The sequence below is a fragment of the Elephas maximus genome, chromosome 8 (assembly GCF_024166365.1).
Source record: "Elephas maximus indicus isolate mEleMax1 chromosome 8, mEleMax1 primary haplotype, whole genome shotgun sequence".
NCBI classification, from domain to species: Eukaryota; Metazoa; Chordata; class Mammalia; order Proboscidea; family Elephantidae; genus Elephas; species Elephas maximus.
This window is the reverse complement of record NC_064826.1, coordinates 41,601,190-41,745,368: the sequence shown is the minus strand read 5'-3', so window position 1 is coordinate 41,745,368 and position 144,179 is coordinate 41,601,190. Positions and strand designations below refer to the sequence as shown.

The 144,179-nt window shown below is 40.9% G+C and overlaps 2 protein-coding genes across 2 annotated transcripts; one reads left to right on the top strand and one right to left on the bottom strand.

Annotated features, from left to right (window-relative positions):
• The first annotated feature begins 32,080 nt into the window (after positions 1 to 32,080).
• DLD (dihydrolipoamide dehydrogenase) lies at positions 32,081 to 59,044 on the top strand. The gene is made up of 14 exons (XM_049893062.1): positions 32,081 to 32,222; positions 33,943 to 34,021; positions 40,776 to 40,855; positions 41,355 to 41,423; positions 41,997 to 42,066; positions 45,070 to 45,170; positions 45,480 to 45,623; positions 46,062 to 46,163; positions 51,373 to 51,563; positions 52,683 to 52,853; positions 53,185 to 53,374; positions 53,905 to 54,042; positions 55,817 to 55,906; positions 55,996 to 59,044. Exons 1-14 carry the CDS (start codon positions 32,184 to 32,186, stop codon positions 56,059 to 56,061), a joined length of 1,530 nt encoding a protein of 509 aa, XP_049749019.1. The 5' UTR covers positions 32,081 to 32,183; the 3' UTR covers positions 56,062 to 59,044.
• An 11-nt stretch (positions 59,045 to 59,055) lies between these two features.
• Positions 59,056 to 142,226, bottom strand: LAMB1 (laminin subunit beta 1). The gene is made up of 34 exons (XM_049893058.1): positions 142,143 to 142,226; positions 141,881 to 142,004; positions 140,664 to 140,839; positions 137,410 to 137,545; positions 134,083 to 134,156; positions 128,718 to 128,906; positions 128,568 to 128,631; positions 124,552 to 124,754; positions 121,669 to 121,789; positions 110,860 to 111,048; positions 110,398 to 110,577; positions 110,093 to 110,205; positions 108,338 to 108,417; positions 100,943 to 101,078; positions 99,071 to 99,229; positions 97,613 to 97,740; positions 97,263 to 97,386; positions 96,628 to 96,832; positions 95,868 to 96,011; positions 95,400 to 95,631; positions 92,204 to 92,367; positions 90,086 to 90,310; positions 88,854 to 89,068; positions 88,063 to 88,159; positions 76,594 to 76,963; positions 73,473 to 73,657; positions 72,281 to 72,522; positions 69,262 to 69,465; positions 68,178 to 68,322; positions 66,260 to 66,467; positions 65,911 to 66,052; positions 61,877 to 62,053; positions 59,716 to 59,875; positions 59,056 to 59,332 (listed from the first exon to the last, which is right to left on the bottom strand). Exons 2-34 carry the CDS (start codon positions 141,915 to 141,917, stop codon positions 59,196 to 59,198), a joined length of 5,361 nt encoding a protein of 1,786 aa, XP_049749015.1. The 5' UTR covers positions 141,918 to 142,004; positions 142,143 to 142,226; the 3' UTR covers positions 59,056 to 59,195.
• Positions 142,227 to 144,179: the final 1,953 nt, after the last annotated feature.

Genomic DNA, 144,179 nt, shown 5'->3' with positions numbered 1-144,179 from the left:
GAACTAGGTCTAAATTACTGTTTCTTCCCCCCCCGCCCCGCCCCGCCCAAGAGCATGGAGATGGGTTTTCCCTTTCGCCTTTACCCACTAGTGTTGCAGACAGCAGTATTTGTGACTGCAGCAACTCAGGTGCCTCAATGAAAGCATTGCATCACCTGAACATCATTGATTCCCATGGCTTCTCCTGGCCCGAGAGCTGGAGAGCATCGATACTTGCAATGCCTGAAAATTCCTTTTCTATTTCTAAATTCCTATGGAAGCCTACAAATTCCATCAGAACATCTGCCCCAAGTTAACCAGATTGTCACCACACCTTCTGTTTACTTTGTGACATCTGCAGACATCATCTCCATATTATACTTTTCTCCTGTGGGTTAGAAGACCAAAGCAGCCAGTTGCCATTGAATTGATTCCGACTCATGGTGACCCCATGTGTGTCAAAGTAGAACTGTGCTTCATAGGGTTTTCAATGGCTGATTTTTTCAGAAGTAAATCACCAGGCCTTTCTTCTAAGGCCCTTCTGGGTGGATTTGAACCTCCAATCTTTTGGTTAGCAGCTGGGTATGTTAACCATTTGCACCACCCAGGGACTCCTAGAAGACCAAAAGTTTGCCTGTTTTTAGTGATTTGTCTCCGTGGTCTAGTCCAGAGTTCATACCCTGGTGAAAATGTAGCTGTACCCAAGAGTTTAACTGGGCTGGATCTGAACAAATACAATTCCTATAATCCCAGCCAGCTTTCACCTGCCTGTGTCTGCATTTCACTCAAATGGAAGAAGAATTTATAGCTCAGAAATGACTTCTGTGATAGTTGCAATCTGAGAAAGGTAAACCTACCTTATGCCATTGCCATTGAGTCGATTCTGACTCATAGTGGACCTACAGGACAGAGTAGAACTGCCCCATAGAGTTTCTAATGAGCACCTGGTGAATTCGAACTGCCGTCCTTTTGCTTAGCAGCCGTAGCTCTTACCCACTACACCACCAAGGCTTCCAATGACAAAAAAAGGCAGAATGAAAAGCCATGGTTGAGATAACCACAAAAAATTAAATAAACGTACCTGAATTAACAATGTGGAGAAGATATTCTCTGATAAGAAGATATTCTCTAGTAAGACTGTTGAAAGCACAATGCAAACTTCAAAAATCTGACTTCTGCCAGTCCCAGTCCCTCCTCTATCACCACTTGCCCCTCCCCCCAAACTTAAAACCCTATACTACCTCCAGTCACAGAATAAAGGCCAAACTCCTTAGCAGGCCTAAAATATAAAATGTTTTCCCTTGACCCAGGCTCTATCTACTTTTCCAGGTTCATTTTTTGATATCTCCCTTTTACACTCCGTGCTTCAAACACACTGAATTACCTTAGTCCTCCAAATGCATTGTGCTGTCTCTCACCCCCAGTTCAGGCCTTTCCATATGCTATCCCCACTGCCTGAAAGTCTTTTTCTCCCTCTGCACCTGGCATAGAAGACATTTGTCATGTTTTGGCTTTTGAGTCCTCTCCCTGTGTATAAGGATATTCCTCACCTTATGAGCCTTGATGGGAGGCTGCTGTTGTTGTTAGGTGCCATTGAGTCAGATATGACTCATAGCAACCTTATGTATAACAGAACAAGGTGTTCTGTACCAGCCTCACAATCATTGCTGTGTTTGAGCCCATTGTTGCCGCCACTGTGTCAATCCATCTCATTGAAGGTCTTCTTTTTTTTTTTAAGTTTTTTTTTCTTTTTAATAATTTTTATTGTGCTTCAAGTGAAAGTCCACAAACCAAGTCGGTCTCTCACACAAAAACTCACACACACCTCGCTACACACTCCCAACTACTCTCCCCCCAATGAGACAGCCCACTCCCTCCCCCCACCCCCTCCCCCCATGTCCCCCTCGCCAGCCTCCAACCCCCTCCACCCTCGCATCTCCCCTCCAGGCAGGAGATGCCAACACAGTCCCAAGTGTCCACCTGATCCAAGAAGCCCGCTCCTCACCAGCATCCCCTCCAACCCACCGTCCAGTCCAATCCATGTCTGAAGAGTTGGATTCGGGAATGGTTCCTGTCCTGGGGAAACAGAAGGTCTGGGGGCCATGACCACTGGGATCCTTCCAGTCTCAGTCAGGCCATTAAGTCTGGTCTTATGAGAATTTGGGGTCTGCATCCCACTGCTCTCCTGCTCCCTCAGGGGTTCTCTGTTGTGTTTCCTGTCAGGGCAGTCATCGGTTGTAGCTGGGCACCATCTAGTTCTTCTGGTCTCAAGATGATGTAGTTGCTGGTTCATGTGGCCCTTTCTGTCTCTTGGGCTCATAATCGCCTTGTGTCCTGGGTGTTCTTCATTCTCCTTTGAGCCAGGTGGGTTGAGACCAACTGATGCATCTTAGATGGCTGCTTGCTAGCGTTTAAGACCCCAGATGCCACTCTTCAAAGTGGGATGCAGAATATTTTGTTAATAGATTTTATTATGCCAATTGACTTAGATGTCCCCTGAAACCATGGTCCCCAGACCCCTTGCCCTGCTACACTGGCCTTCGAAGCATTCAGTTTATTCAGGAAACTTCTTTGCTTTTGGTTTAGTCCAATTGTGCTGACCTTCCCTGTATTGGGTGCTGTCTTTCCCTTCACCTAAAGTAGTTCTTATCTACTATTTAATTAGTGAATACCCCCTCCCACCCTCCCTTCCTCCCCGCTCTCATAACCACAAAAGAATGTTTTCTTCTCAGTTTCAACTATTTCTCAAGTTCTTATAATATTGGTCTTATACAATATTGGTCCTTTTGCAACTGACTAATTTCACTCAGCACAATGCCTTCCAGGTTCCTCCATGTTATGAAATGTTTCACAGATTCCTCACTGTTCTTTATCAATGCGTAGTATTCTATTGTGTGAATATACCATGATTTATCCATTCATCCGTTGATGGGCACCTTGGTTGCTTCCATGTTTTTGCTATTGTAAACAGAGCTGCAATAAACATGGGTGTGCATATATCTGTTCATGTAAAGGCTCTTATTTCTCTAGGATATATTCCAAGGAGTGGGATTGCTGGATCGTATGGTAGTTCTATTTCTAACTTTTTAAGGAAGTGCTAAATCGATTTCCAAAGTGGTTGTACCATTTGACATTCCCACCAGCAGTGTATAAGTGTTCCAATCTCTCCACAGCCTCTCCAACATTTATTATTTTGTGTTTTTTGGATTAATGCCAGCCTTGTTGGAGTGAGATGAAATCTCATTGTAGTTTTGATCTGCATTTCTCTAATGGCTAATGATCGTGAACATTTCCTCATATATCTGTTAGCTACCTGAATGTCTTCTACTGTGAAGTGTCTATTCATATCTTTTGCCCATTTTTTAATTGGGTTATTTGTCTTTTTGCAGTTGAGTTTTTGCAGTATCATTTAGATTTTAGAGATCAGGCGCTGATCAGAAATGTCATAGCTAAAAACTTTTTCCCGGTCTGTAGGTAGTCTTTTTACTCTTTTGGTGAAGTCTTTGGATGAGCATAAGTGTTTGGTTTTTAGGAGCTCCCAGTTATCTAGTTTTTCTTCTACGTTCTTTATAATGTTTTCTATACTGTTTATGCCATATATTAGGGCTCCTAACATTGTCCCTATTTTTTCTTCCATGATCTTTATCATTTTAGATTTTATATTTAGGTCTTTGATCCATTTTGAGTTAGTTTTTGTGCATGGAGTGAGGTATGGATCTTGTTTCATTTTTTTGCAGATGGATATCCAGTTATGCCAGCACCATTTGTTAAAAAGACTGTCTTTCCCCCCATTTAACTGTTTTGGGGCCTTTGTCAAATATCAACTGCTCATATGTGGATGGATTTATGTCTGGATTCTCAATTCTGTTCCATTGGTCCATGTATCTGTTGTTGTACCAGTACCAGGCTTTTTTGACTACTGTGGCAGTATAATAGGTTTTAAAATCAGGTAAAGTAAGGCCTCGCACTTTGTTCTTCTTTTTCAGTAATGCCTTATTTATCCTGGGCCTCTTTCCCTTCCACATGAAATTGGTGATTTGTTTCTCCATCTCATTAAAGAATGTCCTTGGGATTTGGATCAGAATTGCATTAAATGTATAGATTGCTTTTGGTAGAATAGACATTTTTATAATGTTAAGTCTTCCTATCCATAAGCAAGGTATGTTCTTCCACTTATGTAAGTGTCTTTTGGTTTCTTGCAGAAGTGTACTGTAGTTTTCTTTGTATAAGTCTTTTACATCTCTGGTAAGATTGATTCCTAAGTATTTTATCTTCTTGGGGGCTACTGTAAATGGCATTGATTTGGTGATTTCCTCTTCGATGTTCTTTTTGTTGGTGTAGAGGAATCCAACTGATTTTTGTATGTTTATCTTGTATCCCGATACTCTGCTGAACTCTTCTATTAGTTTCAGTAGTTTTCTTGAGGCTTTCTTAGGGTTTTCTGTGTATAAGATCGTATCATCTGCAAACAGAGATACTTTTATTTCTTCCTTGCCAATCTGGATGCCCTTTATTTCTTTATCTAGCCTAATTGCTCTGGCTAGGATTTCCAGCACAATGTTGAATAAAAGTGGTGATAAAGGGCATCCTTGTCTGGTTTCCTATCTCATTGGGAATATTTTCAGGCTCTCTCCATTTAGGGTGATGTTGGCTGTTGGCTTTGTGTAAATGGAGGGTCTTCTTTTTTGAAGACCCTCTACTTTCTCAAGCATGATGTCCTTCTCCAGAGACTGGTCCCTCTTGATAATATGTCCAAAGACCAAGTCTCACTATCTTTGATTCTAAAGAGAATTCTGGCTATACTTCTTCCAAGACAGGTATGTTCATCCTTCTGGCAGTCCGTGGTATATTCAGTATTCTTTGCCATGTTGGGGAAGGTAGCACTTGTTTTTCTTTACAGAAGTTGAAATGACCTGATAATGTCCCAGTTATCCTGGGAGCTAAGATGCAGGCAGGTAATCTAGGCATGGCTCATCAGCTGCTTCTGTCTGGGAAGTTGACTTTGGGCATAATGATATAAACAAGAAGGGCAGGCCTTGAGCATTATGCTCTTTGAAGAACTATCTATATGGGATCAAATTGACAATAGCAACTTGAAAGTCTAGATAGGAACCTTAAGGGGCAGTGAGTTTATGTTAATAGGGGATGAACAACTCAGAAAAGGAAGATGTGAATGGTTGCACAACTAGAAGAATGTAATCAACGTCACCAAATGGCGTGTGTAGAAACTGTTACATTGGTGTATGTTTTGCTGTGTATATTCTCAACAACAACAACAAAATAAATAAAATTTGAAAAGACAAATAAACAAAAAGAAGCAGGGCAGGGACGACTCTCTTCTGGCCATGGTGGTGGTAGGGCAGCAGCATATGGTTTCCAAAGACAGTCTGTGATGTCCATACCACCAATGTCATCACTTCTCCAAATCTTGCTCTCTAGCCTTCCCAGAAGGAGCCCTGGTGGTGCAACGGGTGGGCTGCGAACTAAAAAGGTCAGTGGTTTGAACCCTTCCAGCCACTCTGTGGGAGAAAGGCCTGGTGATCTGCTCCTATAAAGATTCCATTGCCATGGAATCAATTCCAACTCATAGCAACCTATAGGACAGAGTAGAAGTGCCCCAAAGGTTTTCCAAGGCTGTAAATCTTTATAGAAGCAGACTGCCATATCTTTCTCCCATGGAGCAGCTGGTGGGTTCAAACATCTGACCTATTTGTTGGCAGCTGAGCATTTAACCACGGCACCACCAGGGCTCCTTCCCTGTAAAGATTACAGCCCAGGAAGCCCTATGGGGTTCTACTATGTCCTATAGGGTTGCTATGAGTCAGTATCGATTCAAGGGCACATGGTAACAACAACAGCCTTCCCAGAAACCACATAGCCACCAGATGTCCTCTTCATATATTCTCTGCCTGCCTAAAATGGCCAGAGTCCATTGTTTTTGCAGTTAAGACTCTGATACATACTTGGCTGGCTTCTATTTGTCCTTCAAGACTCCTCTCAGTTAACTTCTTTCTCTAGAAGCAACACCCATTCTCGCCTCACCCCTATCTACTTCCTCTCCTCTGGATCTCATAGAAGTCTAGTCCACCTCAGCTCAACCTGTCTTAAACAAAACAAACAAAAAACAAGGCAAGGATGAAGTGGGACAACCATAGAGAGTTCGCCTAGGTCATCCACTGTTTGGTAGGTCTGACTTCCTGCCAGGCTGTCCTGTGAGATTAGGACTATGGTTGGATGAGGGTAGTTACTTGTTGCAAAATAAACAAGTCCCTCAAATCCTTTGAACAACTAAAGAACAGAACACTCCATTAATATGTATTCCTTCATATTCTCTGAACTGAAATCTTTATTTACAAGGGAGGCTGGTCTTGGCTGGAAAAATGGTGGTCTGATGTAGATCAAAATGATAACCTCAAAGCGAAAATCTCAGAACATAGCACCTCGTGTGTTTTGCATGGGCTTCAATGTCCTGCTGGAATGGAGACTGTAGAGGAGAAATAAAAACGAAGCCCGTAGGAAAACATGAATTTGTAACTGTTTACTCTGATTAGAGCCTCACCATGTGTCTGACTCAACTTTACAATCTTTTCTATCACTAAATAGAAAGGTTTGAAAGTGTGGCTGTATTGTGACCTTGATCAGGTACAGCCTCAGCAATGAGTCTTTTCCTATGCCTTTTACTTCGGAATCCAACCAACGAATTATGGCTGTTTAAATGTGGGTGTGACATTTCCGTGCTCACTGCCTGCTTTTCTCAGAACACAAAGTGTTTTCCTTTCCTAGGGCCACTTTAACAAACTATCACTAATTGGGTGGCTTAGAACAACAGACGTTTATTCTCTCACAATTCTGGAGGCTAGAAGTCTGAATTCAGGGTGTCAGCAGGGCCAGGCTCTCTGTGAAGGCTCTAGGAGAAGATCCTTTCCTGTCGCTTCCAGCTTCTGGTAGCTGCAGGCATTCCTTGGCTCATGTTAGCAAACTCCACTCTCTACCTCATCTTCACAAGGCTGTCTTTCCACTGTGTCTGCCTGCATCTCTCCTCTTTTTATAAGTTCACCAGTGATGTTGGATTAGGGCCCATCCTACTCCAGTATGACCTCATGTTAACTGATTACATCTGTAAAGACCCTATTTCCAAACAAGGTCACGTTCACAGGTACTAGGGATTAGAACTTCAACGTGGCCTTTTGAAGGACACAATTCAACCCGTAACAGTGAACTACTGGCTTAATTTAGTCAGTGGATACAGTGTATCTAAACATAAATTCCTCAAATTTAGGATATTTTGACCTGAATTATCAAGACTGTACTGTTCAGATTGTTGTTGTTTTATGTCATCGAGTCGATTCTGACTTGTAGTGATCCCATGTAACAGCGTAGAACTGCCTCATAGGGTTTCCTACAGGAGCAAATCACCAAGTCTTTCTCTCTCAAAGCTGCTGGTGGATTCCAAATGCCAACCTTTCGATCAGCAGCCAAGTATTTATCCATTGCACCACTAAGACTCCTTTTGCTGTTCAGATGTCACCAAGTATATTTTAGGTTGTATGGAAAGTTTTGTGTATTTTTCCACATTTGCAGTAATGAGACCTTTTTAAGGTCAAAGCTTTAAAAATAAATACTAAAATTTAACAACTTTGGGGATTATTTTTCTCTTTTTTCTGTCATGCCTCAAAAGTAGAAAATCCCAACACTTCTCACTACAATCCTGTTTCAGGTCAACATTTGTACTCTCTTAAACACTGAAAAAAGCTTCCAGACATATCTTCCTGCCTCCACTCTTACTCCACCCCCTGTTCTGCACAGCCCACCCACCACATGGCAGCCAGAGGTATCTTTATAAGGTAGTTTTAAACTTGTTAAAGCACAAAATCAATACTCCTGCCTGGGCGTACCAAGTCTACCCGATTGGCTCCTGCCTGGCTCTCCCAACTAGCCCCTAACATGCTCCCTGGTCTTCAGCCCTCTAGTCCTTGCAGCCTTCTTTCTGTCCCTGGAGCACACCAAGCATGGGCTATCTCTGGGTCTTCTGCTGGATTGTTCTTTCCCCAGATCCTTGCATGGCTGCCCCCAGCTCATCATCCAGGCCTCAATTCACATCTCCTCTTTACAGAGGCCTGCACAGACCACCCTAGATAAATCAGCAGCCTCCACCCACCCTATCACTTTATCCCATTATTCTCTTGTATCTGCTTCCTGGAACTTACCAGGCTTGAAAGTAGTTTATTTTTAAAGATCTGTTCATGCGTTTATTGCCTGTCTCTGTACCCTCCCCCTCCTCACCCCCAGCACAAACACTAGAATACAAGCTCATTGAAGGCAGGGACTCAGATTTTTTCAGTCACTGCTGTACCCCCAGAACCTGAAACATTGTCTGTTGTTGCTGTTAGTTGCCATTCAGTCGGCTCTGACCCATGGCAACTTTAAGTATAAGATATACGTAAATTACACATGTACATTAGCCTAGCATACTTATTGTCTGACAACTTAACATATTTAACATTCTGTAAACTGCGTCTGATAAATGAACTAAGGATCATGAAACAACATGGATGACTCTCAAATGTGTTATGCTGAGTGAAAGAGGCCAGGCTCAAAAGACTCATATTGTACAAGCCCACCTATATGACATCCTGGAAAAGGGACAGAAAAGAGATCAGTGGTTGTCAGGGGCTGAGGTTGGGGTGGGGATTAACTATAAGGGAACAGATGGGAATTTTTTTGGGTAATGGAATCTTTCTATATCTTGATTTTGATGGAGGTTATTTGACCATATGTGTTTGTTAATACCATAGAACTGGTCACTAAACAGGATGAAATGTTTGCATGTTAATGATACCTCAATAAATCTATTTTATTTAATTGCCTGACCAAAATATTTAGTCACCTGGAACAAGCATCTAATGGATTGTAGAAAGGCTTTCATATTGAACCTTTCTAGAACAATCACCATGCATAGGCGTTCTGGGTGCAGAAACTATGGGAGCAGCCTGCTGTAGTGGGAAAAAGCACAGATTGGGTGTTAGATGGGCTAGGGTTTGAATTTCGGTTTCACCACTTACCAGCAGTCTGTTTCAGTTAAGATTTCTTAGTTGCAAGCAGCTCTGGCCGGCTTGTCCCCCTACCCTTGACTATGCCAAATGCCAGAAAAAGGAAGGACACAGCTCCTCCATTCTTGCTGAAGGCAGGTACCTGGAATTATGCTCACACCAAGTCTCTGGTTTGGACCTTCATCATCCCTCACCTGGACTATTAGCTGGTCCATCTGGCTCTTCCCTCTCCCTCTCCTTTTCTTCCTTCTCTGCCTCTCTCTCTCTCACCTCCTCCTCCATCTTCTCTCTCCTTCTCCAACAGGGAGTATAGCATAATTGTGACGTGCATGGACTCTGGAGCCTGTCTGGATCTAAATCTTGGTCTGGCTACTTAACAGCCATACAACTTCAATCAAGTTGCTTAACTTCTGTGTGCCTGTTTTCCTCATGAGTAAATAGAGATGAAAATAGTTCCCACCTCAGAGCGTTATTGAGGGGATTAAATGAGTTACTACACATAAGTATTTAGAACAGTGCTTGGGTCTTGGTGAGTGTTATGCAATATGTTTGTTAAATAAATTCACTCCCATGCTTCTTCCAGAATTACCTTTCCAATATTTAAATGCAAACCTTCTTCTTAGAGGGTCATGCCCACCTGCCTACTCCTCTCTCACCTGCTCTGGCCTTCTTCTCTGACTGCCCCTCTATTAAACCCTCTTAGTGCACCTGGCTTGTTGTGTTGTAATTATTTGTGTACAAGTTCGTTCCCTACACTTGCCTGTGAATTCCTGGAAATGCAGATGTTTATCTTATTCATCTATATTTGGCCAGGACCTGTCTGTCCAAAGGTGGTACTGAATAAACGTTTGATGATTGAATAAAACCAGCAAAATAATTGTTATCATCCACTGAGCAAAATAGAGGATGTTGTCTTTAAATGTTTGTTGTTGTTAGGTGCCATGAATTCAGTTCTAACTCATAGTGACCCTATGTACAGCAGATGGTTAAGGTTGTGTGTCAACTTGGCAGAGCTATCATTCTCAGTGGTTTGGCAGTTATGGTGTAGCTTGGCAGTGATGATGCAATCACCTCCACGATGAGATCTGACATAATGTAATCGCCTCCGTGAAGAAATCTGCTATGAGCAGCCAATCAGCTGAAAGGGAGTTTCCTTGGGGATGCGGCCTGTATCCAATATATATGGATTTTCTGGCAAAGCTGCTGGCTTTTGCTTGCTCTTTGTCCTGCATCTGGCTCGTCATCATCTGGCCTCCAGTTTTTGGGTCTTGAGCAAGTGCCTTGCCATTTTGCCTGCTGATCTTGGGATTTGTCTACCTTTGTAGCCTGTGAGGAGACAGACTGAGTTCTTACCTGCTGATCCTGGATTTGTCAGCCCCTGTCAGCCCCTACAACTACATGAGTCAAGGGAAGCCTCCAGCTTGATGTGTGATCCATAAACTTATGACTTTCCAGCGTATACAACCACAGGAGCAATTTTCTTGATACGAATAAATCTCTCTCTCTCTGTATATTTATATGTGTATGCTTTGCTGGCTTTGCTTCTATGGAGAACCCTGCCTAAGACAAGTGCCTTCGAGTTGATTCTGACTCATAGAGACCCTAAGTACAACAGAATGAAACACTGCCCGTCCTGTGCCATCCTTACAATCATTGCTGTGTTTGAGGCAATTGTTGCAGCCATCTTGAGGGTCTTCCTCTTTTTTGCTGACTCTCTACTTACCAGGCATGATATCCTTCTCCAGGGACTGGTCCCTCCTAATAACATGTCCAAAGTGCGTGAGACAAAGTCTCACCATCCTCGCTTCTAAGGAGCATACTGGTTGTACTTCTTCCAAGACAGATTTGTTCTTTTTTCTGGCAGTCTGTGATATTATTTAGTATTCCTCGCAAACAGCATAATTCAAAGACATCAATTCTCCTTCCGTCTTCCTTATTCATTGTCCAGTTTTCACATGTAAGTGAGAGAACTGAAAATACCACAGCTTGGGTCAGGTGCATCTTACTCCTCAAAGTGATATTTTTGCTTTTTAACACTTTAAAGAGATCTTTTTGGCAGCAGATTCGCCCAGTGCAATACATTGTTTGATTTCTTGACTGCTGCATCCATGGGCATTGTCTGTGGATACAAGTAAAATGAAATCCTTGGCAAACTCAATATTTTTGCCATTTATCACGATGTTGTTTTTTAGTCCAGTTGTCAGGATTTTAGTTTTCTTTATGTCGAGGTGGAATCCCTACTGAAGGCTGTGGTCTTTGATCTTCATCAGTAAGTTCTTCAAGCCCCTTCGCTTTCAGCAAACAACATTGTGTCACCTGCATATCGCAGGTTGTTAATGAGTCTTCTTCTATTCCTGATGCCGTGTAGTCCAGCTTCTCCAATTATTTGCTCACCGTACACATTGAATAAGTATGTTGAAAGGATACAACGCTGATGCATACCCTTCCTGACTTTAAACCATGCAGCATTCCTTTGTTCTGTTTGAATAACTGCCTCTTGGTCTACGTACAGGTTCCACATGAGCACAATTATGTATTCGGGGTTTCCCATACTTTGCAATGTTATTCACAATTTGTTATGATCCACACAGCCGAATGCTTTTCTGTAGTCAAAAAAACATAGGTAAACATCTTTTGGGTACTCTCTGATTTCAGCCAAGACCCATCTGACATCAGCAATGATAACCCTAGTTCCTCTTCTGAATCTGGTTTGAATTTCTGGCAGTTCCTGGTCCATGTATTGCTGCAATCATTTATGAATTATCTTCAGCAAAATTTTACTTGTGTGTTATATTCATTATGTTGTTCGATACTTTCTACATTCTGTTGGATTACGTTTCGTTGGAATGGGCACAAATATGGATCTCTTCCAATCGGTTGGCCAGGTAGCTGTCTTCCAAATTTCTTGACATAGATGTTGCATCCTTTTGTTGAAACATCTTAACTGGCATTCTGTCAATTCCTGGAGCCTTATTTTTCACCAATGCAATTCAGCTTGGACTTCTTCCTCCAATACCACCAGTTCTTTATCATATGCTACCTCCTGAAATGTTGACCAACTCTGTTTGGTATAGTGCCTCTGAGTATTCCTTCTGTCTTCTTTTGATGCTTCCTGCATCATTCAATATTTTGCCCATAGAATCCTTCAACATTGCAACTTGAGGCTTGAATTTTTTTCTTCAGAAATTCAAAAACTTGAGAAATGCCAAGCGTGTTCTTCCCTTTTGGTTTTCTAACTCCAGGTCTTTGCACATTGCATTATAATACTTTGTCTTCTCAAGTCGCCCTTTGAAATCTTCTGTTAGCTCTTTTACTTCATTATTTCTTCATTTCATTTTAGCTGTTCTATGTTCAAGAGCAAGTTTCAGAGTCTCTTCTGACATCCATTTTGGTCTTTTCTTTCTTTACTGTCTTTTTAATGACTTCTTGCTTTCTTCATGTTTGTCCTTAATAACAGCCCACAACTCATTTGGTCTTCCATCATTAGCATTCAGTGTGTCAAACCTATTCTTGAGTTTATGTCTAAATTCAGATGGGATATACTCAAAGTTGTACCTTGGCTCTTGTTGACTTGTTTAATTTTCTTTGGCTTCTCCTTGAAGTTGCATATGAGCAACTGATGGTGTGTTCTGCAGTGGGCCCCTGACCTCGTTCTGACTGATGATATTAAACTTCTCCATTGTCTCTTTCCACAGATGTAGTCAATTTGATTCTCGCGTATTCCATCTGGGAGGTCCATGTGTATCGTTGCTGTTTATCTTGTTGAAAAAAAGATATTTGCAATGAAGAAGTTGTTGGTCTTGCAAAATCCTATCATGTGATCTCTGGTGTCATTTCTATCACCAAGGCCACATTTTCCAACTACCAATCCTTCTTCTTTGTTTCCAACTTTTGCATTCTAATCACCAGTAATTATCAATGCATCTTGATTGCATGTTTGATCAATTTTAGACTGCAGAAGTTGGTAAAAAGCTTCAATTTCTTCATCTTTGGCATTAGCGGTTGGTATGCATAAATTTGAGTAATAGCTGTATTAACTGGACTCCCTTGTAGACATGTGGATTTTATCCTATCACTGACAGTGTTGTACTTCAGGATAGATCTTGAAATGTTCTTTATGTTGATGACTGCAATGCCATCCCTCTTCATTTTATCATTCCTGGCACAGTAGACCATACGATGTGTGATTCAAAATAGCCAACGCCAGTCCATTTCAGCTCAATGCTATGATATCAGTCTTTACGTGTTCTGTTTAACTTTTGATGACTTCCAATTTTCCTAAATTCGTATTTTGTACATTCCACATCCCAATTATTAATGGATGTTTGCAGCTGTTTTTTCTCATTTTGAGTCATGCCTCATCAGCAAATGAAGATCCTGAAAGCTGACTCCATCCACTTCATTAAGGTCAACTCTACTTTGAGGAGGCAGCTCTTTTCCAGTTGTATTTTGAGTGCCTTCCAACCTAAGGGGCTCATCTTCTGTCACTATATCAGATAATGTTCTACTACTATCCATAAGGTTTTCACTGGTCAGTTTTTTTAGAAGTAGACCGCCAGATCCTTCTTCCCACTCTGTCTTGGTCTGGAAGCTCTGCTGAAACCTGTCCACCATGGGTTACCATGCTGATATTTGATATACTGGTGACATAGTTTCCACCATCACAGCAACACATAAGCCACCATAATACAACAAATTGACAAATAAGTGGTGGTCTTCAAATGTAGTTCTTCTTAAAATTGGGGGGTGAAATTCCTGTGGCTTGCCATACAAAGCCAAAGCTATAAAATTAAGTGTTAGCATTGTAGTGACATTTCGAGAAAAATCTAAAGTAATGGAGAGCAGGTGTGGTGCTATCTGTTTACTTAGCTCTGTGCGGTGATGGAGTACACAGAGTCTAATTCAGAGAGAGATTGGCATGGACCTTGAACTTCGATTCAGATTTCATTCAGACTTTTATTTGGATACTAGAGAGCACATATTATGAGGCTGTATTCCTTGGCAGGTGCTGAAGTGTAGAAATTCTGTTATTGATTGAAATTCTGAATTTAAATCCCATCTGGTTTAAATTCCAGGCATACCAGTGGGTAAAGTTTACACCTGGTTGTGAAAAATAAAGAGACTCAAATTCTTGCCTAGATCTGAAGACTTCCCACATCATACAGAGGGCACAGGGGAAACCATAAAGCAGGGCTAGTGTTTTTATTAAGAGGCCATCTGGAATTTGTTCAAATTCCTGAGCAAGTTCTCAGCTGGAGGCCTGGAGTTCAGGACCGTTGAGCGTGGGAGAGATGGTGCTGGCCAGGACCACTGAGGGCCATGAAGAACCTTAATAAGGCTGAGTGGGATGTTTGCTTCTAGGAAAAACTGCATCCTGATAGACCCAGAAGTTAGCTGCTAAATGCAGCTCTAGAAAATATGAACTTATTAATATTTCATCGCCTGCAGAGTTTAAAGAATATCCATGCCTAGGCACCAGCTCAGGCTTACTGACTTGTAAATGCCTGGGGGTTGAGCCCAGGCATCAACATTTTTAAGAAACTCCCATTGCCAACAAGTTGATTGGGGTTTCAAGGCTGTAATCTTTACAGAAGCAGATTGCCACATCTTTCTCCCACAGAGCACTGGTGGGTTGGAACTGCCAACCTTTCATTTAGCAGACCTTTTGGTTAGCAGCTAAGCACTTTAACCACTGTGCCACCAGGGCTCCCAAATCTGCAAACAGGGTTGAGAATTCCTGGTGAAGAGAAAAGGTAGAGGCCTCCTTCCTATTTGCCACGGCAATGTAGGTATCTCTCCAGTTCATCTGAAAGCTCTGTTAAGCTACTTACACTAACATGAAAGAGGAGGAGCCTGGACACCTCTCCCCTATTTTATATCATTAGGATTGGTATTCTATTGCCCAGGGTCCATTCTTACGACTCTGATCCTAGCGGGGCTATGCCAAAGGCTCACAAGAAGTAGAAATAGTTTGGGATCAACATCAGAATCAGGCACCTTAGCCCGTAGAAAGATCCCAGCTATGAATTCAAAAGTTAATAATAGATCGATACATACTAGAAGAAAAAAACTCTTTAAAGCACTCATATTTTTCCTGATAAAATGTAGAATAGCAACATTCAACAGTAGAATCATTCTTTAGGATGTTTGTTGCATAGCAAAAGCCTTGAAATTTATTGGTAGACAGAGTTTTAAGGAGATAGCCAACATTCCAATAATAATGTGTAATTTGGAGTTGAGGTAAACAGTTGTTCTTTAGGAAATGATTTGATGAACAGACCACAGGGACTCCTGTGAACAGTGCTGGGGATATCTCGTCTTTAGAACAAACTAATGCAGCAAAAACATGGAACATAACTCATCCCTCAACTCATTTAGTAAAGATATAGGACAAAAGCACACATTTATTGATTACGAAGAGCTTTGTCACAATAATGAAACCAAACCAAGTAAGTGAAACCACCCTGTATCACTGAAAATATGTTGTGATTATGAAATTTAGTCTCAAGACTGAGTTATCAGTTATATCCTAAATAGTAATATTTTTTTACCACATGGATAAGAGTGAACAGGATTAACCTAAAGAATTAAATAAATACATTTTAGGGTCTTTTCATTTAGTAAACATTTTCACTTGTCCACCCACAGGTTGATTTAACAGGGTTTAAATTCTTTGCCTAGAAGCCTTTTTTTGGCCTCCATATGTAGTAAAGTTTTTCATTTATTTGAATGTCCAATGTATCAACTCAAACAGTCAACTTAAAATACATGTCCAATTTAAATATATGACTAGAAGAAATTTAGGCAAGAATTATGTTCAAAGTACAGTATGGGTGCCGACCAATCAGAATGGTCATTGGCATAAATAATAGATAAAGCCACACCCATGCATACTGGCTGAAAGCCATCTTGACTTTAATATGGTATTAAACTAGGATATTTTGATTTCTATTTTAAGACGGGGATTTCAAACTCAGGAATTTATAGGGACCAAAAAAACAAGTGATAAAAACAAGGGAAGGAGCTGAGGGAAAAAAACACAGACTAGTGAGTTCATGTCGAATTTTAGAGCTCAGCAATCATCTAACCAAAACCAAAACCCATTGCCATCCAGTCAATTCTGACTTAGAGCAACCCTATAGGACACAGCAGGGCTGCCTCACAGAGTTTCCAAGGAGCACCTGGTGGATTCGAACTGTCAACCTTTGGTTAGCAGCCATGGCACTTAACCACACTGGTTTTCCAACAATCATCTAAAGACGACAGTAATTAGCTCCAACTGATCGTTGCTAAGGGGAGGTGAAGATTGTAAAGAAAGAAAAAAAAAATCAAGAAATTTGGATAATTGGTAAAACAACTTTACTGTCTGGGTGTGACCTGAGAGCTGCCATTTCCTGTGCCTCTACTCTAAGCCAAGCCCATTCTTGAGCTTACACTGGACAAAGAACAGAAGTTTCTAATTTATTTTGAACACCCTTCAGCCAAGGCTGACTCAAAAGAAAAAAAAAACCAGGTCTCCTGTTTCATCTAAAAAACATTATCGTGTTTTGTAATCAATCTTTGTGTACTAGGTGTGTAATATAATGGGAGAACAACTTGTTTGAATGAATGTTTATTGATACTGTTTAAAGAAAACATGAACTGTAAAGTAAACATGAGATTATTTTATGCTATGTTATGTAATTTATAATCTTTGGCCTTTTCCTGACCCTTGAATTTGCTCTGCAGAACTGGAATTTTTTTTTTTCCTAATTAAATAAATAAAAGACAAAAATGGATGTAAAAGGACTCAATTGATCCTGGAGTGTTACCTGTGTTTATGGTATCCTGTTTGCCAGTTGGAACCATTTCAAATTAATCTGATTTAAATATTTTCCTTGAGAACAAAGAAGGAGAGGGTAGTCAACCTAAGAAAGCTTAAAGGGTATTTCTAAAACATTAAAGAAGTTATTTAACTCTTTTCTCTCATTGTTTATTTATTCAGTAACTATCAAGTATCTATGATACACCAGGCACTGTTCTAGGCTCTAGGGATAGGGTAGACAAGGTCCTTGCCCTCTTAGAGCTTCCCTCTTGATGGAACTGATAATGAGAAAATAAAAATAAATAAGCAAGGTAATTGCAAGGAGCGATACCCAACTGCTAATTGAGTCGATTCTGCCTCATAGTAGAATCAACTTTTCCATTGCTCTCAATCTCTGTGGAAGCAGACTGCCACGTCTTTCTCCCTCAGAGCTGCTGGTGGTTTCAAACCACCGACCTTTCAGTTAGAAGCTAACTGCTTTAACCACTGTGCCACCAGGGCTCTTTCAGGGAGTGATAAGTAACTTGAGAACAGAAGTCTCATTGTAAGTGGTGGTCGAGGAAGGCTTCCCTAAGAGATAACATTTGGTCTGAACCTTGAAGGATGAGAATGAACCAGAATTTACTTTTGAATTGTTTACTATTCTATTCTGGACCCCTACTACAGGTCCTGGCATAGAGTTTGAATGTATGTATGAATGAATGCATAAATGAATGAATGAAGCAAACTTGGTGGAGCTGGGAAAGAGTATTTCAAGCAGAAGGACCGGCCATGCAAAGATCCTGCAGCATGAAAAGGCCTTAGCATGTTTGAGGATCAGAAACGAGGCCAGTGTGGCTGGAGAACATGGAACTGGGGGATAGCGGAATGAAATGAGTATGAATAGGCAGGTAACATTCTTAGATGTTGCTTGGAGATGTGTACTTAAATATGATGTGATGTTAAGGGATGGGCTCTAGAATATGACTACCTGGATTTAAATCCCTGCCCAATACTTTCTAGCTGTTGACCTCTGGCAAGTAGTCAACCTCTCTATGCCTCAGCTTCCTTATCTATGAAATGGGAAAAATAATAATACCCATAGTCTCATTTTGAGGATCAAATAAGTTGATTTGAAGATGGGCTTGAAAAGCTTCACCCCACAAATATGAATCAGTAGAGGGTTTCATGGGATTTATAGTTCAATAGAAGGTTCACATGTTTTCTGACCTTTTGTATTCTGTCCTTTGTGAATTATTTTTCTTTTTGTTGTAGTTATTCACCAATGTTTCTATTGGAATATTCTTTTTAAAATTGTTTTCTAAGTGTTCTTTGAATAGTAGGAATATTAAGCCTTTGTCAATGTGTTTTGCAAATATTTTCCTGTTTTTCCTTTGCCTTTCTATGACTTTATGGCATTAATCCCATACAGAAATTTCAAAGATTTATGTAGTCAATGTATGATTGAATGTATAATTAGTTTTTGGAATATAAAAGACATAAAAATACATATTTACATTTATATTTCTTTTAATATGTTTTGCATTATTACATTTAAATCTTTTTTCCAAATGAAATATTTTTAAAAGAATGATACAGGGGTATTTTCACTGTTAGCATTTTGGTAATTAACTTTTCACGCAACAATATGTACATACTGATATATGCATGTAGTTTTATACAAGCGGGGTTATAGTATGCTGTGGACATCTTTGTTCATAAATCTTTTCACACCTGTGAAAATCTCTTCTTAGTATAAATAACTGGAAACTGGAAATGTAGTTGCTAGTTTACTTACACAATGGTAAACATGTCAGAAAGGTCATACCAGTTTAATCACACCAACAATGCCTGAAAATGGAGTAGAGCTTTTTTTTTTTTCAGAATTTTGACAGTCTTTTAAATCTCTGATAATCTTAGATATGAGAAATATCTCACAATTCTTTTATTTTGCATTTTGGTGATGATTAGAGAGCTAGAATCTCTCTTCATATATAGGTTCATCGACTCAGACAAGGAGGGTCAGGCAATTAGAGAAGCCCCTAAATTGGAGGAGATACTTGGGAGGTAAAGCCAGGGAAAGAAAGCCAGTATTTATAGAGCTAGAGCTCAATGTCTAGAGGCTGGTGACTATCTGAAAAGAGGATAAGCTTTTTCTTGAGGAGACAGAACAGGTGGTAAATGGTTGGTTGGAGATTCTACGTGACAAATTAATGTTGGGAGTCTAGTCATAATAAATATTTGAAAACTCTGACAGGGCTAGGGACAAGGGTAACCATTCCAGCCAGTGGTCTGAGGTTCAGCGGCAACAGTCCCCCAGAAGACTTGTTGAGAACAGAGACTGCAAGTCAGAGACACAAATGGTGTCCAATTTTTGCCTGGAGCTCTCCAGAGGCAGAGGGCTTCTTGGAGTAGTCCTTCTGACAGGGTGAGAAGGGACTGTGCTGTAGTATGAGTGAGAAGAAAAGGTTAGAGGACAACCCCAGCACAGTCCCTGTGGCCCTTAGAGAACTCAGAATTGAACTAACATGTCTAACCTCCATAATGCTTGCTTTCCCTCCTATACTCCCTTGTAGGTGAAAGGCACCATAACAATACACCAAGTTTCCCAAGTAAGGAAACTGAGCATCATTCTTGTCTTTCCTTTTTCATCACTTACCTCTTGTCAAACACTAGCCCTTCAGTTGTGTGCTCTTACAATCTCCTCAATCTTTTTTCTTCTCTGCACCTCTGTTAACATAGTTTAGGCTTTTGTCACTTGTTATATGGATTAATTGAAAAGGTGCTTTAACTCTCTTCTAGGGTAAGGAAAGCTCAGACTTTAAGGCCACAGTCTTCAAAAGGTGATGGGAAGATGTTTTGTTCTTGTTGATCCCAAAGCCAGAGAAAACTAGGCAGTTAGGGTATTCCAGTTCTCCCCAAGTCAAAGGAAACAAATAAAATACAAACAGAAAACCTATTTTCCTTGATTCATTCCTCCTTTGAGCAAATCCTATCCTATCTTTTCTTTTTTTTTTTAACTACCAAATGTCATGTTTACATTTCTGCCGGCATTTCCTTACATTCAGTTTCCAATACTTGGATTGTAGCTTCCATTTCTTTTTCACTCCAATTTGCTCTCAGAGATCACCAATGCCAAATCCAAAAGAATCCAATGAGGAATTTTTCTGTTGCAGGGGATAGAAATTTCAACCAAGGTGGACTTAACCCAAAAAGAGAATGTATTGGATCATATAATTGAACAGCCCAAGGATAGAAAAAAGTACAGGCGTGGCTTCACCCAGGATTCAAATGATATCACCAAGATGTCATTTCTGTCTTTTTATTGGCTCTAATTCCTTGATGTGTGCTCCATCTTAGGACCATGCATTGGGCAAGATGGCTACAATGTCTTTCATTCCTATATTCACTGAGAGGAACGTCTAGAGGAACAAGATTGTGTTTCACTCTTTCCAGTTGTGTCCCAAGTCCCTGAAAGAATCACTATGGCCGTGGGAATGTGTTGCTCTGATTGGCCAGACTTGAATCACATGCTTTATCTCTAGGCTTTGGGGCAGAGATGTCCAATAGAAATATAATGGGAATCACAAGTGTGAGACACAGATGTAAGCCACGTAAGTGATTTTAAATTTTCTAGTAGCTACATTTAAAAAAGCAAAAAAAAAAAAAAAAAAAAAAAAAGTGTACTAAAATTAATGATATAATTTACTTAACCCAGTAGGTAAAAAAAAATAATTTCAACATGCAATCAATATTAAAAATTAGTAGTGAGATGTTTTACAACCTTCTCTTGTGCTAAGTTTTCAAAATCAGCATTTTAACAAGGCTCCTAAGTGATGATAATGTGTGTGAGGGGTGTGTCTATGAATCATACTTTGAGAAATACTGTTCTAGGGCCTCTTTATTTCTTTTGTGTTCCTTAAATAACCTTTGGTCAGAGTACTCAGAGATCTGCTGAAATATGTTTCAGCCATTGAGAGTTGAAGGCAAGGCTGTTACTGATTAGAGTACAGGTAGAATTAAAGACATTTAGTCTTGCTGGTGCAGTGGTTAAGAGCTAGGCAAATGGCGATTCGAACCCATCAGTGACATCACTAGGGGGGTTTGGACTGCGCAGGGTGACACTGTCAGAGGGGCTAACACCAAAATGACCTGCCTATAAAATTTTTGTGCAGTGTTTCAGCAGAAGGGTATTGTTTTTTTGATAAAAATATCCTTATAGTTATAACCACAAAAACACTTTTTGTAAGCCCAGCTTGTTGTTAGGTGCTGTTGAGTTGGTTCTGACTCATGGTGACCCTATGTACAACAGAAGGAAACACTGCCTGGTCCTGTGCCCATTGTTGTAGCCACTGTGTCAATCCATCTTGTTGAGGGCCTTCCTCTCTTTCGCTGACCATCTATTTTACCAAGTATGAGTCCTTCTCCAGTAACTGGTCCCAGCTTAACAACAACAACAACAACAAAAAAAAAACCCGTTGCCTTCCAGTTGATTCCAACTCGTAGTGACTGTACAGGACAGAGTAGAACTGCCCCATGGGATTTCTGAGGAGCAGCTGGTGAATTTGAACTGCTGATGCTTTGGTTAGCTGCAGAGCTCTTAACCACTGTACCACCAGGGCTCTGGTCCTAGCTTACTTGTGTCAATATACCCCTAAGTCTAAAGCTCTATGCTAAATTGCTTTTTGAACCTTCTAATGCCCTATGGTCAGAGCTGTCAATATTAGCTAATTATAATGACACTTCGAATCACGTAGTTTCTGCTACACAATCTACAATCATGTGCTGTTGTTTTAATTACTGACCGTGTTTTTATAGTTACTGATTTTGGCATATTTTTTGGTGTTTCAGCTACAAATTGTGGTAATTAGTATTTGTGAACTTGTATCAGTAATTTTTTTTAGAATGAAGTAGTAATTAAGGGAAAAGAAGGAGTGATACACGGGAATTACGATTAGTACAAAAAAATAACTAAGGATTCTGTATGGTCTGGCACAGGAGGAGGCCCATGGGAAGGGGTGACACCATGAGTTACTGCACAAGGTAAACACCAGCCCTAGTGAGGAACCCACCACCCGATCCGCAGGAGAAAGATGTGGCAGTCTGCTTCTGTAAAGACTTACAGCTTTGGAAACCCTATGGGGCAGTTCTACTCTGTCTTGTAGGGGAGCTGTAAGTCAGAATAGATGGCATCGGGTTAGTATTGTCGGCATGTTGCTGCTACCTGTTGGTTGTAATACATATTGCAGCCACATAAATAAAAGCAAGTTTTGATCATTTGTGAGCCCTTGACAATTCTGAGAACTCACCTCCTCAACTTCGTCTTAAAATAACTTTGCTTTGGAATTCTCATTCATTCAAGACCATGGAAAATCTTAACAGTTTGTGTTATGGATTTTCAGACCTATGTCTACTAGGGTGGTTTTTCTGTCTGCCATAGCACACATAGATTTCTCCCACTTTTAAATCCTTATTACTCATATCTGTAATAATCTACTGTTATTATTCCTGTTTTCTGTTTCTGCAGGTTTTGACTCTCCTGCTATTCATGTACAGTTTCTAAAATCAGTGACCAGAACAAATTTCTTAAAATCTCTAAGCCTTAGTGCCTTCAGTTTTAAAACATAGGATGATAGTGTTACCTTCTTTATGGTGGTGTTAGGAAGATCAAATTGCATACAGCTTACAGTGAAAAGTGTTCGTCACAGTGCCTGATACATATGAAAAATTCTGTAAGTGAGGTCAAGAATGAGAAGTCTCAACTGGCAATTTGAACAGTGATTGGATATTAAGAAATTAAATTTTACTTTCTGTTAAAAAAAATCCTTATGCTTTAAAAAACAATCCTTATACTTTAAGGATACAAAATGCAATTGTTATGGATGAAATGATATGATTACTTGGATTTGTTTCAAAATAAAACAGGAGGAGGAAGTGGGTGGTGTCATAGGTGAACCTATAATATTGGCCATGATTTGGTAATTGTTGAGTTTGTGTGATGGGTGTATGATGATTCATGGTACTATTTTGTCTATTTTGTGTGTGTTTGAAAATTTCCATACAAGTTAAATAAGGAAAAAGAAGAACGAGTCTTTATATCCCTCACAGTACGGTGTGTAGTGCTGGGCACACTGTGGGCACTGCTTGTTGATTTGTTGATTGATTGCTATCCTAAGAGAGAATTTTGTCTTTTGGGGAGAGAGTGTTGTTCTTGTCTTTGAAACAAAAAAAAAAAAAAAAAAGGATGACCTTAAAAGGATTGGCTGTACTTGCTTCCAGAAAAAATGTTAGATGGGTGCATGTTCCAGCCTAACAAGCTAAAAAATGTCATTTTGTCAGAAAAATAATAATAAAGTGTAACACCCTTGGCACAGAAAATATTTGTAGTTCTTCAGAAGATGCCAGAGGGTGACTTGCAGAGATTCCTTGGCACAGAAAATATTTGTAGTTCTTCAAAAGATGCCGAAGGGTGACTTGCAGAAATTACTTTGTTGAGCACTTCTCTTCTTGATTCTAGTAAACAAATGAAGAAAATACCCACTTTGCCTGTGGCCAGTAATCAAAGAAATGTGTGATTTGTGGCAGATGATGATTATGTTCTTTGCTACAGAATATTAGAGAATCCACTTAATATTGGCAGGGATAGCCATGTTTCCACAAAGGTTACATCTCTTGGATCCACTTGCATCTAACCTTATTACATCTAGTTCATTCATAAACCTGCTCCTATGTTTCTTTTTACATCCTTTAAGCCAAGAGTAAGGTCCAGTTTCTTCTTTCTTAAAATCCAAAACCAAACTTGTTGCCGTCGTAGTAATATTTTCCATTTTTTTTTTAAGTGAAACTTTACTATACCCTTTATTATGATTCAGGTAAGTGACAACATAAAAGACTATTAGGATTTTTTTTTTCCGGTCTTCACAATCGCATATCCTAAATAGAAGCCATAATAATTAACTGCCCAAACTATCATTAAGTGAAATAACCTTCTCACCTTAACTGATTACAAATTTTGTTTCATCACTACTGTTATTACTACTGCTGTTACCATTATTATACTTTACCACTGACCAATATTCCGTATCTATTTTTTAATAATTTTTATTGTGCTTAAAGTGAAAGTTTACAAATCAAGTCAGTCTCTCACACAAAAACTTATATACACCTTGCTACGTACTCCCAATTACTCTCCCCCTAATGAGACAGCCCGCTCTCTCCCTCCACTCTCTTTTCGTGTCCATTTCGCCAGCTTCTAACCCCCTCCACCCTCTTATCTCCCCTCCAGGCAGGAGATGCCAACATAGTCTCAACTGTCCACTTGATCCAAGAAGCTCACTCCTCACCAGCACCCCTCTCCAACCCATTGTCCAGTCCAACCCATGCGTGAAGAGTTGGCTTCGGGATTACTTTCCATTTTTAAGGCCCTAGGAACCCTGGTGGCACAGTGGTAAGAGCTATGTCTGCTAACCATTAAAGGTCGGCAGTTCGAATCCACCAGCCGCTCCTTGGAAACCATGTACGGCAGTTCTACTCTGAACTATAGGGTCACTAGGAGGCAGAATTGACTAGATGGCACTGAATTTGGCTTTTTGGTTTTACTATGTGCCAGGTACATTATTTAAGTTTTCTCTAATTCTTTTTCACATCTGCAATTGTTATCTCTCTTTTACAGATGAGGAAACAATTTAGAGAGTTGAGAAAATTTGTCCAATGGCACAAGCTTTCTCCCTGGTTTTATCCTACCCACCTTTCAAAGCCAATTTAAGTAATTATGTCTTGCATGAAGCGTTCCCTCAGGGCCACAGCCCATTGTGGTCTCTAAATTCCAAGGCTTCGAATGAATTCATTCCAGTTCAAACCCCTCTTGAGAATTTGCCTTCCCACCCCAGATATACTGAATCAGAATCTACATTTGGGATCTTGTTAAAACATAGATTTTGATTCCGTTTATCTGTGGTGGAAATGCAAATTCTCAGCAGGGGTTTGAACTAGAATGAAGCTGTTTGAAGCTCTGCTGAATTCCTTCAGCATTTTTATCTTTTTTTTTTTTATTTTCTACTCACTTTCATTCATTCAACTTTTTTTTTTTTTTTGATTGCCTATAATGTGCAAAGGGCCCTAGTGGTGCAGTGGTTAGTAGCTACGGCTGCTCACGAAACGGCCAGCAGTTCAAATCCACCAGCTGCTCCTTGGAAACCCTATGGAGCAGTTCTACTCTGTCCTGTAGGGTTGCTATGAGTCGGAAGCAACTCAACAGCAACAGGTTTAACAGGTTATAACATGCAAGGCACTGTTTATAGGTTCTGGGAATAAATCAGTGAGCAAAACAGAAATCGTAGCCCTTGTGGAGCTTAGATCCTACTGTCAGTAAAAAAACTTTGTAAAATAAACACAATAAAGTAATTATACAGTATGTTAGCAGATGATAACTGCTGTGGAAAAAAATAAAACTTGGTCAGGGAGAATGAGCATGCAGGGTGGAGGCAGGGTGGATTGTAATTTTATGTAGAGTGTCAGAGCAGCCCTCATTGAGATGAGCTTTGAGCAAAGACTTAAAGGAGGCAAGGGAGTTAGTCTTTTGGTTAATGGTTGTTGGTGAGGAGCAGGGCGGGGGAGGTGGTGAACAGAAGGGCCAGCTTGGGGCTGGTTTGTTTTCTGCTACTTCTGTTCTGCTCACATGGATGCCTGATTTCCTCAACTAAATGGTGAGTTTTCTGGAACCAGGGAAATTTGCTGATAATGTTTTTGCATTGCCTTCAGTGTCCTGCATGATATTTTGTACTTCTTAGGTAGTCACTGAAAACCTTGTGGCGCACAGTTCTACTCCGACACACACGAGATCACTATGAATTAGAATCCACTGGATGACAACTAACTGGAGCCCTGGTGGTGTGGTTGTTGAGAGGTACAGCTGCTAACCAAAAGGTCAGCAGTTGGAATTCACCAGCCACTCTTTGAAAACCCTGTGGGGCAGTTCTACTTGGTCCTATAGAGTCACTAAACAGTGGAAACGTTTCCATGGCGATGAGTTTGATTTTGGTTTTGGATGACAACTGTTTAGGTGCTCAACAAACAATATATAGTAATCGTTGATTTGTTGATGATGGTACATGGACGGCCTGATGTCTTTGTATTTTTAATCATTTTGAAGCATAATGGTAAATCCCTGCATTAATACCTGGAAATGCACATTGGCTTTATTGAGTTTGCTGCCTTATTGGGAGTAACTGTAGGATGTGATCAAGTAAGAGAGAACACTGCCCCCTTCTGGGAAGAAAGTACTTGCTGTTTTTAACTAAATTATTCTGTTTACTTACACATTAAGTACGCTGTAACTGCAATACACAGTACTTACCAATCAACAACAAACACTCAGATTAGCATTTTGGTACAATTTTGTTTTGTTGTTTAAGCATCATCTAAGAAAATGAAAATTCTCCAAAAAAAAAAAAAAAAAGGAGATGATACAGGAAATGAGGTAGGTTATTTCCTAAATAAAACACAAAATATCTAGGGGAGAGGGCTGTACAGCAGTAAATCTGAAAACCGTTTGGGCCAATTTGTCCCATAACAAACAGATGGGGAAATTCAACCCCAGGAAACCTGGATTAAGTAATCAGAAGTCTTCCACCACAGGAGGTATGAGGTAGTAGAGAAAAAGAGCCAGGCATGAACAGAAGTAGTATGGAATTGTGGAAAAAGCAAGGGCAGATAAACTGAAGTTTGCCACTTATTGACTGCATTATCTTAGGTGTGTTATTTAAACTTCTGAGCTTCCATTTCCTTTCCTATAAAATGGGGTTAATAATACCTGTCTTTCAGTGTTAGGAAATTAAAAAAAATAGCTCATTTAACATGTCTGGCACATACTAGCTTTTCAATAAATTGTAGTGTACAAATCAGAGTTCTGGATAGCAAATAATCTGGGAAATAATCTTTGGTTTGCTTACACAGAAAAGGAGTTTATTGACAGGCTATCAAGTAGTGACAGAATCAGTGTGATGCAGGCTTGGAAAACTGACAGGAAGCTAGGTGTCCAAATCTCCACTAATATTTTCCACAGAAAGGGACTGAGTAGGACACCTCTGTTACCACCAATGGCCCTCGACATTGGAGGCCCCTGCTGCTGCCAGTGGGATGAATTCTAAATTGTCACAGTTTCTTTGTGCCAGCTCTCTGGATTCATGCCCCAGTGGGAGTATCTGGTTGGCAGAGCTTAAGCTCTAAGTCTGCTCTAGCTGCTGGGACCAGGAGAGGCAAAGGTGACCAGTTGGGCTTCCTAGTGGGGTCTGGTGTTACACTGTAGTGGAATCCTCAAACATGGAAAGGAGGTTCAAATGGAGTGCAGCCCCCAAAGTAACAAACATCTACAAGTAGCTACTGTGACTATTGGAAAACCTGGTGGCATAGTGGTTAAGAGCTTCGGCTGCTACTGGTTCTCCATAAACCATCTCTGCAACTCAGTGTGAAGGTACCATAGGCTTTATAGCTAGAAGTGACCTAGTAGCCCCTCATTTGAAAGTTTGGTGTCTTAGTTATCTAGTGCTGCTATAACAGAAATACCACAAGTGGATGGCTTTAACAAAGAGGAGTTTATTCTCTCACAGTTTAGGAAGCTACAAGTCCAACTTCAGGGTGCCAGCTCTAGGAGAAGGCTTTCTCTGTTGGTTCTGGGGGAAGGTCCTTGTCATCATTCTTGCCCAGTTGAGGAGTTTTCAGCACAGGGACCCCAAGTCCAAAGGATGCACTATTCTCCTGGTTCTTGTTTCTTGGTGGTATGAGGTCCCTAGGTCTCTCTGCTTGCTTCTGTTTTATGTCTCAAAACAGATTGATTTAAGATGCAGCCTAATCTTGTAGACTGAGTTCTGCATCGTTGACATAACTGCCTCTAATCCCGTGTCATTTATATCATAGAGGTGAGATTTACAACACATAGGAAAATCACATCATATGACAAACTGGTGGACAATCACACAATTCTGGGAATCATGGCCTAGCCAAGTTGATACATATTTTGGGGGGACACAATTCAATCCATGACATTTGGGAAACCAAGTGGTTTTAAGTTTTAGCCATACTATATACAGTTACCACAAAGCAAGAACCACACACTAGACCTCCATGCTCAATCTTGAAGACAACATTTTCAACCCTTTTAAACTTACCATCGTTTATGGAAATCCTAAAATCTCATCTACCACCCCTCTCATTTTAATTTGCTCTACCAGGGAGGTGTGTTTTCCAACTGAGGGGGTATAAAGTAGGGTGTTTTCTACATATTTCCAGTTGCCTCACTTACTTAGGGTAGGATGCTATGATGTCAAAGTCTGTGGTCTCATCTCTCGTATGGCATAAAAAAAGGCATACATATTACAAACATGATATTTGAGAGGCAATAGTTAAATAATTAAGCAGTAGTTAAGACCAAAAGCTTTAGCTTCAGGGCTGCAGTTATCTTTTCCCTGGGAGTCCTTGGTAGTATTGCTTAAGCAATCTGGGCCTCAGCCAAGAAACAGAAATCTCATTACTTAATACGACTGCCATCAAGATGCAGTGAGATGAAGCCTGAAAAGTGATGGAGAATGCCTAGCACAACTGACAGCTTGCCAACCTTTACTTCTGTAGCACCCATTAAGTAAAGGGTAGTTTTATTTGGCCCCCATGTGTCTGTCAGTTTGTCGTACCGTGGGGGCTTGTGTGTTGCTATGATGCTGGAAGCTATGCCACCGGTATTCAGATACCAGCAGGGTCACCCATGGAGGACAGGTTTCAGCTGAGCTTCCAGACTAAGACAGACGAGGAAGAAGGACCCAGCAGTCTGCTTCTGAAAAGAATTAGCCAGTGAAAACCTTATGAATAGCAGCGGAACATTGTCTGATATAGTGCTGGAAGATGAGCCCCCCAGGTCGGAAGGCACTCAAAAGAAGAATGGGGAAGAGGTGCCTCCTCAAAGTAGAGTCGACCTTAATGATGTGGATGGAGTAGAGCTTTCGGGACCTTCATTTGCTGATGTGGCATGACTCAAAATGAGAAGAAACAGCTGCAAACATCCATTAATAATCGGAACCTGGAATGTATGAAGTATGAATCTAGGAAAATTGGAAATCGTCAAAAATGAAATGGAATGCATAAACATCGATATCCTAGGCATTAGTGAGCAGAAATGGGCTGGTATTGGCCATTTTGAATCAGACAGTCATATAGTCTACTATGCTGGGAATGACAACTCGAAGAGGAATGGTGTTGCATTCATCGTCAAAAAGAACGTTTCAAGATCTATCCTGAAGTACAACACTGTCAGTGATAGGATAATACCCATACACCTACAAGGAAGACCAGTTAATACGACTATTATTCAAATTTAAGCACCAACCACTAGGGCTGAAGGTGAAGAAATAGAAGATTTTTATCAGCTGCTACAGTCTGAAATTGATCAAACATGCAATGAAGATGCATTGATAATTACTGGCAATTGGAATGCAAAAGCTGGAAACAAAGAAGAAGGACCAGTAGTTGGAAAATATGGCCTTGGTGATAGAAACAATGCCGGAGATTGAATGATAGAATTTTGCAAGACCAACGACTTCTTCATTGCACATACCTTCTTTCACCAACATAAACAGCGACTATACACATGGACCTCACCAGAAGGAACACACAGGAATCAAATTGACTACATCTGTGGAAACAGACGATGGAAAAGCTCAATATTATCAGTCAGAATAAGGCCAGGGGCCAACTGTGGAACAGACCATCAATTGCTCGTATGCAAGTTCAAGCTGAAACTGAAGAAAATCAGAGCAAGCCCACAAAAGCCAAAATATGACCTTGAATATATCCCACCTGAATTTAGAGACCATCTCAAGAATAGATTTGACACACTGAACACTAGTGATGGAAGACCAGACAAGTTGTGGAATGACATGAAGGACATCATACCTGAAGAAAGCAAGAGATCATTGAAAAGATAGGAAAGAAAGAAAAGACCAAGATGGATGTCAAAGGAGGCTCTGAAACTTGCTCTTGAGTGTCGAGCAGCTAAACCAAAAGGAAGAACTGATGATGTAAAAGAACCGAACAGAGGATTTCAAAGGGCCTCTCGAGAAGACAAACTAAAGTATTATAATGACATGTGCAAAGAGCTGGAGATGGAAAACCAAAAGGGAAGAACATGCTCGGGGTTTCTCAAGCTGAAAGAACTGAAGAAAAAATTCAAGCCTCGAGTTGCAATAGTGAAGGATTCCATGCGGAAAATATTAAATGATGCAGGAAGCATCAAAAGAAGATGGAAGGAATACACAAAGTCATTATACCAAAAAGAATTAGTTGATATTCAACCATTTCAAGAGGTGGCATATGATCAGGAACCTATGGTACTGAAGGAAGAAGTCCAAGCTGCTCTGAAGGCACTGGTGAAAAACAAGGCTTCAGGAATTGATGGAATATCAATTGAGATGTTTCAACAAACACATGCAATGGTGCTGGAGGTGCTCACTCGTCTATGCCAAGAAATATGGAAGACAGCTTCCTGGCCAACTGACTGGAAGAGGTTCATGTTTATGCCTATTCCCAAGAAAGGTGATCCAACTGAATGTGGAAATTATAGAACAATATCATTAATATCACATGCAAGCAAAATTCTGCTGAAGATCATTCAAAAACAGCTGCAGCAGAATATAGACAGGGAACTGCCGGAAATTCAGGCTGGATTCAGAAGAGGATGTAGAACCAGGGATATCATTGTTGATGTCAGATGGATCCTGGCTGAAAGCAGAGAATGCCAGAAGTATGTTTACCTGTGTTTTATTGACTATACAAAGGCATTTGACTTTGTGGATCATAACAAACTATGGATAACACTGCGAAGAATGGGAATTCCAGAACACTTAATTGTGCTCATGAGGAACCTTTACATAGATCAAGAGGCAGTTGTTCGGACAGAACAAGGGGATACTGATTGGTTTAAAGTCAGGAAAGGTGTGTGTCAGGGTTGTATTCTTTCACCATACCTATTTTTAATCTGTATGCTGAACAAATAGTCCAAGAAGCTGGACTATATGAAGAAGAATGGGGCATCAGGATTGGAGGAAGACTCATTAACAACCTGCGTTATGCAGATGACAGAACCTTGCTTGCTGAAAGTGAAGAGGACTTGAAGCACTTACTAATGAAGATCGAAGAGCACAGTCTTCAGTATTTATTACACCTCAACATAAAGAAAACAAAAATCCTCACAACTGGACCAATGAGAAATATCACGATAAACAGAGAAAAGATTGAAGTTGTCAAGGATTTCCTTTTACTTGGATCCACAATCAACAGCCATGGAAGAAACAGTCAAGAAATCAAAAGACGCATTGCATTGGGCAAATCTGCTGCAAAGGACCTCTTCAAAGTGTTGAAGAGCAAAGATGTCATCCTGAAGACTAAGGTGCGTCTGACCCAAGCCATGGCATTTTCAATCACATCATACCCGTGTGAAAGCTGGACAATGAATAAGGAAGACCAAAGAAGAGTTGACGCCTTTGAATTGTGGTATTGGCGAAGAATACTGAATATACCATGGACTGCCAAAAGCATGAACAAATCTGTCTTGGAAGAAGTGCGGCCAGGATGCTCCTTAGAGGCAAGGATGGCGAGACTGCGTCTTACATACTGTGGACATGTTGTCAGGAAGGATCAGTCCCTGGAGAAGGACATCATGCTTGGCAGAGTACAGGGTCAGCGGAAAAGAGGAAGACCCTCAACGAGGTGGATTGACACAGTGGCTGCAACAATGAGCTCAAGCATAACGATTGTAAGTATGGCGCAGGGCCAGGTAGTGTTTCATTCTGTTGTGCATAGGGTCGCTATGAGTCCGAACCCACTCGACGGCACCTATCAACAACAACAACAGTTCTATTTGGTTATTTATTTTCTCTTCGAAGCAAAGATCAGAAACCTTGGTGGCATAGTGGTTAAGAGCTACTGCCGCAAACCAAAAGATCAGCAGTTCAAAACCACCAGGCGCTCCTTGGAAACTCTATGGGGCAATTCTACTGTGTCCTATACGGTCGCTATGAGTCGGAATCCACTCCACAGCAACCGGTTTTTAAGCATAAGATTACATGTCACCTCTTGACACCACCCCCTAAAATGCTCCCGCAATGCCATGCAGCCACAAAGCACTAGGCTCTTTACGACAGGCACGACGCCAAGCCTGACTTCGTCCGGAGGCCCCCTCTCCAGGAGGGCGCAGACCAATCACGCTATCCGCAGGCGATGACGTCAGGCTGCGCCGGGGCATGCGCAGGGCGGGGAGACCTTGGCGAGGTGGCGGCGGTGCTCGGCGGAGGTGAAAGCATTGGCTGAAAGGGAAGGCAAGGGGAAAAATGCAGAGCTGGAGCCGTGTGTACTACTCTGTGGCCAAGGTGAGGGCCGACTGGGTGGGGTCGTGCAGGGCCACAGGTATAAAGACGTCCGCTGACGAGGTCTGGGACGCGGCCTAACTTTGGCGGTGGTAGGCGAGGCCGGCGGCCTGGCGGGACCACCCCCGACCCCGCCTCTGTACCGGCTCAGCCAAGGCCGCGGCTGGGAGGAAGCGGCTCATTTTTCGGCTGCCGCAGGCGGGAGACGGGGCTGTGGAGAGTCATTACGACCGGCAGTCACGCACATCTCACCCCTCAGCCCGAGCCGAGGGAGCAGGCGGCGCACACACAGGCCGCTCCACCTTGGCGGAGGAAATATAAGCCGTCCTGGCCCCGTATTGCCTGCCTCTTTATATCTTCTGCCCTTTCTAATCTCAATCCAGGCCCTGGAGTGACGTAACTCTCTGCCGTGAGTGGGCAACCTTGGGGCCACTGCTTAAAAGGCTCAGACACAGTCAGCCCCGACAGAAAAAATGGTCCTTGGAATTCTCTGAAGTCCCTTCATTGCCTGAGATTTCAGACTGAGTCCGTTGCTGTCCCTCAGGCCGCCCAAGAGACTGGTATTTTTAGTTGCAGGGTGTTACTATCATGACAACTTTCCGTTTCATCAGTGTATCAACTACAGCCACATTGTATGTATATGAGATGTTGGCTGGTGTATTGATGGAGACTTTACAGGTAATGTAGGTATCAAACCCGCTTGTTTCAAAAGTGAGTAGCCAGAGTTCCAGAAACTTAACAGCTAGAGGTCACGCTGTTAGTGCCAGGCAGAACTGGGACTAAAACTCAGGACTGACATTTAATCTGCTGATCTTAGATCTTCTGTCCTCACCTCACGTACCGGCGTTGCCTTGAAATAGAGGGCATTAGTACATCAGTGTAGGTTTTGTCATCGCCTCCCATTTACCTGCTGTGATAGGAACTATTTGTTTCCTTTGTACCTCACTGTTCTTAGGAAACTGTTGCCATTCACATGTAGAGATTGTTGTAGAGATCATGGTGCAAATTGTAAAACTATAGTAGTGCCAGAATATGAGTACATTATTTTCTAAAGTTACTTTGTCTAATTTTCTGTTCCAAGTTGGAGCCCTGATGGCTCAGTGGTTAAGAGCTTGGCTGCTAACCTAAAGGTCGGCAGTTCAATTCTACCAGCTGGTCCCTTTCGGGCAGTTTTACTCTGCCCTATAAGGTTGCCATGAGTTGGAATCAACTCCGTGGCAGCGGGTTAGTTGCTGGCTATGGAACATTAATAGATTGGTCTAGGTAAATACGGACTGTACGTACATGGGAGATTAGAGTTAGGAAACAAAAACAAGTACGAGAGGGTTGTCATAAATGTAGATTATTCAGGTACTTAGAACTTAAAATTTTAAGAGTTTTAATTATGACATTAAAATGATTACTGGCACTAAAAAGTAGCCATGCTTTCTGAAAACATAATAAAAGTTACACCGTTGAATACATTTCTTATTAGGGCAAGTATGAAGTGGTTTGTTGAATTTTCATAATAAAAATAGTGTGGCAAGTGAGATTGAAAAGTTTAAATGATTGTTGCTGTCAAAGGAGAAATTGATAGTATAACCTCTGTATTGCAGTGGAAAATAACAATCCTTATTTTTATTAGGTTTGCCTAAAATCATTATGTTTTCATTTATCCTATATAGTAGTCATCGGTTTTGAATTTATATTTTACATGGTAGGAACTTTATTTTCTGTCTTCTAGAGAGGCCATTTCAGTCGAACATCTCATGGCCTACAGGGAGTTTTTGCAGTGCCTCTGAGAACTTACGCAGATCAACCAAGTAAGTACTTTGTTAGTAAAACTGTTTTTTCTCATATTAGTTGATAGTTCGTTTGTGTTTAAATGAACAAGAAAGTGAATATTAGAAAAACTAATAATGATCTGTTTTAGAATTCATCTGTTCATATATTCATTTGAATGTTTATTGAGCAACTAGTGTTTTCCAGACAGTGAACAAGGCAAAGCCCAGCTCTTCTGGAACTTATAGTATGGTGGTAAGAGACTAACAATACAAAAGTACAGATAAATATTTTGGGAAGTGATAAGTGAAACTTAAAGCAGGTCGTTGGGGGGAAAGGAGACTTTTTTTTTTTTTTAAATTGTGCTTTAAATGAAAGTTTGCAAGTCAAGTCAGTCTCTCATACAAAAATTTATATACACCTTGGTATGTATTCCTAGTTGCTCTCCCCCTAATGAGATAGCATGTTCCTCTCTACCCTGTATTCCCTTTTCCAAATAGCTGTCTTCTGTCCCCCTCTACCTTCTCATCTCCCCTCCAGACAGGAGCTGCCCACATAGTCTCATGCATCTACTTGAGCCAAGAAGCTCACTCCTCACCAGTATCATTTTCTGTCTTACAGTCCAGTCGAATCCCTGTCTGAAGAGTTGGCTTTGGGAATGGTTGTTCTGGTCTTGGGGCCATGACCTCCGGGGTCCTTCCAGTCTCAGTCAGACCATCAAGTCTAGTCTTTTTATGAGAATTTGAGGTCTGTATCCCACAGAGGAGACTATTTTTGATAGGATGACAGGAAAGACCTTTCTGCGGAGATGATGTCTGAACAGGGGTCTGAGTTAAGTGGGAGAGTAAAGAGGCTATTTCAGGCAGAGGGAAATAGGAGTAAGAAGGTCCGAGTGGGGAATTAACTTGTGAAGTTTGAGGAATACCAATAATCAGTCAGGAAGACCCTGTGGATCACAGTTCTACCCTGGCACGAATGCAGCTGTCATGAGTTGGAATTGACTCGACGGCAACTGGTGGTTTTGCTACCAAAGATACTGATTTTGGTTGTTGAGATTATCTGTTGGACATACTGGATTCACTCATATAGGTTGTTAGTAAAATTGCATATGATGGCTTGAAGCTTTATCATAAAAACCATTGACTGGGATGAACCATGACCATCACCCTCCCTGCGTTCTGTGAAATAATTTTATCCTGTATCCTTAATTATCTTCAAACCATTAGCATTTTGGATATTTTACTCTTAGAAGAAGGTGGTGAGATTCTGCTAACCATTGACCAGCAATGAGTGAGTGGTTTATCCTAGCTTTGAACAGGTCAAGAAATCCTTTTAAAAAAAATACTGGTTTGACAATGGGGAAAAAAGTTGGATCTAGTGTACCGATTTTTAAGGGGTCTTAGTGGTGCAGTGGCTAAGAGCTCAGCTGCTAACCAAAAGGTCAGCAGTTGAAATCTACCAGGCACTCCTTGGAAACCCTCTGGGGCAGTTCTGCCCTGTCCTGTAGGGTTGCTATGAGTTGGAATTGACCTGACGGCAACGGGTTGGTGGAGCAGTGGTTAAGCACTCAGCTGCTAACTGCAAGGTCAGCAGTTTGGACCTACCAGCCGTTATGTGGGAGAAAAGACCTGGCCATCTCCCATAAAGATTACAGCCTAGGAAACTTATGGGACGGTTCTGCTCTATCCTGTAGGGTTGCTCTGACTCGGAATCAACTCAGCAGCACACAACAACATACTTATTTCCTCTAGTGTGTTTTTAATTGATGGGAATGTTATTTATTCTTTTCAATTCACAGAGCAGGAGAAATGTTAGATTTTCATTTTCATAGCTACAATTTAAAGACTTGCCATGACTAAATCTGTACGTTTGGAATCATTCAAAAAAGATTTATTCGGTACCTACTATTTATAGACAGTCCCAAGCAGGAACTTAGATTTTAATGGAATAGGCTAATTGAACGCTCCTGAGTCAGTTTAGTGATCCTTTGACATCGAGTAAATTGTAAATCCTTTAGTACCCATATATATAAAGTGTGTAAAGCTTTTGGGTGGACAAAGTAACAAGCACTTTATATACATATTTATATTTATCTGAGGTGTTCATTTAATGGCTGTTACTTCCTCAAGAATGGAAGCTTTATCAGGGCCCAGATTATGTCTGTTTTGTTAGCCCTTAATATGATTTCTGGCATACAGTAAGTACTCAGTATATATTTATTGAGTAAATAAGCCCTGGGACCATGTCTGTTTTAGTTACTGCTCTGGCCAGTATGGTGCGGCACAAAATAAGGACTCTGCAACAAAGATAATAACTGATGCACCGAGGGCTCTGTCTCAGGCACAGTCTTTAATCCACATGGCCATTCTACCAGATATGTACTGCTCTTGCTAAGTATCTCTTACATTCATTTAGTGAATTTGGTAATTCATGATAACTTCCTTGTATCTCTTTTCCTGATCTTCATCTCTTTTTCTATTTTTTTAAATTTATTTTTAAAAGTTATCTTGGTTTATCTGCATTTTGATATGTACCTGTTTTTCCCAACTGTATTGTAAGGTTATTGAAAGTAGTGAAGAGTTACTCATAGGGTAGACATTCATAAATTACTTACTGATTTCATTCTGATAGTAAAACAGCATATTCTTGTCTTACTTGGAGTTCCTGATGACCCTGGAGATTATGGGATCATCTGAGTCTTCTCGGAAGGCGGTAGAACATAATGGTATACAGGCATAGGCTTCAGGATTTAAAGGTCTTGGTTTGAATCTTGGCTACCTCACTTACTAGTTGTGCAGCTTTGTGCAAGTTACTTAGCTGCTCCCAGCCTTATTTTCCACCCTGTGTTAAATGGGGGTCACTAGATCACACTCTCATGTATTCTTTGCTGAAAAATCTTTAGATACAGACTCTGCGCCTTTTTCTTCCTTTTAGTGCTTCCAAAAATTTTCATGGTGTTATGATGGAATGGTACATTAAGTATCTTCACTGAGAGGTGAACTATTTTGAGTTTTTGATACTTTCTATATTTTAAAAAAATCCAGTATTACACCATCAGTTAGGAAATAAAACCCTAGTTTCTTGGTTATTCTCTTTTATCTCTTGTTCACTTCTCCTGGCTTTGCTTACTAAAATAAGTTGTTTTCTAAACTAAATGTATTGCTCATTTTTTGTACCATGGGCTATGTATATTTGCATATCAATGACTAAAAATAAAAATACCTACTCAAAAGCTCAAAATCTAAAATATTTAATTCAGTTATGTAGTCATTAAAATGTTTTTGAAGAATTATAATAGCAAATACATACAAATTATACCAATATATAATGTCTTGTAATAGAAATGTGGGAAGAATATTTATATATGTGTACACAGAAGGAAGTATCTATATGTACATTTAAGTACAGACATATGTATGCAGGCACATATATTCATAGAAGACACAACTATAGATACTCTTCAGACAAAACCAAACACTTTTATGAGATTGGTTTTCAGGATTTGAAGGCTTAGGACCTTAGTCTCGTGGGACAACTCAGTCAATTGGCGTAATATAGTTCACAGAGTTCTTGTACTGCATCCTAGTGGAGTGAGTAGCATCCGGGGTCTTTAAAAGCTTGCGAGTGGCCATTTAAGGTACAACTACTGGTCTCTACTAGTCAGGAGCAAAAGAGTAAGAAGGTGGCCAAAATCTGAGAGAAGAAACAAGTCTACTAGTTTGCTAGCCTACATGAGCCACAGCCTCATCTACCCTGACACCAGAAGAACTAGATGGTGCCCATCTACCAATACTGACCGTTCTAACCAGAATCACAATAGAGGGTCTTGGATAAAATGGGATAAAAATGTAGAACAAAACTCAAGTTCTTAAGAACGGTCAGACTAACGGTACCACTTGAGACCAGAGAATTCCCTGAAACTGTCACCCTGAGACACTGTTTAAATCCGGAACCAAAACTATTCTCCTGAGATCAACTTTCAGCAAAACAGCAAAGTGGCATACAAAATAAAAGATACTACCTGTAAGTATCGTATTCTTCTAAAAAACCATCTATATGAGATCAAAAGGTTAATGTTTACTTTAAACAAAGATAAGGATGCAGGGAAACTGGAGTACCGGAGATGGAACAGCCAGAATACGTTTAAGGAGAATATTGACACAATGTAAAAAGTGTAACTAATGTCACTGAACAATTTATATAGAAATTGTCAAATGGGAACCTAGTCTAATATGTAAACTTTCACCAAAAACAAAATATAATTTTTTTTTAAGAATATAACATTTTTATGACAAAATCTAAATTTTATAAAAATTGGCGTTTAAAAAGATTGGCAGGAATCTCTAAAAATGGTTCTCTCTGGGATATAAGGCATTATGATTATTTTTTGCCTTTCTGTGTTTTTTGTTTCAATAAACCTATATATTTTAATCGGAAAAGATGTTAAAATTCAGTAACGAAACCCATTTTTGTAGCTTGTATTTACATTACTATGAAGTTAAAAATTGGAGCTCAAATGAAGGGGTATTGTGTAGGTCATCATTTCATTCAAGTTTTAAAAATAAGAAATAAATTTTTTTATATGTTTATTTCTACACATGAATGAAGGAACCAAGCAGGGTGGCCAAAAATCACAAATGGATCAGTAAAAATTGATGTAATACTTTTTTCATGTGTTGGACTGACTTTATTTTTTTTCATGTATTGGGTAATCCTAATTATTACGCGGTATCTTCAACCAAGGAGAATCAGTACTTTCATTTATTCAGCAGGAGAATTCTTAGGTTTATGGATAATTGGGTTGAATAACTTAGATGTCTTCCGGTAGAGGCTCTGATTTTGTTCAGGAGGCCAACAGATGTTTTTGAATGATGCCAGCACTCCTAGCCCTTAGGACGGAGAGAGAGAGAGTGGTATATGTGTGGGGGTACAGAATTAAAATTGTCATCTTCATAGGTCAAAATGTATCTGCCACATGCTTGAGTACATACTATGTATGTTCCAGGTACCAAGCTATTTACATAAATTATCTGATTTGATCTGTATTACAACTGTGTGAAACAGATTTTTTGTGGTCTTTATTTTGCAGGTAAAGCACTGAAGGGTGAGTCAGGTTAAATAACTCATTTAAGGTCACATAGCTAGTAATTATAAAGCTTGATTATTGCACTTGAGGATTTTGGTTTATGGTGGTTGAAATTAAGGAGTGGAATAATACTGAATAATGGGAAAACCACTGGAAGTAGAGTAAAAAATTGATTTCTTTCTTGTCTTTGCCACTTACATGCTAGGTAACCATGGGCAAGTTAACTGAACTCCCTGAACCTCTTATTTCTTTATCTGTGAAATGGTCATATTTACACTGCCCTTACCTTCCTCATAGGAAGTTCTGAGAATCAAACATGGGAACATATGTGGATGTGTGTTATAAACTGCTAAATGCTAGACTAATGGGGGTTGTAAGGCTAAAAAGAGGAAAGGATGAGGGATATAACTGTCTCCCAATTCTTAAAAGTCATTGTTGCTTTATTTGAAGTTGAATCAAGAAAGGGAATAATTGCACTTATTCGTACATTTGTATTGCAATTCTTATATTTGTAGGCTGCTGATGAAAGTTAATTTTTAATATTTTATCTTTATATGCTAAGTACCTAGGATAGTTAATTAAATATTCTGGCTAGCCTACTATCTCAAGATACACAAAATTGATTCATATTCAAATAATGTTCAAAATATAGGGAAGCTTATTTTTCTGGTATTTTAGAAGTTAAGGACCTGAAAGGGAAGAAGGGGTCTAAAATTTATTTAAAACACAAAGATATTATATAAAATTATTTAATCCAAACATCAGTCACTTACGGCAGTGTTATTATTATTCTTGTATTACAGAAAAGTGAAGCCACTTGGTCAATGTCACATGATTAGGAAGTGGTAGAGCTGCGATCTGAAGTCAGATATATCAGATTCTAAAGCTGAGGCTCTTCCCATTATTCAGGCTGTTTTCTGGAGGGTTAGTGTCACTAAATGCCTGTCATTTATCCTTAAATACACCTATACAGCTCAGCAGATGAATGGGGAGACAAAATGTGGTACATACATACAGTGGAATATTATTCAGCCATAAAGAGAAATAAAGTCCTGATATGTGCTACATGCAACATGGATGAACATTGAAAACATTATGCTGAGTGAATAAGTCAGTCACAAAAGGACAAACGTTGTATGATCCCACTTACATAAAACATCTAAAATAGGCAAGTGTATAGAAACCGAAGTTTATTAGTGGTTGATAGGGGTGGGCAGGAGGGAGGGGGAAAGGAAGACTCAATGTTTAATGCTCAATGCGTCTGTTAAGGGCGATGGAAAACTTTGAGAAGGGGTAAGAGTGATGGTTGAACATGATAAACATAATTAATGTCGCTGAACTGTCCACGTGAAGATTGTTGAAACACCTAGTATTTTGTTATGTATAAACTTACTACGGACAAGACAAAACAAACAAGCCTCTACAGAATTTAGCAAGGTCAGTAGATTCAAGGCGCGTATACAGAACTCAGTTTTATCTATATATACTGTAATGAACAAATGGAAAATGAGATTTAAAAAATGATGCCATTTTCAGTAGCATCAAAGAACATCAGATACCTAGGAATGAAGTAGTACTGTGTAGAAAATGTAGGTTATTTGTGTTTACTTAGAGGTTTAAATATCAGAAGGTGTTTTGTTTTTCAAGTGAGCTGTTTTTAGTAAATGTTAAGCAATTTAGTATTTTATATCAATTTGCTTTTATTGTAGTTGATGCCGATGTAACAGTGATAGGTTCTGGTCCTGGAGGATATGTTGCTGCTATTAAAGCTGCCCAGTTAGGCTTCAAGGTAAGGTCTGCCCTCACACTAGATGTTGATTCATTTTTATTTAGACGGAGTTGATCATGTTCACAAAATATTTAATAGGTGAAAGTATAATAAATAATTCCTTAACTCTCTGTAGTATGTTTAATCCTGAGACTAATGGAAAGAGGATTTATTTGGTTGTAGTATTTTCATGGGATGGAAAGGAGATCCATTATTTTTTCCTTCTTCCCAATACTTATTATTTTTCTAATCACACTTTGGAAGATACAGTGATAGAATTAAAAGTGGCATTCGGTAATGTTAAACAGAAATATATATTAGAGTAACTTACTTTTGAATTAGCCTGAAAGAGTTTAGTATAATTCAAATGATAAATTATAAAGGGCTATATATTTTAGTCACTGAAAAACACAGCTTGAGAAGCATGTTTTGCAGAAGAGTTAAGGAAAATGCATTTGAAATTTTTAACGGATGGGAACATTATAGGTTTTGTGCTGTTAAATGTTTTCTTTGGTTGCAGACAGTCTGCGTTGAGAAAAATGATACACTTGGTGGAACATGCTTGAATGTTGGTTGTATTCCTTCTAAGGTGAGCATATGTTTTGTACAGTGCAGCAGTGTTTCATTAGCTACCAGCTAGAAAGATACGTTGAAGCTAGAATGAATAATGTAGTTATTTAAAAGACAAACTCACAGATGATAAAAACAGTTTTCCTTTATAAAACTTAGACTCTCCAGCCTGCCACATATTCCTGAAATAGTTTCCTTATCTCACTGCCTAGGCTTTCCGTTCAAAAAAACACTGACATTCCAATTTTTTCTCTTTAGCTTCCCTTTACCAGTGCGAAGAATTAGGTAGTAAATTCTTCTTTTAGGTCCTTCCTTTATGTATGTAAACGTGATTGCCTTTTTCATGCGCCACCCTGAAGTATGTGCTTATTCCTTTGATTTTTCAGAAAGTCAACAAGTCTTCATTTTTGTTTGTCGACTATCTTTTACATGATTATTGTTTGTGTTAGATTAGTTACCTAAGAGCAAAAACTGGTATGTAGTCCTGTGTATTATTTCACAGAAAGAATGTCATAAGTGTTTTTTTTTTGTTTTTGATTGTGTATAGTCTGCTTATGAACATTCGATAATTTTATCTTTTTATTTCCTCTAGGCTTTATTGAATAATTCTCATCTTTACCACATGGCTCATGGAAAAGATTTTGCGTCCAGGGGAATTGAAAGTAAGTGTACTTTTCATATTTAACACTATTATCAGCCATGCTGGCCAGGTGGTTAAGTGCTAGGGCTGCTAACCAAAAGGTTGGCAGTTTGAATCCACCAGGCGCTCCTTGGAAACTGTATGGGGCAGCTCTGCTCTGTCCTGTAAGGCCACTGTGAGTTGGAATTGACTCGACGGTAACGGGTTTGGTTTTTACCAGCTATGCTTGACTTGACTTTGTGGCTAAACACTTATGTTTATGTGTGATACATGTTTAGCGAGAGAAGATTAAGAAAAAGAATCTTGAAAATGTAGAGAGAGCCACTTAATGACTGAAATCCAGGTTTCCACCATTGACATTTTCTGTCTTATGGCTACTTTTGCATGCACGAAATTCCACTTTTTTATTTTTCTGAAGAGTCAGTTTTCACTTTCCTGAATCCTCGAGTTCACTTGGAAGGCTGGGTCCCTAAGTGATATGGACAGATAATGGAAGAAAGCTCTCAGTTCTTGGTTGTGAAAAGAGCAGAGGAGAGAGGGGTGAGGTATAGTGAAAAAAGAAATAGTACAATTTATAACATTTTAATTTGGTATATCTATCTCCTGTTCTTGAATGGGAGTTCCAGAATACTTAATAATGCTCATGAGGAACCTGTGCGTAGATTAAGAAGCAGTCATTCAAATAGAACAAGGGGATACTGTGTGGTTTAAAGTCAGGAAAGGTGTTCGTCAGGGTTGTATCCTTTCACCATACCTATTTGATCTGTATGCTGAGCAAACAATCCGAGAAGCTGGAGTCTATAAAGAAGGGGCATCAAGATTGGAGGAAGACTCATTAACAGCCAGCGTTATACTGATGACACAATTTTGCTTGCTGTAAGTGAAGAGGACTTGGAGCACTTCCTGATGAAGATCAAAAACTACAGCCTTCAATATGGATTATACCTCGGCATAAAGAAAACAAAAACCCTCACAGCTGGACCAATAAGCAACGTTATGATAAATGGAGAAAAGATTGAAGCTGTCAAGGATTTCATTTTACTTGGATCCATAATCAACAGCCATGGAAGCAGCAGTCAAGAAATCAAAAGACAGTTTGCACTGGGCAAATCGGCTGCAAAAGACCTCTCTAAAGTGTTGAAAAGCAAAGATGTCACCTTGAAGACTAAGGTGTATCTGACCCAAGCCATGGTGTCCTCAGTTGCCTCATATGCGTGTGAAAGTTGGACGATGAATAAGCAAGACCGAAGAAGAATTGACGCCTTTGAATTGTGGTGTTGGCAAAGAATATTGAATATATTATGGATTGCCTAAAGGATGAACAAATCTGTCTTGGAAGAAGTACAACCAGAATGCTTCTTAGAATCGAGGATGGTGAGACTACATCTCACATACTTCAAACATGTTGTCAGGAGGGATCAATCCCTGGAGAAGGACATCATGCTTGGTAAAGTAGAGGGTCAGTGAAAAAGAGGAAGACCCTCAACGAGATGGATTGATACAGTGGCTGCAACAATGGTCTCATGTATAACAACGATTCTGAGGATGGTGTAGGACTGGGTAGTGTTCCGCTCTGTTGTATATAGGTTGGCTATGAGTTGGAACCGATCCACAGCACCTAACAAGAACATTTCCTGTCATCGTTTTGGGCTGTTTTCATTTCCGTCTTTCCTCTCCAGCTGTTGCTGTTGCCCAGTACTTGGAGAAAGGCAGTCTGTTCCAGAGAGGGTCTCAAACACACCTTGGAGTATTACTCTTCCTTCATTTTTTTTTTTTTTTTGCATGAGTAGGCTTCTGGAAGAAGGAGCTGCAGTATAAGCAGTCCAGTGGATGAGGGGAGATGCATGTGCACTAAAGCAAATATATTAAATTAGATGAAAAATGAAATGATGTAAGGAAAGAAGAGAGAGAAGGGTAGTCAAGAGCCCTGCATTGTACGCAGGGCTTCATCTTCAAGCTCTGTGTCCTTGGGTAAAGCAGAAATCTCTCAGGGCCATTGTTTCTCATCTCTGAGGTCAGCGTTGGTTGCATGAGCTGATTTCGAAGTTACCCTACTTACCTTTAAAATTCTATCGAGCATTTTTATCTTACGTTACTGTTTTGGAGTTCTCTTCTGAGTTAAATGAGTAATTAAAATTTAGTTTATTAAAATAAATTCTTTTGTATTAAGCTTCTCCGTTGGAATTTTTCAAATGTGTATTTTTATTAGTTTTTATTTCATAAAATTTAGCATTTGTCATGATTTAAAATTGAGGTGATACTTTGCCATTTCTACTTAAACTTCTTCTAGACTTTTCACCATCATAAGGTGTTTGGAGACTATTTTGTAACCGAAACCCTCCAAACCCACAGCTGTCGAGTTGATCCCAGTTCATAGCAACCCTACAGAACAGAGTAGAATTGCGCCATAGGATTTCCAAGGCTGTAAATCTTTACATAAGCAGACTGCCACATCTTTCTTCTGTGGAGTGGCTTGTAGGTTTGAACCGCCGACCTTTCTGTTTGCAGCTGAGCACTTTAACCACTGCACCACCAGGGCTTCTTGTGTTGTTACAGTAGTGTATACTGTTTTATTTTCGATTGCTTTTCTTCTGCAAGTGGATTTCTTACAGTGTTTGATAGGTCTCATTAATTTTGATAGGCTGTTGCTCTTTTTTCAGCTATGATAATTACATCATTTATTAAATTAAAAAAAATTAATACTGCATTTTATACAGTTCTGTAAACATTAGAGTAATGCAAACAGTTAAGTACTTGGCTGTCAACCAAAAAGTTGGCAGTTGGAGTCCATCCAGAGGTGCCTTAGAAGAAAGGCCTGGTGATCTCCTTTTGAAAAATCAGACACTGAAAACCCTGTGGAGTACAGTTCTACTCTGACACGTGAGGAGGCGCTGTGAGATGGAATTGACTGATCTACTGGCTAGAAGCGTTAGGCATAAATTTTCCAGACCCCGATTAGGGAAGAATATCACATGTAGCTTCAAGAATTTAGATAAGGACTAAAAATTTATTTAACAAATTACAGTGCCTGAAGTTCGCTTGAATTTAGAGAAGATGATGGAGCAGAAGAGTACTGCAGTAAAAGCTTTAACAGGTGGAATTGCTCACTTATTCAAACAGAATAAGGTCAGTGTGTGTAATGTTCCGATTTCTGGTTTATTTTATATGCACATTAAATATTGCTCTGTGCTAATAGGGTGATGGTATTTGGTTGTGACTGCTAGGGGATATTTTAATTTACAACACTGTGGTAACCTGAAATAGCTTTCTCTGACATATATAAGGCTTGTTTTTTGCTGCTCAGTGTGTAGCGTTACTAAAGAAGGAAGCATTTTGTATTTGATAAATTTATTTAATACAGTAAATTTTCCTGTTATTCATGTTTACCAAAAAATAGTTTAAAATTTGTGATTTTATAAACATTATTTTATAAAGGTTGTTCACGTCAATGGATATGGGAAGATAACTGGCAAAAATCAGGTCACTGCTTCTAAGGCTGATGGGAGCACTCAAGTTATTGATACAAAGAACATTCTCATAGCTACAGGTTCAGAAGTTACTCCCTTTCCTGGAATCACGGTATTTATGCTTTATAATTTACAACTGTTACAACTTTCCTTTAAAAATACATTTTTGTAAATTAATATATGCTATTTATGAATTTTGAGAGATTTTTGACTGAAGTACTATATTTTGACAGTCAGTCACTTTGGGGAGTTGCCTGTCTTTATTCTGCAGCGATTTGGACCAGATATAGAATACTTTGTGTTAAGATATATTTGAATTCAACGTGAAGTTAAAATTGGCCATTTTGTTTTGAAACACCAAATGATAAAATTTTAAAAGTATCATTTTAATGGGATTTGGCAAAATTTGGCATACGGATAGAAGTCGGAGATAAATATCTCAAAACAAGTAAATGACAATATTTTTAGTGATTGTACTACATGAGGTCACAGATTACAGTTGTTAAGTTTTTCCAAGTAGTATTGATTGTGTCTTTTGTTTTCCTTATAGATCGATGAAGATACGATAGTGTCATCTACAGGTGCTTTGTCTTTAAAAAAAGTTCCAGAGAAGATGGTTGTCATTGGTGCAGGAGTAATAGGTGTAGAATTGGTAAGTGGCTTCTTTCTGTCCGCGGTTATCTCCATGGAGTTGGAAGGGACTGAAAGGTCGTCTTTTTAATTTTTTGCTTATTAACATCTGAGGCAGGTCAACATTCAGTTTTGCTTGAACACTTATAGTAATGAAGAGTTCACCTTTTTTCAAGAAAACTTTATGCGCTAAATCATTAGAATGTTTTTCTTTGTTTGAAATTTACTTTCCTCTATCATCCACTCTTTGTGTTCCATGTAATTAGTCTCCTTTTTTTTTTTTTAACCTGACAGCCCTTCAGATATTTGAAGACAGCTCTTAGGTTTCTTAGGTTGAGCAAACTGCATTCCAGATAAAGACTGTGCTTCTTACTTTGACTTACATGATCTGGCTCCCCTCCATTCTCATCTAAATCCTTCTTGACTTTGGCTTTAGAAATGTCAGACTATTTTCAGTTCCCTGAACACTCCATGCTGTTTCTCTCTTCTTCCTGCAGTGTTCTCCCTTCTTCTTCATATGGCAACTTAAATTTCTAATGACCTCTTCTTCCCTCCATTTTAGTAGTCTTCCCTAGGGCAGTTGTACCTTAATGATTGCATTGCTCTGCCTCTGAAATAGTTAGACCTAGTCCTCACTTATTGGTATGGTTCGGTTCCAAAGGCCAGGCTGTTATGTGAAAACCAGCATTGTGCTCCAGGCCTACACATGGACCCTCACACCTCGCCTCCACCATTCTGCTCTCTTGGCCCCAGAAACGGGCCTCAGCGATGGGCGGCTTCTGGGTCTGCTGGCAGGTGAGGCCTGGCCACGTGGGCCTGGCAGAGGCTGTGGAGATAGCAGAGAGGCCTCTTTGGAAGAAGAGACTTCCGAGTCCCTCGCCCAATTCCTGCGGCCCTGGCTTCTGCTGCTCTTGCCCAGCCTCCGTGCCTCCTGTGCAGCCCACATGCCCTGTACTCGCAGGCCAGCATGGCTCCTTCACCCAACCTGGGTAGTACAGACATCTGGAGGCCCACGTGACCTCACAAACCTCACCCTCCTCCTCCCCCTCTTGCCTTGGCTCCTGGGTAATGCACAAAATAGAGAGGGGATTTTTTACTGTTGTCACAGATGCGAAATGTCAGAGAATGAGATAGTAAGTGAGGAAGGAGTAGGTATAATTCAGACATTCCACTTTGTAACCACAACCTTTCTTTTCTCTTTTGCTCAGTTACTCTTCGTACACAGGCTTTTCAGTTTACTAGGTTTTCTAGTCTATAGATCCCTCTAGTTTTCCCGTATTTGTCCTTTCTCACCTTAATACTACATTCCTGATCAGCTTAGATTCCATAGTCCATTACTTTAACCACTTTTTTTTCAAGTGTCCTTGAGTCGTTTGCCTCACCGTTAACTCACCTCCTTGGCATAGCTCCAGTCCTGGTTGAATTCAGCTGTCTACATTTTTTAATACTGTACCCAGGCTATTGACTGCCCCTGGAGAAAAACATGCAATTTGCAGGTTGGTGCCTGTATGAATTCTTGGTCAGGAACTCAGCCTTGTTGACAATCTCATTGTTTTTCTAGCTGGTACCCTTTCCTGGTCCTTGAAATGGCTGTTTCATTTCCCATTCTTCTCAGACTTCTGCCACTGCGCTGTCTTTCCCTGCCCACAGATGACCTTGTCTCTTAAATATTACAAAATATGACATATCAGGTGACAATTTCCTCAATCTGATGCCCTGGATTTGAAAATGTCTTACCTGTCGTTACACTTGTCCTTTTTGATCTTCCTACCTGTTCTTTGCTGGACATCATCTTCTGCCATCTCGGAGACTTGGTTTTATGATTTATAGTCTTTATTTCTTTTATTTTTCAGTCTTCAAACTTCTACTGCTTTCTCATTTACATTTAAGCATGCCTGTATGTGTGTGTCTGTGTCACGCACACTTGCTCAGATGCATTCACACTCAGGCGCAGGTTTGTGTACATATAAAGAATCCTTCTCTGTACTCCACGTTCCTCTCCAGTTACTTTTACCCTCTCCCCGCTTCACAGCCAAACTTCTTGAAGTAGCTGTCCGCACTCTATTGCATGAACTTCCACTCCTCAGTTCATGGCTTCTTGTGCCATTAAATTACTCATGACAAGGACACAGATAGACATATTGGTCAATCCATTGGACTGTTTTCTCCACTGTTGTATTTGGAAATAATCAGCATTGCTCGTTTTCTTGGTTTTGAAACTCTTTCCTCATCTTCTCTGATTCTGTACTGTGCTGGTCTTACATCTACCCTTTGGAGTGACCCTTATCCATTTTCTATGCAAGTGCCCCTTTCTCAGCCTTCGTTATCATTATTAGCATTACTCGAGATTCTGTTCTAGGGTTCTATCCCAGATCCTTTTTGTCTTTCCACAGAATATTCTCTTCACCCCCACCTCAGTTACCCAAGGATTCACAAATACCTGCATCCTATTCCTCTCTCGTCTCTGGACTTTTATATCTGAATGTCTACCAGCATTTCTATTTGTATGTCTCACAGGTGCTCGATTCAGTAAATATATAACTTAACCCCCCCAAACAAACAGAACCTCCTTATTATGTGACATTCCCCATCTCAGTGATTGGTACCATCAATGTAGGGGCGTAATCGAGAAGTTTGGGAGTTATATGTGACTTGATGCCCATGGCTTTATGCCCCACATTCAGTCACTGGGGTCCTGATGTGAATTTACCCACTTCTTTTCATTCATACTACTTAGACCCTAGCTCAGGCCGGCTCCGTGTCTTGCCCTAGCTTTCCCTGGCTTTTTTCATCTTTTTCTAATCTATTCTCCCCATAGTGGCTGGAGTGATCTTCTTATAACACACATTTAATTATGTCCTTTCCCTGCTTATCCTTTAGTGGCTCACTGTTCCATTTAGGATAAATCCAAACTCTTCATTGTTGCTTAAAAGCCAACATGATTTGACCCAGTTTATCTCACTAGCCTCATTTCTAGCCTTCTCCCCCTCAAACTATGTCTGGGTGTATCAAAATATCAGTTCCTGAAAAAGTCTTGCTCTCTCTTCCCTGCAGGCCTGCCTTCTGCTTGGAGCATTTCCTCCCCTCCACCAGTCCTGCACTTCTGTGAGCCTTTCCCAGACCACCTAGGTGTTAGGTGCTTTTGCTGTGTGTTCAGCTGCATTGCACTGAAGTGCTTCGTATTTATTCTCACTTTTTTTATATTACCTGTTCATTAAATCATAAAGTCTGTGAGGGCAGAGAGAATGCTGTTTCACTCTATATCTAGGGTTTAACACAGTACCTGATAAGGAGTCCTGGTGACACAGTGGTTAAGTGCTTGGCTGATAATGGAAAGGTCAGCTGTTCGAAGCCACCTAGCAGCTCCATGAGAAAAAGGACTTGGAAATCTGCTCCTGTAAAGATTACAGGCTAGAAAACCCTGTGGAGCAGTTCAGCTCTTGTCACATGGGGTCACTATGAGTCGAAAGTGACTCGAAGGCACCTCACAACAACGATAGTACCTGATATAGAATAAGAAGTACTCACATGCTACTTCTTATTACTGTTATTACTATTACTACTCAATAAACATTTGTTGACAGAATAAATACCAAAAACTTAGAAGTTACTTTTTTAGTGAAGACTTCTTTCTTCTATCTAGAGAAGCTTGGGTATTTCCTTCTTCGAGTCCTTAGTATACTGTGTCACCATCTCTGTAGCACTTAATAATAACAATATGTTGCATTTATCTGTTCATGTGTGTATCTCCTATAAGACCATGAGCTCCCTGAAGTCAGGAATTGAATTTTATTTATATTTGAATCTCCATTGCCTGCCTTAATGCTTAGTACTTAGGTCTTGTAGATACCAGATCCATTAGTTTGTCATCCTTTTTGTTCAGTCTGAAATACTCTGAATCGTGGAGAGTACTTTGATACGCATAACGTAATTCTTGTAACGTAATTCCTTAATGAAGATTGTTAATTAAAAAAAAAAGATATTCTCAGTTAAAATTACAATTGAATGAAAAAAATTAATATTTCTACCTCCTTGAGAAAATAAAATACAAAGCAAGTTTAATATTTTACAAACATAAGTAATTAGTACCACTAAGAGCCTACTTCCTCCTCTTCAGAACCTTTGCACTTGCTATTCCACTCTTCCTGGAACACTCTTTCCCCAATTATCTGTATACAGGCAGTCCCTGGGTTATGAATGTCTGACTTACTGACAACTCATACTTGCCGTTTACTGTTATGTAAATTTGTCCTCAGTTTGAAATGATTGAACCAACCCTTACTCAGCCATTACTGTTATGTAAATTTGTCCTCAGTTTGAAATGATTGAACCAACCCTTACTCAGCCTCTACTTGTGACAAATTCTTCATCACAGTCACGTTCGCTTGCTGCGTGTGCAGCTTTTAAGTGATTGAAAAAGGCTTCGAGGCTTTTCTTGTACTAAAGTAAGGCTAAATAAGAACCATACGCACATGTTCTGACTTATCTACAGATTCAGCTCTTAAAGACTTAAAGACAGTTAGGAATGGATCTCGTTCATGACCCGGGGAATGCCTGTAGTTTACTCCCTTTCAAGTCTTTGCACAAGTGTCACTCCCGGTGAGACCTTCTCTGACCATAGTGTTGAAAATTGCAACCCTTCTCCCAACACTTCTGTTTTTTTTTTTTTTTTTTTCCCATAGCACTTTATTATCCTCTGACACGAATTGTACTTACTTGTCTGTCTCCCCTATCGGAATATAAGATCCCTGAGGTCAGGGATTTTTGTTTTGTTCGCTTTTGTATCCCTAGCACCAAATAATGATGCCTAGGACATACTAACCAAAAATCGTTCCCGTTGAATCAGCTCTGACTCATAGCAACCCTATAGGACAGAGTAGAACTGCCCTATAGAGCTTTCCAAGGCTGTAATCTTTAAGGAAGCAGACTGCCACATCTTTATTCCTTGGGGCTGCCAGTGGGTTTCAACTGTCATCCTCTTGGTTAGCAGCTGAGTACTTAGCCACTGTGCCACCAGGGCTCCAGGACATAGTAGGTGCTCAATAAATGTTGAGTGAATATATCGAGTTATATATATTTGTTACAGTGTTAGTTTTAAACCTCAGCGCTTCTAATAGGAACATATTAGCAAAATAAGAAAATATCATTACTGAAGATGATTTAGTAAAAATTTGCTATAGAAATCTTTATTTCTGTTTTTAATGATAATTTTTTTTTATGGTTATTTACAGGGTTCAGTTTGGCAAAGACTTGGTGCAGACGTGACAGCAGTTGAGTTTTTGGGTCATGTTGGTGGAATTGGAATTGATATGGAGATATCTAAAAACTTTCAACGCATCCTTCAAAAACAGGGATTTAAATTTAAATTGAATACAAAGGTTACTGGTGCTACCAAGAAGTCAGATGGAAAAATTGATGTTTCGTAAGTACACTGCATTTGTTTTTGATATATGCTTGTCTGTGTGTTTCTTTAAGAAAAACAAGTTTTAAGATCAGATTAACAAATTTCATTTTTTTGGTAACTCGAGACCGTGCTACTGCTTAACATAGCTTAATGTTGCTTATCAAATTAGTCCGTTGAAGTACATGATTAAGTTGATGGTAGAAAAATTAAACCATTGTTGTTATTATTGTAATGTATCTCTTCAGTGTATACATTTGAAATTTTCAAACTCCCAACATTCAGTAAGATTAATTAAATATTTCTAGGCAGCTATATGGAGAAATCCGTAATAATGACTAGTATTAATTGGATTGCCTGGTATGTGCCTAGCACTCTATTTCTTAAATACTTACATAATTCAGTGAAATAATTTGCCTAAAGTTACTCAGCTAGTGAGTTGCAGAGCCAGGACTTGAATGTGGGTCTTTCTGACTCTCTGACCTATGTTTTTAACTACTGTGCTTTACAAGCTGTTTTTGTGAGGTTTTAATCAGGGTTTCAAACTGGTTCTTAACCAGTTCAGTCGTGACACTGGAACAGACCCAAATTTGTAAAATTTGAGTGAACTGGAACCATAACCAGAATGGGAAAAATTTTGGGTCAAAGCCCTGTTAAAAACTTAATCTCCCTATTAGGAAACAAGGGCAGCACACATGTTGCATAGCAACCAAATCTCTTGCCCTTTGAATGAATTTTGCACAGCTGGAAACACTGGTGTCCCGCTCAGCCTACCGTGCTGCTTTGAATGTGTGTTGCCCTCCTCATTCCTGCCAATAATCCAGTCTCATGCATCATTACAAGTTTTCCATTCCAGGTCTTCAGCCCATAATTATTCCCATTCCGGTTATCCAAATTGTAAAAATTAGAATCTGTTCCGGTTTTGCTTTGTTGGCTATAACTGAACTGGTTTGAAGCCCTGGTTTTAATGGTAGATCTCTAGTGGGTGTGTGTGTTTTTTCATTGCCTAATCCTTGTTATGTTTATAATAAACTTTGTTAGAAATATCAACACTTGAGGAGTCTCTGGTCTTAAATTTCTAGTTAAATGAACTATTTATGTAGATGTGTATTTAACAGTAATACACTGTTCATTATGTAGTATTGAAGCTGCTTCTGGTGGGAAAGCTGAAGTTATCACTTGTGATGTACTCTTGGTTTGCATTGGCCGACGACCCTTTACTCAGAATTTAGGACTGGAAGAGCTTGGAATTGACCTAGATTCCAGAGGTAGAATTCCCGTGAATACCCGATTCCAAACTAAAATTCCAAAGTAAGTTGGATAATTATCTGCATTTGCAATAATTTTAGAGTTTATTTCAAATATCACTTTTTTGAAAATAGACTCTTGTCATATGTAAAAAATGCATTGACTTTGGGGAAGGATAGTAAACTTACAAGTATAAAATAAAAACTAATTAATTGAATTTTTTCGTTAACCAGAGATTAGAGATTGAACTCATTCATAGATCTTTGAAGAGCTGTATTTGCTTCATTTTTGGTGATCTAGTAACTAGAAACTTTTTTTTGTTACCATGGTATAACTGAAGATGACTGTATCTAAGATTTTAGAAGTTCACTGTTTGTTTTGATCCCTGTGGTAGTATTTATGCTATTGGTGATGTGGTTGCCGGTCCAATGCTGGCTCACAAAGCAGAGGATGAAGGCATTATCTGTGTTGAAGGAATGGCAGGTGGTGCTGTGCACATTGACTACAATTGTGTGCCCTCGGTGATTTACACACACCCTGAAGTTGCTTGGGTTGGCAAATCAGAAGAGCAGTTGAAAGAAGAGGTAATTCTGAACTTGGGCGATTTTATGCTGATCTGTAAATTAAGCTAATGACATTGGTGGTTGAGCAAAAGCATTTTTATTATTGCATCAATGTATTTTAATAACTGTAGAACATTATAGTTTAGTTTTTATATATATTTTTAAAATAATTTTGTGGTTGAAAGTACATACAGCAAAATTGACACTGAAGCCATTATCCTTTTTTTTCCTTTGTTGACATTATAAAGGGGATCATTCACTCCTTAGATTTATCAACAACAGTGTAGAGAAGGATAAGTTGCCTGTAGTTCAAAAATTAGTAATTCCAAAACTTTTATAATTTGGCTTTGAAATATAACCAGATGAATAGACATTTGCATTTGTTTGCATTTGTACCCAAGATTGATTTAGTCAGTATTTGGTCTTTCCTTATATATAGTCTATGAAGAATTGCCTCCTTGGGATTTATTTTCTGAACAAATGATAGATGGTTTCACACTGGGCATGGTCTTTTCCAGTACTGATGTGAGTTGTCATTTTCTGTCTCACAGGGTATTGAGTACAAAGTTGGGAAATTCCCATTTGCTGCTAACAGCAGAGCTAAGACTAATGCTGACACAGATGGCATGGTGAAGATTCTTGGGCAGAAATCAACGGACAGAGTATTGGGAGCACATATTCTAGGACCAGTGAGTATTGTAAAACCAGAGAATTGCCATTAGGATTTCTGGAAGGCATTGCCGTTTGGTAAATTAATTTTAAATCACCTGGTACTTATATTGTGGGGTTATTAATTACCGGTAAAAGTTTTAAGATTATTCCTTTAAGACATACGCCAGGTCATATCCCTGCTTAAAAACCTCCATTGGTGCATCTCAAGTTCTGACTGTTGGCACTCAAGGCCCCACTGAATCTGCTTCTTCATATATTTTTGACTTCATCTCTTTCTGCTCTCCTCCTTTTGCTTAGTAATTCCAAGCCACATAAGCCTGCTCACAGTTTTAGAACAAGCTTATTCGTATCCTAGGGCTTTGTGCTTATAGTTCCTTCTGCCTAGAATTCTTTGCTTCCAGATCTTTGCATGGCTGCCTCATTATTCAGATCTTAGTTCAGATGTTGCCTTGAAGAGAAGCTTTTCCTGACCACTCAGTCTAAAGTATATGTCCCAGTTATGTAACAGTGATCTTATTATTTTCATTAACTTTATTTCATTTTCACAACAAATTCTTCTGTGTGCTTGAATGGAGCACATAGAAAGAACCACTGAGTGATTGAGCTACTAAGTGGTAGGATTTGAATCCATCCCCTCTGACTCCAGAGCCCAAGCTCTTAACTTCTGCTAAGTTTTTTTTTTTTAATATTTTGTTGTGTTTAAGGTGAAAGTTTACACAGCAAATTAGGTTTCCTTTTAACAATGCCTACACATACTGTTCAGTGATACTGGTTACATTTTTAACAATGTCATCATTCTCATTCATTCTGTTCTGGTTATACCATTTCCCGTACTTTAATTTCCCTGCTCTACTTAGAATAATTTTTAACCATTTGGCCTCATATAGACAATTTTTTAAAGGAGCTCAGTACTCAAGGGTGATATTCTTTTTTTATGAGCCAGTCTGTTATTTAACAAAAAGGTGACCTCAAGGGGGTAATTTTGGTTTAAAGTTTAAAGAATATCTCAGGGCTGTAGTCCTGGGGAGTCCTCTAGTCTCAACCGGTCAAGTCTGGACGTTTTAAGGATTTGAGTTCTGTTCCACATTTTTCTCCCATTCTATTAGGATCCATCTATCGTGGTAGCCGGGCACCATCTAGTTCTGATCTCGGTAGATGAGGACTCTGGTTTTGAGGACTATTAGTCTTGTAGACTAGTTTCTTCTTTGAGCCTTTGGTTTCCTTCTTTCTCTGTTGTTCCGGATGAGTAGAGACCAGTAGTTGTATCTTGGATGGCTGCTTGCAAACTTTTAAGACCCCAGACACTACTCACTGCGTTGAGATATAGAGCGTAACACTTCATGAACTGTATTATGCTAGTTAACTGAGTTGTCCCACAAGACTGGTCTAGAGCCTTCAAATCCAGAAAACCAGTCTCCCAAGGTGTTGGGTTATGTCTAAGTAGTATCTGTAACTGTGTCTCATGTGTGGTTTATTACATATGTGAATATACACATATGCACACACACCCGTACGTACATATACCTACAGTACATCTATCTGTGCACACATGTATCCGTTTATTCATACTCATATGCATATATGCTTATATGTATATTTGTCTAACCACACACACTTTTGGTTGTTGTTGATCTATTAAGCATTTCTTGAGGCAGGTTGTAACAGCAAACAAAAAAATTTTAGGCAATTGTAAGATTTAAAAGCCTGCTCTCTTAACCATCTGGTGTTCTATTAGCATGTAGTTGTTTTTGCCATAGAAACAAAATTACTTCTTGGCTTATTATTTTAAAGGGTGCTGGAGAAATGGTAAATGAAGCTGCTCTTGCTTTGGAATATGGAGCATCCTGTGAAGATATAGCAAGAGTCTGTCACGCGCATCCGGTAACTATAATGCATACAGAAATTATGGTTACTAAAATTTCCTGACCCACAAGTACTTTGTCTTTAATTTTCAATTTCTTCTCTTGCAGACCTTATCAGAAGCTTTTAGAGAAGCAAACCTGGCTGCATCATTTGGCAAATCAATCAACTTTTAAATTAGAAGATTATATATATTTTTTCCTGAAATCTCCTGAGAGCTTTTGTAGAAGTCACATTTCTGAACAGGAAATGCTTACAGCTCCAAGAATTTCTAGGACTGTATTAAACTTTCGGAAGATATTTAATAGGTTTGGACAGAATGCAGTAATCCCACATCTATATTTTAAATATACTTATTTTATTTCAGTGCATTAATATTGCAGAAAAAAATCTACTTATAGTAGCATCCTGGAAAATTTCCATCAACCCCATGTTTTCATGCTGTTTATGAAAGTTTCAACTTCACTGAATTTATATTAAGTAGCTTTTATCCCTGATACAGTAAAGTTGAATTTACTTACACAATGGAACTGGAGTACAGTGTGTGAACAGCGTGTTTGAAGCAAAGTGATCAAGTTATTTTAAACTTGGATTTCATATTGGAAACAGAAGTTAGTCATTAAAACGAGTCAAATATGTGTAAACTGAACTGATGTAAATAAAAAATGTTCTCACTTGTTTTATTTAACCCCCAAATTTTTGCAGCTTAGAGGCAGAATTTATGTGTTTTAAGAGATTTTTAAGGTGCCGCCGTTGAGGTCTCCAAGTCTGAAGGATCATTATATAGTTATCTGTGTTAATGGGGTTTATCTACAGAATTCAAATAGACACTCAAATACATTACACTGGGGAATGAAGATATGGAAATAAATGTGGTCTTTCATTTACTGGTTATTCTGAATCAATGTCAAGATGGTCCTTCAATTTTTCTTTATGACTACCTCTCGTGTGTATTCTTATTCTTACTCTTTATTGCTTTTATAGGGCTAAGATGTAATTCAGAATGTTAGTATTTATCGTTTTTCACATTGTAGGACAGTATCAAAGCATTCAGGAGGTCATTATTATCATCCTTCTTGATGCCATCTTTGGATCATAGTTGTAGTTGTCAGGTTTTAATTGAATTAGGTCTGGGTCACATTTTCCTTTTTCTTCATGATGTCCAGTAATGTTGGGTTGTATTGTGGTTATTATGAATGATACATTGTAAAGACTGGATTCTGTTTTGTACTTCTGAAGAATATTGAATTTTTGTTTCAGCAGGCAATAACTTGGCTGAATCAAACTCCAAACTCTTCCTTGCAGCAGGCAGCAGCTGAAGTCAACGTTTCAGTTGTTTTAGCTTTAGCTGGGTCGTGTGAAGTCTGCCGTGCGTGTGTGTGTAGTCAAGGATCAGCCAGAAATGGGCAGAGTATGTACAGTATTTGGGGGCCCGTCTCCTGAGGTGCTCTCCTTTCTTGGATTTCCCCCTCACTTTCTAGTTGCTCTCCTACCTCTGTCATGTATCCACCATTAAGACTGGGTTTTTATCCAAGTTGCTGCTTACTGGAGCCTCTTCTCAAATGAAAAGTTGTTAAAATGGGAGATTCACCCGTCTTCAAGGTGTCACATCTCTACTTCCTGCCTGTTTTTGGTTGCTCTCCAGTGCCTTTACTTTTTTTTTTTTTTTGCTGTTGTTCAGAGTTTACAATTGTTATCAGCAGGAGGGTTGATTTGAGACATGCTTTGTTGTTATTAGAAGTGAGCTCTGCATCTTTTTAAAATCTGTTCTGAAATCCTAATATTATGTGAAGTGCTAGTTTAAACTTCAAACTTGTCCCCCAACTCTGAGGAAATACCTTTCTAATTAGGGAACAGTGAACTGTATTTTAATATGAAATCCTAGCTATAGAGAGACACAAAATAGCTAAACCAACTTTAAGGGTTCCCACTCAACATGAGAATGCAAATATATCCGGATGGGGAATAAAATTCTGGGATAAAGCAAGTTTTAAATGTTCATTTGTATTATCTACTATACTTTTAATATTCTCTTGGATCATGAAGGATGGGGCTGGGTTGTCCAGTTCATTGTGCTGATTTCAAGTTTCAAAGTGAGATTTTTAGTTGTTTGCAGGAAAGAACAGGTGAAGAGTTAGGCATCAGGAAAAGAAAAAGCTTGGAAGGAATGGGGAGTAAAGAGCGTTTCTATCATTTTAAATCAACTACTTATAACTATGGAAAAATAACAGTTGCTGTAGTAGTGGTGAGGCATGACCATTTTGCTAGTTAGTAGAATTCTTACCAAAATAAGTGATAAATAATTGGTTTGGAGCAGAGGAAAGTAACCTTATTGTTTAAATTACAGCTGTTTACATACCTGGTCCAGACCCAGCTTCAAGTGCAGCTGTGTTGGGTATGTGGGAGGTGGTTAAGTGGTACACACAATAGTCTTGCTCAAAGAAGAATGTGAAAAAAACACTTTTAGGGGCTGGCTCATCTGTAACATTGACACAGGCTTACCTATTGCATTCCACCTATTTATTCTGTGGAATAAGTGATTGTTGTATGATTGTTTTGGTTAAACCTACAGATTTATAGCAGAGAAATTCTAGTAGTGAAACAAATTAAAATGCAATACAAAAACTGAGCATCAGGCTGTACTCTTAGTAGTATTGTTGCATTGGCAAAGGCAGTGTCCAGAAACTGGCTGGATTTAATTTAAACCTTCCCCTCGGTGACAATAGACTCATTCTAGATGGTAACAGTTACAAAGTCTACAGTTCATCCTCCTGATTTTCTAGAAATTGCTCTTTATGTTGTCTTTCTTAGAATAAGGGAATACCACTAGGAGTTTGGGAGATTGGAGTGACTAATCAGTCATGAAGTGGCGAAGGTAGCTCTGGCTAAATTATTCCACCTTCTTAATAACTTCAGCCAGGGAACCCTACTGGGAGGTGATTTGGGGGATGGATTTGTGGAGGATGTTGATCTATCAAGCAGATGAGTGATAGCTTGCTTGTAGACACAGTAGAAAGTAGGGTCTCCAGGGAGACAGCAAACTTGTTTATAAATCCATTTTTACAGCAAAAATAACATTCTCTGTTAAGGAGATTCACGGACACTAAATCAGTGAAAGTAACAATGAACTTAAGAATTATACTAAGTAGATATTTATACAAAAGCACTGTACTTTATTTAGCTCCATACAAAATCTGGTAATTAAAAACATTAAATAGGTAGAGTGTTTTGAAGATCATTAAGTCAGTTTTTAAAATGTAGGTATTATTACTTTGGTCGCCTCAGCCATCTTATAGCCCTTCCTCTTCTGTTATAAGCAGGTGCTATAAACAGCAACTTTCTGGCTTATGTCCCTTAGGAGTGAGCGGACTTCTCCTTCCAGTCTCACTAACTCTTGAGCTTTATCTTCTAAATATTTTTGATTGTCTTCATATTTTCTTTCTAAATCTGTGGGAGATAAAATGTGAAAAAGTTATTCTGGGTTATTTATAGTACCCAGTAAAAAAACCCAGTGCCGTCGAGTCGATTCCGACTCATAGTGACCCTATAGGACAGAGTAGAACTGCCCCATAGAGTTTCCAAGGAGCGCCTGGCGGATTCAAACTGCCGACCCTTTGGTTAGCAGCCGTAGCACTTAACCACTATGTCACCAGGGTTTCCTACAGTGATCTCAAAATTAAAACTGGTCCTTTTTGCCTGTAAGGCCTTACTTAACACTTAACTGCCTGAAACAAAGTGAATGGATTTCCATCTCTTAAATAAAAAACTCTGTGGATGCCAAAACTTTAAAATTAGTTTATGAAAACATGAGCCTAAGTGGAAATACCTACCTTTCAGCACTTGCAGCTTACTGTTTGCTTGAGCCAACAGTGTTTTTGCTTCATTTTGGAGCATTTCAGCTTTCCTTCTGGCATCAGCTGACTCTCCCGTTTTTTTGGCAATTAGATTTTCTACTTTCTTATACTTCTCATCGAGTTCACCATCCAGAGTCTGCAGTTCCACATTTAGAAACAAAGTGGTGATGGTGTGTAAGCAAGCACATGTATGAGCAATGGTATAGTCGTGGCAAGCCTGGATCACATACATACTAACTTGCACACCAAGCATTCTAGACTAAGGGCCACCAAGGGTACTCAGGCTTCATCAAAGTTAGTTACTCAATGGTAGTGAAACCGGATTGGATGCAAAATTGGCACAATTTTTAAAAATATACATTTCAAGGAAATTTCAGAGTTGCAGCAGGCCTCTAGGACTAGGTCCTCTCATTCTGTTCTGCTGATTAGCAGTTCTCTATGGGGAAGTTTACAGCACTACTCTAAACCCAAGCAGATGTTCTCAGAAGTAGATACGCTGAGATACAAGCATTTAGCTATCAAAGAAGGTCCTTTTTGAAGAAACACAAGGGGGACCATCTGTATCTTAACTAATTTAGGACTTAAGAAGTCTTGATATCAGAAAATTAGGGTGGAAAAAGATTTAGGAAGGGCAAGGTTGTACCATATTCAAAAGGTGGGTGAGAGGAGAAATTGGGTGTGGAATTAGATAGTTGCAAACGATTCTTTTGAGAAACACTTTAAACAAAAGCAGTAAGAATGGAAATTTCATTTTAGGGATTTCAGTCTTTTTTTGTTGTAATAAAATGTCATATTCATGGAAAATGCTCTGTAAGAAGACTTTTTGGGAGATTTATGACCTTAGAACTGCAGGAAACTACAAACCACAATGGGAAAGAAACTGATATTGGGGCAATGACATTGTCTTGTTCTCTTTCCTGACCCAGAAATGTAGAATGTTACCCTCATTTGATGCCTAAAAACTACAGGAATTTCTGGGAAAAATCTTGAATAGTATGAAATTAAAACTGAAATTCAGTCATTTAACCCTTTCAATACCTCACCTCCAAAGTTTGTTTTTTGTTTTTAAATAACGTGTTTTTTGGTGAAAGTTTACACAGTAAATCAGGTTCCCACTTGACAATTTCTATACAAACTATCCAGTGATATTAAACTTTTCACAATGTGTCAACATTGTGTGTTCTGGTTGTTCCATTTCTAGTACTCTAGTTTCCCCCTGCCACCTTCTCATCTTTGTGTCAGCATAAACATTGACCTTTTGGTCTCGTATAGATGGTTTTTTAGCACAGCACCATACTTATACCTGTGTGCCATTCTGTTATTTTGCTAAAAGGTGATCTCAGGATAGTTTCAGTTCCAGGTTTATAGAGTATCTCAGGGAATCCTCTGGTCTCAATTGGTCCAGAAAACCTGGCCTTTTTTAAGAATTTGAGTGGTATTCTACATTTTTATCCCATTCTGTCCAGGACCATCTCTGTGACCCTGGTTAGAATGGTTGGTGGTGGTAGCTGGGCAACCTCCCTTCCAGATTTAAAAAGGTTTCTTTGGAGATGAACATTTGCCCATACAAATTAAGAAACTGAATGTGTGTTTCAACGATTACTTAGCTTCTAGCTGGTGTGAAATTTTCTCTGCAAAGGATATAGTCTTCCAAAGAGAAGTGAGGGGTGGTTAATCCAAAATGAGTCTGGAATGGCTGAGATTTGGTTTCTTGCCAGCTACTTTGTGTAGTGAACTCTTCAAGCTTTTTCCACCCTGCTTTTTAAAGTTTTATCAAATGGCCAGGTAACTAGATTCATAAAGATCTTCCTAGTTGAAATATAGTGAAGCAGTACAAGCTCAAATGCTTATCTTAAAAGACGTCTACCTCTAAGCTAAATTAATTTCATTCTTTTAAACCCTTATTTAAGTTTGGATTTGAGGGTGGGCCTTAGGTCATGCTTATTGGACACTTGCATAGCCACTTCCAGTCCTTTTCATTTGTGTCTCTGAAGACTGCTATTTCAAAACAGGTCCTTTGAGATGTTTCTGATGAAAAACCATGTTAGGTTTATCCATGTCCCTTATTAATTCCAAGGAAGGCAATGAGGAGGTGAGTTGCTGCTTTATAACTGAAAAATTACGAAGATCTACTTACCTTCTTAACATCATCTGCACTTTGTTTCACAGTATATACTACTTTTTCAATATATTCTGCCTCCGCAGAGTTCTGGGCGGCCTTCCGCTTAAGTTCTTCCACGTTCCTCTCTAGCTCACTGATGCGCTGGGAGGCGTTGTTCAAGGTTTCCTCAGAAGCTGCAGTTTCAGACTCAATCTAATATGAAAATACCATGTCAGTCATCCAGCAAGCCATTAATGTAAGAAATAGTAGGAAGGATTACAAGTTTGGAGGTAGATTTAAAAGGCTGCTATGCCATTTTGCTCTAGACTAAAAGCACTGCTAAAAAGAAAACAATTTCAAGAAAGTTTATATAAAAAGTGCCTGACTAGTCTTTGCTACATCTCATGTATTTATCCTTTTTGGTATTTCTGATGATCTAGGCTGAAATTCATGTAAAAATTTTCCTTGCTGACAGCAAGAGCCACACTCAGGCAGCTTTATGTTTTGAGAAAGCATTTTGGGGACACCTGCAAACTTTGGCTGAAGAACGTTCACAAATAAGCAGATGTGAGAAGAGGGATTTCCACATAAATTTTCTAAATTAATGTGGGTGGGAACATATGATTTATAACTTCCTGCCACCATTTTAGTTTTTCCTATCAGCTGTAAATATTAAACTCCAGTAATAGAGGTTACTGCACCTCAGAAACTACCTGGGAAGTTAATTTGAATGCTTCTGGCTAACTGGTGAAGACATGGAAACGAGTAATGGTCCTCAAAACTCTGAAAAGTTAGCATAAAATCTGGGAAATTTACAGCTGGAAGCTATAAACATACAAAGTTATTTATGGGAAGAGTTCTCAACCGGTAAGGGCAACTGGTGAGGATCCACATTTTGTCTCTTAAAAGTGGAATCAATAAACGTTGATCTTTAAAAGGTAGCCAAAGTAAGCCAAGAAATATGGAAGACAGCTTCCTGGCCAACTGATTGGAAGAGATCCATATTTATGCCTATTCCCAAGAAAGGTGATCCAACTGAATGTGGAAATTATAGAACAGTATCATTAATATCACATGCAAGCAAAATTCTGCTGAAGATCATTCAAAAACGGCTGCCGCAGTATATCGACAGGAAACTACCAGAAATTCAGGCTGGATTCAGAAGAGGACGTGGAACCAGGCATATCATTGCTGATGTCAGATGGATCCTGGCTGAAAGCAGAGAATACCAGACGGATGTTTATCTGTGTTTTATTGACTATGCAAAGGCATTCGACTGTGTGGATCATAACAAACTATGGATAACACTGCGAGGAATGGGAATTCCAGAACACTCATTGTGCTCATGAGGAAACTTTACATAGATCAAGAGGCAGTTGTTCAGACAGAACAAGGGGATACTGATTGGTTTAAAGTCAGGAAAGGTGTGCGTCAGGGTTGTATTCTTTCACCATACCTATTTTTAATCTGTATGCTGAACAAATAATCCGAGAAGCTGGACTATACGAAGCAGAACGGGGCATCAAGATTGGAGGAAGACTCATTAACAACCTGCGTCATGCAGATGACACAACCTTGCTTGCTGAAAGTGAAGAGGACTTGAAGCACTTACTAATGAAGATCAAAGACCACGGCCTTCAGTATGGATTACACCTCAACATAAAGAAAACAAAAATCCTCACAACTGGACCAATGAGCAACATCGTGATAAATGGAGAAAAGACTGAAGTTGTCGAGGATTTCATTTTACTTGGATCCACAATCAACAGCCATGAAAGGAGCTATCAAGAAATCAAGACGTATTGCACTGGGCAAATCTGCTGCAAAGGACCTCTGCAAAGTGTTGAAGAGCAAAGATATCACCCTGAAGACTAAGGTGCGCCTGACCCAAGCCATGGCATTTTCAATCACATCATACCCGTGTGAAAGCTGGACAATGAATAAGGAAGACCGAAGAAGAGCTGACACCTTTGAATTGTTGGCGAAGAATATTGAATATACCACAGACTGCCAAAAGAACTAACAAATCTGTCTTAGAAGAAGTACAACCAGAATGCTCCTTAGAAGCAAGGATGGCGAGACTGCGTCTTACATACTTTGGACACGTTGTCAGGAGGGATCAGTCCCTGGAGAAGGACATCATGCTTGGCAGAGTACAGGGTCAGTGGAAAAGAGGAAGACCCTCAACGAGGTGGATTGACACAGTGGCTGCAACAATGAGCTCAAGCATAATGATTGTAAGGATGGCGCAGGACCGGGCAGTGTCTCGTTCTGTTGTGCATAGGGTCGCTATGAATCAGAATCGACTCGGCGGCACCTAACAACAACAACAACAAAGTAAGCAGTCTGTCCCATAACAGAATTGATTTTCATTGGACATTCAGTATTTCTTCAAAATGATCTTGAAGGATGGGTCTATTCCATAGAATTAACTCTGAGTAACAATAGTGTCATAATTAAACTAATGGGTCAGCATAGACATGCTAAAATATGCAAACATTTTAAACCAATCAGTTCTTGACCCAATAAAGTTCTCTCATATATTAGAAAAATACTCTTAGAGAGTGGTTACAGTTTCTGGAAGATAAGCTTTATCGTTTTATTTTTAAATGAGTGAATAGTTTCTCACAGGCTTTCATTAATTAGCATTGTTTAATTAGAGGTTCTCTATTGTTACTAACCTAAACACACTTCTTGACCCTCACCCAGGTCTGTGAAAAACAAACCCACCATATTAACTTGTACCATCAAGCCAAATATCTCACCTATAATGTAGTTAATGTTTTTGAATTTGCTTTTCAAAACATTTTTAATTTTTAAAAAGTCACCAAAATAGGTAAAGTTCACTAAAATGTTAACAGTGCATGGAGAAATTTGAAAAACTTTGAGGTAGAAAAATCATAATAATTAAAGGGCTAGAACATAAACAGTCTGATGGACAAAAACAATTTTTCTAAAATTGAACAGATAGACTAAAGAAAGAGCCTTATAGATGCTCAAGATTGAAGAAGTTAGTGGCTGTGGAGCTGTCAGGCTTCATTTCACTGAAGAACAGGTATACAAGAGGTTTCTATCAACTAACAGTAGGAAAAGCACATTTCAGAACCATCTCAGAATTTACACAGAAGGGATCATTGACCTAAGAAGGCTGACAGCACAGAGTACTGGGAGCGTCCAGTTTCAAAGTTACTCTTAGAACATGGAGATGGACTGGAAGACTTGCCAGTTTTCTTCACCTATTTTTGAAAAAACAAATGAACTTTCTCTAAAATTGGAAGAAAAAAGATTTGTTTATAGAACTGGTTTTTGAAAAATAAAAGGATAAAACAGAATTAAAATTATTAGGATTTTTGGAATAAAGCACTAAAGCCATGTGAAAACTTAACTTAGTGAGTGCCTTTAATATCTGGTAGTCTAAGTATTTTGCTTATAAAATTTGTTTTCCATTAATTCTGAACAGGTTGTTAGCCTCTGTTAGGTTCTTCTAGAATCAGGCATCAGAGACAGACGTTCTGACCTTCGTTTCTTTCCAGTGGTTTTCAAAACTAATAAAAGTTTTGTGAGTGATCACCTTAAAAATCTTGAGATGCTGTGTAGGCTGCCTTTTCGTAAAACTGGATTTTGAAATAAATATTATATGTCATACTAATGAATAGTTATGTAAATTTTCTGAAAGAACAGGAGTCAACATGTGTTTACCTCTCTTAGGCTTTCTTGTAGGGGAGAAAATGAAAGTTTAGTGTTCCAGGGTCTTCAGAATTTTTTTTTTCCTTGAAAATGTATGTCTCCTCACTTTTAGTGACTGTTAATGGAGTAAACAACAAAAAAAAACCAAACCCGTTGCCATCGAGTCGATTCCAACTCAGCAATCCTATAGGACAGAGGAGAACTGCCCCATAGGGTTTCCAAGGAGTGCCTGGTGGATTCCAACTGCCAACCATTTAAATTAAAGGAATCCTTTCATGTTCCATTGTAAGAATTTTTCTTCTTGGATAACGTATCAAATGGCACTTACTTTTCTGATAAGTGAGTATATGTGTTTTCTCCTATCAATGATTGTAATATCTCACCGAAGTCAGCAGGTTCTGTGTTCCTTGGATGTCTTCATCTGCTTGTTTAATTGCCTTCTCTGCTGCAATCTGGGCCTTTTCTGCTTCTTCCAGAGCTTCCTTTACCATGTCTGCAGTGACCTTAACATCTGTTGCACTTTTGCTGAGTCAAAGAATGAGAAAACATATGTGAGTGTGAAAAAGTACTTCCTCTGAGTACAAAGGACATTTCTTTTTAAAGACTAGCCTTCCACAAATGACCCAGAGGGAATTGCACAGGTCACTCTTAAAGATTTCATTGGTTAAAGAAGTATATTCCATGCCAACTACTCAAAATAAGCCATGTAAATGCCATAATGTCTTCAGATACCTGGCTCTTTTAGCTTCTTCTAATAACATTTCGGCTCTGGCAACGTCAGCAGCACTTTGCTGTAGAATAACTTCTACTTGAGAAAGGCTTTCAACTCGTTGACGAATATCTTCTGTCAGGTTCTGTAACTGCTGTGGGGTGCTAGGCATCTCCATTTTCAATACTTCATTAGCAACTGCTTCAATGCTATCCAGGTCAGCACCATCCTCTGTGAAAAGCAAAGATGGGTTCACTCATTCAGCTGCCTATAGGTGCATCTTTACTACGTGAACAGCACTGGGGTTAGACCAAGAGATACGCACCTCCCATTTGAATTTATAATCTAATTCAGTGGGGAGATGAGACCTACATATGTGAAAAAGTAACTGCAGACAGTGAGTACTACTGGCATTTGTGATAGGCTGGGGTAGTGAGTGAGAGGAGGCCTCATGGAGGATGAGGGAACTGATCAGGTTTTGAAGAATAAATAGGATTTGAAAGAAGAAAAGAGAGACATATCTGGATGGAGAGACAGTATAGGCAAAGCACGTTACGTGAAAGTCCAGTTGAGTGAATGGGTTCAGACTGGAAAACCAGAGAGACCAGGGTTGAAGCTTGATCTTAAAAGGCAATGAAAACTTTAATTGAGGCTGGAAGAATAGTTAAGATACTATTGTAAATGCAGGCACAGGAGTTGATATTCCTTATAAATTAGTTCAGGTAATGACAGGAAGGGAGATGATCAAGGCAAAGAAATTGGAGAACCAGGATAGAAACCAAGAAGCTGCAAATGTAAAATGTGAAAGGTCAAAAAAAAGATGATGAAATTAAGCTTCAGATACTTCAGACCACTCATTTTTATATTTTGTTAACTGTCAACAAAAATATGGATCCCAATGCATTTAATACCAGGAAAATATGGGATTGAATGATGGCTTCTACAGGATATCCCTTCAGGTATTCACAGCAAGTACTGTTGGTTCCTTACTTATTAGCCATTTCCTCTTCTTCCATGCTAGCAGAAACCTGATTTTGTTCAGGCATCTACCTCTAACATAAAGTAACTATCGCCTCAGTTAAATCCTGATTAGCCTGCCAATTATGACAATCCCGTTCATTTGCCAGTGACACTTAGGCATGGGCATGTGACTCATTTCTGCCCAGTGAGATTTATAAGATGAGGGCTTGAGGGCTTCTAGGAAGGTTTCCTCTCTTAAAAAAAAACAGAGCAAAGGAATACGCAGGGGGTCTGCGCTTTGATTAGATATTGTGTTTTTTATGTGAAGTTATGTTACCATGAGCCTGAGAACAAAGCCAATGGCAGAGCAGGAAGATGTAAAATACATGGTTCCCTGAACCATGCAGTGGTCCTGTGACTGAATTGTTGTTAGTGAGATAATAAACACCCTTTCTGATTAACTGAATTTCAATAGAGGGTTTTCTGTAACTTGCAGCCAAAACTATCCTTATTGATAATACCCAAACTGACCAGCAGCACTTGTGAACTGGATCACAATTTCTAGATTTTCTCCAGGGGATACGTATGCTACAGAGTTTAACCATAGATATAATATGTTAGAAATAATACGATTACAAAGCTTGGGGGCAATGACAAAATAACAAATTCCAATTCTTTGAGATAAAGTTCTAATGCCATTATATGTAATCTCTAATATAAACGCCAAATCCAATTCTCAAAATAAACGTTTGACTTGTTGATCTGCTACTTAACCTGTATCTGCATTAACTTTGGAGAAGGCTATTTGTATGCATGTACATAGCTTTTTAAGATACGGGAACACTTCTTACAGAAATTTTTCTTATTTGGAAATGTTATCTTTGCCAGAAATTGATTGTTATCAAAATATAGGTTTGAATCATGACCTTCCAAACAGAGACAAATGTCCAAAAGTAAAGTAACAATGAAGAATTTCCTTACGGGTCAGAAAGTTTCTGATTTGCTTGACCAGATTTCTCAGATCCTCATTGCTTTTGTCCACCTTCTCTCTGGTAGCATTTGTCTTCAGCAGAACCTCCTGAGCATTCTGTTTTGCTTCATCTGCTTTCAGTTTTGCTTCAGAGACCTGAATATGAGGAATAAATTACCCATGGAACAGTTTCACTCTTCATAGAGAAGAAGAGAATATTAGAAATGGTCTATAAAATGATGTTGAAAAACTAAAGCATTTGGAATCATGGGCTTCTGGAAACAAATTTCTTCCATTCAACAAAAGACTATTCCTATACAGACTGAAAGTATTCAGTAGACGGATTCCTACACAATATTCCTATGTAGACAGGCCAAACCAAAAATAATAATAATAAACTAAACCCAGTGCTGTCTTGTCAATTCCAACCCATAGTGACCCTGCAGGACAGAGCAGAGCTGCCTCACAGGATTCCCAAGGCTGTAAATCTTTACAGAAGCAGACGGTACGTCTTTCTTTTGCTGAGCAGCTGGTGGGTTCAAACTGCTGACCTTTAGGTTAGCAGTTGAATGCCTTAACCACTGCGCCACCAAGGCTAATATAGCATACAAAAATTTTTCAAGGTTTTTTTTAACTCCTCCAAAACATTTAGTGACCTATAAAATGTTCCCTAGTCTTTGTCTCAGGGAGCAACATAAATATCCCAGCTAACAGTATATGTCACTTTAGAAACATAAATGCTCAGTTGCTTAGTACAGAATGTATTTGGTACAGCTGGATGTATTCATAATTCTGGACCCATGATAAGTAACATGATTATATCAAGTAATTGGCAGTCTAAGATTCAAGCTTCTTGCTCTAAAGCACGTGTTATTCCCTCCTGGGAGTAAAAGAGATCTTCAACTACCTATGAATAAAACCTCCCCATCTCTTTCGCTGATCTCATAAAAACACAAACTTTCATACTTGATTGTGGAATTCCCTTTCCATTGTAGTCAGCATTTAGAATTGATCTCTCCCTTTCAGATTCTCCAGTCCACAACTTAAAGCGAGCAGACAGACAACAAAAGCAACTGAGGTCATCTATAGAATTACCATCTTGGAGAGCTGTTCCACCTCGGCCAGGGCACTTAGGACATCTTGGTCAAAGTCCATGGCTTTCTGCCAGGCACTGTGTGCAACAGTGACCAGACCACCACATCCAGGCCCCCCACACTTCTTCTGTCCTTCATCAGTTCTGCAGTTTGGACCGCCACATTCAGTCTCGGAACAGGAGGCCCCTGGAGGCGTTCCACAGGTCTGTAACAGCCAAGGGTCAGGCACAAGGGTTCAGATAGTGAGTCTGCTGCAATGTAACAGCTGTGCAGGGCCTGGGTGGCCCCAGAGAGCATGTAGGTGGTCCTCAGCAAGGGTGCTTGAAAGCAGAATTAGGAGGCAGGATGGAGAGAGGAACAAAGAAAAGAGCTCAGGAATAAGCTAACCTGCTTATTAAAAAAAAAAAAAAAATTTTTTTTTTTTTTTTTTGATCTGCTTATTACCAAGGACATAATGAAGGTTTGCAATCCCTTGTCAGTACCTCTTGCCCTAATGAATTTGAATACTATATGGGCTCTGCCCAGGGCGCAAACATTATCTGCTATATCAAGGTGAATTCTTCCAATGTGAGAGCCAACAGATGTCTCCATTTCTGCTAACCAGTTAGATTAAACAAATTGTTACTGAGAAACTTCTTTGGGTCCAGTGCCATGTTAACTGCTCTGATGACTACAGTGACATAAGAGGCCATTTATCTACCCTTTTAGTAACCTTCCATCTATTTAGGAAGATGGGATCATCCGCCATAAACCAGCCAGTAAAAGTCAGATGCAGTAAGTATGAAGGAGAGCAGAAAGTGAGACGACAGGGTTGTAGTAGTTGGGGGAGGATTTGCTGGCTGGTGGGATTTGAGCAGTGGAAGAGGGAGAACATTCCAGATGTGATGAGATAAAGGGAGGAAACAGTACTAACAACAGGGAATACAGCTTTTCCAAAGACTCTCTCCACACATACTCATCCTTTTTTTAATCTACCAGAAGCTTCTCAAAGATCATGCAGGGACATGGCATACAAATACAAACTTAGAAATTACAAGTGTGTTATATGATGGAGAAGGCTGAACAGGAAAAAAATTATATGTAGAGCTATCCTTTTGTGGAAAATGCCCATGCTGAAAAGAGGCAAAGTGTTTACTGAAATGAAAAGTAGTTAACATAATACTCCAAAACAAGGAAAATACTGTTTTTGAATAAACTCTTTAGTCTAATAATTTTAAAATGTTTATAAGCCTATTACATCTTAAATTAGTAACTAAAATAGTTTTTCGTGTATGTGGTTTACAGTACATAAAAAGCTTCAGAAAATAAAGTTCATCCTGAATGCAACAGGAGAACCTGAATCTTAGTCGAGAAGGAAAGGTAAGACTTCAGGGGTGCTTTCTAAAAACAATCTGACCGGACACTAGAAGATCTGTTTTGTCTTAGCAGACAGGGGCATCAGAAAAGCATGGTTCTAGCTAAATGAACACAAAGATAAAGGACTGGAGGTACCTGAAAAACGCAAAGGGGCAAAAATCTATCTTTACTCAAGGAAATGGCAGTATGGAACCTATAAGGGGAGTTCTCACTGAATAATTAGCAAATAAAGATAAGAGAACTAAAGAAGCTGGCTAATCCTAGGTAGCTTACCAGGTGGAAAAGGAAGCACAGGAAAGGATCAAAGGAACCCCCTACTACTCCCACCAGCTCACGAGATGCCTTCTGTTGCAAAGCAAGAATCCTCTCACATGTATAGCTCCTCATTTTAGTTTGCAGAGATTTTCTTTGCGATTACTGATTGTTATTATAATTTGTGAGGATGGAATCAGTACTGAAAGAAGACTAAGAGAGAATGTGTATTTCCTGTCTATAACAATTTTGTCTACTGTTAGGTACAATTTACACCTGGGTCTCCATTTTGCTTTCTATTTCATGGTGACAAGAGATGTGCTTACTCCACAGATACTGTAAAGTTTCATGAGATAATGAATATAAAACCCTGTAGCCATCAATACCAGTCACAATACAGTACAGACAGCATGTTCTTCTCTCTGAGAACTCCTTATCACTAAGACAAAAGTGTAACAAAGTTTCAACTCTTCACAGTATCTTATGCACCTGTGTTCTAGCCAAGCGAACACAAGACTTAGTCAACAAAAAATACCCTCCAAATTCTCTCAGATAGGTACCCCTTTCATGAAAAACAAAAAGGAAACAAGAGGAAGAAACAGGCTTAGTTTGGCTTTTTTTGGCCTTCTGCCTGATTTTCATTAATCTCACTACCTAATTCCATTTGGCTCCAGGGTTACTTTTTAAAAGCTTCTGGGAAATGAATCTACTTTGGAGGCTGCTCTCAGGGTTAATCTTCACGAGGTAAAGTTACCGGAACAAAGGAACATTTTAGCTAACACCCATGAAAAAAAATTCCTTGGCTCTCTCTAATTTTTTTAGGAAGTTCCTCCCAGAATAATTTTGAATTCCTCCATTGAGATGGATTTTGCACTCTGAATGAGAACAAAGTAAAAACGGAATGTACACAATATAAAAAGGATCAAGTTTAAATAAGCAGTCACTGGGTCAATACAATAGTATGGGAACCTAGACATAGTTCTTTGCCTATACCACAGAGAAACAGCTAGAAGAAAGGGAAAGTTGGAAACATGTGCACTATTGTTTTTAATCCAGCTTCGTCAAGGATACCCCATACTGTCACATCCACAGACCTGAGCCTGGGAGTTTCACTCCTGTTGACTCACTTGTAACGTGAACAGTTTATAAAAGATAAGCCTGAGCCTGTTGCTGTGGAGTTGGTTCCAACTTACAGCAACCCTACAGGAAAGGGCAGACCTGCCCCATAGAGTTTTCAAGGCTGTAATCTCTACAGAAGCAGACTGCTACACCTTTCTCCCATGGAGCATCTGGTGGGTTCAAACTGCTGACCTTCTGGTTAACCACTGTGCCGCCAGGGCTCCTTTATTACAGACAAAGCAGGCTGTTTTTCATACTATAGCAATCAGGAAGGCCTAGCCCCCAAACCTTACCATCTCAGCAGTGGCTGAAAGGTCTAGACTTTGTAGTTTGCCTGCCAGTTCATCAAGAAGGCGAGACTGTTCCTCTTGTTTTTCCCTGAACTGGGACTCTCGTTCCATCATCAAGTCTTCTACTTTGTCTCGAGTGAGAGCCGACTGCTCCACAGTGCTGTTGGGACCTATGGTGGAGGCATTCACCCTCTCCTCTGCCTCAAGAGACATCTGGAAATACTTGGTGATGCTATCCAAGGCGCCTATGGCATGAAATTAAATTGCCCACAGTTAATCCTGTTATACCTGATCTCCTCACCAAGCAATACAAATATTTGGTGTCTGAAACCCTAAATTTACTGTACAATTTTGTTTTAAAAAATTCAAGAAAGAAAATCTTTATGAAGTAGTATATCTTTTCTTTCACAATCAATGAATATATTTTGTCCCCTTAGCACTGAGTCTGGGTCTGGAGGAGGCCACAAATCTGGATGAAAAGTGAAAAAATAACTCAGTCACACAGATGTTATTCCTACACACAGCAAATATCTAGTTCTTCCTAGAGAGCTGTGCTCTGGAAGCCTATCAATCCAAGTGATTGTCCCCTTTTCTCACTCTTTTAACTAAACCTACTCAAATGGCTAGAGTGTACATAAAACAGTACGATATGTTTTGGCTTTAGGGACCGAGCCAAAAAAATAAAGCAATCGTGCACAAAACAAGGATAGACAGTGCGATCTGACATTTCTACTTGCTTTTGTTTTTTGAGGGAGGGTCCCATATATGGCCTATGACATCAGTAAATGAAGGATTTACAATATTATTCCCTGACCAAGCAACATTCCAACATAAAAGGATTTACAGAATTATCCACTTAAATTCTTAAGTATTCAAGAGGGCCCCTTTTCAACAAAAGCCTAGGGGAGGGGCTGACCCACTCTCTGGAATAATCAGAAAGCAGATGCCATTCTAATGCAACTAGTTGCCACTCACGCTGTGGTACCTGTGCTATGCCACTTAGTCACTCTGGGCCCTAGTTCCCACATTTGTAAAATGGGGACTTTAATCCTCATTTGTGCCAGAGACTCACTGAGCAAAAGTTTAGAAACTATTACAAAGCACTTAATTTTTTTCTAATAGTGCTGTGTTAAATGTTTAGACAGATGGTTAAATCCATTGTCCACGTGTGAATATTTGCACCAAAAACGCTCACCCTGAACATCTGAGTTTTTGATAAATTCCAGTTGCTCAGCAAGTTCTTTCACTGTGTTGTCTAGCCTTTCTGCTTCTGTCTGCAGAGTATCTAGTTCTTCAGCTGTGCTGTTGCTCCGTGACGCCGTGTCAGATAATTTTGCTTCTACTTGAGCCATCTTTTCTGCAACATCCTTGGTTAACTTCCTGTAAAGAGAACAGTAAGTTTACCCATGTAAAATAAACCAAATAGGAATTTTAAAGTGTCATTTTTACGTTTTCTACTAATACTGTATCCATTGTTCTGTGTAATTTCAAATAAATTCAGTAATTGGTAAGAATTCATTTCTTTCTAAGTATGGGTTTTATTTTCCTTATCAAAGAGAGATTATATTAAATCTAACAATTTTTCTTTCTTCAAAGATTTTGAAGAAAAACACAGAGTACCACTCAGCTGTGCTGTAGAGAACAGGCCATCTGAGGGATTCCAAATCTCTGTTGTAACATGTGCACAGGTCAGAGTGTGGAGCTGCAGCTTCATATGTAAACAGCTTCAAGCCCACATAATCCCACAACCCACGAAATAAGTTCTTCTCTGAGCCTCAGGGATCTCCTTCAAGATGGAACATGTAGAGAGGAAGCCCTTTAGCCCACGAGGTAGACAGTGGGGGTTTCACCAAAGTCACCTTTTCATACACTCCCCTTCAAGCAAGGTTCCATCAAAGGAACCTCCTTCTACCAACAAACAGCCCTTTTTTCATAAGAAAGAAGGTAGTATCTAGTGGGAATGAAATATAAATGTTTAGCTTTCATAATATTTACTTGAAAGCTAAACCCACCTGTTTTGTTCTGTATCTCATCTATCTCTAAAGCCATATTTTAGGCACCTGTTTGTATATTACTGTGCATAGTATATTGTATGTTACTATATGCACAGTAAAAGATGCTTTTACATATATATAAAATCATGAAGAAAGTAATATTTGAGACCTTAACGCTCATATTACTAGATCATCTAACTGATGTGTCTTTTCAAAGATATACTGGTCAGTATAAAAACCTGGGAAATCTGGAGATGCTGAAAGGTTGGGAGCCACTAGAAACATGATTTTCAAGGCGATAATGCCATGACTCAACTCAAAGAAAGACTTAAAGAGATCATCTGATTTGGTAGATTAAATTACCTTTTCAAAACCCAATGATTTTTTTCCTGAGGATGTTATAATACGCAGTTTCTTTTTGCTTTTGTTAATCTGCTGATTCACACAAGGCTTTCGTTTCTTTTCAGGTCTCATAAAAGGTTACAATTAAAAAAAAATCAAATCTAATATTGCGCATTTTAAAGTAAGGCCACTGGGGACCCTAAAACATGCATCATCCTAGGGCACTGGGTTGAAAAAAGATCAATGAAACCAGTTTTCCTGAGATGATTAAAAGCTATCTATCTAAATGTATACTGAGGCAACACAGAGCTATTTCATGAATGGAATCTCTCTCTGGCAGGCTCTCAAAGGACACCAGATTTTCTGCTTCCCCCAGAGGTGTATGGCAACCGGGCCAAGAATTGTTTCCTTAGTGGTATTACACACAGACTACTGCCTTCTGAACTTGTGATCGCAGAACATTAGGAGGCTGACATAATATTGAGATGAAAGGTCTGTCTGGCTTCTTAAAACCAAAAAACAAACAAACGAGTTGCCATCGAGTTGAATCCAGCTCATGGCTACCCCATGTTTTGCAGCATATAACTGTGCTCCATAGGGTTTTCAAGGCTGTGACCTTTTGGGGGCAGATCACTAGACCTTTCTTACAAGGTGCCTCAAAAAAAAAAAAAAAAAAAACCTAACCCATTGCCATGGAGTTGATTCTGACTCATAGTGACCCTACAGGACAGAGTAGAACTGCCCCATAGGGTTTCCAAGGAGCAGCTGGTGGACTCGAACTGCCAACCTTTTAGTTAGCAGCCATAGCTCTTAACCACTGTGCCACCAGGGCTAGGTGGGTTCAAACCGCCAACCTTTCAGTTAGTAGTCAAGTGCTTAACCGTTTGTACCACCCAGGGACTCCTGTCTGGCTTCTTAGAGATGCTGATTAAAGTCCCATCACACAAAGAAATATTACTGTCTTCTGTCATAATGTAAAATCACTTTCTCGATGTACAGGATTAAGCTATGAAAAAGTATCATCACTCATGGCTCTATGGCAAATCTATAAAGAAAAAATAGCATTTGGAGAATCACAAATGCTTCATACCTTTTCCGGTTTTTCCTTCAGCTCCTAGATCTTACTGTGTTGGTTTTTAGGGTCCTTTTTTGGCAAGGGTAATTAGAATGGATGAGGATAGGAGAAAGGGTGGAAAAATTATCCCTGAGAAGTTCAGCATCACTCAGCTCAATTCTCTCTGCTTTCACTGGCAAAACAAACACTATCCAGTCAGAGAGGTAATTTCTTAAACAAGGGCTAGGAAGGGGATTTTTCATTACAGCGAACTTGCAATAATTAGATGAATGATGCACTAGTCTAGTGGACCAATGGCTGAGCAGCTTAAGGAACTTGGAAATAAGGAGTCCTATCTGTGGTAACGGATTTTCCCCAGTAGCAGCAAAACTTGTAATAACAGCAACTTATAATGTTTTTGAAACTACAGGATCATTTCATACATCAATCCTTTTGATACTCTGTAAGGTAAGGGCAATTATTATTACCCTCTCCCAAATACACACACACACTCACAGGAGAGAAAAAGAGAGGCTTGGGAATTGAGTTATCCAAGTTCATAAGCCTAGCAAGGAGCAGAGCTAAGACTCAGTTATGGCTCTTCTGACTCCAGATCCAGTGTTCTTCCCACTCTACTGCCTCAGAGCATTAGTTTCAAGGAGACCGCTGACTATAACATGGTTACATTCAATACTGCAGCCTGAAGAATTCCGGTCCCCAATGATGTGCAAATGTTCACTCACCCAAATACCCAGAGTAAAGACTGCTGGAAAATGAATGGCCCAGAATCTGTTTTCACTCACAGGACTAACCATGCCTGCTGATGGAAGGACAGTTAGTCAGCACCCTGCCAGGAACGCTTTGCTATTTATTCACGAAGTTGCAAAAATATTGTGAATTGTTATTCTGGCTCATTAACTACTTACTCTGCCTCCTCAAAGAGATTCCCAATGTTTTTCAGTGGCTCTGCTGCTGGGCTCTCGGCCAGGATGTCCTTTATCTCATTGACTTTCTTCTCCACTGAGTCCACAGTCTCCCTGTAAGGCCCAATCACACCACTGATCTTCAAGGCCTTGGCTTTTTCCAGGAATCTGTGGGTCCTGTTGGTCAACTCAGTGATGATCACATCCCAAAGAGCAAAGCACTGGTGGCAGGGCGTGCAGTCGGGGAAGACCCCTGAGTACCCTCGGGTACACTTGTCACAGCGTGGACCCTCAACGCCTTCAACGCAGATACACTGGCCAGTGGACTGGTCACACTGTGGTGTCTCAATGCCCCTGGAGTCACAGTCACAGGCTAGAAGAGAAACAGCAATGCCAGCTGACCTACTAGATCACAAACTTTAATGACAAGATTGGCATTTAGAACCCTCAGTCACTGTCACAATGTGAAGGTATCAGCCATCAACAATTTACCAAAGGCTTATGGAAAGGCTGCAGCAGCTTCCTACAGCTCACACACAACCCTTGCTAACCACTTTGTAACACTAATAGTAAAAATAATATTAAAAAAAAAAAAAGATTAACCCTTACTGACCACTTACTGTGTGCCAGGCTTTGTAGTAATTCTTTACATGCACCATCTCATTTAACCCTCACAGTAAACATATGGGATAGGTGCTATAATTACCACTATTTTATAGATGTAGAAACTGAGGTTGAGAGGAATTGCATGACCTGGCCTAAGTCTTAGAGCAAGGAAACAGCAGAGCCAGGATTCTAATTCATCACTTTGCAACTTCGTGGCCTGTGCTCTTGACCTCTGTTCTGTCTCTGCCTCCCTCCTCCACCTCCCTCTGACTTTGACTTCCCTGCAGGGTACAGCAGCAGAGACAATTCAGGTGTACGTTCTGAAGACACGGGGCACCTGGGACAAGGTACAACACTGATAAGCAGCTCCTAGCTACCTGACCCCATCTGAGCCACAAACAGAAGGGTGAATACTTGGTGAAATACACTAATTTTGACAGAAAGAAAACTGAACCAGAAAAACATTAAAGGAATTCTAAGTATCTGGTGCTTTACTGGCCTTTAGCTAAGTAGAATCTAATTTGTGAGTCCCTGTCTTTGTGATAACCACCCTCAGCAATACAAAACAACAGGCTCATAAAATGTCAGAAGTGATAGATGGACCTTGGGAGACATTCGGTCTCCAACTCTCACTGGCCCCATTGGGCTGGCAACCTATGCAGAGCTAAATGGCACAGAGTTAAATCAGTTTTCTTGGCTAATGGCTGTGGCTGATGTTACTTACCACAATGGCTGTGCCACTGAACTCTGGCTTACCCATAACACGACCCATTGCCATTGAGTCAATTCCAACACATAGTGACCCTATAGGACAGCGTAGAACTGCCCCATAGGAGTTCCAAGGCTATAAATCTTTATATAAGCAGAGTGCCACATCTTTCTCCCATGGAGCGGCTGGTGGGTTTGAACCCCCGACCTATGGGTTAGCAGCCCAGAACTTAATCACAGCGCCACCAGGTTTCCAAATCTTTTATATCAATGCTTGATATTTTTGTATCAACACTTGACATTTCACAGTATTTGTACAAGTATGTGAAAAACAAAAACCTGTAAACCTGTATAGACATATTTTATCTACAGCCTTAAGTCCTTTCTGGGAAAAAAACAAACCAACCCACTGCCATTGAGTCAATTCCGACTCATAGCGACCCTATAGGACAGAGTAGAACTGCCTCATAGAGTGAAGTGCTTGCTGGATTCGAACTGCCAACCTTTTGGTTGGCAGCTGTAGCTCTCAACCACTATGTCACCAGGGTTTCCTTCTCAGAAAAGGTGGGGATAAATAAATGAAAAACCAAACATAATTACAGTGATTCCAGGACTCCCCTTGGATACAAAAATCTGGGGATGCTTAAGTCCTTTATAGAATATGGCGTAGTATTTGCATATAACCTACACACATCCTCCAGTATACTTTAACCCTTTCCTGACCCAATTATTTTTTCCTTTTAATTTTTTGTTCATACTATACTATGTGTTTTATTAGTAGTATTATTTTGGGTTATACTATGTGTTTTCAGTAATGGAGGGCATGCTGAATTACTGAGTATGTCTAAATTTTTGGTAAGTAATATGGTTTTTGTTTTATGTCTCGTTCCACAAATTCTACCCCCAGAGTCCAGAGCTACATATGTGTACCAAATAAAAATTTTCAAAATTCATCTTTTTCCTACCGAAAATTCAGTGATCAGCACCACCTCATATAATACCCTGTAGAAGAGTGATTTGCAGGGTTTGCCTGTTTTTACAGTTTCAAACGGTTACACAGGGCCCTGCCTGCCAACAGCACCTACTGTCAATGGAACAGAAGCTTCCCAGTGAAACCCAGAGGTACAAAAACTAAGTGGTCCTGAAAGGGTGACATCATCTCAAGATCACTTATACTACCTACTGTGAGGTAGACGCTACGTAAATAGTTGTTTCATCACAACTGAAGAAGTGCTCTGAAAGGTTGCCTTTCTCTTCTGTTTCTTGAGCTCCTCTGGGAACGATTTGCCCGTGATCTTTAAGTTGCCCAGTCTACAGCACTTTACAAGGCTACCCAGCCATCCTTTACTAGCCCTCAACTCCTTCCTCTCACTCTCCTCAACCCCATCACACTTAGCCTTTGAGAGATTGCTCTGAACCCTTAGTTGCTTTTTAGGAGCCATTTTTTCACAGAAACAAAGGGCACACACAAGTAGCAAATGAACGAGATGCAAGGCGAACAATGCTCAAACAAGGAGCACTGGAGAGAGGCTGAGGGTCTGTGAAATGGTGGGGGGCTACAGCAGGGGACTCTACACACCACCTGATTGGTGTGAATTCAGCACATTGCATGGCACAAGACAAAGTCAAGCTTTGCTTTTTGGAACATTTTTTTTTCCCCTGAATATTTTCTATCCGTGGTTGGTTGAATCTGCAGGTTCGGAACTCACAGATACAGAGGGCCAACTGTATCTTATTTCCCTAACTAGGCTGTGACACATTTTAAACCAGTTTTCCATGCTCAGCACCTAGCACAGGGTTAACTTGTTAACTGGAGTTCTACAGTCTTAGCTGAATGAGGCCTGAACTCATTTTGAGGACGGGCACGCAGGTACTCTTGTTGTTGTTGTTAGGTGTTGTTTTGTCAATTTCACATACCCTTAAAAAAGAACTGTGCAATGTCAATTGCAGTAAAGCATGACAGACTCGCTCTCTGATATCTTTATAAAACCTTCTTGGGTCAGCAGCTACAATCTACCCCTGGAAGACTTTCTAAAGGAACCTCTTCCAAAACTAGTCTCCTTGATGGCCCTGCTTGCTGCTCATACTTCCTTTCCTTCTAACCCACAGAGATGTATTTGTAGCCTGTGCCATTCAACTGGCCTACCACATTCTGCCTTGCTGTGTTAGTTTATCTTTTCATTGCCTCTGTTCACCAACTACATTCCAAGTTCTCCAGTGGCAAGATGGGGACTCAGGCTGACTGGTTTTGAATCCTGGCTTTCCCACACCCCAGCTATGTGACCCTGGGCTGTTAGAAAGTTGAGTCATGGTTTCTGCATCGGTAAAAAGGGTTGTGATTACATCAGTCTTCTAAGATTACTGTGAAGATGAAATATCTTAACTATGAAGTGCTTAGAAGAGTGTCTGGCCCATAATAAGCACTCAATGAATGCTAGTTTTCGTTATTATCATTTCATCACTTTCTATGTCTCTGCAAATTGTCTGGTGGTCTCCTGCCGAGAATGTTGCTTGCTCACATTTCTATTAGGTAAAGGAAAAAAAGAAACAAAACCAAGTTGTCATGGCCTTACATTCATCTTTGTATATTTGCCTACAACATCACAATTCTTCAAATATTTAAAGTTTGGAATATTCTAGTCCTTTACCTTCAGGATTTTAAAACGCACAGTATTCCCTTGATGCCTTGAGTTTTCAAAAATCAACCTTTTATTTTTATTTTTAAAGATTGTTTTTCTTGCTAGGCACTATAGGCATGTTTCCTTTATCCTGTGTTCTTGGGTGTTCTCATACTGAATCATGTGAGCTGTGGATCACTTTGTGTTCCACAGAAAATTAGTTCTAGGAGAAGCTCCTTGAAAATAGCTAAGTTTTGGAAATGCAGCTGTGTTCTATACCCTCCTCTTAAAGATTCAAAACATACATCAGCATATTAAAACTCAGGTATTATGCAGGAAAAAAACTTGTTTCAGTTTGTTTTTACCCAGTTGTACAGCAAACTCAATTGACCACGGGATTTTTTTTTTAAGTGTAATCTCTTATGCAACCGCACAGACAGAATGGGAAAGGCTTGGGAAAACCTACATCAATTCCTAAGAACACGACGAGAAAAATGTAGATAATGGTGGACCTAAGGGATTTGTTATTTAAATTTTGGAAAGAGATTTCCGTATCATTTGGTAAAATTCAGTCATTTTCCAGAAAGCTAAAAGTTGCCTGGGTCATCTATGTTAGGGTCTCCCAAGCTTGGACATGCACCAGAATCACCTGGAGCGTTTCTGAAAACACAGGCTGCCACCCCTACCCCTACTCCCAGATTCTGATTTAGTGGGTCTGGGGTGAGGCCTAAGAATTAGCATTTCTAGTAAGTTCCCAGGTGATGCTGATGTTGAGAGTCAGCAGACCCCATTTTGAAGAATACTGTGTTATTTTTCTAGCTGTTCCAGTTTTCTTTATGTATGTTAATTTTTTCCCCTTTTCTTTTCACTATTTAAAAGGTGGAGCTGGAACAGGGAGTTGGGGCTTTGGGAGTTCAGTAACGTAGGCTGATGCGCAAACGTAAAATCTTCTGTTAAATAGAGGAAAAAGTGATGCCATGAGCAGGAAGCTAGATGGCTTTGTCTGCTCCTGCCCCCCAGGCACCCAGCCACTTAGTCAGAGGTGGGTGGCCCTACAGAAGGGGGCCCAGGCCCAGCAAGCCTGTGCCTACTTTACTCCATCTCCCTTAAAAAAAAAACATCTCCCTTAAGCTCGGAAAAACCAAGGCAGATGGTGTACATGCTTTTAGTTTGCTTAGAAAATTATTTCTTCCCACAGGCAATGCAAAGGTACGCTTTAGTTCAGTCCTAAACAAGCTTTGACTAGATTCGTGCTTGAGGCAAGAGAGATGTGTGCATATGATGAATTTATTTTTATTTTCTATAATAAATAATTTATTTCATTGTTACAGGCATGTCTTCCTCTCATTCTGTCATGGACATCTTTGAGGGGAAAATACTAGCCTGACACTGTAGCATTTAAAAGACAAGCGCTTGCATTAAAGCTTTCCTCCTCATCTGGCGCTGGGGGTTTAGGCCAGGCCAGCATTCCAAAGGGCAGGCAGAGGTTCAGCTCTCTCTAGAAGGCAACGACCAGCTCAGCTGCACTGACCAACAGGCCTTCTCTCCAAATGAAAATAGATTTCACAGACTGTTGTTTCATCATTGAAAATGTCGATCCTGAACTTTCTTTAGAAGGACACCAAATGACCCCCCTAAAATGCATCAGGTTTTTACTTCAAAGTGAAGCTGGGAAACTGCTAAAACCCCTGTGGACGTGTGCTTCCTTCCCTGCCTTTTGGATTTCAACAACTGCTTCTCTGATGGGCGTCACCTGGAAGGGGAGCACTGAAGGGCCGCATTTACAACCTGGTGAAAAGACCTCCCTAACAGTATTTCCTGTGAAACTCCCACACTCACATGGCTGAAGCAGAAAGCTTGGTTTGCAACTAACAAGTTAAAACTTCACAGACACTAAACTTATGAAGGAGATTCACGCATCGAGATCTAAAAATCATAAACTGTGCAGGCTGACGAGGTCCAGCGGTTTTTCTCTTAAGAGAAGGAGAAGGGAATTCAGGTGGACTGGCAGCACAGTGCTGCTTCACGAAATGGGATTATCTGGCAGAGGGTCAAAGGCTGTCTCTTGAAAAGAAGAGTGTAAGAGTGCACGTAGCATTCAGTTGTTGCCTGTCTTTAAGATGAATAAATCATGAAGGTGAACAATCACATTTTCAAAATACGACAGTTATCATTGCAATGAGCCATAAGGATTCTACTTTTATCTGTAAGCATACTCTCTGAGGTCAGCAGGTTTCCTCTATTTTTACTAAGTGTTCTCATTATTTAAAATACAGTCCCTGAGAGATAAGTAAAAGATGACTATTGCACTCAACCTTACAGATATTGAGGCCCAAAAGAAAACACTAGCAAGTCAATGCCAGAATGGGAAACAGTAGCCTATAAGACAGAGTAGAACTGTCCCACAGGGTTTCCAAGGCTGTAATTTTTATGGAAACAGACTGCCCCATCTTTCTCCCCACAGCAGCTGGTGGTTTTGAACTACGGACCTTATGGTTAGCAGCCAAGTGCTTTAACCACTGTGCCACCAAAGCTCCTTAGTAGCTTAGGTACCTATTTATCAGATACAAACAGCTTTTCTATTTACTTTATATCCTTTACTCTCTCCTCCAGCTCGTCTCTGCTCATCCAATAAAGTCTACCCTCAATGGCCTGGCATTCAAGGCTTTTCATAATTTGGTCTTAACTGACTTTTGAAACCAAATCCCCCATGACTCTCCAGCTATGTCTGTTTCCTGAGGTCACCTCCTATAGCCTTGCCTCTACATGTCCTATAGTCCCTTAGTCAGGAAAGTAATTTCCTCTGCAGATACCAGCTGTCATGAGGACCCGCCAGCCTGTCGCCTATGCCCCACATTTCCAATCTGCCAGGGTTTAGAAAGACTAGCTTTTTCTAAGAGCCCGAGGCCCCACATGAAAACTTTACCCTCTCTTTGCTATCTATGAATCAACAGAAAGATTCCTCATGCCCACCCTGTGACTCCTGAAGGGCACAATGCAGAGCTGCACGCTGAGGTTTTCTCCAGCATGTTCGGTGGTGGGTGGACGATATCCTCTCCCCATCCCAGCACAGTGGTGGGCTTGTTCAAACTTGGCATGATCGGCCAAGAGCCCTAACCCGGGTGGACAATAGGAACATTCAACCAATTGTAAGTTTGAGGCTCAACTCATTTGTCTTTTATATAACTACATTTTTTTTCCATAAGGAGAATACTTAGCTATGACTTATGTCTTTCTATAAGGATATTGTTAAGTAGGTGGCACCAGAAAGTCTAAATTTGTGCCCTCTAACAAACCAATTCAACTGAAAAAAAGATTTGAAACTGAAGAAATGTTTGGCAATTAATTACACAATTCGAGAAGAGTTCACATTCTTTTCTCAGTGTGTTGTGTAGTGTGCCATCAAGTTGATTCTGACTCACAGCAACCCTATATGACAGAGTAGAAGTGCCCCATAGGGTTTCCTAGGCTGTAATCTTTATGGGAGCTGATTGCCAGGTCTTTTCTCACCAGGAGCCACTGGTGGGTTTGAATTGCTGACCTTTGGATTAGCAGCCAAGCGCTTAACCATTGCCCCTCCAGGGCTCCCTTCTTTTCTCATAGTTCCATCTAATTTGGAATGACGCCTCTTCTTATCCCCCCTGATCTCTAGACCCAGTCCCTTCGAGTTCTCATCACTGCATTTCCATTTGTGACTACATTCCTGTATAAGAATGTACTCCTGAAGTCTTGTTTCTGCATTCTTGCCCTTGCCCTCACCAGACAGTACAGATCCTGCTCCTGGCCATCTGTATGCACAAAGATGAACCCCCCATTGTTAAGTCAATCTAAATTCTCTCTGGGTGCTTTGTAGGTGAGCTTCCTCCACAGACTGCCACAGGACATTTTGGACATGCAGTGTCCTTGGTTCCTGGCCACTGAGGGCTTACAGCAAACTTCATTGGGGTGATTCAAAATGCTTTTCCTATTCCCCCATTTCCAAATGCTCCCAGCCCAGCCAGTGCAGGCACAAAGGAGAGACGGTATAGAGCTTAACACCCCAAAAGATGCATCAACATTTCATACCTCTGAATTGGCCAAGTTAGCAATAGGCCAGCTACCCTTACCCTAGATTTTAACACTTTGGAGAAAGGAGCTTTCTGATTCCCATAAAAAAAGCCTACAGATGGAGGTGGAGAGATGACAGAATTTAGTAGGAAAGCAAGCGAATAATGGAACCCCTAAGATCTAGAACTTGACAATTGCTCTAGGGGTATTTTTAGTTCTTTCTTAGAGAGAGGCTTATCATACCTCCAAAGGGCTTGAAGCTAACTTTTTATTTTATGGGAGGGGGCTGAATGGTTGTAAATATGCAAATTATAATATTAGAGTCATGAATATGGAATGATCTGAAAGAGAATAAGAAAAAAAAGCAAATCTTGAATGTGTATATTTTTAAAAACTATATGTTTGTGTACAATATATGTATGTAAATGCCCAGAAAAAGGACCAGAAAGATTCATATCAAACAGAGAAGGGAGGAGGGGTATGCTGGGTGGAAAGACTTAGTTTTATTCTAATATGTAAGTATTGCTTGATCTGAACCAGCCAGCCTGGCTCCAGAACCTACGTTCTTTACTAGGGGAGCTCTTCATGGACCCACAGACCTCGAGCCACGGGGATCCAGCGAGCACCATGTGGAACCCATAAAGTCCAATGATCTTCAGAGTTTCTTCATTAACTAGAACTATGATTACCCTAAATAAAGAAATGCAATACCAAAGGGAGGAGCAGGAAGGAAGAAGTATTCACGCGTGTTGTGTTTCTATCCAATCTCCCTCTGCAAATCAGTGTTTCTTTGCAGGGTATTCAGTTTTCGTTTTGCATTGCTCCTTTGTTTTTCCTGATTGTCAGTTTAAAGAAAAGATGAAAGGGTAAGGGTTAAAGTTCTAAGTACTAAATGAACAATTCTCTGATTGAGTCCATTCTGGGTAGCAGGCTTTTCATGCTAAAAAGCTAAAATGGGTCAAAAGGTCAGAGAGCTTTGGCAGCCAAAACAGCTTTACCAATGACACATGCTTATTCCACATGTCATGGAATAAGATGACAGAACCATTATCTGGAGAAAAATCAAGCCCTTGGGGCATTACAAGATTGAAGAATTTAACAGAAAAGTACTTAAAATTCTGGTGAAACCAGATCTCAAGAAGGGCTTTACTTTCAAGAGACATCTTGGAGCAACTGGTCCATTGGATGTCACATCCCTTTCCAATAGAAGTGGTTGCTGAGTATCGAGCGAGTCAACCCATTAAGGACCAACATCTGGACTGGAGGATGATGAATGACAAAGAACTTGTTTATTGACACAGCACACAACATCCCTCTCCACGAAATAAGCCATAATCTAATCTAAAATGTGGGTACAAACCCCTCTGGTTAAGCCTCAATTTGAAAAAGAAATCATATGCAATGTGTTCTGGTCTTGTCTATTGTTTGACATTTTCCTGCAGCTAAAGAAGAGATGGGTTTAGGCACTAAAGTAACTTAGTATCTAAGCTTTTGATCTTTTTATAGGGGATACTGAACGACTTGCTAACTTGAAGAGCTGTATGATTTCTCACCACAAGAGTATATTCCCCCCTCCCCTGCCCAAAAATCATACTTTATTTAGAGTCCAATAACCCATTGCCGTTGAGTCAATTCTGACATAGTGACCCTATAGGACACAGGAGAATTGCCCCATAGGGTTTCCAAGGTTGTAAATTTTTACAGAAGCACGTTGCCACATCTCTGTCCTGTGGAGTGGCTGGTGGGTTCAAACTGCTGACTTTTGGTTAGCAGCCAGGTGCTTAACCACTGTGCCACTAGGGCTCCTTAAGAGTCTAATAACCCACTGCCATCGAGTCAATTCCGACTCATAGTGACCCTATAGGAATGAGGAGAACTGCCCCATAGGGTTTCCAAGGAGTGGCTGGTGGATTCAAAGTTCCAACCTTTTGGTTAGGAGCCAAATGCTTAACCACTGTTGCACCTGGGCCTCTTAAGAGTCCAAGAGCCAAAAAACCAAATGCACTGCCGTCAAGTTGATTCCGACTCACAGTTTCAGATGTGTGTCATGGATTGAACTGTGTCCCCCAAAAATATGTGTAAACTTGACTAGGCCATGATTCCCAGTATTGTGTGATTGTCTGCCATTTTATCATCTGATGTGATTTTCCTATGTTCTGTAAATCCTACCTCTATGATGTTACAGAATTGGGATTAGCAGGACTCAATCTACAAGATTAGGTTGTGTCTTAAGCCAATCAATCTCTTTTGAGATATAAAAGAGAGAGGCAAGCAGAGGGACCGGGGACCTCATACCACCAAGAAAGTAGTCCCAGAAGAGGTGTCCTTTGGACCTAGGGTCCCTGTGCTGAGAAGCTCCTAGTCCAGGGGAAGATTGATGTCAAGGACCTTCCTCCAGAGATGACAGAGACAGAAGGCTTTCCCCTGGAGCTGATGCCCTGAATTTGGACTTCTGGCCTACCAGACTGTGAGAGACCATCTACTAGACTGTGTTGAAACCATCCACTTTTGGTATTTCTGTTATAGCAGCAGTAGATAACTAAGACAATGTGCATCAAAGAAAATGTATAAAAGAGCAAATAAACTACGGACAATATTTATCCATTGCTAAAAATTAAAAACATAGGGCAAAAACCCAAGTAGGAAGGAAAGAATAGAAAAAAGAGTAGAAACAGCCTATTAAATCCTTCCCATAAATCCTTCTATTTTAAGATCTGAAAAGCAATTTGGCAGGTCAAAAAATTTTACAACAGCATAAAGATTAAGCAATCATTATGATTCACATGATTTTAATGAGTTTTTTTTTTAATTAAGAAAATGTCAAGTTTTCCCTCACGGTCCTAGTTTTATCATAAGCCTAAATGAGAATCTGGGTTTTATTCACATTTCACAGCCTGGGAGGAGCACCTACCATGTATTCCCCTGGTGCATGAAGACCCTAGGCCGACATCACCCCCCAGTTCTCACTGGCGGGAACATTGCACTAGAGCACACACACTAAGAGCGTTCCCCATCAGCAAGGTGTGCTTGATGCAGGGAACCAAATGATCTTAGGGAATCTACTGCTTAGCTCTGCATGTGCTGGCAAGGAAGCTGGCCACAAAATACTGTTCGGGGGGAAGAAATCAATTTGCAGAACTATATGGTTAATATGAGCCCATTTTGGTTAAAAGCACTTAAAAAAAAATTGTGCATTTGTGGTGTGTGTGTGTCTGTGCAGAGACAAGTGTTACCCCGAGGGTAAGCGTATCCACTTTCTATTACTTATGCTTTTATAAGGCTAGATGTGCCTTTTTTTTTTTTTTTTTACAACGAGCATGACTTTCTTTCGTAATTAAACATAGAGCTCTTATAGAAAATTAATTTGCACCTCACTTTAGAGTTTACAAAAAGCTCTCGCCACACTTGTTCCCTTGTACACATCTGTTCCCATGCCCTCTGACCAAGTTCTGGGCAGCTGAGAGCATCACCACCTGGCACGCCATGGCCTCACCTCGGCACTCCACGTTGGGGTCTCCCCAGAAGAGCTCCTGGCACTCGCTGCAGGTGCGGCCTCCAAAGCCAGGCATGCACTGGCACTGCCCCGTGAACTGTGGCCAGAGAACAGAGCTCGGTCAAGCAGGCTCCAGGGCAGAAGGGGGACTGAGCTGTTTACCTTCACCTCCTGACTAGGAAAATGGAATTGTCCTTTGATCTTAGGTGCTGAGGACCCCATGCAGCATCTCCTCTCCTGACTACTCTTTTGCAACTGGGACGGTCCACAGCACATCCCGTGTTACTCACAGGGTTCCTCACTCTTCCACACAGATCACCTGAGCCTACCCGTGACTCACCTGCCTGAGGGAGCACTGCATCTTAGTGCATGTTAGGCACAATTAAACTTTTTATAGTGCTGTGTTTGGTTATTTGGTTCCTTCCAAGCTGCATAGCTAAGAAGAAAGTCTGATTCAGTGGCCAGGTTTTGAAGAGAGGCACCATACCCTTGTCCATTCTGACATGAGTCTGCATAGCAGCCAGGGCAACACACTGACATGCTGTGCAGGGTCAGCTAGGGCCTCTCTGCAGTTAGGTAGTTCCAGCCAAGGGGGATGGTGAGAGCTGAAATCCAGCCTGTGCTGTGCCAGCCAAACTGTGTGCCCTGGTGCAGGGCTACATCCACCAAGAGAAGGTGCCTTTTTCTAATTGGGGCAAAGCCACCAAATGGGCTAGCTGTCCCCTAGGCTCCTTCCTAAGGGCATTTTTCCTTATGTCCTAACAGCCACACCCCCAGCCACAGCCCCTCACCTCGTTACATGATGGCCCGAAGGAATGGGCAGCATCACAGTTGCATAGATCACACCCAGTCCCGCTGGCCAGCTGCCAGGTATTAGGCGCACAGCGGTCACAGTTCTGCCCGATCACATTCGGGAGACACAAGCACTGACCAGTGGTTTTGTCACACTGGCAGTCAGAGCCATTGCAGTGCTCATGCACCGTGCCCAGGTTATTGCAGACACACTCTGAAAAAGAGCAATGGGGTCAGATTCACTTATCTTCACATTCACCAATATACAGATAGTGCAAAACTCAGTTACAGCAAACAGCTGAGATTACCCCTCCTCTCCAGATCTCAACCCTGACATGCAAAAAAGTAGAGAAAGGAAGAGAGGTGACAAAACACACAAACACACACAAAGCAAACCCACAACCCCAGAATCATTGTTCCTCTGAAGTCCTTAGGATGCACTACAGAGAGCTGACATTTCCCAGGCAGATATGCACAATGGCACATTTTGCCTAGTGGTATTTTCAAAATACACAGACTTAACAAGCTGCAGGTGAATCATTTTAAAACTTGAGGATTTAAGTGAAAATAATAAGAAAGATGCCAGTGGGAACTGAGAGAAATCTAGTAATTTCAAATTCTTGGCAGAGAAGAGCAGTAACGAATGTGTCGGACATAGCAGGTGGAAGCCCTTTAAGCTAGTAAGGCCTTGAGGAATCTAGTCCTGCTGGTCCCCAACATTCCAGACATGTTTCTATAAACAAAGACAGGGGGCCTGGGGGCTTGGCAGCAGCCCAGGAGGAAATGCTGGCTGATCTCTTGAAAAGAGAGAAATAAGGAGTTCTGAAAGAGATTTCAGAGATGGTACTTCTTCTCCTTCAGTTGGAAGGCTCTACTCCATCAATGGCATCAGAAAAGCTGTGGACCTAAGTGGGTATTTAGAATCTATAAGTCCCATCCAATCAGAAAGTTCATGAGCAGAACATAAAATCAATAAACTCTATCTGGGTAACATTTATCATGGTGACAGCTACATAGTTTTTCCTTTTGGTTGTCTTCCCCGAGGCACTGGGCCACATCTTCAGACTTTAGTCCTGCCAGAAGATGATTTAAAGGAAAAAAAAACGTTAGTCCCATTTTTCTCTGGTTGAGGGTGAAATTTTCTCTCTGAACATGTGTTTTCCCAAACAAAATAAATACACGAAGGATACAATCCCGATTATGAACAGAAGGTGGGAACTATTCGTCTTACTTCTACATTCCTGCTGGAGGGCGTCTCCATAGTAGCCAAATCGGCACAGTTGGCAATGCTCCCCTTCTGTGTGGTACAGGCATCTGAGACACCTTCCTGTCTCCTTGTCACAGGCTTCTGGGTCCGTCGTGTCAATGTTGTGGTTACACTGGCAAGGCTGACAGGTCCCGCCCACATCTGAGGGGTTGCCAAAGAATCCCGAGGCACAGTCATCACATCTGGAGCCTATTGTCGGATAAAACCAAGAACAACACTTTCAGCTTGTTGACTAAAATGCTCACCAGTCACCTGACACTCCTGCCTAGGAAACAGCCAGCTGCCAGGGCAACGATGTGCTCCTTTACTACAGTATTGATGGGGCAACGATAACCACTTCTTCCAAGCAAGGAACAGGCTTCTTGTCATCAAGGGCAAGAAGTATCCTGCAGTCACCAGCACTGCCACAGACTGGTTGCTGCAGGGGCCACAGTGTCTCATGGACAGTTCTAAGAGTTTTCTTTCAGCACATGGGACGCCAGCTAAATAATGCTTTAACAATGTAAAGTTTAGCTCGATACTAGAATTCTAATCCAGTGATTATATAAACTGAAAAGCCACTGCTCCTTTGTGAGCAACCTGAAAAACGGAGTCCTTAATAATGATCAGTAGTCCCCGGGTGGTACAAATGGTTAATGTGCTCTGCTGCTAACTGAAAGCTTGGAGGTTCAAGTCTACCCAAAGGCATCTCGGAAGAAAGGCCTGGTGATCTACTTCTGAAAAATCTGCCATTGAAAACCCTACGGAGCACAGTCCTACTGTGGCACACGTGGGGCTGCCGAGCACGGTCCTACTGTGGCACACGTGGGGCTGCTGTGAGTTGGAATCAACTCAATGGCCACTAGTTTAATGATGTTCAATTCCCCTTTCTCAGAAATCCTGAAATCATGTGCAAATATTTAGTGAGCTATGGAGGGTCATAACTAGTATTTGAAACATGATATCAAGGATGAAATAAAAGGGAGTTTATTTTCACAACCAGCTAAAGTCACTGAGTGATGACAGATAATGTGAGTGTAACAAACAATGAAGAATATATCTACCTTTGATTGATTTAGCTATCTGGGGATTCCCTGGATGGTATAGTCTTTTCTTCCTTCTGCCCACCACTTGGCCAGTTCACTGCTTTGAGACACTTCTGCTACAAGCTGGATGTTGTTGTTGTTGTTTGGTGGTGCTGGGTCAATTTCGACTTATAGAGATGCTATGTGACAGAGTAGAACTACCCCATAGGGTTTTCTAGGTTGTAATTTTTATGGAAGACCAAAGAAGAATTGATGCCTCTGAATTATGGTGTTGGCAAAGAAAACTGAATATACCAGAATGAACAAATCTGTCTTGGAAGAAGGCAGCCAGAATACTCCTTAGAAGCAAGGATGGCTAGACTTCATCTCACGTACTTTGGACATGTTGTCAGGAGGGACCAATACCTGGAGAAGGACATCAGGCCTGGTAAAGCAGAGGGTCAGCAAAGAGAAGACCCTCAACGGACGGACTGACACAGTGGCTGCAAGAGCGGGCTCAAACATAGCAATGACTGTGAGGATGGCGCAGGACCTGGCAGTATTTCACCCTGTTGTGCACAGAGTTGCTACGAGTCAGAATCGACTTGGTAGCACTTGACAACAACAACAATTTTTAAGGAAGCAAATCACCAGGTCTTTCTCCTGCAGAGCCAGCTGGGTTCGAACCGCCAACCTTTCAGTTAGTAGCTAAGCGCTTAACCGTTTACAAGACCAAGGCTGTTTGTGAGTTGGATAAAGGAAGGGAAAAGTAAAACGTAAATTGCTCTTTCTACAAACAGTAGAAAGTACAAAGCGTTTCATAGGGTTTTACTGATGGATTTAAATAAGCTTGCTATTCTTGCTCAATGCTCTATACTATAACATTATTAACATAGAGACTCAAAAACTGACTCTGCCCCATGTGCCAAATAGGAAAAGAGCAATTTTTATATTTCAGATCCCCTTACTTTCAAGTAAGGATTATAAAAATGAAACTACATTAGCTAACTCATACACCTTTTTCTTCGTTAACATCTTTTCCTCCCTCTTTGCCACCAAAAGTATGCACGTTATTTACCAATGTATCCAGGATTACAGACACACGCAAGCTGTAAAGTAACAGGATCTTGATAACAGCTACTGGCGAACTGGCGTCCGCTGTCAGGACCATCTGGGCAAGGGCAGGGGCGGCAGTGATCTCCTGACCCAATGATGGGGTCACCATAGTAACCAGCCAAGCACCTAGACCGATCATAAGAGAGAAAGAGCCATGAACCCCAGTTCTAAGACGCTTGAAAAAGTCTTAGAAACTGTCATCTCCTTTTAGGAGCATTGATTCCCCATTGCTTATGTTTCCACGTGGAGGATTTTCCATGACAGCATCGGTTCTCATCTTTAGCTCCTAACAGAATCACTGAGAAGCCCTGTTAAACATAGATTGCTGGGCTCCTCCCCTGGGGTTTCTAATTCAGTAGGTCCTGGGCAGGGGCCCAAAAATGTACATTTCTAACAGGTTGTCAGGTGCTGCCGCTACTGCTGCTGGTCTGGGGACCACACCTGCAGAACCACAGCACTGGAGTAACGCCCTGGCCCAGCCCCTCGCTCACTCCGCCTCAGATGGGGCGACACATCTCCTGTCTGCATTCTCCTGTCACCTGTCTGTTCTGATCTACTCTGTTAAAGGACCTGTCCTTGTGGGGGTGGCCGGAAGTTGTGTGACTCTACCAGGGCTGGGTGGGGTGACGTATTCACAAGTTCAGGGTGGCCACAGATCTAAAGCCCTGACTGCAATCCATCTTTAACCAGTAAAAGAGCCAACAGGCGGGATCTCTAGCCGTATGACTCCTGTATCCATCCCTCAGGTAGTGCCAAACTTGGGCAGGGAAGAGGGGTGCCAGTTATCGACCCCCAAAACCAACAGGTCCAGTCTCTTCGTTTACAGATAAGGAATCCATGGAGACTAAGTGATTAATAAGATTTGTTAATAAGAAGTCAAGACTTGAATTCAGCCTCCTTTTAAGCAAGGGGTTCTTTTACTACATCACGTTGCTTCTCAAGATGAACAGTAATTAGCTTAATTTTTTTTTTACTTTCTATAATGTAATCGCTTGAAGGAAATTTGGAGATGATCTAATTCAACCTGGTTATTTTAGGGCAGAAGAATGGATACTCGGAGAGGTTACAAAGCAAGTGAAAAGAAGAACTGAGCCTGGCACTCGGGTCTAAGGGTTTCCCATTCAGTTTGCTTCTCGAGTTCTTCTGAGGCAGAGGTACTACTCCACTTTTAAAAAAATGAGGGAGGGAGGAAGAACTAGAAGGAGAAATTGTTTAAAGGAAATTAATTTAATTAGACACAGTCCTAAGATATACTACAAGGACATGTTCCCTAATAATGTGCTGGGGTATAAGGATGAAGCAATTTTGTACCACAGTTTCTGAGAAAGTTTTCTATGGGACTTTTCTAGGTGAAGTAAGTCCAAATACATTATGACGGAAATTCATGTTCATTTCCTGTCTCCCGTACACTTCCCCCCTTGGGAGTAAGGTGAGCCTAGACTTCTTTTTTCAAGTTCACGGGATGAAACTGATCATCTTGGAATGAGAAAAAGAATGATGAGTAATTGGCTTAAAGTAGATAGCAGAATTTCAAATACCTAATAAAAAATTTCTGTTATCCAACCTAGGGCTAAAAATCTCTCCTCCTCCCATGCCCTTTCTTATTCTCTTTCTGAAGAAATCAAAACCCTTTTATGAATAAAATCAAAAAGGGAGTCACAGATATAAACCAAGCCATTCTTACAGGGCGTTCTTTCAAATACATTCCACAGTGTGACTGATTTCGAATCAGTATTGTGGACAACCACCTTTGTTGTTTACCTATGTTCATCCACCTGCTCTTCTCCCCTTTTTAATCTGATTTTCTCATCTGTCTCCTTCTCTCTTACTCATTCTCCATCTCCCAGTGAAAGAACAGTAATAAAAAATTAACGGAAGAAAACAAACAAAAGATGACAGCAATATATTAATCTCCTCCTTAAAATCTTCTATAGCTGCTTCTATGTTACCTTTCTACAATACAATTTTGGGGTTGGAAGGAATAACTTCTAATAAAAGCAGGCGTCAATGGAACCTCCAAATTCTTGGCTACTACTCTAGCACAGAACCAGAGCCAGAGTCACGCGTTGGCTCCTGTACTCATCTTCATGCTGGAAGTTAATCACCATTCAGTTTTCGCCAATGATTTCTCTCTCATCTGATGAGCACCTTTTGTACTGACTGAAGCACTTGCCAAAATGTTTCACAAGTGGCTTTTTAAAACAAACATTTTATATACAATGGATTGTGTATTAGAAGAGATGAAAATTTATTGACTTGGAAAGGTGGAGATTTTCACCCCAGAAAAAAAGGTCTAATGGTAATGTCATGAGTTGGAATTGACATGACAGCAACATTTTTTTTTAGTATGTCTGCATTTCTTAATTAGTAATGAATAATATAAGTGAGCATGTAATTTTTTCATATGGATAATTTCTTACGTACTGGACTAAACTCTAATGCTATTAGAGGCAATATTCTATACCCTACTCTTACCATACCTACTGCAGTGCTTTGCAGCCATAATTATTCAATCGACATTTGCAAACTGGAGAACTGACCTATTTTTCACATTTTATATGGTCTCCTGGAAACTGCAGTTGCATAAACTTTTAAAATACAAAGCTATTTAAAATGATTAATCCCATTTGGATTTGGTTTCTACTTTGACCCAAATTAGGCATTCCCATTTCACAACCCTCATCCTAGGCCAGAAATCTGAGATGGGGATATGATTTCTATACAGTTCTATGGTGACCCTGGAGTATACCCCCAAGAGGGCAGAGACTCATGCCAGTTTTGCTCTCTTTCTTATCACTAGCAGCAGAACAGTGTCTGGCACATACCCATAGAACCCACTGCTGCGACCTGACTCACAGTGACCCTGTAGGACAGAGTAGAACTGCCCCACAAGGTTTCCAAGGAGTAGCTGGTGGATTCAAATTGCCAATCTTTTGGTTAGCAGCCGAGCTCTAAACCACTGCATCACCAGGGCTCCACCTGGCACATAGAAGTGCTAATTAAATACATACTGGATACATGAATGAATTTCTAGAAAATACTTAAGTGGGCAGAAATGACTGAAACATGTGGAAATTAAGTCTGTGGTTTGTCTAAAATGTTTGCACAGCCAAGGACTACCTTCTCCTCTCTACTTTCAAGAGGCAGCATCCACGTACCTTTCACAGTTATGACCTGTGGTATAGTCCTGGCAGCTCAAGCACTCCCCCGTCACTGAGTCGCAGTCATCGGCATGGCCATTGCACTGGCAGGGTTGGCAATTCGGAAAGCCCCAGTACCCAGGTAAGCAGCGGTCACACTGCCGAGCATACACCCCCTGGAAACAGTGACACTGGCCGGTGATGGGATCGCAGAAGGCATTGACAGATCCTTGCAGATGGCACTCGCAAGCTGACAGAACAGGCAACCAAGGAACCACCTTGAGAAACTCAGTGAATGGAAAAACACCCTTGTTTATAAGCACCCTTGTCCCATCAAGTGCTTGAGTGGGCAACTGGACTCAGTTCAGAATGCTCATGGGCTCTCACCACTGATTTTCAGGAGTGAAGCATTGCCTTTTTGAGATACGGAACCCACACCAGTATTGCTCATGAACACATTACAAGTTTTTCTCCCAATTAACCTACGTTTGCATCCACTGGGTCCAAAGCCAAAGGTGCCAGGAGCACATCTGTCGCAGGTTCTTCCAACCACGTTGGGCCGGCACTGGCACTGGCCTCCGTTGGGGTTGCAGACAGAACTTAATGAACCCTGAGGGTCGCATTCACAAGCTGCAGGGCAAAGAGGCCAGAATCTAAGACACTGAGCAGCTGACCCTGCAAGTTAAATCAGCGCGGCACATCGCACATGCCTCCGACTGGTCCGCTCCCTTTCCTGGGCTCCCCCAACTCCCCTTTACCACTATGGCTCATTCAGAATTCCGACTTAAAACAATACCATCCTTACGATGAGTGGGAGGGAAGAAACAGGAGGCAGGGTTGGCAGAGAACAAGCAGTTTTTCTAGGCAGGAGGTCATTATGGTTTTCCCCCAGGCCTTCAAAGCTCAAATATCACAGGACATTTGACAGAAGCTCAGGGGTTGGTCTGACCTTTCCAACAGAAAAACATACATTTCGGTTGTTTGACGTTTTTCTAATTCCATCCCAACTCCCCACTCTGGATGGAAACCATATATTCTCATAGATTTTTTTCCCCTAGTCATCTATTATTTGTTATTTCTTATAAATCGATTTCATTTCCAACAATCCTTTACCACTAGAATATTTTAGAAAACATGACAGACTGACAGGGCAAGCATTCTGATGTACCATGAGGTACCAACCATACTCTTGGCTCTCAAGGAAGAAAATGAAGCAGCAGCAGTTGCAGCTCTAAGCACTACCTACCCAGGCCTGTCTGGTGTAACAGGGCGGAAATGCTGAAGATGATGTTTCTGCAAACATCTGTCATTGGCGTTTTCACAACACTTCTGCTGTTTTCCAGACAGCGGTATCTCTGAAAGGTTTCCCAGGCACTGTTTGTGATCAGCCCATCTCCGGAACCTCCAACAGTGAAGATGTCCAGTGACTTACAGTATGGCATAAGAACAAGCTATGACGAAACAAGAACAGCAAAATGGTATTGTCCCATATCATCAGTTAAAGCAAGTAAATGCATAAAACCCCCAACGCTTCTTTGATACTTAGAAAGAGAAAACTAGACTCATTAGATAACAAAGCAAAAACCTCGCCATTCTTAAATACACTTGCCAGCACAAGTTTAGAAATACTTTACACAGCTTGATGGTTTTTGAAACGGTACTTTTTGAAGTCACTTCCTACTTCCACAAGGAATCAACTTGAATAAATCCTTTCCACAGGGTGGAATTTATTAAAACAAATCAGCAAAATAGCCTCTGAGGTAAGGAAGAATGATTCCACTTAACCTCTGAACGTTAACCCTGAATAAAACACTCTGAAGAAGCAGGTGAATGCTCCTTGCCCAGCCTTTCCTGCATTGTCAGAAAGGGTCTTCCACTTACTGAGTCGATAAGTGTGTAGGGGCTCTCCACATCGCTGTCAGAGGAGGTATACTGAGGTAGCTCTAACCTCACTGTGTAATTCACCCCCTTCTCAAAGCATACGGGGTGGGGAAGGACGACATATCTGTTCCAAAACAAACAGAAAAGCAACAACAACAAAAAGTCAACCTTGAAGCATCAAGAAAAAAAACAAATAACAAAAAAAACAAAATGACTCTATGCTGATAATCCCAAAAGGAGAAAGTCAACATCTGGCTCTGAAGCTGTAACTACAACTTGCAAGGCAAGACATTAGGAAAAATTAATTTGCATGGGAGCTTTGTTGAGCTGCAAACCACTGTCATGCTGACCTCGAGCCTGGTGATAAAGACACCACCTGGTTGTCATCATCGGGTACCGTATTACCACACCGGCTGCTGGCTGGGATCTTTCCTGGTCGCTGCACTGTGATGACAGCTTTTTCCCAGTGGTCGGGTAACTAGAATAAAAAGCAATCGAAAAGATCATCCGCATTAGTCTACTGCTGCCCATCTGTTTATACAGACGTCTCTAAACGGGCCATTTGCCAAGTTTAAATGGGAAACAGGGTGCTTTTTCCCTCCCTCTTGACCATTTCTGCTGCTGCTGCCCCAGCTCCAGCCTTGATCCTTCTCACCTAGACACTGAAACGGCCTCCCAACTGCTCTCCTTGCCTCTTCCCCAAGGTCCTTTTCAGTCCTTAAAGTACAGCTCAGATAACAACCACCCCCTACTCAAAATCCTTCAACTGTTTTGCAGACAGTGGTATCCCTGGAAGCCTTCCCAGGCGCCGTTAATACAGAGTCCATACTCCTTTCCTGAGCCTCGTGTTTCTCCTAACAGCATCTCCAACCATCTCCCTTACCTAGCTACGTGGAATAACTCTCAAAACACTCTCCTCCTCCCCTCTCCTCCTGCTCATGCTATTCCTTACTTCCAGATTCCCTTCCCTTTTTGTGTCATTTTATGAAAATTCCCTCTACATTGTAAGGACTACACAGGGGTGGATTATCCAATAGGCAAGGTAAGCACGGTACTTACCCTTCCTTACTAGATCATCTGTAGTGAACGATTTCACATTTTTTCACCATATCAAAGATTCTGCTTCTAGGTATGGCTGGCACGTTATCTCTCCCAACCCCACAGAACCTTCCTACAGAATCAAAGCCTTTCTCAAATTTACAAGCCCTGACTGGGACGGATTACCCCGTAAGCAAGATAAGCACGTTTACTTAGAAATCTGTAGTGAACAATTTCACATAGGTTTCACCAAAAGATGTGGTAAAATTGATCACTACAGATTAACACTGAAGCCAGTGTTTACCTTGCTTACTGGGTAATGCGCCCCTGGGCCTAGATCTTATTCTTCACGGAACATTTTGGTAGCCCCTGGCCCGGCCCGGCCCAGTCCAGCCCAGCCCAGCCCAGCCCACCGTTTGTATCTTTGCTGTTGCCTTTTCCCCCTTCTGCCTTTACTACGGTTAGGGGTATGCATCCATCACTGTGCTGGGCTGTCTGTGAGGGGAAAGAGCAGATCTTACACATTCTTGTTACCACCTCAGTTCTCAGCACAGTTAAGTGCTTAGCAAGAGTTCTCTGAATGTTTGTTGAATTAAATGAAACAAAAATATACATTTTAACTTCCGTGAAGGAGGTTAGAAAGTCAGAAGTTGATCTATTCAGATGCTACTTCTAAATTTTACAAAAATATATAATGTCCATTAGAAGTAAAATTTTTGCCACCAGTGACCCTCCCATCCCACTGACGGCCCACTGAGGGGTTTCTTTACCTGTGGCTCATAGCGAATTAGGATGTCATACTCCATGGAATATGGTATATTGTCAACGAAAAACTCCAGATAAGCCCCTTCGGGCACTCGGACGAAGCCTGCTCCAGTCCAGGAAGGAGTCCGGTCCTGGATATACTGCCGCTCCACTATGCTGACCCCCTGAGGACAAGAGGAATGGTAATTGAAATGGAATTCAGTTAACTCCAATAGTCAAAGAAATCTGAAGTCACCCAAATGTCGGAAACCGTGGAAATATCTATTTTTTATAGTCACACTTTCCTTCCTAGTAGATTGTAAAAAAATGTTTTTGATACGTGAACAGGAAATTGACTTCTTTTTAGTTTTGTAGTTGGGGTAGTCTTGGGACATTAGAGATGGGACTCAAAAGTTGGAATGTACCTTATATGCTATGACCAGGGGGATAAGCATAAAGAAGGAAAGAGAACAGCCCAAGTACTATTATAATCAAGTTTAGGAGTGCTGAGACATTTCCCAAATTTTCTACAAGGCTTCTCCAATATCTAGTGGGTTTATGCCTAGCTGTCTCTTTCACTGGCATTAGTTTCAAGCTCCAAGTACAGGTGAAGAAACTTGATATAATGAATGTTGACTACAGGGAGGTGATTGCCACTGAGACTGAATCAATTTGAGTTGCTTAGCTCAAGCATGTGTTTTTGTTCATTACATAATACCCATAGAGATCGACTCCTTCACTCTCTGTGGGCATGTGGGTGTTCCTTTACTCATCAAGAGGTGGAACCTATGCTACCCTCCTGTTGAATCTGGGCTGGCTCTGTGACTTTTGACCAAGAGAATGTGAGAAAATGACAGTTTTGGACTTCTAGGCCCAGGTTTTAAGAGACCTAGCAGCTTCTGTTTCCTCCCTCCTGGAAGCTAGAGCCATACGAGAAGTCTCACTATCTTGGCTCCACCATGCTGTGAGGAAGCTCAAGAGACTTACTTGGAGAGGCCATGAGGAGAGAAATGCTTGACCAGCCTCCAGCTGTTTCAGTCATCCCAACTACAGTGCCAGATGTACGTTTAAGCCACTAAATTTTAGGATGGTGTGTTATGCAAACAAAAAAAATAAATAAACCCAGTGCCATCGAGTTGATTCTGACTCACAGCGACCCTACAGGACAGAGTAGAACTGCCCCATAGGGTTTCCAAAGCCATTACCTTTTCAGAAACAGACTGCCACATCTTTCTCGTGCAGAGCAGCTGGTGTGTGTGAACTGTCGACCTTTTAGTTTGCAGCTGAGCACTTAACCAACTGCGCCACAAGGGCTCCTGTGTGTTATTTTAGCAATAAATGAAACAATACCTTTGACTAAGTATCTATGATGCAAGATCAACAACAACTCTGGAGCAGTTACAAATGGAAAGAAGAACAACAAAAAAAAGTTTCCTTATAGAAATAAATGTCTTAAACAAGCACACCAAAGCCTTATTAACGAACATGCCAAAGTCTACCTGTGAGCTGTATGTAGGTTTACTGAGCTTTCACTGTGACTGTTCTCCAGAAGGCATGATCCTGATCACTGACAAAAGCTATAAGAATGTTTCTCAAGTATGCTCTTTACAAAGTATACGTACACCATTAAAAACTCCAAAACTAAACCCACTGCTGCTGAGTCAATTCTGGTTCATAGTGATCCTACCGGACAGAGTAGAACTGCCACCAGGTTTACTAAGACTGTAATCCTTGCGGAAGCAAACTGCCACATCTTCCTCCCACAGTGTGGAGTGGCCACTAGTTTTGAACCACCAACCTTTTGGTTAGCAGCTCAGTACTTAAACACGGCACTACCGCGGCTCCATTACTGCCCACAAAGTGCTGCTTTACCAAGTGCCAAGCGCTTCCCTACTTACAGGCCCAAAGTTGGCTTCTTCTGCTTCATAGATGTAGTGATCCAAGGTGGTAAAGTAATAACCAGATTCCATTTCATTGCACTGACGTCCAATCATGTGGGGTCGACAGGAGCACTGGCCGGACTCTGCAGAGCAGCTGAGAGAGACGAGAGCCACATCAGCTGTGTTCACCACACACAGAAAATAATTCATTGGAAGCAGATCTATGCTTGCCATAAATATTAAATGGAGAGAAATATTCATGTAGAATTTTCTAATTTCCTTCAGAAAATAAATATGTGGAAAAAATACTGTGAATCTCAAACCACAAAGCATGACACTGAAAGCTCTCCATGACCTAGTCATTTTAGTTTTATCTCTATCACCCTTGCTTCACTTATGCTCCATCTGCACCACCTTGAGGCTTTCTGTTGACATCACAAACTTTCCTGCTTTGGTGTCTTGTATTTTTTGCCTTATTTCCATCCGCAAGCCCTTTTTTTGGCCTCACATTCAAACATCCAGCTCCCTACTGAACATCTCAAGTCCCTGGGTGGCACAAAAGGTTTGCACTCAACTATTAACCTAAAAGTTGGCGGGTCAAACCCACCCAGTGCCCCAGAAGACAGGCATGGAGATCTACTTCCATAAAGATTATAGCCAAGAAAACCCTACGGAGCAGTTCTATTAAACCTGATGAACCAACTTGATGGCAACTGGTTTGGTTTTGGTCTGGTAATGAATATCTCTAACTTTGCTGTTCCAGGGGCACTCCAAACCAACAGATCCAAAACGGCAACACTCAATCCCTCCTGTACCTTCACTTGCTCTTCTCCCCTGTTCTCTACTGGGGTGAAAGCACCACCACCCACTGAGTCAAGTAAGTCAGAAACCTAGAAGGTATTCTCTAGATTCCTTCGTCATCCAATCAGGAACCAAATCTGTGATTTTTAGCAGTTAGCATGTTGTTCATCTCTTTCTACTGTCTATGCCATTGCTTCACTTCTCTCTCTTGCTCACAGGAAGAAGCACCAGTCTTGGAATTAGCATCCTTGTTGCCAGTCTTCCTACTTTCCAAGCCAAACTGTCACCCTCCACACAGCTGCCCCAGTGATCTTCTTAAGCATTTACTATACCACTTTCCTGCATAATGGCCTTGGGGAGGTGCTCCAGGTCCTCCATGATCTGCCCTTCTCTACCTTTCCAACCTCATCTTTGCCCACACCCCTCTAATCATACTGAACTACTTGCAATTTCTCAAATGCACTAGGTGATTCATGACTCCTTCCCTTTGCTCGTGTTTTTCCTGAGGCCTGGAATGCCCTCTGCCCTTATCTACCCAGCAAAGATCCACATATCCTTCTTTCAAGATTCAGCTCACACCACCCCCACGCCAAGGGACGAACCACTTCCTCCTCATGCCACCACTTCCTTGAGAGGGAAACTATATCTCATTTACTCCTCTCTTCCCAATACCTACAACAAAGCTTGTCATATAGTAGGTGCTCATTAAAGTTGAGTCACTGTGTCCTCAAATTCCACTTATTTTTCAAAGCCTAGTTCAACTTTCATCAAGTCTTGTTTGGTTCCCTCCTTCTTGCTTTCTCAAGCGGTGCTTTCTGAGACCTCAACTGTTCCTTACCTGTATTGTTCTTATGATGTTTATCACTTTTTCCGTTGTAGTATAAATATTGACAGACCTATGCAATCCCCTTCTAGATTGTAAACTCCTTGAGGGCTTCATTGTGCCTTATTCATCTCAGTAGTCCCCCTTGGGGCCTGGCCCCATGCGCTCCACTCAGGCTACACTCAAGAGACAATGGGTGAACAAATAAATGTGTGAAGGCTATGTATCCAGAATAAAAAATCGAGAAAGGAAAAATAAGAGATTTAATATAAATAACAGAACAATTTTTTATTAGTCATTACTATTTTAAGTAATGTTATGGACTGAATTGTATCCCCCCCAAAATGTGTGTAAAGTTGGCTAGGCCATTATTTCCAGTATTGTGTGGTTATTCTCCATTTTGTGATCTGATGTAATTTTCCTATGTATTGTAAATCCTAACCTCTATGATGTTAATGAGGAAGGATTAGAGGCAGCTAAATTAATGAGGCAAGGCACAGTCTACAGGATTAGGTTGTATCTTGAGTCAATCCCTTTTGAGATACAAAAGAGAGGAGCAAGCAGAGAGAGACAGGGACCTCATTACCACCGAGACAGAACAGCCAGGGGTGGAGCGGGTCCTTTGGACCAGGGATCCTTGTGCTGAGAAACTCTCAGATCCAGGGGAAGATTGATGCCAAGACCTTCCCCAAGAGCTGAGAGAGAGAGAAAGCCTTCCCCTGAAACTGGCGCCCTGAATTCAGACTTCTAGCCTCCTAGACCATTAGAATAAATTTCTGTTTGCTAAAGTCATTCATCTGTGGTATTTCTGTTATAGCAGCACTAGCTAACTAAGACAGGTAATAAAGGCCTCGGGATAAACTATAAGGTACTCCTTCTGGTCTCAGCCTATGCCTCTCTTTCTCCTTAATCATGACCTTGCGTACAAGGTAAAACTGAATGACATCCATCTACTGTTACTTCATTAAAGTCAAGATATCATTTGGAATCATCACCTTAAACCCCTTCCCAAAGTTCATTTTAAACCAAGTATCCAAGGCAAGTTACAACTCACAGGAAAACTTAACACTCAGAGGTTTATTAAAAACATCTCAGACAGCCTTGTCATGGTCCAGCTGAAGTCCTCTTCCTGTATGTGATGTGAGTGATTATCGTCCTACAGGAATAGGAATTCTCAACATCCCATAGCCAGTTCCCAGGAGAGGAAAGCTTGCTCCAATTAGGATCTCCAACTCTTTTGGCACAGTCCACCAACAAAAGCCATTTATAGAAATTTAGGCATCAGACATTACATCACGCAGACAAAAGAAAACCCTTCTTTCCTCCTCAGCAGATGTTTACTGAGGGAACAAATGTTCAAAACATGAACTGCTGAAGAAGAAAACAACCAGATTCTTCTGATTGAAAAGGCCAATGAAAATGAAGATACAGATATTGGGCAGATTCCTGATGTTGCCTTCTACCTGCAGCACAATTCTAAACAAGAAACAACTCCATGAGAACCTGACCATGTAAAAGGAATTTCCTTACTATCAGTCCTGGCAATCACATAACTCTAGTATCAACAGAATTGTTGTCAGTGACAGGCATGCCAGTGAGCTCATTCTCATGGCTTTACCTGCCCCTTATGCCCTCACACCAACAGTGGCCCTCACACCTACAGCTCTTAGCACTGGCTACTCAGCTCTTGTTCTGTAAATCCAGCTATCAATGGAACATTTCCATGGTTTGTCCAGCTGTCATCTCTCCAATCCATCTTGTCCCAAACTGCTCCTCCTCTCTCACGCTGACTTCTTATCCTCAACTCTACTATTTCTGTTAGCAGGCTTAAAATTCTTCTCGTGTTGTAGGTAAGATATACCTTCCCTTTCCTTTATCCCCAATAACCAAGTTTTGCGCTTTCAAAATGTTTCTCAACTTAAGACCTTCCTCCCTTTTGTCACTGCTGCTGTCCTAATCCAGTACGTCATTATCCCAATGCTCTTACTCTACACCAACCTCCTAAACTAATCTCTCAAACTCTTCTCCCTCCCTTGTCCAGTCAATCCTGTCTATCACTGCCAGACCACTCTTCCCATGGCATTACTTTCATCATTTCACAGAAACTCACAATTGTTTCTTCTTATTCATTATATTAAGTCATGGTGCCTCTGCCTGGCTTCCAGCAACTTCCATAAGCCATCCTATGAAAACAACTGCTTCTTCTGGTGCCCTCTCTCTTTGCTTTCAGACAACTCACACTCCCCAGCAAGTATTTACTGTGCAAATATTGGCCCTGGAAGTTACGTTCCTGGTGTCCATACACTCACATTTTAGTCCATTGTCAACTTTCTTTTGAATCAATCTTTACTTCCTTGGTAAGCCCATTATTCTACCTTACTGACTCCATATACTCAATCTGTGTCTAGTTACAGGGAAATTCATGGAGGGAGTATATAAGATGGTAAGGTACACCATTTCTATGAAATATGATTTTTAGAAGAATAATTATATGTAATAAATCTTTAGTCTCACTGTGGAGGAAATGGAATTTGAGCTTGATTTTGAAAGATGACTGAGATTTAAATAAATGAGACAGGTGGGCAGGAGGGCGTTCTGGGCTGAGAGGGAAAAGACAGGTGAAGGCACAAGGATGGGAATGCATGTGTGGCACTTTCAGGGGACAGCCGCTCTCAGACCGCTGGCTCAGATCCTGTTGGATTTTCCCCTGGACCAGTGTAGAGCCATTTATTATTATTGTGTCTGTCTTGCACCAGCTTTGCAGTTAACATTCTAATGCTGGTTAGACCATGCCCTTCTGCTCTTTAAAAACTTCCATAATAACCATTGTCTACACGGAAACTCCCTGATCTTGCCTTTCTGGCACCATCTCTGCCCACGTTCCTCTGTCACCTCTTTTTGCTCCTGTCATTGCTGTCCTCTCTCTGCCTGTCAAAATCCTCTCCAACCTTCAGGACTACTTCTTTCATAAAACCTCCCCAGTCTCCTCAGTCAGATGAATCCTATCTTCCTTGTCTGAAAATAGGATCTCGGAAGATGTTATCAGTTAAGTTAATATGAGACCGTGTTGGAGTAGGGTGGGTCCTAATCCGATCTGAGTGGTGCCCTAAAAAAGAAAAGGCACAGGTAGACAGACAGAAGGATGCCACGTGTCTAAGAAGTTATGCTGCAGTATCAAGCCAAGGAATGCCTGGAACTACCAGAAGCCAGGAAAGACAACAGAGGGTTTTCCCCTAAAACCTACAGAGAAAGCACAGCCCTGCTGACACGCTGATTTGGGCTTCTAGTCAGCAAAACTGTGAAGTAATAAATTTCTGTGGTTTAGAGCCACCCACCTTGTGGTACTTTGTCTTGGCAGCCACAGGGAACTAATACAGATTTCTTAAAGATCTTTTGTTTCTCAAACTCTTTTACTCAATCAAGATTTACTCAATACCTATTATGTGTCTAAGCCAAAGGTCAGGAATATTATCAGGTATGAAAGATATTTATACAGTGGTTGCAAAGAATCAATCATTCAGCAAATATTTCCTGAGGGCCACCTATGTGCCAAGCGCTCGCCTAGCAGAATTAGTACTTCAGAAGACCTGGCCTCCACAACCCCAGAGGGACTCCCAGTGAAATTCCTCTTGGGGAGAAACCATAAAGCACTGAAAAGGGTCACCATAAAATGATGTACAGTCACAGAACTACAGGGCATTTTTAAATGTTCTTGTTTTCCCACCCATGATGCCAAAAGATAGGGTATCTCATCAATCATGCTCAAAAGATCAGATGATTACCTGCTTTAAAACCCTCACTAAAAAATTTGTTTCATGAATTCTCTTGGTTAACACATTCTGGTTTTGATAAATTCTTATGGGAGAGACCAGAGGGCAGGACAGGGGCTGTGTGTGGGTGAAGACAGAGACAGAAAGCGTGTGAAATACAGGAAAATAAAGATGTGTAGGAAATAGGAGCCATTTCGCAGAATGGATCGTAAAATACAGGGAGATAAACATTCCGGAGTTTATGACAGGATGTGGAGAAATACGTACGCCACTTTCATTTAATCAAGGGTTTTAGGAGTGAAGACAGCTCTAAACTGAATCAGTTTCTAAAAGAACCAACGTGTGTTCTGGGAGTGACAAAGTCGGAGAAGTGATTCCATGAGCAGACCAGCAGTGTGTCTCTCTGCTCTGCTTTTACAGAATTATCCTAGCTTCCTTTCCTCTGGAGGTTTTCTAAGAACAGAAATTCACCCTGGAGTTTCAGAGGCTACATGCTGTATTGAGTCCATTCTACAATCTGGAACAGAACAAACACAAATAAAGAGGCCAAACTGAACATGCTCTTTTGACATAAAATATCATTCCTTCCCAGCAGACTACTATGATGTTGAGAAATAATCTTGTAAGAGTATCCAATTTTGAGTACATGAAGCCTGCTCAATGAATTCAGCATGTTCTCTCAGGGAAGATTCAGGGCTACAAGGAAACATCTGTCTATTCTCTCAGCAGTCACTTATACTATCTTTACCAGATGTTCTGACTGTGATCCAGTAACAAACAGAGACCAAAATTCCCTTTGACCCAAAGGTGGTTCATTAATCTTTCTCAAATTTTCCATCTTGCCAAATGTGTACATATGAAAATTCTTGGTAGTTTCATGTTTCATCTAGTCAAGGAATACAAACATATTTATTAAGTAACTAAAAATTATTTTATGTAATTTTCATTAATGGACTTGGGAGTTGAAAAAAAAGAGAGGAAAAAGAAGAAAATGAAAAGACTTTCTACACAAGTTGAAATGAGAGTCTATTTTCCATTTCTTAGACTGGCAAAAAATTAAACGTTTGATGACACCAGCTGCTGGGAGGTTGGAGGAAAAGATACTTCTGTAACTGGTTGTTAAGAAAATAAACTAGTACAATTTCTCTGGAGGACAATTTGACATTCTCTATTAAAACGAAAAATGCACAAGTACTTTGACTTACCATCTCCATCACTGGGAACCTAGTCTACAAACGACTACAAGGATTATCACTACAACATTTACAAAAAAAAAAAAATAATCAAGTAAATCATGGCACTTCCACATGAGAGAATATCAAAAAGCTATTAAAAAGAAAGAGGGACATGAATACATGCCGACACTGAAAAAGCGCTCCAGGTGAAAAAAGTAAGTTGCAAGATAATGTGTAGATGTTTATTTACTTTTATTTTCGAGAAACATTAGTAAAGCTAAACGGAGAAATCATGGGCTATGTATTTGTTTAATTTGCACTTGCCTGTTTTAAAAGACTTAATATGTTATTTTAAAAGAAATAAGAAAAAATGTTTATTTTTTAGAAAATATATAGAGCACTATTAATTTCTAGAGAGACACAAGAAATTGTTAATGTGGCCCTTCTAGGCAGTGGAACTCAGGGCAAAGGGCATGAGAAGGAACAGTTTTACTTTCCACTTTTATATCTGTCAGAATTGTCTGAAAGTTTTTAAAACTATGAGCACACATTGCTTCCATAATTTAAAAAATACTGAAAAGTAAAAGCACGAAAACAAGTAACAACAACAATATTAAAAACCAGAACCATAAACCTACTGAAGTCTTCAAAGCTAACTCTTGGAATGGATAAATTTTTTAAAACATCGAAACCTCAGGTAAACATGATTGATTATCTGACATTCAAAGCAAAGATGACTGTACTCTGCACTATCGTCTTAAGAGACAAACTTCACACTTCACTAGCGGTCACGAAGGCTTTCCATGGTCACTAAGTACAAGGGTCTAAGTGAAGCTCCACTTACTTGTTGTTTAATGCTCCCCCGAGGTCACAGTCGCAAGGTCGACATCCATCCAAATCATTGCTTAGACCCCAGTGCTCTGGCTACAGAACAAAAGATTAAACATATAAAAGCAGGTTCCTGTAAACACATAATAGACTCAGCAAGAAACAAGTTATGGCGTGTTTTGGTTGTTCTACCAAACGTTCATTTTCACTGTGAAAGCAGAAAGTTAACAAAAGGAATAATTATTCTGAAATAAACCCAAACTGTGGCACTGGAGCCAGAAGGATATACATAATCACATGAAAATGCCAGACCACAGAGTGTATTTGCCCTGCAGATAGCCCCCATCCAATAATTAACATGAGCAAGCAGGAAAGATGCTGATTTTCTTCATTAGAATTACTCTGGCAGTTAGATATATTTTGGCAAATATTTGGCAGGTGTTTAAATTTTCCTAATTCAGTCTGTCATAAAGCCCTTAAGGAAAACCCGTCAGGATTTATCTACGTGGAAACACAGCATAAAGCTAGGACTAGTCTCACAACTGGAAGGTGAAGAGATTACTGAGTCTTGGCAGCCTCAGAGACAGAAATAACAAGCAATGAGACAGAATCTATACAGGGGAGAAGATCCTTTTGTACCTCAACAAATACATATTTCCTAATGAGCAGATATAAACCAGGTTCACCAATTTAAATTAGACTTCCAGAAATCTACTGTAAGAATCTATCAGGATGTATGCAAGAAAATATACATATTTGTGGCCATAAGCATCATTTGGAGCCAGTGAATGTTTTTCTCCAAATGAAAAAAAGCAGTACAAGAAAGTTATAAAAGACACAGAAAATTTTTAAAATTACTTCCGTAATTACTCCACCCAGAATACTACTGTGAATATTTTGGCGTATTTCCTTCCAGATTTTGTTTTTCTTGATGCATTTTTTCCCCCTACATAATTAAGATTCTATTCACATCCTGTGTTTTTTATCCATAACAGCATAAGCATTTCCTCATGTTATTGTCATTTTCAACAGCAACCAAATATCACATCGTATAGGAGCCCCCAAATTTACTTAACTATTTTCCCACTGTTGCTTCTAAGCCTTTACCCAAAAAAACTAAACACCCACTGCTGTCCAGTCGATTCCAACTCATAGCGACCCTATAGGACAGAGCAGAACCACCCCATAGAGTTTCTAAGGAGCGCCTGGCGGATTTGAACTGCCGACCTTTTGGTTAGCAGCCGTAGCACTCAACTACGACACCACCAGGGTTTCCTCTAAGCCTTTAGCTCTGATTAATAAAGTATGTAATGTATCTCATGGTGAATACATCTTTGTCCAATTCCTCATTATTTCATTATGGCAGAATCCCAGAAGTGGGATTACTGGATCAAAGGATATGTACAGTTCTAATGGCTACTGATACCTACCTCCAAAATGCTTGTCCCAAAGGGTGAACCAATTTGCATTTTCTAGCAGCAGCATGTAAGTACCAGAACCTCAGTATATTATCACTAATGTTAAGCAATATAACTTTTAAAAATTTTTTGTTAATTTTGTCTGTAAAAATTGTATTCCGCTGTGGTTTTCATTTATAGTTCTAATAGTGATGGTGAACACGTCAAATTACTAATTAGTAATCCTTCTTTTTATGAATTGTCTACTCATGTCTTTTTAACACTGATGGTAGAATCCAGTGGCAAAAAAGCATTCTCTATTAAAAGTGTGACATTCACAAACTACCTGACTTGGGCAATTAAGATTTACGTACCAGACACTGGTCACAATGCTGTCCTGTCACCAGACGTTTACAATAGCAGTAACCAGTCTCAGAATCACAAGGATTCCCGCCAGGAACCGTGCCCAGAGGATTGCAAGCACAAGCTTTATTAAAGGCAAAAAGAAGAAACAAAAGCAAACCAAGTAAGTCTGAAGTGCAGTGTACGATTTAGAATTGGAAAGTAAAATGTGAATTATCTACATACGAGACTATAAAATACATACATATATACAAGTACATATGTGTGTGCATGTGTACACATGTATACCCCAAACTTTTTAGCAAAACATACTTACGTTTACAACCAAGTGGATCTTCAGCAGTTAAGTCATAGAAGGCTTCTTTACAAACATCACAGTGTTCTCCTTCCACATATAATTTACACCGACACTGACCAGCAATGAGACCAGCAGAAAAATCAGTGTAACTATCACAAATTCCCCCATTCTGAGAACCAGCTGGGTTACAGGTACATCCTAAGAATGGAAAGCACCAGATTAAAAGCATCAGGAAACACAATGTATGTGTTTGTACGAGTATACATGTTCCCTTCATCTCTCCAAATCTCACAAGAATAGACTCAAGAAGGCTTGACTACCAAGTAAATTCTATCCTCAGAATCCTATGCAGCAATTAAAATAACAATTTAGGGTTTAGATGCTATGTATGAACTCTGAGAGAAGGGTGTTAACTACCAGAGTATTCTATCTGAACGACAACCAGAAGTAGGTCCCACATAGTGGCATTCCCCGACATACGTTCACAGGTATTAGGATCTCGGATGTCTCTCTCCGGGTGCTGGTAGTAGAATGGCTTGCACTGCTCACAGTTGCGCCCCATTGTGTTGTGCTGACAATCATCGCACACTCCTCCACTGACGTTTCCAGTTGCTAAGTACACAGCCATGTCAAAGTGGCAAGTGCCAGAATGTTCATTGCAGTTACACTCTGTGTGAAGAGACCAATGTCAAGGAAAGCCTTTCTCTTTGGAAGAGAATGGGCTATTAAAAATTGAAAACCCTTCAAGAAAGTTCCTCTGAAAGCTTATCAGTAAGGGGAATGCTGCCATTCTGTGGAGGATGCCTGGGGAGTTCACCCAGAATGGTGCTGGATTGAAGGACATTACTCCAAAGGACTTTCTGGGTGACATATTCCTGGGAAAGCCTGTTAGGGCTCCCTGCTTTGAGGACCACAAGTGAAGGACTGAGTCCCTTCCTCCCCATTCCCACCACCAGGCTCTTTAGTAATAATTAAGGTCTGTTTGACAGTCCATCTAGCCAGCTTTCCTGATGGCAGTTCTTGCCTCCTCTGAACACCTGCAAGAGTCATCTTGCCCCAGCATGCTTTACTCATCTCACTCTCATGCTCAGCAATCCAAGTCAATTCCTCTTCTTTTCTCACAACAAATCTTAACTCAGCCTGGCTCTCATGGGGCTCTACATACTGGCCTTCCCACCTTGGCTGCCCTCTCCCCTGGAATAGAACATTCTGTGGAGAGGGGTTGTGTCTTATCCACTACTGTACCTTCAGTGCCTAGCAGAATTTGGTCCTCAGTACCTTGGTTGAATTTAAACCTCTGAATCCATTCCCAGCATTAGTGCTCTGGTGATCACGAGAATGTCCTGTGACTCATGTTGTTCATTTTATCTGAACTCCCCTCCTCCCCTCCTTCTCTCTCTCTCTCTCCTCTTTACCTAAACAACACCCATAGCTATTTATCAAAGGCCAGCTCACTCCCACCTACCTACCCAACCACGTTAGTCTTCACTAGTTTCTGAACTTCTCCAACAGTCTTCCAGTGGGGACAGAAGTAGGCATGCTCCTCAAGGGGAGAAAACCATGTCAGAACCACTGTGTCTGTGTTTGAGGGGGAAGACAGTGACAAACCACACCTCTGCCCAGAGAATACCCCTGGGATGGATATATGGGTAGATGGAAATAAGTCAGAGGCCATTGTTGGGGTAGCCTGGAAATAAGGCCAAACTCTTAAAGTCAACTCCATATCTCTTAGACCATGTCCATCTGCCATGCCACATTTTCTTTTCATTTTTCTCTCACAATCACCTTCCCTTAAAAACAGGTACATACAAGGATGCCCTTTATCATCACTCCTATTTAATACTGTGCTGGAAGTACTAGCTAGAGCAACAAGACAAGAAAAAGAAATAAAGGGCATCAAAATTGGAAAAGAAGAAGTAAAACAATCCCTATTGGCAGATGATATGCTCCTACACGTACAGAACCCCAAAGATTCCACAAGGAAGCTACTGAAACTAATAGGAAGATTCAGCAGAATAGGAGGATACAAGATAAACACACAAAAATCAAGTGGATTCCTATATACCAATAAAGAGAACTTTCAAAAAGGAAATCAGGAAAACAATACCATTTGTAATAGCCCCTAAAAAGATAAATACTTAGGAGTAAATCTAACCAGGGATGTAAAAGACCTATACAAAGAAAATTACAAAAAAACTATTGTAAGATACCAAAAGAAACCTGAATTAATAGAAAAACATACCATGTTCATGAATAGGAAGACTCAACATTGTGAAAATGTCAGTTCTATCCAAAGTGATCTACAGAAATAGTGCAAACCCTATCCAAATACCAACGGCATTCTTTAATGAAACGGAAAAGCTAATCACCAACTTTATGTGGAAAGGAAAGAGGCCCTGGACAAGCAAAGCATTATTGGAGAAAAAGAACAAAGTAGTCAAAACAGCCTGGTACTAGCACAACAACAGACACATAGACTAATGGAAAAGAATAGAGAACCAGATGTAAATCCATCCACCTATGGTCAGATGATTTTTGACAAAGGACCAAAGTCCATTAAACAGGGAAAAGGCAGTCTTTTAAACAAATGGTGCTGGCAAAACTGGATGCCCATCTGTTAAAAAAAATGAAACAGAATCCATCCCTTACACCATACACAAAAACTAACTCAAACTGGATCAAGGACCTAAATATGAAACCTAAAATGATAAAGATCATGGAAAAAAAAATTGGGACAATGCTAAAAGCCCTAATACATGGCATAAATAGAACACAAACCATAACTAACAATGCTCAAATACCAGAAGATAAACTAGGTAGCTGGGAGCTCCAAAAATTAAGCACTTATGCTCATCAAAGGAGTAAAAAGAGAACCCAAAGACCGAGAAAAAATTTTTGGCTAAAACATAGCTGATAAGGGTCTAATCTCTAAAATCTACAGAATACTTCAACACCTCAACAACAAAAAGACAAATAATCCAATTAAAAAATGGACCAAAGACATCAACAGACACTTCACTCAAAAAAAAAAAAAAAAAAAAAAAGACATTTAGACAGCTAACAGACACATGAGGAAATGCTTGTGATCATCAGCCATTGTTGTTGTTAGGTGCCGTAGAGTCAGTTCCGACTCATAGCGACCCTATGTACAATAGAACGAAACACTGCCCAGGCCTGCACCATCCTCACAATCTTTGTTATGCTTGAGTCCACCGTTGCAGCCACTGTGTCAATCCAAAACTACAATGAGATGCCATCTCACCCCATATTACTAGCACTAATAAAAAAAACCCAGAAAATAACAAATGTTGCAGAGGTTGTGGGGAGGTTGGAACTCTTACGCACTGCTGGTGGAAATGTAAAATGGAACAACTACTATGGAAACAGATATGGCGCCTCCTTAAAAAGCTAGAAATAGAAATGCCATTCGATCCAGCAATCCCACTCCTAGGAATATATCCTAGAGAAATAAGACCTGTCACACAAATAGACGTATGCAAAGCCATGTTAATGGCAGCAGTATTCACAACAGCAAAAAGATGGAAATAACCTAAGTGCCCATCAACAGATGAATGGATAAACAAATTAGGGTATATAAACACAAGGGAATACTACCCAACAATAAAGAACAATGATGAATTCATGAAACATCTCATGACATGGATGAATCTGGAGGATATTGTTGTTGTTAGGTGCTGTCAAGTCGGTTCCAATTCATACCGACCCTATGTATTTTTGTTTTTTCTATGTACAACAGAATAAACACTGCATGGTCCTGCACCATCCTCACAATCTTTGTTATGCTTGAGCCCACTGTTGCAGCCACTGTGTCAATTCATCTCATTAAGGGTCTTCCTCTTTTTCACTTACCCTTTACTTTACCAAGCATGATGTCCTTCTCCAGGGACTGATCCCTCTTAACACGTCCAAAATACGTGAGATGTGGTCTCACCATCCTTGCTTCTAAGGAGCATTCTGGCTGTATTTCTTTCAAGACAGGTTTGTTCGTTCTTTTGGCAGTCCCTGGTATGTTCATCATTCTTCCCCAACACCATAATTCAAAGGCATCAATTCTTCTTTGGTCTTCCTTATTCATTGTCCAGCTTTCACATGCACACGAGGCAATTGAAAACACCATGGCTTGGGTCAGGCGCACCTTAGTCTTCAAGGTGACACCTTTGTTTTTTAACACGTAAAAGAGGTCTTTTGCAGCAGATTTGCCCATGCGATGCATCCTTTGATTTCTTGACTGCTGCTCCCATGGGTGTAGATTGTGGACCCAAGGGAAATGAAATCCTTGACAACTTCCATCTTTTCTTCGTTTATGACGATGTTACTTGTTCAGTTGGAAGGATTTTTGTTTTCTTTATGTTGAAATGTAACCCATACTGAAGGCTATATAGTCTTTGATCTTTTTCAATAAGTGCTTCAAGTCCTCTTCACTTTAAGCAAGCAAGGTTGTGCCATCTGCATAATGCAGGTTGTTAACGAGTTTTCCTCCAATCCTGATGTCCTGTTCTTCATATAGTCCAGCTTCTTAGATTATCTGCTCAGCATACAGATTGAGTAAGTACGGTGAAAGGATACAACCCTGACGCACACCTTTTCCTGACTTTAAACCAGGCAGCATCCACTTGGTCTGTTTGAATGAGTGCCCCTTGATCTAGGTACAGCTTCCTCATAAGCACGATCAAGTGTTCCGGGATTTCCATTCTTTGCAATGTCATCCATGATTTGTTATGATCCACAGTCAAATGTCTTTGAATAGTCAATAAGACACAGGTAACATCTTTCTGGTATTCTCTGCTCTCAACCAGGATCCACCTGACATCAGCATTGATATTCCTGGTTCTATGCCCTCTTCTGAACCCAGCTTGAATTTCTGGCAGTTTCCCATCAATATACTGCTGCAGCCGCTTTTGAATAATCTTCAGGAAAATGTTATTTGCACCTGATATTAATGATATTGTTTGATAATTTCTGCATTCTTTTGGATTACTTTCTTTTGGAATAAGCATAAATATGGATCTCTTTCAGTCAGTTGGTCAGGTAGCTGTCTTCCAAATTTCCAGGCATTGAGCACTTCCAGCACATCTCAACTGGTATTCCGTCAATTTCAGGAACCTTGTTTTTTGCCAATGACTTCAGGGCACCTTGGGCCTCTTCCTTCACTTGCCATCGGTTCCTGATCACATGCTACCTCCTGAAACGGTTGAACATCAACCAATTCTTCTTGGTATAGTGACTCTGTGTATTCCTTCCATCTGCTTTTGAAGCTTCTTGTATTGTTTAATATTTTCCGTGTAGAATCAGTCAATATTGCAACTTGAGGCTTGAACTTTTTCTTCAGTTCTTTCGGCTTGAGAAATGCCAAGCGTGTTCTTCCCTCCTGGTTTTCTAAGTCCAGGTCTTTGCACATGTCATTGTAATACTTTACTTTGTCTTCTTGAGCTGCCCTTTGGAATCTTCTGTTCAGCTCTTTTAGTTCATCATTTCTTCCTTTCACTTTAGCTACTAGACGTTTAAGAGAAACTTTCAGTCTCTTCTGACATGTTTTAGTCTTTTCTTTCCTTCCTGTCTTTTTTTTTTTAATAACTTTTATTAAGCTTCAAGTGAACGTTTACAAATCCAATCAGTCTGTCACATATAAGTTTACATACATCTCACTCCCTACTCCCGCTTGCTCTCCCCCTCTTGAGTCAGCCCTTTCAGTCTCTCCTTTCTTGACAATTTTGCCGGCTTCCCTCTCTCTCTATCCTCCCATCCCCCCTCCAGACAAGAGTTGCCAACACAATCTCGAGTGTCCACCTGATATCATTAGCTCACTCTTCATCAGCGTCTCTCTCCCACCCGCTAACCAGTCCCTTTCATTTCTGATGAGTTGTCTTCGGGGATGGTTCCTGTCCTGTGCCTTCCTGTCTTTTTAATGACCTCTTGCTTTCTTCATGTATGATGTCCTTGATGTCATTCCACAACTCCTCTGGTCTTGAGTCATTAGTGTTCAATGCATCAAACCTATTCTTTAGACAGTCTCTAAATTCAGGTGGGATATACTCAAGGTCATACTTTGGCTCTCAGGGACATATTTTTTTTCAGCTTCAACTTGAACTTCCATAAGAGCAATTGATGGTCTGTTTTGCAGTCGGCCCCTGCCCTTGCTCTGACTGATGATATTGAGCTTTCCCATCGTCTCTTTCTACAGACCTAGTCAATTTGATTCCCGTGTACTCCATCTGGTGAGGTCCACACATATAGCTGCTATTTATGGTGTTGAAAATAGGTATTTGCAATGAAGAAGTCATTGGACTTGCAAATTCTACCATGCGCTCTCTGGCATCATTTCTATCATCAAGACCATATCTTCCAACTACTGATCCCTTCTTTTGTTTCCAACTTTCGAATTCCAATCTCCAGTAATTATCAATGCATCCTGATTGCATGTTTGATCAATTTCAGACTGCAGAAGTTGGTAAAAATTTTTGATTTCTTCATCTTTGGCCTTAGTGTTTGGTGTGTAAATTTGAACAATAGTATTAACTGGTCTTCCTTGTAGGCATATGGATATTATCCTATTACTTACAGCATTGTACTTCAGGAAAGATCTTAAAATGTTCCTTTTGACGATGAATGCAACACCATTTCTCTTCAAGTTGTCATTCCCGGCATAGTAGACCATATGATTGTTCGATTCAAAATGGCCAATACTGGTCCATTTCAGCTCACTAATGCCTGGGATATCGATCTTTATGCGTTCCGTTTCACTTTTGACGATTTCCAATTTTCCCAGATTCGTACTTTGTACATTCCAGGTCCCAATTATTAATGGATGTTTGCAGCTATTTCCTCTCATTTTGAGTTCTGCCACATCAGCAAATGAAGGTCCTGAAAGCTTGACTCCAACCACATCATGAAGGAAGACTCTATTTTGAGGACACAGCTCTTCCCCAGTCATCTTTTGAGTGCCTTCCAATCTGAGGGGCTCATCAGCCGGCACTATATCATACAGTGTTGCGCTGCTATTCATAAGGTTTTCACTGGCTAATTCTTTTCTGAAGTAGACCACCTGGCCCTTCTTCCTACTGTCTTGGTCTTAGTCTGGAAGCTCAGCTGAAACCTGTCCACCATGGGTGACCCTATTGGTATTTGAATACCGGTGGCACAACTTTTAGCATCACAGCAACATGCAAGCTCCCACAGTATGATAAGCTGACATGCGCGTGGGGATGGAGGGCATTATGCTGAGTGAAATAAATCAATTACAAAAGAACACATTTCAAGATCTATCTTGAAGTACAACGCTGTCAGTGACAGGATAATATCCATACGCCTACAAGGAAGATCAGTTAATACGAATATTGCTCAAATTTACACACCTAACACTAAGGCCAAAGACGAAGAAACTGAAGATTTTTATCAGTTTTTGCAGTCTAAAATTGATAGAACATACAATCAGGATGCACTGATAATTCCTGGTGATTGGAATGCAAAAGCTGGAAACAAAGAAGAAGGATCGGTAGTTAGAAAATATGGCCTTGGTGATAGAAACAATGCTGGAAATTGAATAATAGAATTTTGCAAGACCAACGACTTCTTCATTGCAACTTTTCACCAACATAGAGAGTGACTATATACATGGACCTCACCAGATGGAACATACAGGAATCAAATCGACTAGATTTGTGGAAAGGGACGATGGAAAAGCTCAATATCATCAGTCAGAACAAGGCCAGAGGCCGAGTGCAAAACAGACCATCAATTGCTCTCATGCAAGTTCAAGCTGAAGGTGAAGAAAACTACAGCAAATCCATGAGAACCAAAATATGATCTTGAGTATATCCTGCTTGAATTTAGAGAGCATCTCTAGAATAGATTTGATGGTTTGAACACTAATGTCGGGAGACCAGACAAATTGTGGAACAACACCAAGGATATCATACTTGAAGAAAGCAAGAGGTCTTTGAAAAAACAGGGAAGAAAAGACCAAGATGGATGTCAGAGGAGACTCTGAAACTTGCTCTTGAACGTCGAGCAGCTAAAGCAAAAGAAAGAACTGATGAAGTAGAAGAACTGAACAGAAGATTTCAAAGGGCGGCTCAAGAAGACAAAGTAAAGTATTATAATGACATGTGCAAAGAGCTGGAGATAGAAAACTGAAGGGGGAAAACACGCTCCGTGTTTCTCAAGCTGAAAGAACTGAAGAAAAAATTCAAGCCTTGAGTTGCATTAGTGAAGGATTCTATGGGGAAAATATTAAACGATGCAGGAAGCATCAAAAGAAGATGGAAGGAATATACAGAGTCATTATACTGAAAAGAATTAGTCGATGTTCAACCATTTCAAGAGGTGGCATATGATCAGGAACCGATGGCACTGAAGGAAGAAGTCCAAGCTGCTCTGAAGGCATTGGTGAAAAACAAGGCTCCAGGAATTGACAAAATATCAATTGAGATATTTCAACAAATGGATGCAGCACTGGAAGTGCTCACTTGTCTATGCCAAGAAATATGGAAAACAGCTTCCTTGCCAACGGACTGGAAGAGATCCATATTTATGCCTATTTCCAAGAAAGGTGATCGGGCGGAATGCAGAAATTATCAAACAATATCATTAATATCACATGCAAGCAAAGCTTTGCTGAAGATCATTCAAAAGCAGCTGCAGCAGTATATCAACAGGGAACTGGCAGAAACTCAGGCCAGATTCAGAAGAGGACATGGAACCAGGGATATCATGGCTGATGTCAGATGGATCCTGGCTGAAAGCAGAGAATACCAGAGGCATGTTTACCCGTGTTTTATTAACTATGCAAAGGCATTTGACTGTGTGGATCAAAACAAATTATGAATAACATTGCAAAGAATGGGAATTCCAGAACACTTAATTGTGCTCACGAGGAATCTTTACATAGATCAAGAGGCAGTTGTTTGGACAGAACAAGGGGATATTGACTGGTTTAAAGTCAGGAAAGGTGTGAGTCAGGGTTGCATTCTTTCACCACACCTATTCAATCTGTACACTGAGTAAATAATCCGAGAAGCTGGACTATATGAAGAACGGGGCATCAGGATTGGAGGACGACTCATTAACAACCTGCGTTATGCAGACGACACAACCTCGTTTGCCTAAAGAGACCTTGAAGCACTTACTGATGAAGATCAAAGTCCACAGCCTTCAGTATGGATTATATGTCAACATAAAGAAAACAAAAATCCTCACAAATGGACCAACAAACAACATCATGATAAATGGAGGAAAGACTGAAGTTGTCAAGGATTTCATTTTACTTAGATTTACAATCAACACCCATGGAAGCAGTGCTCAGGAAATCAAAAGATGCATTGCGCTGGGAAAATCTGCTGCAAAGGACCTTTTTAAAGTGCTGAAAAGCAAAGATGTCACCTTGAAGACTAAGGTGTGCCTGACCCAAGTCACGGTATTTTCAGTCACATCACATGCATGTGAAAGCTGGACAATGAATAAGGAAGACCAAAGAAGAACTAATGCCTTTGAACAGTGGTACTGGTGAAGGATATTGTATATACCATGGACTGCCTAAAGAACGAACAAATCTGTCTTGGAAGAAGTACAACTAGAATGCTCCATAGAAGCAAGGATGGCGAGACTGCATCTTATATATATTTTGGACATGTTGTCAGGAGGGATCAGTCCCTGGAGAAGGACATCATGCTTAATAAAGCAAAGGGTCAGTAGAAAAGAGGAAGATCCTCAACAAGATGGATTGACACAGTGGCTGTACCAATGGGCTCAGGCATAAAAACAATTTTAAGGATGGTGCAGGACCAGGCAGTGTTTCGTTCTGTTGTGCATAGGGTTGCTATGAGTCAGAACTCACTCCACGGCACGTAACAACAACAACTATTATAAAAACCCAAGAAAAGGTGTACACATAGAAAAAACTAATCTTTGATGGTTAGAAAGGAGGGGGAGGGCGGGGGTTGGGGAATCACTAACTAGATAGTAGACAACTGTTAACTTTGGTGAAGGGAAAGACAACACACAGCATGGGGAAGTCAGCACAACTAGACCAAGGCAAAGTCAAAGAAGTTTTCCAGATGTATTCAAACACCTTGAGGGACCGAGCTATTGGGGCTGAGGGCTGGGGACCATGGTCTCGGGGGACATCTAGGTCAACTGGCATAACATAGTTCATTAAGAAAATGTTCTATATCCTGCTTTGTTGAGTAGCATCTGAGGTCTTAAAAGCTTGGGAGTGGCCATCTAAAACACATCTATTTGGTCCCATCCCATTGAGAACAAAAGAGAATAAAGAAAATAAGAGACACAAGCCAAATATGAGTCCAAATAATTAACGGACCACATGAACCAAAGCCTCCGCCAGCCTGAGCCCAGGAGAGCTAGATGGTGCTCAGCTACCATCACCAATCTCTCTGACAAGGATCACAACCGAGGGTGTCCAGGAGAGGAAGGGAAAAATGTAGAATAAAATTCATATTCACAAAAAAAGACCAGACTAACTAGTCTGGCAGACTGGAGAAACCCCCGAGACTATAGCCCCCAGACACCCTGCTAAGTCAAGACTGAAGCCACTCCCAATGTCCACCTTTTAGCCAAATATAAGACAAGCCTATAGAACAAACAACACATGTGAGGAATGTAATCCTTAGTTCCATCAGGTATGAGACACCAAATGGGCAACACCTGCCCAAAAGCTAGAGGAAAAGGCAGGAAGGGACAGGAAAACTGGATGAGGACACAGGGAACCCAGGGTTTACAGGGAAAGGTGGAGCGTCCTCACATATTTTGGGAACTGCAACCAATGTCAAAACAATTTGTGTATAAATTTCTGAACGAGAAACTAAAATAAGTAAATAAAGGAAAACCTTTCTATTCTTAAAAAAAAAAACAACCAGGTACAAAGTCAGGGACAACGTCTCAGGCTTTTACTATAAAGGCCAAAGCACCCCAATCAGCGTTAAACACATAGTTGTGCTCAGTAAGTGCTATTTTTTAATTTAATTGTATACAATTGTGGGCCTCCTAAGGAGTATTGGGCTGAAGCTGGGAAAAGAAGAGTAAGTTTTTTCCCACTGCAAAATGGTGTACTATTATAATCAGAAAATGGAAACCCTGGTGGCGTAGCAGTTAAGTGCTACGGCTGCCAACCAAAGGGTCGGGAGTTCGACTCCGCCAGGCGCTCCTTGGAAACTCTATGGGGCAGTTCTACTCTGTCCTATAGGGTCGCTGTGAGTCAGAAAATGGATCCTGGGGTCCTAACTGACTCAAAATGTCCCTTCTGTCGACACTTACTTTTACAGGCATTGCTGTTTCGGCCTTCAGCAGGTCTCCAAGGTAAATCGTGGTAGAAATCCATGCAGAGCTCACAGTTTAAGCCCTTGGTGTTATGCCTGCACATGCAGTGCCCATGGACCTGAAAGTCACAAACACAGGACAGAGCAAAGTAAGAGTTGTGCGAATGGCCAGATTTTCTCTATAATCAATGGAAAAACATAAACCCCTTCTTTTCACACTAATTTCTAGTTCACCACAGTGAGGGATTCTTGTTTTTATTTGTCCTTTCTCCCTGGCCCCAGTGAGTTTTATCTGTGTTGCTTATGGCTGTAACTCCAGTCTCTAGAAGAATTATTATATAACCGATGCTCAATAAGTATTTTATCAAAGTATCTATGAAAAGAATTCAGATGAACAAAATTAGTTCCCTAAGAATTTTTGAAAAAATAAAACCAGTTACTTAACATTAAAAAAAATTTTTTTGTTTTGGTAATAGAAATCTATAAACGTTATAGTGCAGAACTAAATGCATACATGACTGCAAATTTTACTGCTATGCTATACAACACAAAGGTTGTTGTTGGTTTTATTTTTGTTTTGACTTTAACTTTCGGGACAGCACAAAAAAGACTTTTAACCAAAATGAGATTTTTAAAAATTAACCATTTACCATATTTGCATTTATTTTTTTCTCTTAAGTAAGGAAATACAAACATCTCAGCAGAAGATACAAATCAACTTGCTTTATCAAAGGGTCCATGATTCACCATTTTGAATTGTGTCACTATAAGACATGCTTAAGATCCCTGAGACATACAAATGATAAATAAGCGCTTTTGGCCCATGAAATCTGCGTGTGCACAGGCACCTTATTTTAACAGTGCTTTCTATAGAATGGAATTCAGGAACAGGGCAGACAGGTCCGCCTGGGCCACCTTGTGCAGCCAGAAGACGACTAAAATCCTCTGATTACAGGGTGGTTTAACACAGAATGAAAGGCAGTTCCAAAGCACATACCACACACTGTGGTATCTGAGTAAAGGATATAACATACTGTGAGAAGCGTTGATAGTGACAGGACACACCAGATCGGTTATACTTCAAGGTAAATATAACCTACATTCTCCAAAAGATGCGGCAACAAGATTGGAGAGACACAGCCCTCCCTTCAGGCTCTGTTAAAAATTCAACTATGCGATAAGAATTTTAACTGGAGTAAAGGCAAGGCATTTGTTTTAGAAGGGTTGAATACACTCAATCTTGTACCTTTTTTGTCAAGGACTAATCTTTGAAAAGGCAAACAGCAAGTAAGTAATGCACACTCTTCATCAGGAAGAGAGACCCAGAAAAACAAAATGTGGCAGATCCATCCAATGGAATATTAAAACCCACTGCCATCGAGTTGATTCCAACTCATAGCGACCCGACAGGTCAGAGTAGAGCTGCCCCACAGGGATTCCAGGGCTGTAATCTTTACAGAAGCAGACTGCCACATCTTTCTCCTGTGCAGCGGCTGGTGGGTTCGAAATGCCGACCTTTATGTTAGCAGACAAGTGCTTAACCGCTTACTACGCCACCAGGGCACCTTAATGGAATCAGCCATAAAAAGGAATGAAGCCCTGATACATGCTACAACACTGATAAACATTTAAAACATTTTAAGTGAAATAAGCCAGACAGAAAAGGTCAAATAGTGTCTGATTCTATTTATATGAAGTATCTGTTGTTGTGTGGCATTGAGTCAATTCTGACTCATAGTGACCCTATGTGCAGAGTAGAACTGTCCCATAGAATTTCCTAGGCTGTACTTAAAAAAAAAAAAAAAAAAATTTTTTTTTTTTTTACTAGGGCAGATCACCATGTCTTTGCTCCCACAGAGCCTCTGGTAGGGTTGAACCCTGACTTTCTAGTTGGCAGCTGAGCGCTTAAGAAGAGACAAATTCACAGAGACAGAAAGTAGATTAGAGGCACCAGAGGTAATGGGGAGTTTTTACTTAAATGGGTACAAAGTTTCTGTCTGGGATGATGAAGTTTTGTAAATAGTGATGATGGTTACATACGTTGTGAATGTAATTAATGCCACTGAACTGTATGTTTAAAAAGGCAAAATTTATGCTATATATATTAAAAATGACACAAAAAAATGAAAAGGAAGGAGGAAGGTACACTAGGGCAGTCGGCCAGCTAGAGTTGAGTTCCCATCTGCCGTGCATTTATTTTAGGGCCCTTTAGCAAATTACTTAGTCACTGGTCTTTCCCAACAACGACGGCTGGTTTAGGTGACCTTGTAAAGTCCTTTCTGGCTTTAAAATTCTGTGGGTCTATAAGAATTGCCCTAGGAACTGGTAAAATACGCTAACCCTCCCTCTATCCATTTGACAAATCATTCAAATTCAGAATTTAAAAAGGTATATAATCTGAAAACACAGCATACAATGGGGTAGGAATTTGAATGAGATAAGATAGGAACAAATGAAGTCTGATCCCTAAATGCAGCTTACCAGTGTGGCTTAAAATTTCCAGTATCTTTGGGCTGGATTAATTTATGCCTTCTGCACTAAGACTGGCATGCTTGTGGTTTTTAATCTTCCCTAACGTAAAGGCAGATGTGATTGTTATTTAGACAATTTTTTAAACCTTGTTGACTAAAATATCTACTTTAGCAACAGCCTGCAGCACCAAGTTCCAAAAATTAATTCAGCGTTCTTACATTCTCACATTCCAAGAAACTCACCAAAGAGAAAACCAACAATCAAACACCAATATGGTGCAAAGGGCTAAATGTAAATTTGGAAAACTAGAACCCCTGACAAACGTGAAAAGTTTAAGGTAAGACTAGCTTCCATTTGCTTTTTAGAATCACTTGTACGAAGGAGAAAGCCTCACAGAGCACGTGCTTACCATCCCTTCCACTTCTTCGTTGAATCCATCCACAGGGGCACATTCACTGGCATGGCCGTAGCAGAAGCAATTTCCTCGAACCACCATATCATAAACTGCGTAATAGTACTTTTCCCTGATCTCCATTCTGGGATCCAAAAGGTTATCTCCCAAAGTATGCAGTTTGACAAACTTAATTCTCAAGTTGGTGATTTTTAATAGATCTATGAAGTTTATCAAGAAGATGAAAAGTCTGGTTAAACAAGCAAGAATTCTTTTGCAATTATATAACATCATTTCTCTTTACGGAAAGGCATGGCAAATGAAAATGGCTTAGGTCAAGCTTACCACCCCCTGTGTGATTTAGATGACTGGAATAGTAAACCTTAACATAACATGACCATCCCTGGCAGGAGGAGAGGTGACTTTCTCATTACTTTAACCAGAAGGTTTATTTTGTGGTAGATTTATTTGTAGGCCAGTGTTTTAGGGGGAGGGCTGGAAGTGGAGAAATTGTAAGAATGGAAGTGCACAGCTGCTGGAATCCACTGGCATACAGAAATCTAAACTACTGCAATGCCATCTGGTTCCCAGAGCAACCAGTGTCATTCTCAAAGTCAGAAACTTCAATTCAGGTGGGAAAGGGTTTATCGAGGCACTTCAACTCTCACTATTATTGTAAGACAGACAGAAGCACACCTTTGTGTCTGTTTTTGGTAAGGAAAATACTACCTGAAAATGCCCACCACTAAAATGAAATCCAAATTACTAAAAAGATTTAACACTATAGAACAGCCACAATCTAGGGATGACTGTTAAGGAACATTTCAATCTATAACTTTTTCATTATAGTTTTATAAAACGTTGCTAAGGATAAAGGAGCTTAATACTAGGATGTTGGGGCAAATTATTTTTTCCCAACTATGAGTTACTTCAGACCAATTCCTCTTATCTTACTTTTCCTTGTTCTTCCTAGGTCTGTAGAACGAGGCTTATTACAGAAGTTAAGCTATCAGTTACAGTTTATAAACAAAAAAACCAAACCCAGCGCCACTGAGTCAATTCCGACTCATAGCGACCCTACAGGGCAGAGTAGAACTGCCCCATAGAGTTTCCAAGGAGCGCCTGGAGGATTTGAACTGCCGGCCCTTGGTTAGCAGCTGTAGCACTTTAACCACTATGCTACCAGGGTTTCCTACAGTTTATAGTAACTTGATAAAACAAGATCCACTCAACCTTCTCCAATGGTGTTTTCATTACTAAGTTGCTCTTGCTTAAGTGGATCCCAAAAGACAGATTAGTCCATCTGCCCTCTTATTTAGCTCTGAGGCCTGAAATTGCTTCTAAGCTTTACTTTCATTTATGTTAATGCGTTCTAATAATTTACAAGACAACAGGATAGCGGCCCAATGCATCAGATATTTCCAAAGCCCAAATGTAACTTTAAATACTTGTATGAATAATTTACAATGGAGACTATAAAAATGGCTGTGGGTTGAAAAAGAAATTCCATGCATTAAACTTAGGCTCTTTGTAAAATCAAAAACTAAACACAGAAACCGTGGTACTACTTAGCTGAATGGAATTTATGAATGCCAACATTTCCTCCTGCACAAAACGAGTACAAGTGTCTATTGAGAAGAGGCCAAACAACCAAACTTGAAGAGCAGCTGGAGTATTTAGAAACTCTTGAACTGACCTTTGTGGACGCCCTCAGAAGGGCAATATGCTTCCCCCACTCACTCCCACCATGTTTAATGACAGTTCAAATAACAGCTCGGCCTCACACTGACTGCTGTTCTAAGAGGCAAATTCACTTTTGAAGTGAGTCTCAGAGGTCTCAACAATAAGGACAACTAAAAAGACATTGTTCCTTTCATTACAAAGTAAATCAAAAGCATGACTGGCTAAAATGGATGCTTCCTTAATGTAGAAATGGACTTTCTGAAGCCAACCAACAAGAAGACAAAAAGATACAATGGCAACACACTTCTCAAGCCCCACAAATTTCTCCCAAAAAGGAGCAGATGGTGAGTCCTTTTTAGGAACTCAGGAGGTGTTTGTCATGGAGCCAGGGCTTCAAACCAATTCATTCTGGTTTAATATTCCTGCTGAGAATTTGTATTTCTACCTCAGATATACTGAATCAGAATCTACTGTTTAATAAGATGATTCCTATGTATGATGAATTTTGAGAACTACTGCTCTACTAGTGGCTCTCAGAACTGGTCCCTAACCAACAGCCTTAGCATCACCTGGGCATTTGTTAGAAATGCAAATTCTCAGCAGTGCCTTGAAACAGAACAAAAAGGGTTTGAAGTCCTGCATGGAGCCCATGTGAACATTTCTCCCAATTGGATTTTGGGAACAACTCAGAAGCTGGCAGAAGACTGGACATGCCATTAAATATTTGTTTTACAATAAAATGAGGGAGTGAATTATAGACTAGGTACAGTCTGGGCCACATGTAAAATTAATTTAAGTGGGGACGCAGCACTTTACTGGCAATATTCCCTGGGCTTCTCCCGCTCTTCCATGCTTCAAGCTATTCCATGGGGCCTTGGCAGAGCCACGCACAGCTGGGAAAGACCAGAAAGAATCACCCTTGCCTCTGCTCATCTGATTGATTGCACCTTAACAGCAGGGGAGGCTGTCCCATCTTTTCACTTGGACATACAGTATCAGTGCTACTCAAGACCTAAGGCACAGTTGATGACATCAGCATCAACAACTAACAGCAGCTTCAATTTACTGAGCACCTTTTATTTGTTAGGCACTTTGATAGCTAGTTTACATACATTAACTCATTTTCCCTCTACAGGAATGCTAAGGTCAATATTACAAACCTTACAGATGAAAAACAAGAGGTTCAAAAAAAAAGTTTAATCACTTGCCCAAGATCACAAAACTACCGTAAGACAGAACTAGGATTCAAAACCAGGTATGTCTGACTCCAAAGCCCATTCTTTAACCACGATACATTCTGCCTCCCAATCAAAATGTAGTTCTGTAACAACATATGCATAGCTGCTGAACGCAGAAAAGGGCTCTGACCTGAGTATCAGAACACATGGGTTCAAGGTCTAACTCTGCTATTTAACAGCCATATCACCTTATCCATGTTATTCTAACCAGTTTACTCATCTGTGAAATTGAAATACAGACCTCATCTTATTGAGCATGGCTGAGACTTCTAATTTTGCCACGTTATTTCTTCCCTTCTTCCTTTAACAATAAGAACCCTCAAGACTTTCAGCAGTGCACATGGCCACCCAGCGAGAGATGTTTTCCAGCCACTCTGGCAGTATAGCCATGTGACTAATTCTGGCCAACGGGATGCAAACAGATGGGTACAACTTCCATGCCTCATCTTTACATGGAAGCTGCTTGCCCTCCGTTTCCCCAGTTCTCATAGGTTGGAACAAGAACATGGTGTGGTGGTCTAGCTCTGACCATGTGGATTATGACTATAAGAGAGAAGAAGCCTGGCAACCCAGGTGAATTTACCGCTGAAGTTGCCAGATGTAGCAACTAAGGATACAGAACACCCGGTTAAATCTGAATTTCAGATAAACAACGAATACTTTTATAAGTGCATTCAGCGCGACATGTGGCATCGGAACCGGCAACCCTACTTGCGGCAACAGAACTACGGTTCTCTGGAAACCCCTCTGGGCGACTTTGTGAGAGAGAAATAAACTTCTATCTTCGAGACACTGTATTTTTAGGGGATATTTTGTCACAACAGCTTAATCTATACCCTAATTAATATACTGAGCAATAAAAGAAAGAATTATGGTCACAGAAATTGTTCGAGTACTTATGACATAAAACTTTTATCAAGACTGTCCCCATGGGTGAGGACTTTGGTTAGTAATAATTTCAAGAACCTGAGGTAGGGTAGTGCAGAGGACGGAAGACAATGAAGAGAGCAGATTTAGCACTGAATATTTAGACTCTGGGTACTAGTGCTCTGGGTAATAGTTCTTCTGCGACTGTCATTTCCCACCAAAGCCTTTATTTGAAAACAAGCTTACTCTGTATCCTTGGACTATAAGGATCTTCTATTCTGAAAGCAGGATCTAAAGCACGAAATATCACCTAAAAATAGATATAAGAGTAATTGGTATTTCTGCAAAGATCAAAAGGTCAGTTTGCAAGTAGAACATAAAAAAAAAAAAGCAAACCTCTCCTTCCGTTGAAGGTTCAATGTCAGAATATCGTGAATCACAAATTATATCATCAACTTTTTTCATGGGGCCGGTTGAAATGCCTGGAAACGAACTCTCACAGTCATAGGCAAAGTATCTGTACACACCCCAGGTTTTCCCAAAGTCAGACGATCGTTCTATCAGCATAGCAGCTGGCCGGAACGTCTAGAAGCAGGAAGAAAGAGGCATGTTTGACGTTTTTACTAGTAATCTGTATTTTTTAAAATCTTACTTAAAAATATCACTCAACTGTGTGCCACAAGCTCTGACTGCATGTGGTTGGTATTTCAGACTGTGGCTGCATTTCAAATACTTCAAGCTGTTCCATGAAGCCTCTTTTTGCAAAGAAAGTGTTTAGCCTCTAAATTTTGCACTTTCCCACCCTACGAGATTCTTAAGCTCTGCTTCTCTTTAGAAGCTGTTCAGAAACTGGCCTTAACAGCAAACAAATTTTGTTATATTTAGTCATCAAGTCCACAATACAGTTGGTTAGTCTGAATGCTCATTCATTCATTCATTCAGTCACTCAATAGATGTGTAATGATTACCTACTTGGTACCAGACGGTGGTCTATATGCTCTCTATGTGCTACAGACAGTCCAGTAAAGGTACAGATATGGTTATACATCATTTACAATACAGTACGTCAAAGCCACAGCAGGGTCACATGCAGGTGCTTTGGGAAAACAAGAGGAAGGAACTACTAACTCAAAAAGCTGAGGAATACTTCACAGAGAAGATGGCATCAAGCTGGATCCTAAAAGGGTCCAGGTAGGGGGTGAAGGCAGCTGCAAGGTGCACAAGAGGCTGGCTGGGCCGGAATAGGAAGGAATTTGATTGTCATGGTAAGGGATTTACTCTATCTGCAATAAATGAGGAACACTGTAGGATTTAAGCAGATAGAATGAAATGCTCAGATTAGTTTAGAAAAATAACTCTTGTGGTAGGGTTTTCAGACAAGGAAAAAATAAGATGCAGGGAAACCAAGTAGGGAGTGATTACAATAGAAAAAAAGATGAAGGTCTTAACTCAAGTAATTACACAGGGATAGGAAGAAAGGGATGGGATTGACTGCTCTGAGACTTTAGGGGAGACAGGGTATATTGAATTACACTTGGTGAACAATTAGATTTCAGTGGAAAAGGTGAGAGAGAGAAGGAACACAGGCATCTTAGCTTGGGCAGCTGGGTGGACAGTGTTACCTATAACAAAGACATGGGAAAAGAGCAAAGGCATTTGGTTTTGGTTTTACAAGTGAGGTGTGCCAGGGTTACCAACATGGCGACGCCCACAGGACAATTAGAAATAGTGGTATGGCACTCAGGTACAAGAACGAAGCTTGAAATATGGACTTGGGAGTCACTGTGTATGCACAGTATTGAAACCTCCAAGTATGGAATTTCCCCCCGAAAGCAAAAAACAAGAATGAAAGGGAGCCAAAGAAGAGTTTTAGGAAAAAGTATTTATGAGAGGCTACACAAAGAAGGAAAGAGAGTGATGTCAGGAACTTTAATTACATTTTTTCATTTAATCCTCACGGGACGGAGCAGAATAAGCACTAAAAATAGGCAAATGGTCAAATGCTTCAGCACTGATGAACACGGTGAGTGCATTACGGGAAGCGGAAGTCCAATTACAATGGAGGAAGAGCAAATGAGTTAAACTGACCTGGAAGACAGAACCTGAATAAAGACACTTACTTTTCAATTAAAATCAATGCTTAATAGAAATTTAAGTGAGAGCTAATAGTGAGAACTAGTACATGCCTGAGCCCACTTTTCCCTTCCTTATGAACCCTGCTGGTCTTTTCTCTGATAAAAGTAGTCAAGGATAAGAAAATGGGAGATCACATTCTGATAGATTTTGGACTTCCTTGCTTACTAATTGCTCAGGTTCTTAATTTTCCACCTATTCAGGAATATAAGGAAAGGGTACTTTACTAAACCTAAGAGAATATTAGACTAGAATTTTAAAAGGAAAAGTAAAAAAACTGAACGACATGTGCCAAGGAAGCATGGTGAACTCCCTATAAGGCCAGGCTCTTGGGTGGGGTACTTAGGGAGAGACTTGGGGAGGGAAGCCTTGTCTGGTGTCTCTGGGTCAAAAGGGAGTAAGGAAGAAAAGTGTTCAAACTAGTCCTGGCTGTGCTTCCTTCTCCCACCCTTCTGGAAACCTCCAAGTCCCAAAGGGCCATTGATGAGTTACTCAATTTCCTGTGGCGCTAAGAAGCTGCTGGAAACTGGAACACATTTTACTTAAAGAACAAAAGTCTTTCTACTCTCCTTTGTTTATTCATCAACCTTCTCAGGCCTTAGTTTCTGCACAATTGTCTCCAAATTTATAATAAAAGAGCTATGAGTTTTGAAACATCTAGCTACTACACAAACACATACTGTATATACTGAGTTTTGCTAGCCTATGAGTTTTGCTGACAACTACGGGTAAGAGTAAGTATTCTTCATTCTCACCCCAACCTCTATTCTCTTCTTGTCCTCACTACTACTAATAGTATCACCAACCTCCTAGTTTATCCAGCTCTTCTTTCCGCTGTTCTGCTTCTAATCTTTCGAATTTATGCTCTTTCCAGTTCATGGCTCAATCTTTGATTCTAAAGGACCTAACTGGCTGCCCTTAGAAAACAGGGGCTCCTCACGGCAATGATTCCCATAGGCAGTTGTAGCAGAGGTTATCAAAGTTTGGCAACAAGGGGATATATGTGATCTGCAAAATCTTTCCAAGTAATACCGATAGGACTCCTGGGTTGCAGGAGGAAGTGCCCTCCTACCTGAGAATCACAGCCAGCCTTTGCATTAAACCAACCCTCTCCTAAGTCAAGCCCTCCATTCACACTTACCTCAACAAGAGCCTCCCAACTTGCCCTCTCTTCTCTCTGTCCCAGTCCCTCCTCATTTCCTCTTGGGTTACCTTCCTCTCATTTCCTAGTTCGCATTTCCTTGCCAATGGCTCCCTACTTCCTATAAAGCTCACACTGATCAGCATGGAGTCAAGGTCCTTCTGACTCTAATCTGCTGTTCACGTTTACCTCCCTTTCTTTCCAGCACTACCTCACACTTGAGGAATAGCTACATAGTACTCGCTAAGCAAATGCTTTCTGAACTGTCCCACCACCACGAACGACTTTGCTCTCAGATTGTTTCCTCTGCCAAGAATGGCATATCCCTCCATGTCCTCACACCGAATCCTGCTCATTTTTCCTGGCCCAGATCAAATGCAAGCCTAGTCCTCTGCTTGTGAGACTGTCTCCCTTTCCCAGGTGAAAATTAATCCCACCTCCCTCCATGCTAATACAATGTTCACTGTCTGAACTGCTGTTATAGCAGCCAGCACATTCTGTCAAGTATTACAAATTATCTGCAAGTATATCCTTCTCTTTTGTAACATGGGAAGCTCCTGGAGAACAGTGATCATGCTCTTTCACAGGGTGAGGGCAGTCTCTTGCAAACAGAAGGTTGTTGAATTCATTAATCCACTCACTTCACTCACTCATATGTATACAGCAATCACCACATGTTAAGCATCAGCATATATAAGAACTATTCATCAAGTCTCCACTACACGCCACGGCAGCAAGGTTCTCCCTACTCCTAACTCAGAGGGTTATCGCACAGAACCCTGTAAACTAGGTATTATTCCCACTTTAGCAGTGAGAAAGCCAAAGCTCCAGTGATACATACCAGGAAGGAGCAGAACGGGGACTCATACCCAAGTCTGTCCAACCGCAAAGGTGCTTTTCATGCACGAGCTCGGACCTGAAGGACACATTTCCTCCCATAAACTAACGTCTGATTTCTTGTGCCCATTCCTGAGTCTCAGTTCAATCACCACCTCCTCTAGTAAGCCTTTGGCACTTACATGCACAATTACATCTCTGGCCCACTGTTTTCATCTGAAATGAGTATTCAACTACAGAACACGGACCCAGAGGACTTTTGAATATAAATGAACTCAGAACTACCCATGTATGCTAAGAGATGTCCTTTCCAAAGTAAAATGTCAGTCCAAAAGATGGGACCAAAAAATGTTAACAAAGGTGATTTTGAGTACTTTTAGGTGTTGTTTAGCATGAGAATCCCTATGTGAGGCTGAGTTTAAATTCTAACCGCTGGGTTGAGCGTGTGGTTATGAGTGAGACAAGGGTCTGAGTGACAAGGAGTCCAACCGCAAAGGTGCTTTTCATGCACGAGCTCGGACCTGAAGGACACATTTCCAGCAATGGAAAGCACCCCCTCCCCAATTTCTATGGCCCTCAAGCCTGACTGTAGGATAAAGGAGATCTTTCCACGTTTCCTGTGTTTGAGAAAACATTTGGGGTCCATCTCTCAGCCAAAGAAGTCTTAAATGCAGAGGTTTCATGAAGGCCCTCCCCACCACTCTTTTTATCAGGCATCAAGGTCACGGCGCAACCTTCCTGCCCTGGCACGACAGCAGATTACTGGGGGGTGGACACAGGGATGAAGAGCTCAGGACTAGGAACTGCACAGTCCCAATGTCCCCCCTGGTTACACTCTGACTTCCAGAGCCACCCTTGCTCCTTGGCCTCCCAGGCATTGGTAGAGGACACTTTTGAGACTTTTAACGACACCCCTTGCCCATATGGTAAATCTATCCCTGGCAACTTTTCCTAACCTGAGAGGGTGCAAATGAGACCCCCAACTCCAACTGAAAAAACTATTCAAAGTGATTTTAATCTGAAAAGCAATAAGTAAATGATGGGTTTTATGTGCAGCAACATGTACTTTAAGCCATGTGAAGTCTGTCATTTCCAGGCAGCTGCTTCAGAAGAAACAAAGGCACTTTGTACAGAGAAATTCCCTAGTCCTGGAGTCATTTTACATTTCTAAAAGAAAAACGGTGAGAAAAGCCACATTTAAGAAGGCGTGTGCATTTTTTAAGGAACAGTATAACTGTTCCCACAAATTTTGCAACACCCTGAAAACCAAAGATAATATGCTTCCTTTTCAGTTACCAAACTCAGCATTAACACATAAACACAAGGGATCAGGGATTTACTCTCCAGATGTTTTATTGTGGTCTGGGGGAGAGTCAAAGCTGCCTCTCTCCATGGGGAAATAAAAAGACATCTAATTAAAAGTTTACAGTTGAATTACCTCAGAATAGTGGCTCTCTCTACTTAATGCCATGAAGATAGAGTATTTCCTAACTGTAGTTATCCATGCCCGCATTTAAAAAGCTGCTCAATTATCTCAATTTATGGAAATGATAATATTCAAGTTCTTAGGTCAATTCACACATCCATTTCAAAAGGGGAATTACACAATGTTCTCACATGTCATTTGGGAGAAAGTTATGGATTCCTTACCTTGAAAGTCATTATGAGATGGGTAAAATGGAATTCTGCTTCCAAATCCAGTTGGATTGTTACATTTTCCACACCTACAGGAGATTAAAAATTTCAAAAAGTTAAAAGAAAAAGGAAACAGTAAGGTAAACAGGAACAGCTGTGAACAGCTGAAGCTATTGTTTAAAATGATCTTTAGGTTCTTCCTGGAAATCCTCTTTGCATTCTACCTTAGGCAGAAGGTGAAGATAATAAACCACTGCACTGATTCAGGTGGCAAGGCTCCAGTCAGATTGACTCTTCAGTGTCTATAAATCCTTCTGGAGTTCCACATAATTGAGTCTGCTCCTAAGAGCAAGATGTCTGGCAGAAGGCCTCTCGTTGCTGTCAAGAAAGACATCCTTTGCTTAGAAAGAAATGAAACAGCTTCTAGATCCCCTGAGCCAAAGGGGAAAGGCGGGAGGCACTTCCTGTGCACAGTAGGGGGTCAGCTTGCAGTCTGAAGCACTGGACACAATCCTCTTCCAGTAGAAACACAAATATTCCTTTTTTCCTCTGCAGCAGCAAGGAAAATAAATAAGAGCCTACCACATATGGTAGCTATATTCCAATTTAGAAAAACCGGTCTAGAATGGGGAAGCCTTTGAATGCACTGCCACAATTGAAAAACAATGCCAAAGGGACAAAGAGTCGGCCAAATAAATAAACTGGTCCAGAACAAATACTAACATCTCCCCTTTCAGGCCAAAGCCTGAACAAACAAATGAGCCTTTGCACCATGCCCTGAGGGTCAACCTGCCCCAGCTTTAACACACTAAAGAGGCCACTGGAATTCCAGCAATGGAAAGCACCCCCTCCCCAATTTCTATGGCCCTCAAGCCTGACTGTAGGATAAAGGAGATCTTTCCACGTTTCCTGTGTTTGAGAAAACATTTGGGGTCCATCTCTCAGCCAAAGAAGTCTTAAATGCAGGAAGACAGGAATGTGTCAGAATGAATCATGTCACAGAATGGTGTATTTTCAGGAAATCAGTAGGACTTTTTGAAATAAACTCTCCTGCTGGACAACTGCCAAGTCCACTGGGGGGAAAAGTGGTCACTGGAACGGATATGAGTTAGCTGGAATGTTTAAAAAAAAAAAAATTATCATCATACTAACTAACCTTATCTAACTTATTAAAAGACCCATATTACAAACCTACTCTGGACATTTATTTTTTGAGTGAAAATGTAAGCTAAGCAGCAATATGTCTCTGCTCTGCCAGGCTTTTAAAAACCTGCAATATTTGTTCAAAATTAAGAGATAAGGAAATAATCTAAAGTACAAAGCAAGGCTAGTGCCATTTCTGTAATAAGAACATAGGCTGCAATGCATTCACCAAAAACACACAGCATTTTAGGTTTGATAACCTGATAAAGGACCACAGTTTTTTGGTTTGTTTTTTTAAATATGGGGAGAAAAATACACAGAGAAGAGAAACAAGATCATTCTTCTATAATATATTTGATTATGTTAAACCTAGAAATGGATCATTGTGAAAGGTATATTAAAAGTACCTGTACACTCCCAGTCCATTTTTGTGCCTGAGCACTGATAATTTAGTGCTGCCATGTATAAGTGCAACTTGTACAAAACACACAGAAAATAGATAAAACAAATTAACAAAGGAAGTCTTTAATTGTGAACTATCAGGCAACTGAAAGATGACGGGATACAGTAACAATCAGCCTGACTTTCTAAAGACTAACCTCATCCAATCTCCTATGATAAAGTGGCAGAGAACTCAAGCCCTCTTATTTAAAAATTCCTTCTTTCTAGCATTTGGCCTCTTTTGCCCCACAAATTCAAAGGTGTAGTCATCAATTTGCTCATTGCATAATTAAGAAAAATCTGTCTATAGAACTATAAAACCAAAAATTAAACTCGCTGCCGTCAAGTTAGTTCCGACTCATAGGGGCCCTACAGGACAGAGTAGAACTGCCCCACAGGGTTTCCAAAAGTGCCTGGTGGATTCGACCTGCCAACCTCTTGGTTAACAGAGGTAGCTCTTAACCACTACACCACCAGGGTTTTCACGTGCTATGGAACTATAGCGCGTGACAAAATGTTTTACTGTCTATCGACTAAAGTGGGAACGGTCTTGATCCTACCCTTTAGGCATTTTTCTAATGGTCTTTCCATTTCACTGGAAGAACGTGAGCAGACAGGAATTACTTCTAGTCCCTGCTTACAGTAAGCGCTATGCTATTTCAGAAGTCCTCTGTGACTCAAGTGCAGATTTATAGAAAACTCTGCTTCACACTTAACTATCAACCCACATATTCTCCTGTAAGAATTAACACAGCTCTAAATGACACGTGCTTTCTCCGGAGCAGTCTATCGCAATCAAGTTTGTAACCAATGGATGCCCAAGACCAACCTATGAATACCCTTGCTAGGAACCAAGAGACTTCTAGAAAACAGGTGCAATTTAACAGTCAATGACAATAAAGTCTATCGGGGGAGTTTTTCTTTAAAAATGATAAAGGACTGCAAGCATCCAAACACTTTTCAGGTATAGGGCTTACAATAAAATGATCTAGCGGTATCCAGTGCTTTTTACGGCCAGGTTTAGTTTTAATGCTTTGAGAGAGGTTCTCATAATTTTTTTAATTTAATGATACTTTGTTAATTAACAAACATACTATACATTTATTGTCCAAATTTCAGCATTCAAGTGTGAAACAAATGTGAAATTAATCTGGGCTCATTTTTTCACTGCAATAGTAATTTACCCTACTTGGTGAATTTATTAAACCAAGATCCAAAGGACAAAGAAAGGAAAAGGGGCCACTGGGGAAACTAAGTCATGTTCATGTTGACAGAGTCTTTGAAAAATGGTATCAAAGTCTCCTTCACAGTACTGTATTAAATTTTCTTTAGACAGAAGCGGGGGCCGGGGGACTGTCAATCTGCCCTTTCCTTCGGGGTTGAACAATATGAAAGATGCTATGTTTTGCGGAAGAATAAAGGCCTGAGATAGTACAGGGCCTTCCCACGCCCTCCCCGGACTGCACCCTGCTCACCAACATACACACACTCCCTGAAAGCCCCTCTCAGGATGAAGACTACCAAACACTCCTTTGGTCCAGCATGAAAGACGGCTTTCTTATAGGAAGTGCATGCTTCAGGAAGGAGTATCAGATTTTACCAAGAGAAGTTAGTGCCCTAGGCAATAAATCTGTCAAAGGCCGTAATTACAGGACAAAGAATCCACTGGTAATTACACACACTCAAGAGCCTGTAACCCCCAACCAGGTTACCATCCAATCACACCCCATGGAACTTGTTCCCACACAGACCACATACCATTTTCTGATTGCCACCAAATCTTAAGGCGGTTTGGAGCAAATGTGGTGACCACATTTTCAATGAGATGACTATCAGGATTGAGGGTCTCGTGATAAGGATCTTGTGAATCGCATATGAAACATTTTTTATCCTCCTGAAAACAAAGTTAATTTCATGAGTCTTGTAAGGAATCTCACAAGTTGACAAAAACAACTCATCAAACCCACAGTGTAAGATTTAGCCTACCTGCATCAAGAAAAATGAATGTGGCAAAATGACTTACCTCATCACATGCCTATCACTTTAATTTACCAAGTCTAAAACACTCCTGAAAAGAATTCCTTCCTCTCTGAAAAGTCAAGGTCAAAAGTAAAAGAGGGCATTGTTTCCATAAACTATTAATTTAATCAAAATCAAGTTTTTAGGCTTAAACTTCAATTCCAATAAATAGCTAGAGAAGCTTACTCTAAAGTAAAAGGTGAAAGAGGTATTAGAGAATTGTTGCTGATACGAAGCAAACTGAAAATGAGAGAAAAAAGAGAACCTGATTTTCCAAAACCTAAATAAGGCAGAAATCAAGTATAACGCAGAAGTATTTACAGCGGGTTTGGGATTTAGAGAACAAGAGTTCCTAGCTCCTAATCTGCTCAAACAGTGAATCAGAGGTGGCAGCACGAACGCTAACCTACACACTGCTCAAAAAATCTGGGGAAGGTGGCATTGGGCTGTCCTGCTCTACTGGGGACTGCCATAGCCTGGGGACAACCCAAGAAGCCTCGAATTGTACCTTTACTCCTGGAATTATGATTTAAAAAAAACAGATGCCTCTGAGTAAATTCTGACTCATGGCGACACCACGTGTGTCAAAGAACTGTGCTCCACAGGGTTTTCAATGGCTGATTTTTTTTGTAAGTAGATTGCCAGGCCTTTCTCTCAAGGTGCCTCTATGTAGACTCGAACCTCCAACTGTTTGGTTAGCAGCTGAATGTGTTATGAGTTTGCAACATTCACGGACTTCAGAATTAAGGTACTGTACTTTTTTTTTTTTTTTTTACTGACTCACTGCCATCAAGCGAATTCTGACTCACAGTGTAGACTTTAAGTTTCAGAGTAGCTCTGAATTTCTCATCTCATTTTCCTTTTCCCCAAAATGGGAACCACAGCCACCCTAGCAGTTGGGTCAGGAGAGTTCAGGGAACCCTCCTCATACTTCATCATAAAAAAAAAAATAGTGAACAATAAACAATATGGCTTCCTAGTTCCCTTTTTCACATGGAGTTCTGGTCTATGTCTGACTTCCTGAAAGGCATATTTTTCTTAAGTCTGAAAATAATGCTAAGGGTGAAATCTAGAGAGACCTGCATACATCTTAGAAATGGTGCTTCAGCAAGGGTGATATTCTTTCAAGACTGCACTTTTAAATTTGTATTTATCTAGTTAGTTATTATTTTGTTAGTTATTATCTTCTTCCAAAAAGGATTTGGAGACTGGCAAGATGTATTAGCTAAAAAGTGTTGTTCTGTGCCTTTGAGTCTATTCCACCTCACAGCAGACCCTGTATGACAGAGTAAAACTGCCCTATAGGGTTTTCTAGGCTGTAATCTTTATGGGAGCAGATGGCCAGGTCTTTTCTCCCCAAGAGTGCCTGGTAGGTTTGAACTGCTGACCTTCTGGTTAGCAGCCAAGTGCTTAAACCACTGCACCACCACGGCTTCTGAACTAAAAAGTAGAGACCGGACAATCAGGGATGCAGTGGAACCCTGGACAAAACAAGCTCCCTGCCTCAATTTTTGTACCCATTAAATGTTTGAGAAAAGTGGCTGCCCAGTCCTTTCTTTTAGGTCCTTTTATCTGTGAAAAATTAAAACACACTCCAAGATTTCATGGTTAATTATAAAAACAAGAGAGTCTGGCTCTACCTGCTTTTAAGACAATTAGTCCAATTCTCATTCTTGTCGAAGCTGGTTTCAGAGTCTGCTGATTCATTTACAGGATGTTTAGGTCTCTGAATGGTAGCACAATATTTCAGGTAAAAATTAAATGTTAATATTAGAAAAGATAACATCAGCTGCCTTCATTAACTTGTAGTCAAGGAAACTAGTACAGGGAACAATTACCAGAACTTCGAAAAAAAAGCAAGTGTAATTATAGCCTCCCTTCTAATCAGAAGGAAGCAGTCTAGACATCTTTGTATAAACCTGGAAGCAAATAAGTAGAATCCACTTTACCACATTCCTTCAGTTTAATATATCAGGTCTCCAGAATGGGTTCTCTTAACATTTTGTAAAAGTGACTCCAATTTAAGGCATCTCCTGTGCAAACCACACAACACTCTGTCTTTCTGAAGGGCAGATCTACAGATGGGTGGAGTGACCAAAATTAGAGCAATTGGCCTGGAGCTTGCCCTGCATGTGACACTAACACCTTCAGCTTATGTTAGAGGCCAGATATCAGCTTCTCTCTTTTTGTTTTAATCAAGGAAAGACATTCTGATTCTGGATACTTTATATTTCCTGCCATCTTTTAAAATTAGTTTTGACTTTGTAAAACATGACCTCTGAAATCTAAAATCTGGATCCACTTTTAGCAAACTGCTTTTGAAAAACACACTGTTAGAAACACCCTGAAACGTCAGGAAACCCTGGTGGTGTAGCCATTAAGTGCTACGGAGTTGTACTCTGTCCTATAGCGTCGCTATGGGCTGGAATTGACCAGACGGCAATGGGCTTGGGCTGAAACGTCATTTGGTCCTCTTCTGTCAGGGTACCACGGAACCAGGGCATTTAAAAAAAAATAAAGTATCTGATCCTGATATTTAATACAGGTAGGTGGAAACACCACTTAGTAAGAAAAATAGGTTCAGTGACTTGGGTCACCGTGCAAGGCGTCTGTGAGTGGATACCCTTTAACCAAGTGATAATTCCGGGGAAAATCCAAGATCATTGTTCAGTATAAAAAAGAAAAGATAAAACTGCTTTTAAGAAACACTTCCAAAAAGTAAAGATTTTTAAAAAATCGGTCCTTTTGGAGTCCCAGGGTCAGGTCTAAGGCGCGCCGCTAGCGCGCGGAAGCGGCAGGAAATGTTTGGCGGATGAGACTGTGCAAACTGAGATGGGGAGAAGGGCGAACTACCAGCCTGATCCCGGGACTCCCTGACTGGCCGCGCTTCCTATCTGGATAGCTAGCAGGATGCGGAGTCCCCTGGGCCTGCCCCTCAGGTCTGGACCGGAGGCGGCGCGAGCTGAGCCGTGAGCAAGTCTCTCCGCCCTCACCTGGAGGTGGCTGACGATACAGTAGGGCTCGGGTTTGTGCAGCCCACACGTCGAGGTCACCGAGAGCTTCTGCGCTCGGCCGATAAGAAGGTCGCCCGTGGCCGGGTAGCAGCTGCCCTCGGCACAGCCATAGCTGAACTCAGGTTCTTGAGCGCGCACTCGGGCTCCGCACAGGGCTGCAGGCGGGGTTGGTGACAGGGTTGGGGACACGAGCAGAGAGCAAGAACAAGGAGGGGCGGGGGTAGAGTAGATTCACAAGAAAGCAGAATGCACACAAGGGAGAGAGACACAATGGAAAGATGAGCGAGGAAGGGGCCAGGAAGGCAGGGATGTGGTGAGGAGGACGATGCGGAAAGAAAAACAGAGACGTCATCACGGTTGTCCTTCATTCGAGAGCATCACTCCCGGGAAACCCACTGACGCTTGCGCCCACCCTGATCCGCCCGGGGTAGCAGCTCTCATCACAAAATGTGGCTGTAAGGACCGCCACTTCGACATGCCGGGAGCTGGGCCCAGAGATGCGGGCCGCCCAACGCCGCACACCCGCGTGCTCGCAGCAGCCTGTGCATCCTCGGTATGAGCGTGCGTGTGTGTGCCCGCGGACATCTGTGAACGCGGAGGTTCGAGTGGTGGGTGTGCGCGCGCGCGCGCGACGGTTCCGGGCGTTCGGCCCGGAGCGAAGTGCGGAGCTTGCAGTTGAGGCCGCTTTTCCGAGCGAGGGGCGAATGGACTATCCCTGCGGCTCTGGAGTGGCTTGCACGCTTCGCCATTCCAGGAAAGCTCCGGGTCTAGCTGTTTCTGGTGCCATCCGGAGGCAAACGGCGAGAGTAAATTAAAGCCACATGGCCCCAATCGGTTCCCAGGACGAAGCCTGCACTGAGCTCGGGCACTTTCCCGTGAAACGGGCTCCGGAAGAGTCCTCGTGGCGAGGCCCTGCACCCCTGGAGCCTGCCCCCGCGCGGTGGGGAAACCCAGCGTTAAGGGGCCGAAGGTGCAAAGACCCAAGCGACGGCCGCGGAAGCCCCTGGATGCGGGTCCGCGCGCGCGGTTCCCAGACACCACCGAGGCCAGGACGGTGGCGTTTAATCCCAGGGGCAGAATTTCCTCCCCAGTACCTCTCCAATTTGCCGAACTCCCACGACTCTGGAGCAACCGGCTTTGAGGTTTTCTTCCCTCAAGCCCGCCGTTCCCCTGCCCCACCGCTCCCACAGAATTACCTAAGAAACCGAAAGCGAACACCTGGAGTAGCTCCATGTCGGGGTCCCTGCAGCCAAAGGGACCCGGCAGTGGAGGGGAGAACACGCCCGGCGAGCCGCCTGCCCTTTTTTCCCGTCTTCCTTTCTGGAGAGGTGGAGGGGAAAAAAAGGCAAAAACGTTCAGAGAGAGGAGAGGGGCCCTTCTATTTCCTGCCGCTCCCACGGAAGCGAGGGAGGGGGGTGGGGACAGGGGGAAATCGCGCAGCCACTTTGTTCTGCTCACCCCCGGTGCGAGCGCGCACTCCGCTGCGGGCAGCCCCGAGCCCAAAGAAGGGAATTAGAAAGTTTCGCCTAGGGAGGAACCAAGGGAGGCGCCTCCGCTCATGCGCACACGGCGGGCAGGGGCTGAGGGGGCGGGCGGCGGGAGGCCACAGCTTGGCCAGGAGGGGGTGAGGTCTCGGGCCAACCCTCCGGGGATTCCTCTATTGTTTTAAGGCCGCGTTTGCGGGTGCTCGCTGCGGGGCTTTGCTGTTCCAGTTCACTGTGAGGGGCTGCTGGGCCGCCCCGGGGTGCGCGGAGGGGTCGAGCTGTCCAGCGCGGGGGGCAGGATGTGGCGGGGCTGGTCTCGGAGATAGGTGTTCAGATAGGGAAGCGAGGCGGGGGGGGGGGGTGCTGCTCGGGAACCTACCGCGGACTCGTGCATTTACATTTGTGAGATGTGAGTCACAAAAAGGTGCTTGAGGCTAGAAACTCTTGCACTGCGCGCACCGGGAGGGCAGGTTAACCCTTTCGAAAGAGGATTGACCTGCCGGGCTTACTCCTGCGAAAGACGTGAACCCCTCGGTGTCACAGAGTGTGAGAGTGCGCGACATCTACAGTGTGTTCACACGAAGGAAGGGAAGTACTATTCCTTCTGCATTCTTTGCGCACACATTTATTCAGGACCTACCCCTGGTCCCTGTCACCGAAAAGATCACAGCATCGAATTATCCACCTAATCCAGTTTTTAAAAGTCTACCTCTTACTCGAATCCAGACGATGGCTTTAATTCAGTTAACGTCTCGAGCGACACTAATCTTTGTTCTTCCTTTTCCCATCTCACCTTGACAGCGTAGGCGCAGCCGCGCAGCTGAAGATCTCTCATGAGCCGCCCCTCACCATAAATCACAACCTCGACGATTCTAGAGAAGGACTCTGTAGTCTACAGATGGTGAGGTGGGGGAGAGGGCCTCTCATGGATCTCAAACAGTTCTGAGTGTGACCTGTGTGGTTAAATTAGTGATAAATACAAACGCACTAATCTCCTGGTGGTTGGAGAGGGAAAAAAGGTTGGTGGGGGACCTCACCATCCTTTCTGTGAATTGGCTCAGTCCTGCCGGATTAGCAGTGGATGGAGCTGACGCTTGAGCTCTATAGTCCTGCTCTGGGCAGATGTGCCTGGAATCGGGGGAGTATAGTTAGGTTGTTTGTCCAGTCTGGAGATTTTGCTTGGGTTTAAGAGGCTAGTTGGTCAGTTTTTAACTTAGCTGCAATGAAATAAAGTCCAGGGAAGTTTAATCATTAGATCCTAGATTATGCTGCTTTACGAGTTTGTAACACCCACTTGGCTGAGGGAGGCTGGAGCCTCAGGCCTTGGTGAGGCATCAATTATTCACCAAATCAGCACATGCCCTGCTTCGGCCTCCTGACATTTTTGCCTCAAAGGATATTCAGAATTCTGGGTGCTGGCTAAGCAGCCCAGAGAGCACTGAGAAAGCCTGCCCTGTTGGGAGTGTCTAATATTGCAATGGAAGGTCTTCAGAACTTAATTAAAATAAAAATATTCAAAGGCAGATCTCTTCTTGTCAAGCTTTTAGTGCCCTCGGCCAAAGTTGCATATTATGGCTTTTCATCCATAAAAATTGCAAGCATCTTCAGCTCTGCCTCCTTGACCTTGGCTTCTGCTCTCACTGCAGCTGAGCTCTCCATGCTCCTTGGTATACTAGCCCCTGGTCAGTGACACTCCCAGTGTGCAAATTCACCTTCCTAAAGCCCGTCACTCTCCAGACTACCGCACTCTGAGTAGGTAAGCCTAATGCTGCTGAAGAACTTAGAGGGGTTTTGTTTGTTTTTTAATTTGTGTATGTGTAAGGGGGGTATGCATAACGTTCACTCACATTCTGACCACTCTGGCTAGGGTTTTGTCTATCTCCATTTCTACCTTTATCACTTCTGTCCTGGAAGTGTGCCTTCGTCTCACCTAGGAACTCCTGCCTCTCTCTTCTGTGTGCTCTCTCTTCCTTGGCTTCTCCCTCTAATATACAAATCTCAATTTCACCCC

Bases quoted from the DNA above. Each gene is read 5' to 3' on its own strand.
- DLD (XM_049893062.1), top strand. From the start codon at position 32,184: ATGCAGAGCTGGAGCCGTGTGTACTACTCTGTGGCCAAG. The intron at 41,424-41,996 runs GTGAGCATATGT...TATTTCCTCTAG, and splicing joins TTGGTTGTATTCCTTCTAAG to GCTTTATTGAATAATTCTCA. The intron at 55,907-55,995 runs GTAACTATAATG...CTTCTCTTGCAG, and splicing joins GAGTCTGTCACGCGCATCCG to ACCTTATCAGAAGCTTTTAG.
- LAMB1 (XM_049893058.1), bottom strand. From the start codon at position 141,917: ATGGAGCTACTCCAGGTGTTCGCTTTCGGTTTCTTAG. The intron at 134,157-137,409 runs GTATGTGGTCTG...AATCTCCTGTAG, and splicing joins TTGGTGGCAATCAGAAAATG to GTGTGGAAAATGTAACAATC. The intron at 128,632-128,717 runs GTTTGCTTTTTT...ATCTATTTTTAG, and splicing joins AACCTTCAACGGAAGGAGAG to GTGATATTTCGTGCTTTAGA.